This window comes from Corvus cornix, chromosome 3 (assembly GCF_000738735.6).
Source record: "Corvus cornix cornix isolate S_Up_H32 chromosome 3, ASM73873v5, whole genome shotgun sequence".
NCBI classification, from domain to species: Eukaryota; Metazoa; Chordata; class Aves; order Passeriformes; family Corvidae; genus Corvus; species Corvus cornix.
In genome coordinates this window covers 42,787,140-42,893,737 of record NC_047056.1, presented here as the reverse complement: position 1 = coordinate 42,893,737, position 106,598 = coordinate 42,787,140, and the positions used below count along the sequence as shown (strand labels likewise).

Below are 106,598 nucleotides of genomic sequence, written 5' to 3'. Positions count from 1 at the left end.
GTGAGCCTGGAACAGCACTGGAGCTGTCCTCTGGAGCTCTCAGACACCACCAGATGGCAAATGGGAGGAGGGGATAAGTGGCCTTGTTCCCAGTCTAGCTGCTCCATCAGCTCTGTGCAAATGTTTTGGTCAATTTCATTAAGATTTGCTCACCTGCATTTCAGGTGTTCAAGGCAAGAAGATGACCTGTAATTTTTATTTGACAAATATCTCTACCCCCAAGCCTCTGGACTTGGATGAGGTGTCTCAGTATCAGCCCCTGAGCCTTGCTCAGTGGGGCTGTAGAGCCACATGCAAGATGGGGAAAAGCTCCTGGCTTCTGGTGGAGGTTTACTTTATGGGGGCTGCATCACCATCCTTGTCTTGGTTGATGAATGGATATGAGTGTGGGGTTCAGCGGGCATGTGGACCCAGGGCCCCACTTTGCCACAGTCTGTATCCACATCCTGTGTGTGTCGTGGAGTGTCAGCTCCTGTTTGGTCACATAAAGACAAATCATTGGTGCTCCTGTGATGCTGTTACACCCTGGCCATGGGCACTGGGGATGTATGCCAGAGGGATGAGTGCAGGCACAGACCCAGGCGTCAGACAAACGTCTGTGTACGTGCTGAAGGTTAGAAGGAGGGGCTAAAGGACATTCATCTACTGGCCGATTGCTCTGCCGAGGTGGTCACTGAAGATGAAGATGGCTTCCACAGTGCTTCTTACCGCAGCGTTACAAGCACACTGATTTTATGGCTTAGGTCTGCCCCATGGCTGTGCTTTGGCCCTTCCCTGCCCCTTCCTGACCATCATTCCCCACAAGATGCTGCAGTTGAGACACATTCAACCCACTTGCTTTTACAGTGCTGATTCCCTTGATCTCTTTGGCCTATGTCTTGGACAAAGAATCTGTTTGTTACCCCTTCTGGGTAACTCAGCTCCTCCACGAATGCTCTCACCCCTGATTTGCCAGATTTGTGTCATGTCCCTCTCCCACAGCTTCACCTCTATTGTGCTCCAAATTATTGGGATCCAATTTTCAGAATCCAGGAATGCAGAAAATAGTCCAGGATCCAACCTGCACTAGTGGTATAGAAACGTCTGCCAAAAATGTCTTAGTGTACATTGGCTTACTATGTACCCATTTCTCTAGATAATTCAGATTTGTGGTCTCCAGCTGCTGACCAGTTGATAACCCTGAGCTTTTCCTTTCTGCTGCTCTTTCTGTCCTTTGAGATGTGAAGTCTCCTCTCATTTTTGCCGTCAACTTTCTGCTTCCACACACTTGCCTAAGACAGGAAAGGATCACAACCTATCTGCTGGACTGCTGTTTTCCAAGCTAAGGCTTATTCAGTATCTCTCAGTGCTCTTTACAGTACTTCCTTACAGATCAAAGCTAACCAAGGCTCATGACTCATTTGTCTGGCGACATGTCCTTTTCTAATTTCAGTTCCAACCCAAAGGTAAATTATTATGGTCTCACCCTTGTATTTTTCTGAGTGAAGAGATTGAACAGTGGCTGCTTCTGGACCCGTCCTCCACTCAGGCTTCACTTGTGGAGAAAGGTCCCTGCTGTTGGCAGGAGCTAGGTTCCTTTGCATTTTTTCTACTATCTGAATTTCTATTAAAAAAAGAGGACAAACTTTTTTCCACTGACAAAATAAAGGTGGAAAAATTAGCAGGCTGAGAAAGTGAACAAAAATTAGATACTTTCACCAAAAATTGGTAAATTTCCATGTTTTGCGCTTGGATTTAATGCAAAGTCCATTTGGAGTAAAGGTACTTGCCAAATTATTATCAGAAAAGTGAGAGTTAGCAAAGAGATCAGCCAGGATTCAGAAGGAATCCAAGTTAAGGGAAAACTATCACATTTGGGGACCATTTACTACAATAGTAACACTTATGATCTTGTATTTAAAACAACAGCTTGGTCTCAGCTGCCTAAAAAAACCCATTGCATTACTGCCAAGTCATTAGCTTACAAAGCTCCAGGCCCTGTCTACACACAAGCCTGCCATCAGTTTAACTAAAATCACTATTTAATCCATTTAGGGCAATCAGCACAATCCTTTTTTTGGGTAACCAAATTAACCTAAATCAATACAAGCCTGTTGCAAGCAGAGACAAACAATTTAAGGACATCAACATCAAAACCTGCATTAGCTCAGGCAGTGCGAGTTTTGTGGTGAGGCAGGAGCTCAGGTCAAGCCAGGGAGGTGCTGCCATGGTTCTTTTTGTGCCATAGAGCTGTGCCTGAAGCACATCCAACAGCAGCTTTGTGTTGAGGTGCCCAAGTGGTCTCTCCTGCTACATGCACGATCTGGATCCCCACCACTTCTCAGGATCATGCCCTGCTATGTTCAGGAGCTGTGGCCACCCTCTCCCTGTCCTCTTCTCAGCCCTGAGCCCTGCTTGACAAACCCAACCAGCTTCCTGGAGCTTGAGGGGAAAGGTGTAAGACATGGCTTGCATCAGTAGAAATCATTCAGCTTCAATGTCCCAGGAAACCTTGTTTGAACTCTATTCTCCTGTGCTGAAAAACTTAAGAATGTAAGTACAGACACAGCCCTTTATGACAACATCCTCCCTCTCCGTGTTTGCAGCTGCCTGGGCAGGAGACCAGGTCTCCTCTCCAGAGACCTCCTGCACCCTTCTCCTGGAAGACAAGGAGGAAAACAGCAGCAGCAGCTGTCCAGGGCACAGGCTGTTTCCCCAGGGTGTGCAGGTCTTGCCTTCAGTGCTCAGCCCCTGCAGGGGCTGCCCAGCACTCACCCTTGCTGAGGGAGGGGGCAAAGCTCCCCGCAGGGCCACCCTCCAGCCAAACACAGCACCCACCTGAAAGAAGCCTGGGCCCAAAGGGGGCTCAGGGGATTCCTCAGCTCAGTTTGGTTTGTTGAGTCAGTAGCCTGCAGTGGCTCTCACACTCTCTGAGGGCTTGCCCAGCGCCACCTTAAGCCTGCTTCAGCTTTTGGCCCACACAGCATCCACAGATGAGAGATTCCCCAGGTCTCTATGCAGTGTGCAAGGCACAGCTCCCGGTGCTTGCTCTGAGCCAGGCTATGGCCAGCTGCAGTTGATGGTGTCTAATTCTTCTTTAGGCAGAGACAGTGAGTGGTTGCTCCATATCCATCTTTACAGCACATGTAACTCTGTAGGCCAGTATTAAGCCCTCCCTATCCAGCCCACTGGACTTGCAAAATGTCCTTCCACAGAGAAACTATTCCCTACATTTAGTCATCCTTTCTGCCTTTCTCTGGACCTTTTCCAGTTCTGCCATATCCTTTCTGAGGTAACGGATCAGCTGACCCAGGGATTCTTACAGTTACATTTATATAGCATATCCTTGCCTTTATTCCTATTCCTCAAAAATCCTAACATAAGGCTGGCTTGTTTTGCTTACTGACAATCATTGAGTTGATATTTTCTTGGAAAACATCCCAATATTTTGAAGGGGGTACATGGGGATTATTTTTCCCTGTGTATTGCTTCACATCTACCTGCACGCAGTCTGTTTCCCCATCCTGTCACTCTGCAGGTCCATATTGCTCTTCTGCATAGTTTTTAGCCACCTATTGCCTTCACTACAGTGGATATCTTATCATGAGCAAATTCTTTCACCTCACAGCTCACCTTCTTTTCCACATCTTTATGTGTATGCTCTGTATGTGTGCACAGGGTAGCGGGAGGGAAGTGCACAGGAAATAAGGCAAAAATCCAAGTATGTACTCATATATCAGTTATCCCATTTTCAGGTGTTGCGTCAGCAAACATCCGTGGTAACACCCTACAGCAAAATGTGACTCCCAAAAGCAAAAGAGACCAGACTCAGAAAAGCACGGCCACAGGCAGGCCAGGGGAGGGCTGCCAAGTTTCAGAGGCACCTTCACAGCTGCCTATCTCCGAGTTTTCCTGCTGCCCAGAGGGAGCATCAAGCTCAGCTCTGAGAGCTCCTGATGACCTCAGGGAGAGCTTTGAGCTTTGGCCTGAGGCAAAGCTACAGGATGTAGCTGTTGAGTCTCGGCAGCTTAGGGATGCCACTAACTTCCCTGCTGAACCTGGGGATTTCAAAGTATTTTTACTGAAGACACCAGCTGGAATCTCACTGGAGTTTATCCTAAAGACTGAGAGGACTTGCACTGTCTCTGGCCTTTATACACGTTGGGTCCTGAGCATTCAGAGGCTCACAAATGAAATCTGTCTTTGTTAAGCTGTGGCAGAGAAAGACGGAAATCCCTCTGAAACCTGTGATCTTCCAGAGGCAAAGGAACTGCTCTAAAACAAACCAGCATCTCCTTCCTCCCATGGCTGTAATCCAGAAAGCAGTTTACAATAATGAGGTATCTGGCCCCCCAGCTAAACTACAAAAAGTCAAAGATGCTTAGATATGCCTGTGACAATATAACATAGAACAGGGCTAGTTTTGTACTGCAGAATGCCTGGGTAGCAACAGACCTCTGCAGCCATGTGTCCAGACACACCAACCTCACCTGATCTTTTCCAGTGTGCCAGCCTTCCACCCTGGAGCTGGGAACAGGACAGGCAGGAACTGTGGGTGTAAGAACAGGAGAGCTACGCTGTTCTCTGGCTTTCAGTCCCAGAGGGGATATCCTGTGAAAGGTACCCTGTAGGAGAAGGACCTAAAATTACCCTTGAGTGACCTTTAGAAGAAGAATCTCCAGGGTGACAGGGCCACCAATTCTAAGTCTATTGATGCAATTTTATAGGTGATTGTTATCAGTGCCTTTCCACTGGGGCAATCCAAGCTACAGCTATGGCTGTGTTATCCCCTTTAAAAGCCTGATGTTTCATCATCCCTCTGCTGTGGTGCATGCCAGGTCTCTCCTGGCCTGGGGCACCCCTGAGCAGCACAGGGCAAGGGTGAGATGAAGGAGCAGGACAACACAAGGGACCAAATCACCTTTAGCATTAACTGGGCTATGTTCCAGGGCTTAACCACCAACCCCAGCCCCCTTCTCTTCAGGCAGCGCAGCACAGCCATTTCTTTTATCCTACAGACACACAGTGGGTTTGGAACCTCTCATGTTTCTACCTGAAGGTTTTCTGTGACAATCACAGTCAGGGCAGGGAAGCACACAGGCACATTCACACATGCAGAAGCATTTGATTTTATACCAGGAGTTCAACAGCTAAAAAAGGCTTGCATTTGCTTGTATCGCTAGCATGATTAGAACATAAATTAAGGACTTTAGGACTCTGGTCTACAAATCCTTAGAGCACTGGTACTCCTTCAAAGTACTAGTTCAAATAAGAACATTTGTACAATACAAATCTGCAAGAACATATCTGAACAAAGTTTCTCATGGCTTTTTATTTACCTGCCTTCAAAATACCATATACACATATGATGAGCTATACAATAGAAATATGCTCTTCTCTGGTATTCCCCAGATTTCCAAATAGTAGAGGATGCAGAGAGTAAAAATTATTACTATCAGAGACCTACCTCAGTCTAAAAATTAAATTTACACCACATCACTGATTGTGTTTATAAGTACTTAAAGAGAAAACAATAAATAACTTGTAATTCAAAGCCAAAAGCTTGAGCACTCCAAAGGCTGGACACTAGGTGGCAGAAAAATTATAGGTTCTCCAGTAACTGACACATACTCATCCTTTTAGTAAGAAGGCAGGCCCAGGGAAGTTATAGCATGTGTCTCAAATAAATTGAAAGTTTATAGCTGCCCCGCTTTTCCTGATCAGTTCAAAAAAGCACAGACCCTGTTAAGTTTGGGGTTTTTGCTCCTGCAAAGCAACATTTCTCCAACAGCCCATCAACCAGGAGCCATTACAGGCAGAGACTAAGCCGAAAAGGCTGGAAAAAAGGCTTGGGAAGGAGGCAAAGGAAACAGGTGTGTTAGCACATGTCCTGCCCACACCCTGCCCTCCTCTTTGTGCCCTCCAGAAAAGATATATAAACCATAAATAAAATAATTAGTATGTATAAAATACCAGGAATCAGGACTTCATGAAGGCGAGCAGGAGGTTCTGCATCAGTGTTTCCAACAGCATCCCCTGCTCACTGGGCACATGTAAATGCAGGCCTGTGGCAGGATACAGACATGCACATGCGAGTGACCTTGGAATTTTTGTGGTGCAGCTTCTGGCCTTGGCTGGCTCTCAGGAGCAGGAGGAGCTCAGGGTCACACTGGTGGGAGCAGGGCTGGAGGTTAAAGAGCTGCATCTTATTCCAGGCTCTTGGCTGATTTGCTGTACAGCCTGACACAGCTCCATCTTACTCATCTTCTTTCGCAGCCCCAGCACCTGCTGCCTGTCACCTTTACTTCCAGGTGCGAGGTGCAAAGTAAAACAAAGTAAAACAAAGTAAAACATACTTACCAACTGCCCTTGCTGCAAGGAGAGAAACAACCCCCACTCCCCTTAAAAGGAGACTCCTGGGACTTGATGTTCCCATGATATCCAAACTCCCAGACTATTCAAGCACATCCTTTGGCACCCTGGGGCCTGTCCCCGAGCATGAAAAAGCTCATTTTAACAAAAACCTGGGTGATTTCCAGAACAGTATCTTCAGCTTCTCTTGCTGGGGTCATCTGAGGAGAGGACCTTGAGGAAAAATTTAATGGAACTAGTAGGACCCTTCTGGATTAAAAGCAACTTGCAAGCCTGCAGGAAAGCTCAGGGCTGTGGAAGAAGCACCCAAAGCTAGAAGGTATCCCCCAAAACCTGCACTGCACCTGTAGCCAAGAAACATTTTATGATGGGCTCAAGAAATCATCTGACCTATTGTGGCTGTGGAGGAGCAGAGCACACACAACAGTGTCTTTCTTTAGGAGGAATGAACATCTGCATGACATGAAAACAACAACAGTAGGGAAAGAAAGAAAGAAAAAAAAAAGAGGATGAACCCACATGTCACTGGTCTGCAAAATCCAATAGTGGAGGATCAGAGTTCGCCCCCCCCTCCCCCGTGGCTGAAGGGACACCAGAGCCAGCCTGCCTGGCCTGTGGGAGGAGCCGAGAAAGGAACCATCACATCACTTTTGGCCAGCGTTCAGGAAGGCACCGACTGGCTCCAGAAGAAGTCATCAGCAAGTCTCTTCTGCTACATTCTGCAAATAGGCCTTTCAAAGGCACGATGGGTGAGGTAAAAAGAGGTAGAATTTGTGGGAAATCATACTCCTCAAAGACAACCTTCCTCAGAACTGGAGAAGAAACTTCTTTCATATTTGTAGGCAATTTTCCTTGGCTCGTGATGATTGCAAACTGCAGAATAACTAAGGTTTGCTCACCTGCAAAAGCAACATGAGATCTGCCCACCCATCCTGACACATGGCACCATGGCTGCCGTAGGACATACACACCAGGCCTTATCCGAATGCAGGAATACCAGACCTCTCCCCTCAGAGTCAGAGCACTACTCCCAAATTTGGAGGTGCAAGCAGACAACCCTACCTAAGAAACCGATTGATTCCTCTTCCTGCATGGAAACATTTCACCTCAGGATTCCAGCTAAACACGGAAAGGACTGAACCATGGGATGGACGTGGGCAATGGCTCAAAAGAACAGTACAAAGGATAAGTAAAGAAAGGGAAGAAACAGAGAAGGGTTTGAAGCAGGAATGCCAGCGAAATGGACACATGAACAGCATACAAGGGGAAACTGTGGTCACCGTAAGCATTCCTTTATGTTAAAAACTGTATCTAACCATGTCTCTAACAGCTGCGGATGATAGCAATTCAAACATCAAGGTTTGTGGCTACCAGTGTGGGAATGTGGATGGGAAGTTGGGTCATATGGGAACTGAGAGCTTGTTGATTAGTGGCAGCATGACTGGAAGCCTGCAAACCCTGCTCAATCCCAGACCTGCAGGTTCTCAGCTGCTCAGGAAATCAAGTTCCCCTTATTTATGGCCCAAGACTAGATCAATGCATTGGGGACCTTGTGGTAATTTTAAATTCAGTTCCTTCAGTCAACTCCAAGTCTCTTTTATAGCTGAGTCACTTGGTTTCAAAGTGTTGTTTCCAACTTCTTGCAGGGCTGTCTTCCTGTCCCACGTCCTCCCCAGTCCCACCCTACTTGCATGTGCACCCGCTGTCCCACTCCTTGCTGTCCCACTCCTTGCCATTCTTCCCCCCTTTGTCTCCACCTCACTTCCTTCCATTTTGCCTCTCCACTGCCTTCACCCTTCCCAACTAACCCTTTACTGTCACACTCCAGACTTCCTTAAGTTTTGACCAGTTTCTTTTCCAAAATGGGAAGTGGTAAACCAACCTACTACTACACACTGTTGTCTGGTAAAAATCCTGTCACTTTATCTCCTCCCCTTTCTACCATCTTCCTTTTGTTTGTCTTGGCTGCCCTTTTGCCTACTCTTAAACTGCAAACTCTTTGAGGGCAGTGCCAGAATCTGGTCTGGATTCTATAAAGCACCTAATATGCTAAATATCATAATAGGTCCGGTTTATTTTCTTCTTTTTGATTTTTAATACTCAGCGAACATCCAAGTAAGCAGGAGTTTAAGTAGACAGACATATGTGTCTTGTCAACAGGAAGTTTCTCTTGCATAACTTCTCCAGCAGTTCTGGAAAGCTAAATCTGGGTGCATTTTTCCTCACTGAAAATTAACAGTCAGGGGAAAAAAAGAGAACCTGTAAAGAAAAGCCATCTCTGAGAAAGGAGATTCCAGAAAGGCAGATGATTTTTAGCACGCAGAGCTGCCCTTGTGAAACATCTGCTATGACGTAGTCCTGTTCTGGCTGCAGACCAAGCGTATCAATAGCTCCATAGAGTAATGGGATAAGAAATGGGAAAATTGCCACTGCTTCTTTAGCAGCTTGTTTTGCTGACAAATGTCTGTCACTTTTCAAATAGCTACAGCGCAATTGTTTTTTGGGGAAAATATTTCCTTCAGCAGGAGGTTTGTAGGCCATTAGCTACTTCCCATCTGTGCTGGTGTTTTAATACACCCCACATACACTTTGCTCCTTATTAGAAATTATTCACAGCTTTTGATTACAGGCAGGCAGCCTGAAATTTAGAAATCATGGATGCCATTAAAAAAATTTCTCTTGCCTTACTGAAAATTTAAGTCTCAAAATCATTAGAACCAGTACATACTTGTTGAAAGAGCATCTACTTCTAAAGATTGCTTGGGAAAACAAAGTACTCTTTTTAGACATCTGTAGTTTTAAAATAATGAATGACTGTATAAAAGCAGAAGCTGACTAAAGTGGTGGCCACTGTGTGCTTGTTCCACGGCTAGAGGCACACTGTCACTGAGCCAAGCAGTGCAATGTGCTGGAATTCATCTCATCCCTTTTCAAACGGTGCGATGAACATTTTTTAATTCCCCCGATAGCTGCTAGGACAGACAAGAGACAGACCTCTGTTTAATATCACACACGTTGTCTAATAGTATTTGCTTTCACTTCACACACTTACACTAAACAAGCAATGACTTGCAGTAAATTTAGTTGTGCCAAAAGAGACACAACCACACTGTAGCTGCATCAACTGAAATGCTAGATGTATGCATCTCAGGGACGGGGTGAAACCCCAAAACTGTTCCTTATTAGCAAGTATCCTCCTTTCTTTCCCCTCCTCTCATCAGAGAAAAAAGGTGAGACGTAAAAACGTGGGTACTGTTGCAGATTTGTGCCAGGGATATACTCGCTTTGTCATCTGAATCCTTTGCATTTTTTTAATTCAAGAGAGTCACATGAAGTTTCTACCCTAACTAGTTTTCAGACTTCACAGAATAAAGTTAAGGGGAAAGAGAAAAGAGATTCAGGATTAGAAAGTGTCCACTGAAGTCTGAATATAGGAATGGAGAGAAATTTCCAAGTGAAGTCCTGCACAGTGGGAAACTTGCACCGTAATTGTAATTTACCACTTGGGCTGACAGGCAAAAGGACCAACATAGAGACAGTGACTACTTTTCAGAATTTATTGTAAAAAATAGTATTAAACAATAGGAAAAATGCCACTCCTTGTTCAAGCCACCACATATTGCTTTATGTGGAAACAATGGAAAAATTTGACAGAAATGTATTTACCCATTCCTATCCATATATCAGATGATTCCAGCTACTCAGGACATGCTCATGGGAAAAATATTGGCAGTATCACAGCATATGGAAGTGGAAATAAAAAACATGCAGTATTTTCAATTGCAGTTGGGAGGCCTATTTCCTGGAGTCTAGAGATCATGTTGTTTTATCTGTTTTCCTTTAGCATTATGTACATTATCAGACTTTCATAACTTCAGACACCAGCATAAAGCCCTGATTTTTTGCCAACAGTGACATACCCTCCTCAAAGATAAATGTGGAAACCATAATGCCTGCCTTACTTCTGTTTGCAATTTCCTTTCCACAGGAACATGCACATGATATAGTTCCTGCTAACATATATTTAAAGCTTGGCTAGCCCTTTTTCACTTATACCAGTTCAACCCCAGTGGAGGTCCTCAGGGCAGCACAAACAATGGAGAACAGACTTCCAGCACTGCAATCCATTTGTTCTGGCCAAAAACTGCTTGTCCTAACACCAAATTACATACTCTGTATGAGAACTTCTTTGTCTACAAACAGAAGTATGTCAGATTCTGCATTAAATCATATTACAAAAAATGTAAAACAATACATTCCACAATTATTTTTTGTGGATTTTCTAGCTCATCTCAAAACTGTGAAGTACCAGTGTTAGCTCAAACAGAGCTCAGTTTTAACAGAGACCCAAAATAATGGGTGCACAATAGTATTCACCTGGTGCAATTAGCTGCATTATCAATTGGCAAAAAGTTGACTTAGTTTCACACTTTAAAGCATTAACCAGAGAAAACTTGAATTACATGGCACTGTTGAGACCACCTCAGTTTCAAGTCAAGGGATGCACTTACACACAGGTGCATTGTTGTAGGTATGACATGAGTATTGAACCCAAATACTCAGGAAATGGGGATAACGCTGAGTAAGAGCACCTAACCATTTTTTTTCCACTGCTGTGCTTGATGAAAACTTGTAACAACAGCTTGAGGTGAGGTGATGCAAATGACAGTCACTGGAGCAGAGTGCAGTGGAAATTTTGGTCATTCTGAAAGAAGATACAATGGAGCAATACAGAAAATTCCATAACAAGAGGCCAAAGTCAAACATTTTTTCTCTTGCACACCATAAAAAGTATTTTGGTTACAAATTACCACTGCAAATAGCCTTCTCATAGATAAAACTAAAAATGTCTCTGCCTAAAAAGCTTTGAAAAGGGTCAAAACCCCACAAACCATAACTAAAGACCTTTCTCTAAGTCCTCTTCCCTTCTGAGTTGCAAGAGCCTCCTTATTTTAAGGAAGACCCTCCTCTTGGTCAATCAATTCCGTTTTGGTGGAGAACACATCAGCCAACATGTGCTTTGGGATTTCAGATCCCCGTACTTTCAACGTGTAGCAGGCATTCTCTACTTTTGCCAGACTCTGTTTCAAGGTATAGAGCTTCTTTGAGACTTCGTAAGGTCCGGTGTTGCCAATGAAAGTAAACCCATCGTAAATCTGCCGCAAGAACTGGCTCAGTTCAAAGGGCGTGTCTATGTCCCCGTTCCCAACGCTGCTGATGCACAGCCGCATCAGCTCTCCCGTCAGATCAGCCACACCCAGCAGGTAATCCACGGGTGTTACCTTCAGGCTCCAAGTATGGGGCTGTTTATCATGGGCATTGGAGGTCTGGGGACAGAACAGAAGAAAGTCCAGTACAGAACTGTGACAAAGCCGTCCGTAATGGTTCAAATACACAAACTCATCTAGCATAACTGGAAATTTAAAACATTCTGGAAAATTAAGTATGATAAACATACCCTAACTCTACCATCTTTATTTGCAAACAGAATTATCACATCTCTGTAGCAACATTTATTTGCAGTTGCTTGGTGTTTTTTTTCATCTGACAGATCTTGGCCTGATAGATTTTTTCCTAAATGGTCTGTCCAAAGCTAGCAAATCAATTAAAAATAGTCTGCATTATGAAAACAAACCATATAATTTTGTAATACTGTCTTGAATTTCAAAATATATTCTCTACAAGAAGCCATAGTCCTCTCAGATCTGTTTTTATCAACTGAGCTTATTAAAAGAGCAAACAAAAATCTTAATGAAGTAAACCCATTACAAAGTTACAAGTTTGCTCCTATATCCAAGTTTCCAATACTTTTTATTGCCATAATATTGGTAACATGGGAGACAATGCAGGTTTCTGTGATGCCATGATGATTTTTGCCTTTTCTTTTATATACCTTTAATATAACTTTTATATAGCTTTTATGTACCCTCAGTGTTCTTAACATGCATACTTGTAATTCCTAAGTCCGATAACTTAGCATAATCCTAATATTTTATTAAACCAAGAAACCAAACATCCTAAAGGCATCGCAGTTGGAGGCCAAAAAGCCCTATGCTATCCTGAAAAACCAAGGTCCTCTCTAAAACGCATCCTGTAAACTAAAATTAAGCCCATCCAGGAAAAAAACTCCTCAAAATGAGAAAATATCATGCTAATCATTCAAGCCTCTCATTGGGAAAAGTTTCATAAATACTCTAATTTGCAAGATCTATAAATTGTATATGTGGTCTATCGTATGGGTGCATATTGGCGCATTCCACCTTGGCGAAGTGGTGCACCATAAGGATCCTTATTAAATACCGAAGTAAGACCCTTTTTTCCCTTAACTGTGTCTGGCTCTTAATTTTTAAGATCAGGAAAAGGCAACGTCTGTCTGTTCACTTGTTCCCATAATATGCTATCTACCCAAATTGACAGATCTGGTCAGAGGCATGCAGACTGCAGTTAACAACTTCATACTTTGTTAAAACAAGTGTGCCACAATGGACTTGCCTCTGGTAAAAATAAATTAATTTAAGCTAAAAATCAGGCTTCTCTGCAAATATCTTACCAAGAGAATAAAGAAAGAATGAGAAGTGCTTTACAGCAGAATCTCTTCAGCAGAAGCAGACTCAGGAATTTATGTAAAGTAGCATTACTGTAGACTGCACCTCGACTGCACATGCACTTCTGTAGATTGCTACCAAATCACTGTTGTGCCCTGCCAACAATCAAACTGCACCCAGTTTACTGTGGTTGGTGACAGTAGTTTGTCCCTACGAGCCCTTTAGGGCAGGGTAGGAGTAGAGGCAAGTCAAGAAACAGCAGATATGGTATTAGGGCTAAGGTATGATGGGACACCAGCTTGTCCTCTGAAAGGAATCAGCTCCAGGAGAGTTACAAATGACGAAGCTAAGACACGTGCAGGGTGTTTTGCACAAGGCGAATACAGTGCCTCCAGTGACTAGTTCAATACCAGCAGTAAGATTTCATTTGTGGAGTTCATCCTGCCTTGGTTTGTCTCCCCCAACTTCTCCAACATCACAATACCCCAGCAAGTCTTACAGACACTCCCAGGCACTAAAAATCCATCCATTACATTTGTTACGTAGTATTTCACCGGCCTGGATCTTTCGCCGTACCAGAAAGAGTTCAGTTTGTTCTGAATAAAAAGGATGTGAAATTTATAAACTTGTATCCCACGGATTTAGTTTACTACTTATCAGAATAAAAAGCATGTTTTGAACAAGTTAGTCAAAGCCCACATGTATATCTAATCCCATTCCACGAATTGGCCTTATTTAATCAGATGCCAAAAATGTGACTAAGCCTTCTTGCTGCATTTCCATCCCAGAAAGATGTTTGTCAATTGAGAAAAGAAAAACTTTTACCATGTTTGTTGTTTCTTCTCTGTCTTCTGCTGTAAATATTAGTTGTTTGTTGATCTCTTCAACACTAATCAAAGATCGTGTTTTGATAAAATACTGAAACGAAACTGCCTCAACATATTCTTGAAGTCCTGCAAAAACAGCAGAATTAAGCTAATGCTTCAACTTTCCAGCAATGATCCATGCTCACAATTATTTGTTTTTTAAGAAATCTTTTAAGTGAGACTATTTGAACATTACCAGCAGAAAGTGAAAACTAACACAATCCAGAAATAACATTGAAACATAATCTAACATAGTGCATTTCTGAAGTATGAAAGTCTGACCGAGCACACTGACAAGCAAGTTTTACTCCAACTGCATTTTTCATGCAGAACCTTCTATAATTTCAATATAAAGCATCATGGTACTCTCAGAAACATACTGAACAGCAGCTCCCCACAGTGTTCCCAAGCACTCATACTTGGACCAGTATTGTTTAATATCTGCATCGATGTCATAAAGTGTTGGATCGAGTGCACCCTCAGTAAATTTGCAGATAACACCAAGTTGTGCAGTGCAGCTGACACACCTGAAGGATGGGATGCCATCCAGAGGGATCTGGATAAGCTTGAGAAGTTGGGCTCATGGGAATCCCATGCAGTTTAACAAGAGCAAGTGCAAGGTGCTGCACCTGGGTCAGGAGATTCTCAGTATCAACGCAGGCTGGGGGATGAACAGATTGAGAGCAGCCCAGCCCTCAAGAAGGACTTACAGTAGATACTTGTTTAAAACTGAATTTCCCACTTCTCCATTTTGTGGGAATCAGGCTCCTTAAAATACACAGGCTTGGTGAAATTAATGTTCAAGACAAAGCATCTGTTGTTACAAATCACTCCAGAGCAAATAAATAAATAAATAAATAATCAAACAAGCAAACCAGACAGGACTGTGATGTCCAATGAGAGGACTAACAGGTGATCCTGCTTTGGCAGGAGGGTTGGACTAGGTCATCTCTAGAGGTCCTTCCCAACCCTAACTGTTCCATGATTGTAAAAATATAGGAGCGACTGCTCTGTCCAAAAGAACTTACACTCTACAATTAAGGCCTGCAGGGGGACAAAAGGAGTCGATGTGTTGGCAAGGGAATAAAAGGCAGGATAACAAATGTAGCTTATACCAGATTTGTATGCCATCTACAGCTACCTGCCACAATTACCTCTCACTTCCTACTTAGCAGATGGTGATTTTATTATGCATTACAGCAAAGGTGAGATCTAAAAAAAAAGAGTTTGAACATTCAGAGATTTCACAGGTTGTCAGCTTTTCCTTATGTGCAGAGAGCAGATTTGGGGGAAGCATGTAAGAAAAGTTCATAAGCAGCAAGCTGAAGCTGGCACTGTTGGTGGAAAAAAAGGCAGAAACAAAGCTGGAACAAACAGCCACGGCAGTACTGAGCTAAAAAAAGTTGTAAAGACAAAGTCAATGCCTGTGTATATCTGACCCATGAACAGCGAAAGCCCAAAGAGGACATTAAAGGAACAGACACATGACAGAGATGGTTCTAGCAGAGCTATTCTGAGCCATTTTAAGGGGATGACTTCACTTCAAGAGAAGCAAACAGGTATCATGCTGCAAGAGGGCCAGGATTAGACAATAGTTTTGTCAGTGAGAAAATGAGGATGCAACCAAGGGTACCAGAAGTAGAATCCTGTTTCCATTAGAAAATCTTAATCCCCTCAACTGACCTGTACCAGGGCCAGGGCCTCAGCCTATAGAAATATGCAGGAAGAAGCAAATTTAGACTTCACCTGGATCAAAGAAATAGTCTAAATCAAAAAGAAGAGAACATAGATTTGAATAACAGACGAGGGTGGAAATACCTTGAAAAACTAGCATAACCTCAAGGGGTAGGAGGCTTTCCATATTACAGTCACAAAAGTGTGATAAGTGACCTGCATTTTTTTTCCTTTTAAATATGTGTTTGAGCAGAAGCAACTCAGAACAGCAATTCAGCCTGCACCCTTTATAGTACTCCACAGCAGCAGTGGGAAAAGCAGAATAAATATGCAGCAACCAAACTCACACTCAGCACTGCTGTTCACAAACCAGAACATAAACAGGGAGCTGGCAAGGCCAATTAAACATCATAATTTAATCAACAGAATTCAGGTAAAGCATTCTGAGCACAAGCAATAGAAGAATACTAGATAAAAGCTACTCAGGATCTGTTAAGATAAATAACTTCAGAAGCTGCAGAGAGGTAGATTTCATCACTCACTCCTTCCCTGACTTACCTTCTGATGTAACAGGACCAGTAATTCATTAGGAAATTTTGGCTTTTTCTGTAAGCTACCAGATACAGCAGCAATCAACATGACAACATCTGTGAGAATCTCTCTCTGCTATCTGTGGAGAAGACTATCACACATGAAGAATCAACTTGGCATTTTCCACAGCTCTCAGAGAGATCAAATCAGCCCTCAAACCTTTTGGTAAACAGTTTTCTCGATCAGTCAGATCTCCCACTTTCAACTCACTCCACTTTACTACTTCACACATTTTTTGACCTTTTCCAAGTGTTTGGCTCCTCTGTTCTTTCATCTTTATGTACTTTTTTATGTGGGCATATTTATATGTATGTACACACATAGATCTTTGCTTCCTCCTGCCATCCCACCCTAGCTGACATGTTCCAGCCTTGTGCTCCTTCCTTTTGTTTAACAACACCATGTGAATGTTGCACACAATCTGCCATTTACTGTCACATTTTCACAATTAGGGAATCTATCTCCCACTATTTAGTAAGCCTTACAAAACTCATTTAAAGTTACCATTACAAATAGACTGGTAACAAATCCTGTTCAAAACTATTTTGCAAAAAACATTAATATTTTACTTTTTTCTTTTTTTTTAGTAAGTCCTTCTTCTAGAAGTAGCTACAATATGACATTTCAATGACCCAAGACCTTGAAATAGGGTATTTCCATGTGCAGGTAGAAGGATGTTTAAACACGTTATGTTTTAACTTAATGGTAGGACATCCGCTATTTTCAGCAAATAATTCCCAAGGTGAAAAACCCCGTCCCATTTCACTACACCATCCAACAATACCTTTCCCCTTATGCTCTTGTTTTGGATTTATTCCAAAATTGGCTTATTTATGGACTGAGCTGCCAGTAATGGAATAGTTTGTAAGACTGCCTTTTATGGGTTTGGGGTTTTTTGTAGTACACGGTCAAAAATCCCAATTAAAAACACTGTATTATTTTTACTAGTACCTCTTAAAATTACAGATGTAAGGTAAAAAAGTAACTGCTTAAGTATTTTGATATTTTATTTCATTTATTCCATATAAACAGCTTGTACTAGACAAGTGACAGTGACCCAGTCTAGCAGCTCCCTTCTATGTTTTAAATATTTATTTTCTACATAAGAACTAGAGAGCTACACTGAGATATCTTCTGAGCATGTATCTATAAAGAAAGGAGATTTTTCTGCCTGAAAGCTTGAGCCCTTTTTTGCCAGCTGGTATTCAAGACGTTTTTCCTTAACTACATATGCAAGCTCTGAGAAAGAAGAAAAAGTAGTTTCTCTTAGAAACTTAGCAAGAAATTAGGTTTCTTAAATAAAAAATGATTTTTAAAAAGTCATTGGTGCACTCAATCCAAAAGTCAAGTGAATGCACAAGACAGAGGAAAAGCTAGTTCTGTTTAAAGAATGAGTAAATAATAGAAATTACTTAATTGCAGGAGTCATATTAGGGTAAACAGAATCTAATTCCACCTGAGATGTGCATCCATGCATGCATGCAAGTTTCAAACCAGAATGACAGACCAAGTAAGAGGTGAACGTTTCCTCCTAAAATTTTGTTTCCTTCATTTCCTCCTTTAAATCTCGGTTCAACAGTTACAAAACAGGTTCAAATAGATTTCATGCTTCTTGGTTGTGAAGGTCAGCAATGCCAGTGCCACCTGCCATCTTCCCGAATAAGCAGCTTCTCTCCCTATTTCTTCTCAAACACATTTCATTTCTCATCCTTTGTCCTGTTTCTCTCTATCTTTCTGTTTAGAGAGGAGCCTGTGCTGATGGTTAGGACACAAGCAGATAGACACAAGTCTGTGCTCTCTCACCCAGCTCCTCCCCTAAGCCGTGCAGCAGGAATCACAGGCCAAGAGCAGCCACTGGAAAGATGGTAGGAAGATATACACAGCAAGTTTCTTCCAGGATCACTGTATGAAGGGTGGGGTACATTATTTACAGGGCGAGTCATGTGAAACTACCCACTTGCTGATTCATTACAAAACCAAAACAGCACCGACAAGGCTCTATCTTATCCTCATGTTTAGGCTGGCAAGTAACATTGGCATTTAAAAAAAAAAAATCAAAAACCAAACACAGAAAAAAACTTCTTTCTCCTCCCCCAAAACCAAAGAAGGCACAACAAAAAAATTCCACCACCAAAACCTAGAAATCCCCACCATAACCCAGAAAAAAAAGAGTCATATCCTTGTGGAAATCCCAAACAGAGAAATAATTCTGCAGAATAAAGGGAGCATGGTAAAGTTAAAGAACTCATTCCTAGAAGCATATGGATGAATAAAGGGGAGAACGAGTGAAATAAGCAAACAATTAACCAGGTACATCATCGACTGAAACAAGTACACACAATAAATTAAGAAGTACTAATACAAAAACAAAATCCAGTGTCCTATTAAGAGGAAACTGGTAATTCACACCCTAATCTATTCCTTTAAAGTTCTCTTCATACTTGACAATGATTCCCACGATTCACAGGTCTTTTTCTGGGCAGAAGGGGTAAAAACTTATGTAATTAAAATAAAGCTGAGGCTATGAAACAGTCAAACTGTTTTCTTGATTGTGAGCATGAAGTCAAAGGTTAATTTTACAACATACACTGAAAGAGGATAAAGCCAGCTCTCCTCACAGACAGGAATGTTCTGGACATCCCATTGTGAAAATGGCTTAAAAGGGTAATTCCAGTCAGGGATGGATTTTATAAAACCGTACTAACAAATACAAATAAAAGTACTAGAACAAAAGTCTATATGAGCTTACAAATTTGGACAAAAACATCTGTTTCTATTCTCTGAGTAGTAATTCAAAAGCTGAGTAGGTTCACTATTATATCAATAATTAAATTCATGTAAATTTTTTCTATAAAGCCCTGAATGCTTTGTTCATTAGTCAATTGCTACTTGACACATCCACGACCATCAAAAAATTCTGTTCTCTTCTAGCTGCATGTGTTAAGTGATGTATTTCAGATACTGAAGTGTTAATATTGTTTGCACTTTGTTTAAAGCTGACTACACACCAAATTCAGGGAAAAGGTAATACCAAGATTAGTCAGTTTTCCCAAAAACCACAGAAACAAATTTAGGTTCCCTATCAGACAGGTGGCTGTGAGAGTTAAATTATTTCTCAAAACAAACACAAAAACCCTTCAAAGAACTGCAAAGAATATTTTAATCTCTCATTGCAGAGAACATGTAAATCAAGCCTTTTTTATATTGCTATTAAAAACACATGGACATATGACAAATGACAGGCCTTTTTGCAGATTAATAATTGTGGGTGAGAAATTCACAAACTTTTATTTTCCTTCTTCTTGGGGACCTGAAGGATGTACCATGGTTACTTTTGTTATCAAGGTTTTTGTTCTGAAGTTTGGCGTTTTATTCCAACTCGCCAGTCCCAAACATAGTAATTCTGAAGAGCACCCAATGTTCTACACGAGTTCTTAAAGAAAACTATTCCTGTGACAAGTAGTCTTCCTGATCTCTTTGACTATCCCCAACTACCTTCTAATTAATACAGAGTTTTAAAAGTCATTCAGTCAGATGGCAAATTTTACACTACTGACAGCCTTGAGGGCAAGTGTTCAAGATACCAAAGAAAGGAAGCTCTGACTCAGCCAGGATGTTCACTGATCAAAGAAGAAAGAGCACCTAACACAACACAGCTTCTGCAGTTCAAAACACAGTGAAAGTTCTTCTTAAGATGATGTTGTTTCCATGCAACAGACCCAACTCACCAGCACATTAGAAGAACCAACAGTGGCCATTTATCCTCATAAACACAGATCTGCGAGATGGCACAAAGGTACTTCACCACTCGCCAACCTCTACTTCTCACGTCGTGACTACAAAACAAAAACTGAACCACGATGTGCTATCCTGGTCCTTTCTCGGAATGGAGTTCCTCTGTGACACATTCTCCTGTGTGATTTTAAATAAACAAACAAAAAAGCTTCATAGATTTTTTTCTTTTAACTTCTCTTAAGTTCCAGCTGCACTTGGTTCCTGCAAAGGCTGGAGAGATCTGGTCTGTGAATGGCTAATGTCAACAGCTGCAGTGTTGAAAAAAATTCCTGAGCCAGAGCACAAGGTCTCCTCCTTTTGCCAGCTATGAAACTGAATTTATAGACAAACAATGTTGCTGGTTTCAGGTTGTCATGTGAATAACTGCAGTATTTGTCGTAATAGTACAGCAGGGCTTTAGGACATTTAGGTCTTAAGATAGAAGTAGGAAAATACAATTTTTGTGATCATGCATCTTTAAAAGACTGTACATAGCTTCTCTTTGGCCTTATGCTGCTCTGAACGGCTCCTGCTGAATTTATATCTCCTTCAGGGATGAGCTGATAATCAATTCTCACATAGTGCATGCCTAGTTTGTTCATGACAGAATTTGCATTCATCTTCGCAGGTTTGTTTTAATTTTTTGTGTATGAACATACAAAACCTGAAGCAGAAAATACAAAATGAAAGGCTTTGCAGTTGCTGGCTTTTCCCTTTCCCTAGAAGAACCTAGGAAAAAGGCATGAACCAAAAATAATGAAAGGGTAGTAAAAGGCAACGAACTGAAGGTATCAAATTTCAAATAGGCAACTTGCAAAATGAAAAAAAACCAAACCAGTTTGACCAAGCGAGGATATGAGTTCAGAGAAACACAGAAAGTAACAAAACAGAAAGAAGGAAATTAACAAAACTGTATCTAATAACCACTATCTTATTCATTGCAAATTCCGTTAATTTTCCAGTATAATCAGGAAACTTTGTTTCCATTTCTGGCATTTTACCCCTCACCTACAACAGCAAAGAGATTAATTCTTCAGTTACATCCTGTTCCTGTGTTACTATGTTTTCCCACCATCTTGCATAAACCTGATTGCTTCCTTCACAGACAGCTTTCCTTTCAAGTTTTAGGTGTATTTAGGTCTTATCCTGGGTGAGACATTTACAATTCATGATCCCTTCCTCCTGCAGTACAAAGCCTTTCCTTTCTATTACCAACCTACAATTAAATATGCCATCCATTTTAACTACAGTTTTTAAACTTTCTCAAGGAAAAAAACAGGTGTCCTACTTATACTGTTCCTGATGTGCAGAACAGTACATTGATATTATATCCTTGATATTATGTACCTTGATATAATTTCAGAAATACATGTGTGTTTACAAAGGTAGAACAATTTCCGTATGTTATTTTCATATTTTGAGTTTAAAAGCTAAGGGGGAAAAAGAAAAACAAACAAAAAAAAACCCCCTCCCCCCCAGAAAAAACAACCAGGTAAACACAGAAATCGTTACTGAATAGTTCCTTTAGTTTGCATTCTAATTAAAATCCTTCATACAATACCCAAAAAAAAATGTTATTACTTAAATCATCAGTAATCTAAAGCTGACCTGCTTGGACAGACCCCACTCATCTCCACAGCATTTCTTACAGCATCCTGTCTGGTGGTCCTATATACTGCAGTTAAAAAGTGGCATTCTAGTGCAACTGAAGTGTTTCCTTTTCAGCCACACAGACTTAACTGGCCTTGTCCAATCGAGCAATGCAGCTTGTTGCAGTATCTTACAGGCCTAAAGTGACTCTAAATGGCATAAGGCAGGAGACAGAAATAAGCTCCATTATATCAATCTCTCAGAACACAAATAGTGCCTGCACAAGAAAAATGATGTGTTAGACTGCATCAGTGCTAAACTTTTACACAGCATTTCCTGCATCATCATCAGCAGAAGCAGCCACAGAGCAATAGTTTTGACAAGGTGCTGACATTTTACAGCCTCATCATCTAATCCTATTGAGAGCAAGTGCAGACATGATAAACAGCTAATGAGCTTCCCCGTGCATACCACTCCATTCGCCACTGCTGCAAGCACAGGCACACAGCAAAGGTCAGCCAACAGTGCTCTACTTGCATCTACCATCATCACCCCATAGCACTCCACTTAAGAAGCTCCAGAAGAATTACAGGCTCCCCATGCAGTATTTTGTCTTAAGGGGCAAAAAACTGAGTAAGTCTTCAAATGGCTAGAAATTTAATTTAACAAAGTCATGTTAAAAAGGTACTCCATTTAATCCCACACAACACCAACCTATCAAGCAATCCTTAATTTTCCCTCTGCATTACACAAGTTTTGCATTTATGCAGAGTAGATTTAGAACATGCTTTGAATAATTACATACATCCTAACATAGAATCATAGAATTTTTTAGGTTTTAGGATCACTGAGTCCAACCACTAACCCAACACTGCCAAATCCACCACTAAACCATGTCTCTTAAGAGCCACATCTACATGTCTTTTCAATACCTCCAGGGATGGTGACTCCACCACTCTCCTGGACAGCCTGTTCCAATGCTTGACAACCCTTCCCATGATTAAATTTTTCCTAATATACCATCTAAACCTCCCCTAGAGTGACTTGAGGCCATTTCTTCATGTCCTATTGCTTGTTACATTGGAGAAGAGACCATCCCACATCTGGCTACACCCTCCTTTCAGGCAGTTGTAAAGAGCAATGAGGTCCCTTCTGAGCATCCTTTTCTCCAGGCTAAACACCTCCAGCTCCTTTGGCCACTCTTTATCAGACTTATGCTCCAAACCTTTCACTTGTTCCACTGCCCTTCTCTGGACATGGGTTCCAGCACATCAGTGTCTGTCTTGTAGTGATGGGTCCAAAACTGGATACAGAAGTTGAGGTGCAGCCAGTGCTGAATACAGGGGGACAATTACTGCCCTGTTCCTGCTGGCCACACAATTGGTGATAGAAGCCAGGATGCCACTGGACTTCTTGGCCACCTGGGCATGCACTGGATCATGTTCAGCTGCTGTCAAACAGAAACCCCAGGTCCTTTTCTAATGAGCAGTTTTCCAGTTACTCTTCCCCAGCCTGTAGCATTGTATGGGGTTGTTATAGCTGAAGTGTAGGACCATACACATGTTGCAGAACACTTCTTTCTTGTCTTTAAGTCCTGTACAGATCTTTTCTGTATACTGTTGATATCTCCCTCAGTAGTTGAGAGTTAAATATCTATATATATATAAACGCTCAAACACTTATATATACAAATAAAAAATCCTGAAAAATTTCTTCCTTCCTTTCATAAATCCATACAATCTTTTCCAGTCCTTTTCTTGCATAGTGTCTCTGAACAATTTTAAAGAAAGAGTACATATTTCCTCACAGGATATATAAGGTATACACTGCAAAGTGGGCCAAAGGAGCAGGAATTCTATATTACAAATAGTAAAGCTTTAAAAATATCAACAAAGCAGAACATTCTAACATAACAAATGAAGAGCTCTGCATTAAAAAAAGACTTCATTATTTCAGTATCTCTTTGTTTGCTTGTTTAATCATCCCCTGGGACAATCTGTACTGTTAAGAAACGTGTAGAAAACAGTCATCAGTTTTTGTTGTTGTTCAATTAGTGCTATACTCAGTGTTTGAGCTCATGCAAGTGTCCTTTGGGGAAATGTCCTGCGTGCCATTAGCACTATTCTTAATGAGGGAAAGCATGAAACTCCTTTAGTGCTCTGCCAGAATTGTTTTATCTTCAAGTCAAAAGAACAACTGTTTGGAGTAACCCCAAAAAAAGCATTTAACAATTACAAGTGGCAAACAATATTCCCAAGCATAATACTCATAGCATTCTTCTATTTATAGGCTAGCAGTTATTATACTGAATAAAATATGTATTAGGCAGCTTTATTATGCAGACAATCACGATTCCCCAGTTCAGGCTGCTGCAGTGGTTGCCATTATAAGCTCCATTTTGAACCCTTTTACTCCTTCTGTGAGAGGTAGGGTGGGGAACAGGAGGATGTTTCATGTTTGATTTCAAGACAAAGGAGAATATTTTTAGGAAGTTTGAGGTTAATTAGACATGCTGCTTTTGAGATATGGGACATAGGTGTTTCTTTATTCTTTTTGAAAGAAAAAAGCAGTTTAATGGCAATGTTTTTGTTCATAAAATGCTTTTTAACTAGTTCTCCAGAATTTCTTTAAAATACAAAATCAGAGCTGAAAACTAGGTTAAAGGAAGGTCAAGACTTACAGCCCTAGGAAATATATAAAGACAAAAGATCTAGCACTCTTCTTAGCTACATTTATTTTCAAAAAGACATGCAAGCTTTTTGCACTGAAAAAAAAAAACAAAGCAACAATTAAAGAACACTAGGCTTAGAACCAAAACTAAAAGCAACATTCTTAACTCTTATCACTTCCCAATTATAGTTCTTCATAAACAGCGGCAGGCAGGTGGAATAAAGCACTCTCTCCCAGTTGCTCTTCACCTAACTGTCCCCTCATTCTTCCTGTTTCTAGGTTTTCTATCTCAGCTTCGTAATTCTGACATCAAGCATCTTCACATCTCTGGCACCTCCTTGATCCCAGCTTCAGCACGATCAAGATCTACAAGTCTTGAAGGCTGCATATTCCTTTTTTTGCCATCCCAATGACTAACTGGAGAGTGGAGGATTTAATGAAGGTAAGAGTAAAGGTCTGGCTGAAAGCTAGCATTTTATACTTCTTATGCACACAAGCTCATTTACACAATGCCTAAAAGCATTCCCTGTCTTCCCAGTGACACACAGGTATATTCTAACACTCCCTCACAAAACATGCACCATGGGCACCAGCTGGCATCCAGAGCAGGGCAACAAAGATGACGAAAGGGTTGGAAGAAATGTGCTATAAAGGAGCACATTAGGATTTTGGGCTTGTCTAGTTTGGAGAGGACAAAGCTGAGGGGCAACTTCATTGCTCCCTACAGGTTCCTGAGGAGGGCAAGTGGAGAAGGTGGTGCAGGAGACAGATCTCCTGTCCCATCCACTGATAGGATGTGTGGGAATGGCTCTAAGCTGCATCAGGTGAGGGCATTTATTTTGAAAAGGAGGTGAAATACAGGAATTGGCTTCCTAGAGAGGTGGTTGATGCCCCAAGCCTGTCAGTGTTTAGAAGACGCATTTGGACAATGCTCTTAACGACTTGCTTTGACTTTTGGTCTGCCCTGAAGTAAGCCCTGTGTAAGACATGAGTACAAGTCAACCTGAGCATTGTTTGTCTTGCAGATTACATACATGTATTTGCTGCTGATTTATCAAATCGATCTTATGGACATTTTTAAACAAATAATTCAGGGCAAATCTTCAGCTCTCGTCAGCTGAAGAAGTTTTGCCTAAACACAGAAAGATATACACAATTCCAAATATGTTAAAAATGAGATTGATAGACACAAGACACTTTTATACCATGACTAAGATGTCAAAGAAGCAGTTACATATTTTAGTCATGCGTTGCCATAACCAAGGCATACCAATTTTAGGTAATATTCAGATTGTCAGCAAAGATTCAGCAAAGAAATATGGTTTGACAGCCAAGAGTCATGAATGAACTGGGATTTAATATTTCAAGAATGTTAGCAAAGACTGCTGTTTACAGAGAGGAGCAGAAAAAGATGCAATTGAAACACACAAACTGGTTTAATGCTTGTAACAGAGAGGCAGAAGCACATTCTGAGCCTAGAAGAAAGAAAATGCTAATCTAAGGATTTAAATTCATTAACTTTATCAACTCAAAATCACTTTATCACTCAAAATGGATAATTTCATAAGACAGTCGCTCCCACTCTCCTCTTAGAAATTATAACCCTTCAGGAGGGGTAAATGAGTGTGCTACATATATTCCTCTCTGTCAAAGAAGAACAGCCAGTACATTTGTTAGAACTACTCTCAACTTCATTTTAGGTCAGGGTCCAAATTTTTCTAGTTGTAGACTCCCATTTAAATCTTCCTTTAAACTGTAATGAATCTGTAGGACAATAGCTTCTCTAATACCAGAGCTAACTCTGCTAGTAACAAAGATTAACCTGAGTCCTGATTTATAACCACAGAAATGTAACAAATTCAGACCTGCAGCATGAAGAGGAAGTATTGCTACAGAAAGAGAAACTAAGCTTAGTTCAAAACTGCGTACTTTTCCTATTTTAAAATTATTTACCTGGAGATATAGCTCTGTGGAACTGATACATGTCTTCTCCAATCAGTTCTTGTGCAACCTGCTTGATCTTCCGTCGGACAGCATCTAGCTTGACTTCAGATTCACTTAGTATTTCTTCCCCATTGGGAGCACTGCAATCATAAAACAGAAACTGAAAGAGCAGTTTCCAGAACATGAGCAAACTGTTAAAAAACATTGCACTTTTTCTTTTACTGATCAATACATTTTTACTGGCTTCAAGAAAAAGCAAAACTGATACTAGAATGAGAAACAGTTTAACTTTCATAGATACCTATTGCAGATTCTGAAATTCTGTAGATTGTTACCTAGAAAATAATCAACCACCCAGAGTTCTGGTAGCATGATGTTTATTCCAGACTACAGTCATGATTATTGTTTAAGTAAGAAAAAGGAGAAACACATACAAAGGCTTCAAAAGATATTCCAGAAAACTAGCAGTATTTACAGAAGTCCTTCACCCTCTTAAAAAAAAAATCAGTATTGCAAAATACAATACATTATGTACTTCTACATGTGATTTTTTTTTTAAGGAAGTAGTTACGGACTATGTTGTTCAGGAACAGCTGAAATATCTGACTCAAAACCACAATATATACTTGGCATTTAAAGTTTAGTTTATCTAATTTCCTTTAAACTTTCTCCTCCCTTGAGCCCAAATAATCCATGGTATATTAGTTTACAGTCTCTTTAAGGAACTACTGATTGATTGGTCTCGAGAAAACATTTAAAAGCAAACAGTAAAATTTACTGAAATTAAAGCCACAATAATTGCAAAAAGCAAAGAAGGAAATACAAAATACAGCATGGAAAACTTCCACTCTCACAAAAACAGGAATGTCTTATAAAACAGGAATCTAAATTCAGAGTAATGAGGAGTTTTTTGTTGTTGTTGTTTCCTCCACCAGTTCCCAGCTACCTAGCCTCTGCAGTGGGAGTAGTTATTTACAGTCAAGGCTGTAGAGGTTACTGGAATTATCACAATACCTCTTTGCAGAAGTAAACCAAGTTAAAGAGCAGGCAACTTCATAATCTCCATTTATAACTGTAACTATAAATAGCTACTACTTCAACATAAATATATTGATAGGTAACAAAATGTAAATTAAAATAAATGAAATTACAAAGAAAAGGGAGAGCTGTTAAAACACGCAAGACCAGTGTTTGTCATGTACAGCAAACACTTTATAGAACAGGCTGTGCAAAGCCTCAAATTTTCCTGTTGCTCTTCTAGTTCGTTTCTGGCTTCCAAAGATTGCTTGAAGGCTTGTGAGAACACAAAACATATAGAAGCTCAAAACTTCACACAAAAGCCTATCCAGCTGTAGTATTTGCATAAACAGACCCCAGGTCACCTCCTATTTGCATTGATGACCTCGGGTGGGGCTGCAACAACCAAAACGGTGATGGAACTGCCCGGGCAAGTAACCTGAAGGAAGGGTGCGTACTCCTCTCTCCCAACTTGCTGAAAGCTGGAAGGCTCTCATCTGTTGCTTACTCTACGGCTCTACACTGGTTTAACAAACCAATAAAACCAACCCAGAAACCTGAACCAGCATCTTTTAATTCTCTAACTGGAGTGTGCATTCATTAGCTTGCATCCACCCTAAAGAATGTTTATGGGAAGTTAATTAAATTCCTCTCAACAGAACATTGCAGCTGTTACTCACAGACAACACTGCAAGGCAGACTGTAGGTTTCTACCAACATTTTCACGCTCAACGTGACTCACCTGGTGAACCTGTGGAGCAGAAATATCGTTCTTTTGCTTTCAATAGTTATATCCCGACTAAGCTTCACGAGCCGTTCGTATTTATCGTGCCTGGTGTCAAGCTCCAGCTGGAATGCTGCCAAGTCAATCATTACAGCAAAAGCTCAATCATCACATGAACACAGCACAGGGGAAGAGCAAAGCACCTGTGCTGCACCAACTCCTTACAGCCCCCAGCCCCACCAGCCTTGTCCCTGGGCGCCTTTCCCCAGGGTGGGCTGCCCCTGCCTGGGGCATGGCTGCAGAGGCCACCACTGCCTGTCACCTGCCAGAGCTGCAAAACTCATCATCAATACTACCTTTGTTTATAAAGTCAGGTTGAAGTAGACATCAGTCCTGATGATGCCTTAAAGCAGCCTGAACAATTTTTAAGGTAAAATACTTGGTTTCACTAATAAAATCTATTCCACAACACTGTTGTTCTGGAAATGGGACTGAAAATTTCACCCAAATTCAGCAAGATAAATCAAAAAATAAAACCCTACCATCATTTGTTAATAAGATTCACCAGTGCCTAAACCAATCAAATAAAAAGCATCTGGCTAAGGCACATATACTATTCAAAATGCATCATTTAGTTAGAAGAAAGGTTGCATTTCACATCCCAGATAGACTTGGACAAAAGCTGAGTATTCTAATATCTCTAAGGATGAGATCAATTATTTAAAATAAGATTTCTGACTTGCTGATGTTAATTCTCTCTAACTACAATGAATACAGAGAAGAGAGGAAGCATATCTGGTTATGACAGTCAAACATTATGAATGTTTCACAAATACCATTAACATTTTATAGATCATTATTCTAGTAAATAAATCACTAATAGACGCTTAGAAGAAATCAAACAAATTTCCTATGTAATTGAGGTGTCAAAGCCTCTGTGCAAGAAAATGCAGGAAATAAACTAAGAGGTTGCATTTTTAAAGGGTCTGACAAGTGAGTAACCTTTAAAAAAGTATAGCAGTTCACTGGCAAGCAAGGTTTAGAAGACACTAGAAAAATAGTTCTGTATTTCTCATTGCCTTGGTAAAAACTTGGTTCCTCTCATTTTGTTCTGTTCTCCCCAATCTTATTCTGAAACTCTAAGATAAATCACAAATGCTTCTGCTCTCTTAATTCTTACTCATGTCTGTTTGGTGTGTCTCTTTCAAATTCTGAGAATCAATTCCACCCTTGAATTATCACCAAGAAATTTTCCCTTAGATCATAGTGAAAGGAACCTGAGGAAGGGTGATTTCCCTTCACAGGATGCCACATATGACATTTCCATGGACCATTTACAAATGTCATCTACTGGGAAATTCACTATTCTTAACACCTGCAATTATTAGCAACACCCCCAGTCTTTTCTGGATAGTTGTGGCTTTTAGACTTCTATGTTAGGTTTTAAACCTGTTAGGGACTACTGTGAAGTGCTTTCTATTCTAAAGTAAACCAGACAAATAAAATAATCTTTAGCCTAACAGGATGCAAGAAAACCTACTGTATTGTGTTACTGCCTAAAACTGCAAAGGATTAGTACCTGGGGGTTCACCAAGCTAACACATCAAAACCATACCGTAATTTCCTACATACATGACACTGTAATGTCTCATTTAGCACTGAACGTAAAGACTCAGACTCCAATGATAATTTTGGTGGTGCAAAATCAGACCATTAAAAATGACACTTACTAAACCTTAACCCTATAAATCAAGGTAGCACCCACTCTCTTTATCACTGAGCTGTCATATTTAAAACATATTTCCAAAAAAAGGTGTAACTCCTTGGGTTTTGACTCATTAGACCATTCTGTGATTCTCTGATTACTACAGAAGACAATTTCTCATTATTTTTTTAGAAAACTTTGGTGCAAATAGATCGATTCAAGCACATCTTTTTTTCAGAGATTAAAAAGAGCAAAACGTGTATACCCATTTAAGGCCACACATTAACGGGGCAACCCCGGTTGTGTGTACAGACCAGGAATGAGAGGCTGAAGAGCCGTGCTGCAGAAAGGGCCCTGGGGGTCCTGGTCGATGGCAAGTCGAACATGAGCCAGCAGTGCCCTGGCAGCCAGGAGGGCCAACCCTGTCCTGGGGGGCATCAACCACAGCATCACCAGCCGGGCAAGGGAGGGGATTGTCCTGCTCTGCTCTGCACTAGGGCAGTTTCACCTCAAATACTGCGTGCAGTTTTTTGGGCAAAACAGTACAAAAAAGATCTTAAGATCTTAGAGAACATCCAAAGGAAGGCAATGAAGATGGTGAAGAGTCTGGAGGGGAGCAACAGCTGAGGTCACTCAATTTGTTCATTCTGCAGAAGAGGAGACAGAGGGCAGACTTTCAACATCCTCATGAGGGAAAGAAAGCAGAGGGGTAGGTACCAGTCTCTTCACTCTGATGACCAGTGACAGGGTTCGAAGAAAGAGCCTGAAGTTGTGTCAAGGGAGGTTTAGGTTACGTATCAGGAAAGGTTCTTCACCCAGAGGAACAGGCTCCCGAGAGAAGTGGTCACAGCAACAATCCTGTTTTGAGTTCAAGAAGCAACTGGACAATATTCTCAGGCACATGGTGTGAGTCTTGGGATGTCCTACACAGAGCCAGGAGTTTGACTCGATCATCCTGATGGATTGGTTCCAACTTAGCATATTCCATGATTCTATGATTAAGTTTTTTAGATTCAGACAACATACACAGAAACAGTGCACAGCTCTGGTTCACCTTATACAACCTGCTCAATTATAAACCATCTGGAGCACATATTTTCCTAATGCTTGTGCCTGACGGGGAGACAAAGACCACCAGCGTCTCTCTCTGGGGCAGTGCACTTAGTACTGCACTAAGCATTTTTGCAATAAATACAAAGAGTGATCTCTGAAAAACTTTGAAGAAACCATGTCCCTTAAATTATTTCTGAAATTAACCAAATACAAATGACTGGATCTCATGAGAAGGGAGGGAAACAAGCTGTTTTGAAGTGGAAGTAATAGCACTTTATGACAAACTGATATTCATGAGAGCAAAAAATTAAAGTTGAAAGTACAGTTGCACTACTTAATTCAAGAGCAAGCGTGTATACAATATTCAATTTGAATGATAGAGTGGTTTGGTTGGAAGAAGCCTTGAAGATCACCCAGTTCCAACCCCTCCTCCCATGGGCAAGGACACTTTCCACTAGACCAGGTTGCTCAAATCCCCCTCCAACCCAGCCTTGAACACTGCCAGGGATGGGGCATCCACAGCTTCTCTAGGCAAAGTTCAGGGGTCATGGTTAATCATCTGCCAAGCTGATTTACACAGAAAAATATAAGCACCCATTTTAAAAAAAAGCCAGGAAGTTATATGACACTGAAGTAACCATCTAAAGCAGCCAGACAGCTTATACTTCACCCTTCTTAGCTTCATAAAAAATACCTAGCACGGGGAAAATTTTACAACAAGAATAAATCTGTTCCCCATATCAAATCTCCTTCCCTCTTGTCAAGACTTCTCATTTCTGAAGGTCAACTTTGCTTTCTTAGGGGTTGTCTAATGAGAAATTTAAATTTACTGGAGTTTAAATCTGGTTTGGTGAAAAATCTTATAACAATAATTTGGCTGAAGGGAAGTTTACATCTGCCTATTTAAAGAATCTCAAATATATGTTAATATTTAAAAGGCATTCAAACTGAACTAAGTGTCTACATACAGGTCTATATTAGTTAGTTGAAGTCTTTTTTTGAAAAAGTGCAGGTATAAACAAATATCAACTCTTTAAAACAATGTATCCAGATTTACACTAAAGTAGCTTAGTCATCTGTGCACCACAGCCAAGGTCAGAACCTCCTCAGTTTCTCAAAGGTCACCACCTCCTCCTCTTGCCCCTGTGGCTCAGGTTTTGTATTACACCTCTGCAGATCCTACAGTTTTCTGCCACCAAAGGGCCCGGTCACCTTTTGCCTGGCTGAACACTTGTGCACTGTGCTCGGCATCAGGTTCAGCACAAGCAAGGAGGGCAGGTGGAACAGCAGGTGGGATGGAAACGGGAGCAAGTCATGAATCAGGTGGAGCCATGCAAAATCCCACCCCCAGGACTTCACCGCACAAAATGCAGAACACTAAGCCCTAACTGTATGGAGTGTGAGTCCAACTAGTTTCTCCCGCAGAGTTTATTCCACTAATAATTTCCTAGCAATTTCTACACTGCGTTTTTATAATCTGGTTTTCCAAATGCTTACTTACATTTAAAAGACGTCATCAAAGCTGAGGGTGGATTAACATTCTCTTTTTCCTCTCTTCTTTGACCATGTGGAAAATTGTCATGCTTTCGTTTTCTGAACCCACCTGATCCTATTAAATAGAAGAGACACACAAAAAAAGCAATACTTAAAAATATAGTTTTTGTCAGAGCAGAAGGAGCACCAGAATGCTGTCTTCAGAGCATTCCTGACCGCAGTCATATTCTACAGGACTGAATAAGGTAACTGCATGAGCCTTATTATCAACTCATGCCAGCTTCACATTATCATGTTACTTTTCCTACGACATTGCTAGTGAAAATTAGAAAAAAAAATATCCATTTCAATGGATGAGTGTGGCAGGATCCTGTGTCTTTTTTTTGGTAATGTCTTCAGGTCTTCACACCCTTTTATGTTTTCTTGCTTTAAGCGAATGGTTGCATGGAAATCCTTGTGTGAACAAGGACCTAAAGGATTAGACATTTCTTTTCCTTCCTTTTTTAAACTATTCTAAATATTCAGTTGAAATTAGTCACTAAACCTGCAAGATTTTATTACTGTGATTTACATCATGGGTCTTCAGTAACCAGAAAAAGAAGCAAGGCATAATTTAAGCAGACTATCCCTATTCAGATATGTAGGTTTAGTTCCTGCAGTGTAACTTCTTAGGCCCTTACACTCTACTCATTAACCAGTTTCTTCTCTGAATGTAGCCGCTCACTTCAACTGCTTTGTGTGCCTCTTCCTTAACCCTCCTTTTCAGACCCACACCCAGAACTCATCCCTTTTGGACTATCTATTACTCCCAATTTATACCTTGTATTTCTACCTTTATCCTTCCTTCACCTTGGACTGACTCATTGTGTCACCCACGTGTCACCCATGTGTCCTCTTTCTCTCTCCCTCCTTTTGGTGACAGCTGGACACTCTGTTCCTTACAGAGCCCAAAATTTGGCAAACTTGAATACAGGCATACCTTTTGAATACATGGAGTTCTCTCAATTTCCTTAAAAGAAGAACCAAGGGAAGCTACTTAAAAGCAACACATGAACACTGGATTTTAAAATGTTTCCGCTTAATTGTTTATTATCCCAAACCAAAACCAGAAGTGGGCGTAGCTACTTTCTTGAAGAGGAAACTGAAAATAATTTTTTCCTTATTTTCTGTTGGACGGACATGAGTTCAGGGTTTTGTTTTTCCTATAGCAGTTGAAAACACTAAATGCATGCCCTGAAAGAGTGCTGAAGGGAGATCTGTGTGATTCTTGGTGATGTTAAGCAATAGGACAAGAGGCAACAGGCAGAAACCAATACATAGGAAGTTCCATTCTTCCTGAATACGAGGAAGAACTTCTTCGCTGTGTGGGTGACCGAGCACTGGAACATATTGTCCTGAGAGGTTGTGGAGTCTCCCTCACTGAAGATGTTCAAGAATCGTCTGGACACAATCCCGTGCCACGTGCTCTAGGATGACCCTGCCTGAGCAGGGAGCTTGGAATAGATGACCCACTGTGGTCCCTTCCACCCTGACCCGTTCTGTGACTCTGATTCTGCGACTGCCAGGGCTAAGCCAACACACAGGCAGCAGGGCAAGCTATGAAAAATATGTATTTCACATATATATTAGGTAATATACATAATATGTTATACATATATATATATATACATAAATACACACACTATACTCAACAGCTAGCACAAGCGCTTTACAGGCCTAACACACTCAGCTTCCCTCTGAAGAAGCATCTGCTTTTCCAGCCCCAGGGATGCAGACTCCTACAGCCACATTCTCTGGCGCACCCGGACAGCCCCAGCGGGAAGGCAGGGCACCCACGAAGGAAAGGTCAGTGACACCCGTGAAGGAGCGGCCTCTCAGTGAGAGTTTCACGACGCAGCCGAAGGGCACCGCTGGGCACGGCAGAAGCTCCGCACCCTGGCCTCCTCCGAGCCGCGGGGCCTCCCCCCGCTTCAGCCGGCTCCAGCTCCTCACGCCTCGGTCTCCTGAGGGTGGGAAAGGAAGGGAAGGGGAGGGAAGGAGACATCACCTTCCTTGCCGCTCATCCCGGTGCCGCCGCCGCGCCGTGTCCCCCAGGCAACCCGCAGCCGCCCCGCGCGCCGCAAGGGCCCCGCCGCCCCCGCCCCACCGGCGCCATGGCGGGGCGTCCCGCGAGTGCCTGACGCCGAGACGCCACACGTGCGGAGGGAGCCCGGTCCGCCGCCCGCGGCGCGGGAGGCACGGTGCGGAGCAGGGGCGGCGCGGAGGATGATTCGGACGTTGCTGCCCGCGAAATCGGGGCAGCGCCGAGGCCGGGCCGTGCCTCCGAGAAGGCGATTCCCTGGGCAGCTAGTGTCCGACCCCGTCGTGGGGCCTCAACGCCCGCGGCACGGCGGGACATGTAGTGCCGGGTGGCGCGGCCGCGCGGGTCAGAGCGGGGCCGAGGAGCTTTGGAGTTCCCTGCCCGTCGTCCCGCTGGTGGCTGGCGTGTCCCGCCACCGGGGCTGCGACGGTCCTCGGCTTTGGCCCACAGAAAACCAGCGACATTCCTCAGCCCAGACCCTCACAAAGCGGCTGCCATGTCGCCTTCGCTTCACCCCCCGCCTGTCTCCTTACTGCCCCTTTCTTCCCTGGCATATCAGGACTACGGTGCATTCACAGAATCACAGACTCAGCTGGGTTGGAAAAGACCTCTGAGATCATCGAGTCCAACCTATGGCTAAACACCACCATGTCAACCAGCCCATGGCACTGAGTGCCGCGTCCAGTCTTTCCTTAAACACCTCCAGGGACGGTGACTCCACCACCTCCCTGGGCAGCCCATTCCAATGTCTAAGCACCCTTTCTGTGAAGAAAATTCCTCATGTCCAACCTAAACCTTCCCTGGCACAGGTTAAGACTGTGTCCTCTGCTTAGTGCCTGTCCTCTCCCGTCTCCTTAGTGCCCCTTTCTTCCCGGGCACGTCAGGACCAAGGTGCTTTCCTTCCAGGCAAGGTGAATGGGAGCACACCCGCAGCGCAGCACCAAGCGCCGCGTTACTCCCCTTACTGCCCATTCACGTGGTGTCCCAGGGGAACGAGGCCAGGGAGGATGCAAACTGACACTGAGACAGGTTCTGGAAACTGGAGACACTACCTGGACACCAAAAAGATCTGATAGTGAAGCCACCTGATACCAGGAAAAGAAATCTGAGAAGCAGCAGATGCAGCTGCTGGTACCGCGGAGGCAAAATCCCAAAGCCAGGTTATTTGCATCCTATGTTTTGTCAGGCCTGGTAAAAATTACGTTTCCTCTGCTGGGGACTTAGTGTGAGTGTTCTCAGGAGACACTGCAGGATTGAGCTAGAAGGAGATGGATGCACACTGTAAATATTTCCCAGCACACTGGGCACTTGATGATGCTTCAGTTCTTATGATGATGAGCTACAAAAAGTCTGCTTGGCCCGCTAGATTCATACTTCCCTACACATGTATCCTGATGCATTCCTCCGACGTGTTTAAAATAGGGATGGGTCTTGAAAATCCCCAAACCAAAAGGTTTGCAAATCATCAGTCTTTCTGCTCTGCTGCTGCATCTCATTTCTTGTCACAGCTGTTGCCTGTTTTAGTAGCTGGATTTCCAAGGAAACAAAGCTCGTATGAGCACAAAGGCAGAGTGCTTGCAGCCTTTGTGTGTGGGTGTGCATGTGTGCCTGTCCTTCCTCCCCACCCTTAATAATTTTTTAATCTGTTGGTCAACTGGTCGATCTGATTTGACAGAGGGAAAGAGCGATCATAAACATCCTGCGTAGGGAAAATTTTTTGGGTGGAACTTGCACCTTACTAGAAACCAGATAAGCCCAGCTGTGAAATGCAAATGCTTGAATCCAAAGTTAGCAGAGCCCAGCCTTTGGGAGTTCTGGAAGAGCAGAGACACTAGCCCAGTATTAAGTCTTTGTGTTTAACAAATAAACAAATACAGCTTTTGGCAAACTTGAATATCAGGTGAATCCATCAACAGATTCAGGAGGACAGTAAATCACCTAACTCAGATAGCAGAGGAGTAAAACTTTGACAGTGAGCTTTAAAGTCTCCAGGCAGCCAAGCAGGAGTTGCTGAAACTTGGTATTTTCAAATATTGAGAACACATGACTGTCATGCAGTATTCAAAATTATTCAGAAGTGTAACATAAAACGTCTCTCCAATTTCCTAATCTGAGAAAACAGATTTCAATCACACTTGAAAAACAGAGGACAAAGAGGATCCCGGCAGAACTTCCTCAGGCCTGATCTGCATATTGAGTTGTGCAACAGCTTGATTGCTGCCCTACCAGCTGGAGATTTCTGTTTTCTATGGGGCAAAATCAGGACACGAAATGATTTGTGTCAGTGTTATCACTGCACACATTCAGGAGCAGCCTTTTGTTTTAGAAGATGTACAAAACTGCTTTTGGAAACACATACCTTTTTTTTTTTTTTTTTTTTTTTTAACTGTGCTATTTCCCTGTTCTTGGCAGCTCTTTGGACAAACAGCAGAGTTGTTTTGGTTATACTGATGTCGCAGGAGAGTGGAAAGAGTGCTTGCATTTGAATGCTTCCCAGCAGTGGAGAATTTTCAGCCAATTGTTGGGAGTGAAGGTCAGGTCTTCAGCTGATTTCTGTTGGATTCAGTGACACTTTACACGTGCACTGAGATACTCAACTTGTTTGACATCCTTGGGATGTTGTTATGAATAAGAACTGATTGGAGTTTTTTTTTCTGAAACAATCCACTTAAATGTGGCAGTATTAAACTATTTTGGTAACAGGTTAGTTGCAATATTTTTCCCTTTCTTCTATCTGGTATTTAAACTTTTTCTCTTCCCCTTACCATTATGTGTTCTTTATGCCTGAAGAGAATTGCACCTGTACCTCCACAAGCGTGAAGGTGGAATAGCAACATTTTGAAGGAGGAATTGGTAGGAGAAAGGAGATGTGAGGATTTAGGGTAGGGTACAACCCCCAAAATAAGCTGACAACAAACCAACAAGGTTTTCTCAGAGACTTAAGGTCACACTAAGATGTTTCATATCCTAAGACAAGGTTGGTAACTCAGCTTTTACATGGGAAAAAAAGTGTTTTTCAAGAATCAGGGTTGTGAGGATAGCACACGAGTGCATAGACCAGTCAGGATCTCTGCCTTTCTGAGTGAGGAAACCAAATGAAAACAACCACTCTAGGGGGTTGGAACTTCTCCATTCATTTTATCCTTGAAGTCTGCTACTTTGGGCAATGACCTGCTTCAGTAACACTGCTACACAACGTTCCTCAGTGAGGCTTCTGGTCCTCTGCAGTACAATCATGCAGAGACCATCTTGAATTGGCACTCAAGGGAGCAGGGAAGGAATCCTTCCTTTCCTGTAAAAGTCTAACACTGACTAAGCTGAGCTCTGTGAAGGGCAGACAGAGGAGTGTGGTGAATCCAACTCAAGAACCACACTAGTGAAGCTGCTTCAACACCTACAGCCTTAAACAATGGAGCTGCACAGAGATAGGACCCAGGCGATTTGTCAGACACATGAAATCACCACATCTTTCTGCCCTCAATCATTTCGATGTAGCTCTGTGGAAACTGTTTAAGATCCCTGGGATCTCTGGCAGAGCTCACGCTGTAGCTCTTCATGTCTCTGTACAGCTTGTATAGCTTTAGAGACATATGATATCTTTGTGGTGCCCTCCCATGTTTAAATAACCGGCCCAGGAATGTCTCCTAAAGTTTCTGCTAAAGCTGGAATTATCCCCGCGTATCCTTTTGGGTTTCATTTTATCTCATGACATGGCGTAGTACTCTCAGAGCAAGGTTGTGAGGTTGCCTTGGAGATGGAGGGCTTAGCCACGGGGCGAGCTGTCACACCGAAACGTTCCCATTAGCCAGGGTAACTGTGAATGCTTTCCACAAACAATTGAGTGAAGTGAAGTGACAAAAAGCTTATGAAACGGTCACAGGGGAATTGCATAAACTGGGGTCAGATGTTCAACTTGAGACTGTTCCATGACCGAGGAGTTTCACAGCTGGTTGACGAAAGCAAGCAGGAGGTCAGCTGGTCTCTAGTTGTTATAACAACAACCTGTTATGTTTCTCAGGCAACAGAGATGCCCACAGCAGTGGCAGGATGGATCAGGAGGATGATTTCCTCATTTCCTGGAATAAGGTTTGAAAGCTGTGAATATTTTTCTGCTGGTAGAATTTGAGATTTCAGTCTTTGTAAGTGGCAGGATCCAAGCGGTAATACACCATGGTGCAGCCTTTGAGTGGATCAGCAGGAAGACTTTAGGAATGCACCATTGATTTAGCTGACTTTTAAACGAGTGAATGGAAAAAAGGACAGAGAGAACACACGGATTTGCTGCAACATCCATCTGGAAAAAAAAAAAAAAAGAGAGACCAAACTATGCATCACCTTTATTCCTAGTGTTTAGTTTACATCTTCCAAGGGAAAACTGGCAAATGACCGGCTATGAATAATGTACCCATGGGGAAAGTTTGTTTCTAAACATGAACAGTTAGTGCCTGGCTTATGTCTGGGTGGGTGTGCTGGCTATTTCATAAAGATTTTGTTCTACTGAGGCAACCACATAAAAGAATTTCTTTGGAGGAATTCAAGGTGAGAATATCTTTATTTTGCATCAACACCAACACCCTTAATGCAGTAGAAGTGAAATGCAGAAATTAACCTTTCTCCTTCATCTCTCCCATGCCCTGCGCTGTGTCTGAGACCCTTGCAAAGTCTAACTGAAATGATACAATCCTTTGTATTTCTAGCTGCTCCGGATGGGCTCGGTCAGTTAAATGCTGGGCTTTTCTGCCACAGCATGGAGGCAGGACACAGAAAAGGTACGGGCTAAAGTTATAGTGTGTTGTAGTTTTGGAAAAGATGCTGGTAGAGTAAGAGCTGCAAACAAGGAAAACCTAAAATGTTTCCTTTACCTTTGGCAGTCAGAAAAGTGAGGGAACCTGAAGGTGTGGGTCTCATCAGAAAAGCTAAATCCAATTATGTAACAGCAGAATTTGCTTGGAGTTTCTTTGCTTTTTTCTTGTACACATGCCTAGGTCTCTCATCTGAACCATACAAACCTTAAGGAAGGCTTACAAACCTTAAGGAATGCTTACAAACCTTAGATGCTTTTCAGTTCCTACAGCCCTCAGGATCTCCTGTGCCCCTGCACTGCAGTGCCAAATACATATTCTCCTTCACCCTCTTGGTCCTCTCCAGTGCTGCAGTTTGGAAGTAATGGCTCTTGGCAAAGGAGTTAATCTGATTCATTTGAACTTAACTCTCTATGAGAAGGAATCTGAGAATGGCCTTTGTGTCTACATCTGAGAGAGGCAATATATTATATTATATTACATTATATTATATTACATTATATTACATTATATTATATTATATTATATTATATATGGAAAGCCCTTATTCATGCCTATGTAAATCAGGAATAATTCTCTTTAAATTGGGTGCCATTGAGATGACTACCAAGTCTTGAGAATTCCCAATCTACAGAATATTTTACACTGCGGTATAGGTAGGGCCAAAAAAAAAAACACAGCAAAGCTTAGGTAGTTAGAGAAATGCTTTCCTAACAATTCCCACCAAAAAGTTCTGTTAAAAAAGCAGTTAAGGTTGCCCCGGGGCAAAACACACCCACACAAGAAATGACAGGTTAGGGGAACCTTCCCTGCATAAGCTATCCTGCACACCTCATGTTAACCACTCCCAGTGACAGACTCCAAACCCCAACAAGAAGCTCCCCTTGTTCTGCAGGATAAAGAAACAAACTAAACACCTCCTACATGCTTCAGTGCAAAACCCTCTGGTAACACTAACATTAGTGGCTGGTGCATATGGAGAGTCAATGGTGACTATAGGGGGAAAATGGAGATTAGGTGCCCCCTGAGCATAGGCTCTGTTGGTACTGCTGGTCTCAGAGACCTTCTGTGCCTTCATCAGACTGTTTTGTCTGTGGTTGGCCACAGACACTCCACTTAGTAGACCCCTTCCACAATGCAGAGCTGAAGAGCCACCTGTTGCTTTTTATTAGACTGGAGAATGAGCTATTTGATATACTTACACCAGAACGAATTTTTTTCCCTTGGTGAAAAAATAGCTACATTTGTACCAGGTATTTGTATGCAGCTTCTTCTAAGTGATTTATTCCCAGGTGGGCCAGAAAAGATTTTTCACGAAAGATGTTTTGTCACCTAACACTAGGGGATGGAATGATGATGACACAAAGTTGTAATTACAATTAAAGCTTTATTTTTTTAAACAGAATTTTATGATTGGCATAGCATACAATTCTGTGACCAGAATAGAACAGGATTTTTATAATCAGAATCAGCATATCACAATTTTCTAAGTAGCTTAGCACAGAATTTGTATCACAGGTTGGCTTACAGTTCCTAATCACATGGATGCTCTGCAGAATGGGTCAAATCTTAATACTTGGCTTGCAGTATCAATATAATAATCATAATATAGAATTAAAAAATGTGGAAAAATATGAATCACTCACTCAGAACTTGGGGGAAGCAGATGATGGTGGTGTCCCTGACCACTGGGATATCATGGGTTTTGCTGTCTAGCAGCAACTGTGGTCCAAGTTCCACTTTGGTCTCCTAACCGCTTGATTTTACAGACAGTGCTCTGTGTTCTGCCACACTTCCCTGGTTTGTTGTCATCACAACCTGTGTGCCTGGGACCTTCAAGGCTGGTAAGGAAGGGAGAAGTCAGCCCAGTGCCCAGGAACCTTGAGGCTGATAGGAAAGGGGGAGAAGAATTCTTTCTGGTGCATGGGACCTTCCAGACCTGATAAGGAAGGGAAAGGAGACTGATACATGACCAGTTTGGTCACAGAGAATGGCCATTTGCCTTTTGGACTGGCATTAGTTAAGCTAAGCATATTATGAGGGATCAAGAACAGGGGGTGCCAGTTACAGACTTGTATTGAAGAAGCCTTTGCTTCAAAGTGTGTTGGTGGTCTTCCATCTACTTTCCTACACAGCTTTATACCTTCCCACACCTAGTGGCTACTTTCATCCAAGTTTCTTCTGCTCGAGTGGGTCACAGTGACCAGTACTGGCAGGTTTCACCTGGTTGTTTAAATGCTAACACAGAGTTAATTCTGCCTTTTTATACCCAGGTGCTCTGGAACAATGTTTGGCATCACACTAACAGGCTTTATCTGCTGCCTCTGTGCCACAGGGAGCTTATGAGTTTTCTCATACTCTGCAGAAAGGTAAATCTGTGTTGGTCCAGGCATAGAAACCAGAATTTTTATGCTTGGTCTCAGGGGAGGGTTTTGACACAGCTGCATCAAAACAAGGACACAGAGCTGCCTCAAAACAAAGAATTCAAGATGAGTAGAGAAAATACAGTTGTAGTACAGACCTTTGTCCATTCAAAATGAGCAGGAGAAGAGGTAGTAGTCTAACAGTGTCATTTTGTGTCATGGGTGACGACCTTGAAGACACTGAGGACTGAAAACCTCCTCACAAAAACTTTCATACATACACCAATGCTGTGACTTGGTCATAGGCTCTTACTTAAGCAGGTATCTCCAAAATTCAGGCCCTGCTCTTCCTGAATGCTGTGCTGTATGATCAGCTCTGACCTGGAAAACTGAAATCATATTAAAACTGTACTCATTACAGACTGAACATTTTATAGTTCTGTCACAGTGTGAAGGCCCCAGAGAGCAAATTAATAAAGGTTTTATGCATTTATAACCTCACCTTTAAAAAGTCAGCATGAAGATTTTATTTTCTGTCCTCCAGGAAAATCCATCTATTCCAAAAAATCCCAGAGAATCAATACTTGTTTAGAAAACTGTAAGAACTGACACATTAATCCTAATGCCTTTTAAATGCCTCTATTAGTGGTTTCTAAGTTTACTACAGGCTATTTGGTAAGGGTAATGAACAAAATAGGGTAAGCTTGGAGCACGGATCTTTTGAGGATACCTATACATGACATGCATATCTCTACCCACTGGTCCAAGAATATGATATCAAAATGGGTGAAATAATTTCTTTGTTCCCATGACAAGAATACATCCCATATGGAAGTCATCGGTATCAACACTAAGCTCCCCTGTAAGCACTTTTGAGCCAGCCTTATTAAATATACATTTTACATATACCTGTACAAGTTGAAGTCTTGGAAGAACATGTCTATTCCCCAGAAATCAAAGTGCTTTCAATGCGGATGCCTGCGGGGGGACAGTGATCATAAAGCAGCCAGAGAGCCAAAGGAATGCTGAGATTTCAGAGCCTGTGTGATTACCCACAGCTGTACAAACAGTACAGTGGAGAAAACAGACTGACCTTGGCCATGTTTTGAGAGTGCCTGATAACCAGGTCCTTCAACAAGCCCTGTTTCAACATGAGGAGGAAAGAAGAGACGGTGACCCTGAGGAACAGGAGGAAACACAATAATGACTAAAGCGGCAACATCGCAAGTCAGCAGCTTGAATATCTTCAGGGAACTGGTCTGGGACAAAACTGGTCAGTGATGACAGACATCTGCTTTATGTACCTGGCAGCATGAGAAGTGGATTAAACCAGATATATGATGGCAGTATCTCAAGTACAAGTAGACAGCACACTTCAAAACATGAATTACTGTGCTTTGACCATTCCAGAAATATCCATGGCAGAGAAATTTTAGTCTGCTTGCAAGAATTTAGAAATAGAATTTTAAAAGCAGAGAGTGTTTTGGTGTTTTTCTAAATCCACAGGGCCATGGCCATCTTTTTCCAGCTTATTAGTGCCTGTATGCTACTGTATGGAGACAACATTGAGGGAGCCTATACTAGCAAATAACTGCAATGCTCATCTCACTGACCTCCCTTTCACCCTCGCAAACAGGTATTTTCTTTGCTGTTTCTTCATATGTCTGGGGAACACACCCTCCAACACTTGCAAAAACAAACACTATCACTGGGCTGGCCATCAGCATCCCCTCTAACTCTTATCTTGGGCTGTGTCTCTCTAGGGTTGTTAAGTTACATGCCTAACCTCAAGGAATCTCTCTCCCCTCCCTGTGGTGGACAAAACACAGTGGATCACCTAATTGGTAGAGACATTTGGGCCATAAATGACAGATGTGTGATTCAGGATCAAAGCTAAAAACTAAATTCTTCCAGAATATCCCACACCTCAGAGCAGGCTGTGGGGATGATCCTCAGAATGGTTGTAGGAAACAGACTGAGGATTGAAGGAAACCTTAGCTTTGTTGAGCTGGAAAACTGAGCATTACACAATACTTGTTTTTCTCACCTTTTGAATTCTGCCCTTGCAATGTGCAAATCCTTAGGCGTCCCTGTGTTCACTGCCATCCAGCATCTTGGTAAGCAGAAAATAAAAAAAAAACCCCTCAAAACACAATAAGGGCAGTGAGAAGATGGAAGAGGATCAGAAGGTGAAGGTCACTATTTTGTCGCTTAGTCATTCGTGGAGGACTCCCCTCCTAGCACAGGCAGTATGAAAGTGTTTCCCTGTTAAGGCTTCACCTATAGCTGCTGCCAGCTTGGCAGGGAAAGCAACTCTCTGATGAAAACAAATTCCCGTGTTCCCATGACATTGAGTTGCTCCTGCAACACTGCAGCTGTCAAAAAACTTGAGTGACTTCAAGGAGAAACTGCATTTACCCCTGGCTGTTTTGCTCTCCCTTTTCAAACACTAATTTTATATTCTACAGTTAGCCAAGCAACTCTTTACAAATTTTACAACTCATTCTCCCAAGAGCCTGAAGGCACAAAGCATTCACACAGTGCACAACCCGAGAACTAAAGCATAAAATACATGAAAACACATGGACAGTCCTGAATAAGGTCAGTGAATCTGCCTACAGCTTCATGAGCAAGCACTCACCTGACTGATAAGTTAAGAGTTAAAACCACACCACATTAAAAGCTGATGAAAGCACAAGTAGGCATAGCATATTATTTAGATCTGCCACACAAAAATCCTGCATCTGATTTAGGAGAAATTTTATGGAGCATGTCCTCAGCAGATCATCCACCAACTGCATATCAAGAGCTTTAGAACAAATTTAGAGAATGAATAACTACAAACTGTATGTAATGAGTAGCTGGGAAACAGGATAAGATGCAAGATGGGTTCTTTCAAAACTACATCATGCCAAACTAAGCAATTATCCTTCTTAGATGTGACTAACTCAATCCCTCTTTAGGCAGAGGTAACATGGTCTGTCTCAACTACTGGACTTCAGTAAAGCATCTCATTCAGTGCCACTGAATCACATTTGGTGATTAAAAGGCAAACTGAAGAAGATGGAGATTAGTCAGCAAACTGTAAAGCAGTGAGGAACTGCCCTAAGGGAAGAAGACAAGTTGCATTGGAAAGGTGCTGTTCTGGGATGAGGGGGTTCCACAAATACCAGTCTTAGGACTTCCAATATTTTTACTGACAGTTTAGATATTAAAAAAACCAAGAGTGTTGTGAAACATGACTGATATGTGATGAAATCTGTCAACAATAGCTGGAGGGTGTTGATGGTACGCAAAAGTCTGGATATCACAGACAGAAATCCCTCAGAGATGAAATTATACAAATAGAGTCAAATAGTGTAGTAAAAATCAGACAGAAAAGCAATAGAAATTATTCTAATAGCATTGTGGAAAAGACACTGGAGAAACTTCATCTGGAATACTGTATACCATTCCAGTTAGATCTATTTTCAGAAAGCACTCAAACTGGAACAGGTGCTGTGAACACATTTCCAAGAAAATTACAGGGAATAGAAGGCCTATCCTGGAAGACACTGGAAGAACTTCAGCAAAGCAAAGGATGAGAGAGCTTATGATTTCTCACCATAAACACTGTGGGGGGACAGGAGGGAAAAAGTCAAACTCTTCAGCTTGAAGGACAATCTGACTCAAAAATATTTGACTGCAAGCTGGTCATCAAGACCAAGTCTTGAAATCAGAGGAAAGTTCCTTGTTACCAGAGGCATGACCAAAAAGAGTACCCACACAGGAAGACAGCAGCAAATGTTGCTACTTCTCCGTATGAGATCTCTTTAGTTTCCAAAAAACTTCTACCACTTGGCTGCCTGCAGCGACCCAGGCCAGTGCTCCAAGGAATCAATTCCCATCTCTGTCCCTGGTCCTGTCCTCACAGCAGGTCCTGGTGGTGTCCCAGGAAGGTGTTCCTCAAATGTGGTCTTACACAAGCAGGTGTCTCACTGGTTGCACAGACTTGAGAGGCAAATCTTTGAACCTCTGTCTCCCAGCCCAGAAGGAAGGTTACTCTGTTTTCTCACAGTGGTGTGCAAAATACAAAATCCTCTTCTATTTCTCCAGCTGCCAGTTTTCCGGAGGCTTTCTTCATTTTGATCTTAGGCAGCAGTTAAAGAGCTCATTTCTCCAACCCAGGTGCTTCCTCCACCACAGCGACAGGGAACAAGCAGGCTCTGAGGCAGAGAGGTTGCTGAGCCCCTGTGCAGTGTTTCTGCCCCTGCCACTGCACTGCTCCCTGCCCCAGCACTGCAGTGTGCCCTGCTCTTGGCTGTGGCAGCACAAGTGTCTGTGGGGACCTGCCTGAGCCAGCACCTGCTCTGTCCAAAACTTCGCCACTGCAGTTGAAATTGAGGGGTGCACAGGCTCCTGGGGAGAGGAGAACAAAGGACAGGCATGCAGCTATTGTTGGTTATCCATGTTATGGCTACACATCCATAGGGCCTTTCCCAATTGGGGGAAAGAACTGTGTATTTTGAAAGGTTTAACATTATCTTTTCTGGACCCAACTACTTTAAAAACAGCATGTTGACCATGGCAGACAGTCAGGTGCAAAAGAACAACACAGAAGCGCTCTTTCATATTTTTGGACTGCAAAGCCTCCTTCGTGGAAGAAGGGGTAGAGGAGAGTGAGGGTCAGGCAATAGGACTGTAAGCTCTATCAATTGTCCCAACACATCTGGAGCACCTTAGACCCGCAAAGCCATTCATTATCTCTTGGGGGCTGGCTTTCTATGTGATCATAGCAATGCGCACTTTCACCACCACTGCTCTGACATGCAGCTGCACCTGCCCCTCCTTTCCAACCTTGAGGCTGACCACCAGGAAAATGGCCTTTGTCATTTTGTCATTGCTGGCCACGCCAAATTTATAAACCACCCACCTTTTTTATTCAGCATTGTAATGGCCTTGCAAGAACTGGAACTTTTCCAAATACTTCTTGAAGCCACCCCCCTCTCTGCTCTTCCTCCTTGCTGACAGTGGCTTTCTGTGGCCAGATGAAGGAGTGCCCTGCACCCCAGGAAAGCAAGGTCTGCAGGGAAGCTTAAAGCTGACTTTTCCTTTGCACATGCTGGCATGAAGAAGGTGCACAGAACTTGTCCTTGGCTGCAGCTCATGTGAATGTCAGCTCTACTGAAACCCAGGAGTCCCCTGGGTTTTGAGAAGGGGGTCTTGCCAGCTTTCACAGAAAGCATTAACAGGGAATACACTGTGAGCAAGCTTGTGGAAGGCAGGGAGTATGGGACACTGCTGTTTTAAATTTCTGTTACCACAGTACAATCCTGGCCTAGGCCCAAGGTTTCTCAAAACTGCCCAGTACCTACTCTAATGGTGATACTGTTCAGAGGTAAACCTGTTCCTATGCAGATGGGAGAGACAAATGTCACAATAAATAGTTCAGCAGTCCATCTTTAGAGCAGAGCCCCTGCACATAGAAAAGTTGCTACTTTGCCCACTCCTTTATATGTTGGCCCTCATGTCCCAGTCTGACTGACTTTCATTAGTGTGAAACCTCTGAGGGCTATTTTAATCCTAATGTAAATCAGCAGAGCTTCGGGGTTGGCATCACAGGAGGTTCTTACCTCATGGGGACTGTCCCAGTGCAACCTTCCTCCAGAGCACACCTCTGGGCAGGAGATAACAGGATCTGCTGTATATGCTGACTACTGCTGGCTGTGGCTGTCCCCTGCCAGAGGGATCCTGAGCTAATCATTTAGAATTTCCCTCTTCCCTTCCTTAAGAGAGGCCCCAAACTACTACCAGTATCTTCCCTTCAGGCAGTGTTTCTGCCACCCTGCTCCCTCACTGCAGCCAGTGAGGAGGTGAGCAGTGCAGCTCTCTGTGGTCGTCTGTGGTCGAGAGAGAGGGAGGTGCCTGCAGAAAGCAATTTATCCCTCCTAAAATCTTAACCGCGTCTCTCTCCAAGGAAGTGCCCGGGACAACTCTGCTCCTGACTTTGATGCTTCATTTAGACACCTAAAATGAGGTGTGGATAAATCCACACCCTTCTGCTCCTTGCATGATGTTTCACAAGCAGAAATGTTGTAATTCCCTGCTTGTTGCTCTCAGCCGCTAATATTAGGTGGGATGTTAGATAAAGTAAATCCTCCCACGTTCTGGCAGAGCTCTTTCCCCCAAGTGACATAAATGATAATTTTCATCTTGCTTCACTAGATATTCAACACTGCGTAGTGCAAAGGATGGATATTTTCATATTTGGCTGTGATCAATAACACGGTTCTTATCAATGGTAACAACAGCCCACAACACTGAGGGTTTGGATCCTATGAGGTGGTTGTCAAAATGGCTGTGTTTTGTAATCAATAGCCTGAGAGTCTTTCTCAGAAAGATTTGCATTGCATGATCAACAGCAACAGTAGTCCAAGCCAAGCTGATGAAAGAGACAGTTAATCCCAAAGAGCCAAATCCCTGGAATGTGCCCTGCTCTGGGAGGGCATCACTCAGCTACGTGCATACAGCTGGGTATGTCTGGTGTAGCTGAGGCTGGTAGTTAGCCAGAGGTCAGGGGCTTGGTTGGTGGTTGGGGTTTTTTTGCCTTTCTTCTTTTTTTTTAAGTAAGAAAAACATCCACAGTTGTTCCACAGGAAAAGAACAAGTAATCTACCCGTACGGAATATATGCAGTTGTCGTTGTTTCCTCCTTGCTTACTTTCACCTTCTGTTAGTGTTTGAGTGACAAGATTTTTCCAAACACCAAATTAGGATAAACTGTAGTTGCATGCAACAGATGAAGGAGAATAATGGGCAGACTTTTAACGAATCAGGAATATGCGCACAGGACAGATACTGAACGCATAAACTTTGCACTGTTTCACAAAAACAGCCAAAGGCAGAGCAGCACAGGTAGAGTCCTACAGCTGTAGGGTGTCTGTGCTTCACTTCCCACTCTCCCCTTCCCCTTGAGGCAGCTACTGCTGAGCTGTCACAGCTGAGCTTCACGTGAGGCAACTCCTAAACCATCTGAAGTTTTCAACCTGACATGTTAAAGCAAACTCCCCTCACCCAAGCAGGGGAGTGAAAGGAAGCCCAAGGCGTGACTCTTCAGGGAGGTAAAACACACCAAGTGACACATCCCCTGGTGCCTGAGGAGGGCCATTTCCACATATGAATGGCAGTGGTTTGCACCTGCTTTGCGCAGATGCACATGCCTACACCCTGCACAGTGCAGTGAGGGACACGCTCTGAGTCACAGTCAGTGCAAAGTCAGGTCTGAGCTGACCGCATGTGAACACCTGCCAGAAGCCAGCCTCTGAAAACAGGCTTTCTTCACCATTGATCCTATGGAGCTACACACACCCTGGCAATGAAGCACCATCGCTAAAAAGCATCCCAAACATAAGAGGAAAATAAGTCAAAGCTAGAACCATTTGAAACTGCACACATAGGCCATATCACCTACAGTGTCTGAGCATCACTTGGCTGCATGCAAAACTGCTGACAGACAAGTGCAAAGGTCTGAATTAAATGAGTTTTAAGGTGAGGTCCAGTCGCTGACATCTGCATTTTCCTAGGCTGCTGCAATATAAAGTCAAACAGGTTGGTGTTGATCATAAGTGAAGGTACCAAAACATGTCAACCACTTGTGTGGTGCTTGGTAGAGCGGGCCCAGGGAATGTTGCACTTCCAGGCACCTTGTTATGTCTGACTGGCCAAAGTTTCTCTTGGCTCCCCAGCTGAACTGGCAAAGTTGACTTTTGCCACTCCAAGGATAAAAGGCCAGGTCTGGGACTGGCTCTTACCACTCAAAGGAACATAGAAATGGTCAAGCTGTTACAGGGAGCTGACAGAATATCTTGCAGAGTTGGATATGCTGTCCTAACACCATCACAAGAGGCGGAAATAGCAGAGGGGGGAGCAGGGCAGTACTTTGTATCCTCCCATTCCAGCTTCCCAAGTCTGCTCTATCTAAAATACCTAGGAAAGCCACCACCATTCCAGCTGCTTACTTTGCCATCAGTGACAGCCAGCTTAAGTGAGCATTCCCCATATCTTGCTGCCTCAAGGCCCAGAAACAGCTTCATTTCTCCTGGTGGAGGGAAGATAGTGCTTTTATTTCTCTGTCAGGCTTAGAAATGCCATAATACAGCAGAGTAGATAGGAGAGCCCAGATAAAGAAGAAGAGCACAGGCTGACTATGGGGCCAAGTGCCCAAGCCGCTCATTTGCAGGTAACCTGACATGCCCAGCACACAGCAGCTGAGCTCTGGGTGGAAACTAAAACGTGGGGCTGGGAAGTCATGTAGCTGAGAGGGATTTGCATGGCTGTGCCCTATGTGCTGTAAGCTCCTAGTGCTTACGTGCTGGGAGGGACAGAGTTCCTCCTGCCTGGCACAGAGCTGCTTCAGCCCTGGGCTGCGTGCTGCCCAGCTCACACCTTGGCCCCTCTTGGATTCATACATGCCACACAATGCCTTCACACAGATATATTTATCAAGCTAAAAATAGTTCTGGTTAGCTGTTGTGTTGGCTGTGAGGCCAAGTGGCACTATCTAGGAGGGGAAAAGAGGCCACCTGGAGCTGTAAAAATCTCACAAGCCTGCAAAATAAGGAGGGCAGCATGCTGGTGGGAGGTTGGATATTTACTGGAGTAGAAGAATTCCAGTTCAGAAATGATTCATTTTCATGGCACGGTCCCTCCCCCAAGCATAAAAAATAATTTTCCTTTTTACATATTTCCTGGAATATGTGATTGTACTAGAAGAGCACTTTATGCTCCTGTTATGAAAGGGAATCCAGTCCAGTGGGACGAAGTCATTCTTGGAATAACTTTCAGTGAAATCAAGAGTTACAACTGGACTGACTTCGGTGTTAAAAAAGTCCTCGGGATATTGGTGGCTGCTGCAGTCATGTTTTTGTAGGCAGTCTGGATCTACAAGTTTTCCTAGTATAATAATTGCAGTAAGAACTGTGAGGTTTTGTAACCAAACTCATTTATGCTGGCAAAATCCCTTCTCTGGATGATAGAGAGCTGACTTATACCACTTAATTTCTTCCAGTTTTTACTTGGGAATTGCTGTTCTATTATGAAATGTCTTTATGCTGTCTGCACAGTAGGTGTGAATGATTACTTCTGCATTGTTGTAACAGTACCTTTTTCTAGCACAGACAAGCTAAAATGTCTAAACTATTTTATTTTGTATAATGCAAATATTAGAATATGGTTCAGGAAGAAAGAAACTACCATCTTAAAACAAAATAGATTGATGCCCTACAATAGCCTGGAAGGCAAATTCTGTGTGACAGTAAGAGAACAGAATTCACCAAAATAATCTAGAATATTTTCTTTCATTATTTTTATCAGGGTTAGGATATTTATTTCCTAAGCATCTACATGAACTTATAGCCTGTATATGTCTATTTTCATTTCTAGGATCCGAGTTAAACTTGTTTGCAGCATACAAAGAAATTGAGCAAGATATGATACCACTTAATGTCATCCCCACTTAGAAGTGCAGTAGCCTTGCAGTATCACTGCCTGGCCAGCCCAAAGGGCAGTGGGACACCCACAGACTTGCCAATGCCAGTTTGACTGCAGATGGTCTAGGGAACTTCTGGGAAGCAGATGTTCCCTGAGGCATGTCCTGAAAGGGAGCATGATAAAGAGAACAAACTTGCAGGGGTAAAAATCTAAGTATGGGGAAATATGGGGCATCTCCTTGAAGGTGGGATTTCACCTTGTATTTTGTCCTGGAAAGAATGGAGATAGGCTCGGAAGGTTCTTAAAACAAAGATAAGCAGATGTGTTTGATGGTTTAAAATCGGTGAGACTCAACCTGTGCTTGTAGAGAGCAGCTCTACAATATATGCACGTGTATGGCACAGACCTTAGGAAAATTCCAGATCAGTACCATAGTGTTCCTTAAAATAAGCCCCAGAGATAACTCACACATCTCAGCAGAGAGGGGAAAGCTGATGAAGGACAAAGCGTCTATGTGGGATCTAAAAGGGAAGAAGGGGCTTTGGGGTACCTGAATTTGCAGATTACTTCTGAGTGGCCCATTGTGGGTTAGAATAATGAAAAACAGGCCCTTTGTCCTAAAGCCTCCCCTTGACAACCTGTTTCTTGAGGCAACTTGGAGCTCACAGCAATTAGGCTGTGGGTGGGAGGAATTTGTTCCGGGGGAGTCAGGGCTATTCTGACATCCTGTAGCTGGGTTTCCCCAGGGCTCCTCACTCTCCTGCCCATCACAGGAGTAATGCATATCCTTGATGCGACAGCAATGGGGCCTTGGGACACCAGGAAAGGTGGTGCTGGAAACAAAGAGCCATTGCCAGTGATTCAATGGCCTGCAGCTCATTTGCAGTGAGGCCCAAGGGGTGTGCTCCTTCCTGCAGCAACCTGGGGCACAGCAAAGTCACTCCACCCATTGTGCACGTGCAAAGAAGCCCATCTGCATGTACAGAGAAATACCATCAGCCACAATATAAATGGACTTGTATAAATTGGGTTGAATTCTTCTCTTACTGAAGAGGTAAGGAGGTCAGTGAAAAGAGGTGACAAAACAGCAAGCAAAGAAAACAACTTTTGCAGCAGCCCTGTAAAGTGTATGCAGCTACAGGGTCAATGAGTGTGTGTCTCACAACCCAAGAAAGGATGTTGCAGAAATCAAGGTATAAGAGAAGGAGAGTCTGGCAGTTTGAGCTACCAGGCTGGCTAAAAAAAAAAGCTGTATCTTGTAGATATTATCAAAAAATAGTCTGCAAGACTAAAATAGCATGGATATATCAAGGTCTAAAAAGAGATCAGAAATGAAGCCCAAAAAGATTGTAAGTCATATGAGATGCAGAACTTTACAGCCTATAAAAGACAGTGATGAAAATTAAATTATACTAATTCACACTACCTAGTTTAAATCTCCAATCACCTGAGCCAAAACAAGCAGACAGCTTTATTTACTGTTTTTTCTTTTTTTTCTGGGATGTACAAACTGAAGGTGCTGTATGCCAGAACTCCCATGCTTCTCATATATAGACCACGTTTCTTGCTTGCACAGGCCTCTCTCTTCTGCCAGCACCTCAAGCATGTGCTTTGGTGGCTACCTCAAAAAGTGCCTGGAGGACTGAAAAGGGGAGAAGCAAGAAACTGTGTCTGGAGGAACAGGCTGTGTAAATCCTACTCTGCAGGTCAGACATCTGCCTCAGGCTTGCAGAGTTGTGCAGAGTATTTCATGTGCCACCTTCTCTTGCCAATGGGTTAGGACGCCCACCAAATGAGGTTGGTGTCCTGGTCTTGAACAGAGAGCAGCAGATCTGACTATGAACAGGGACCAGCAGCTCACACAGGCAGCTGCCTAGCAAGTGTTGGCACCACCAGGGGTGTAGCCAACTGCCTGGGGGCATTTTAGACTTCAGTTACAGACCCAGGACCCTTAGTTAAGCATATATCCCGCTAAGATACTCTAATCTTTCATCTGATTTAACCCTCCATCCCTGCTCAGGGGTATTAAGGGTTTAGTTCAGCATTTGCAACAGGACCCAGATAGATGAAGAGCTTAAGGTGAAAGGACAGGGTAAGCAGAGGGGCTGCAGCAGAGGCTGATCCTTGTCCCATGTGGGGAACAGCACAGATCCCTGTCATTTGTGCTGTGTGCTGCTACAAGCACTGGACATGAGCCAGCTCAGCATGAACAGTCCCTGCATGAGCACACCATGCTCAGTCCGAGGAGAGACCAGGGCAGCCACGGGAGGGGCGGGCAGGCATGCTGCTGGGGCAGCTGCAGCACCCCATGGGGCAGCATGGGGAGAGGAAGGGAGGGAACATCTCTACTCAAAGTCCTGCTTGTGCAGTCATAGCTTGTCTGCAGCCACAGCCTGTAAGCAGCCATATGGACCCAACCAAGTTGGAGACTCAAGACGTCTTCCAGCTGTTGAAGTGTCAGTACCTCAGTCCAATCCCACCCCAGCTGTTACCATTCTCCTCCTAACCACCACTACCCTCCCAGGTTTGTCAGCAAAACTGCTTGTACATGCTTCCCCTGGCCCTCTGGAACCAAAGTGAGCCGTGCTAGCTCAGGCAGCTGGAACACAAGGTCTGCCTGTATCCAGTTCAATGCTAGTAAATAGGTCAAGGAAGGCTGGTGGGGGGTGTGTGTGCCTGAGTGCTGGGTGAGCGGTAATCTCCTCAGCTGACAGACCTGGAGTTTACAGACAGACTTATGCACCTCTGCACTGATTCGCCCCATGCACCCAGGAGCTGACTTTGGCTTGTGTTCAGTGCAAGCTATACCAAGAGGGTGAGTTTGGTCAGAGGAACTGCAGATGTGCCCAACACTTTTTCATCCCTACATGCTCCTTGACTGCCTCTTCCCCTCAACTGGCAGTCATGGAGAAGGTTCCATGTAGGTTCCATGTTCCAGCTGAGGTCAAGCAGAGCCACACCACCCTGCACACACTGCCAGGGGCACAGGCCCTCCCTCCTGGAACAACAGGGTGTGAAAACAGGGGGTGTAGATGGTCCTGGCCATGCAGGGTGCATTCCCTCTGCCTCAGCAGGCAAGAGCATGATGCTGCTGAGCTACCTTCTCACACCAGCAGTTTTCATGCCCCTAGTTGCTTGCAGCTAGTGAGAAATGGTTTTGGTGATGCTTTAAACGCTCAGATCTTGACTACTGGGGCCTAGCAATGCTCTTCTCCTGCATATAATACATGTCCTGTGGTGTAGATGGGTTTGGGGTTGAGCTTATGAGAGCACAGAATTTGCAAGTTCTCACCTCTTCCTTCCTTCCTTCTCAAGCACTCTCAAACCAAGATGCCACAAACAAACCACTTTCTTGCAAGAGCCTGTACTACTGTTTTCTGTAACTCAGAACTGCAAAATCACTTTCTCTGGGTACCTTAGCAGGCATCAGTGTGGGATTCTCTGACAAGGGATCCAAGAAGACCTGGTGTTGACTTCTCTGTACAAGCAAGAACCTTACTCTCTAAATAAGATAATTATCAAGATGGTGTTTGTGCCCATTCTTGTTTTTGGGGACTCTCCTTTCTCTTTGCCACCATGACTCATAAAACTCATTAAGCCAGAGTATGCCTAGCAGAACATTTAATTACACAGCAGTTGAAGGGCAGTGATGGGATTTATATTTAACAGGCTGACAGCAAGATGGCTTTATCTACAAAGCTGTTTTGGATGTCAGTATAGCCAGTGGCATCCATAAGGCTAGGCAAGCCATACCAGGCACCAAAACAGCAAGGAGGAAGGTAAAATTTATGCCAGAAGTGGGCTCAAGACACTAGTGATTTACATAAACAGTTTGAAAATCTGCCTGTCATCACCATGTCTGGGGCAATGTGTGGAAACATTATCTGGTAAATCAACAGCCTTGCACTGCACAGTGACCTAGATAGGAAATACAATGCAAGGAGGGGGAAGGTGAGACTGTGCACTGTTGTAACACATAGATCAGGTTATTTACTGCTGCTTTTATTCTAGCTATGAGTTTAATAGTCAATAAACCACTTGAAAACAAGTTCTAGCCTCTCCCTTCCTTCTCAGACACTCTCACAGCAACACAGCATGCAGCCAGACCAATTTATGAACAATGTATTTCAGTACTTAGCAAAATGTTAACAAAATACTCTCAAAACCACTGTACACATCTCAGCTACACGTGCACGACTTCAAGAGTACAGCCTTAGGGTGTCTGAGAAGCTGCTCAGAGGGATTACACCAACATTGGAGTGACTACTTATCTCTCATGTGTGTGAACAGCCTTGTTTACATGAAGAACCTCTTTCCATTGTGGCCTTTGAGATTGCAGGAGGCGATTCAGTTGCAGCCAGCTAGGATATGCAAGGATGATTTTGCTCACTGGAATAAAAAAGCAAAGGAAAGTTTTTGGGAGCTAATGCATGACACTGTGAGAAATCCTCTCCCATTTGTACATTTTGTCCTGATTACTTAGAAGCCAAGCATAACCAAGTGATTTGTCACCAGTTTCGGTTTTGTGAGGTTTTTCTCCTTGTAATTTATCTTACAATTAGCACATTGTATCATATATTCTAGCCCATCTAAGGTCTGATCTTAAAATCCTACCATAAAACCTCAGCACACTGAAAGAAGTAAGTACTGTTCTGGTACAGAAAACATATCTCCCTCACCTTTAAAGAAATTGTAGCTGCATGACACTTTCAGGAAGGCAGAGGAATGATAGCCTTGTAGGGCAATGGCTCAGTGTTCCTATATTATTATTATTTCCATATTGTTTTTACATCAACAAAATAAAGATTTCTCTTAACTCTGAAACACTGCTGGCAGGAAGAAAAACATATAAAGACTGCATATCAAAGGTCTTCGAGATCAAACAACTTATCTATAGAACAGTGCTCAATATGCAATCTGTCAGCAAGAAAATAGTTTGCTTTCATTTTTCATTCTTCTGCAAACAGAATACTGTCTCCCAAATTAGCGTTGTTCACTCCAAATTACTGAGCTTAGCCAAAATTAAGCCTCTTTTTTATATTTTCAGATTTTTTTCCCCCAAAAGTAACCAAACAAGTAATGGAGTATGCCTCTTTCAAATGTAGCATATACAAGACTTTGATATTGCCATGAGGCTGAGCTATCAGAAGTCAAGAATGAAATTTTCCTTTTTCAATCCCATTTTTTAAAGTTATTTCTTTTGAAAATAATACATGAAACTTTACCCAAACACAATTTCCCCCTCATATTGAAGCTAAATCTTGGAAAATACACTGTAGCTAAATTTTGGAAGACAATGCTTTTTCATCTGCCATCACAATCAAGGGACCTACATTAATGGAGAGTGTTAGGACAGATTATTCTAGCTTCTGTAACAGTCACCTAGTTTTCTTCTATATTTACATATTTTTTAGAAACAAAATTCCAAGTGTTTTGCTCTTGGGACTTAGTCCAGAGTTATGTTTATGATTACTCTGTCACATATTATCACACTCATGACAGTCCATCAGAGCAATTGAATAATTTCTGCATGGTAAACTACAGCATTTCTTACAGCATGTATTGGTGTTTTCACTGGTCCCAGTGAAATCATTTCTCCATTTGTTGTGGAAAGATCCCCTCTTCAGGAGTGTTTCTTGACTGATTGAGGCAGGTATCTTTTTTTGTCGTTTGCAGCTGATAGTCACTGTGGCTGCATTTTCCACATTGCTGGCAGTAGTTTCTGTGTAGCATCTAAGGGAATTTCTCCCTGTACATGCATTTTTGGGAAGAGCCTTACATCTTAATTATTCTCCTCTCAACCTGTCCTCACACCTCATCTTAAAATGTTCCTGTTCCCCTTCCTGGTCCCACCACACTGCTCCACAACTCTGCTTCCTCTGCCTCCATTGGAGCTCAGCACTCCCTCACACAACGACATTGCAAAACCTCCTCAGGGATGAAGACCTCCTCTATTTATAGAGCACTGAGGCTAGATGAAAGTTTCCAGAGAGTTTTCTGGAAGAGCACCCACTTAGCTGCTCTGAAAGCTTACAAAGGGAAACAAGCTTGGACCTTGCTTCAGAGCTTTGCCTGGCATCGAACAATCACTAAACCTTTGCAGTACAGTATATAGTGCACCAGGCATGCATTTGATGTTATACATTGGCATTTATGAACCTCTGAAAAGTTTTCTTCCTGGCATGCTTGGGGCAGATTCTCTAGCATGAACCCATATTCTCAGTTGACTTTCATCCTAAGTTTGTGATTCAGTACTATCTTAAGATAACAGAGAGGAAAAACTGTTTTTAGCTTTGTGCTGTGGTTTTTTCCTTAAAAGATTGAGGCTGATACTTTTAAATCAAAAACAAGGTTCCATTAACAAATGCGCTGCTGCATGTTGCTCCACAAAGATATGACTCAGTGTTTCTTTTATTCATGTCACAAGTTAAATACAGAATATGCATTAAAATAGTGGAGAAATGGTTGCTGTAACTACAATATGGTAGGAGTCAGGCTGGGTTCACAGGATGGGCATATCCACAAACACGAGTCTGTGTGTATATATGACCTAGCCATGCTCAGCCTCTCAAACTGATAAGCTGCTGTTTATTAAAAAAAGAAAGAAAAAGGCAGCAAGCCCTTGACTACTTTTGCCCACAGCACATGGCTTTTACTGGAGGATGTGTTTGCAAAAAGGGAGGAGTGTTGCCTCCCACACAAATTTCAACAACGATTTGAACAATTTGGTAAATAGATGAGGACAGAATCTTCATCTATTGTCTGCCTATCCCCTCCAGTTAGAAGTCAATCACACAGTGAGGAAGTTCTAATATAGAAATCCTTTTTAGGAATCTGCTTTTTAATGAAAACTCCTGAACGTGGTCCCAGCATTACCAACAATCTGAGGGCACATACACACCCCAAAACAAACAAATGAACAAATAACAAAACACACTCAAAACAACAACAAAAAAAGAGAGAATAATTCCAGGGAGAAAATGTAAGCCTAATGCAACAGGAAAGGAAGAAAAAAAGTGAAATCCACCTCCTGACAAGATAAGCATAATCATCTTCCATTGCACTGTAAGTGGATGAAGAAGCAGCAAATTCTTGTTGACCTGTTTTTGCTTCTCCATAAAAATGAAAGGCCATTTCTTCTAGTACCAATAAATGCCACCTTTTCTCTAGGTCACTAATTAGCTAACTGGGTGAGCAAGGAACAGGTTCGGGTGACTCTAACAGTGACAAACTGATGCAGAATGATAGCAAGACTCAGACACAACCCAGCACTAATTACAGCTCTGTAGCACATACTATCACTCTGAACACAAAACAAGGATGTTAATGATACAAATTCAGCTGTGTGTTTGCACAAAAACCTTGTAAGCTTAATTTTCCAGGACTTAATATTTTGGTACTCCTTTGGAAAAGCTCTCCAATGTACAATTCCAACATTATGTTTCAGTGGATTCATGAACAGCGTTGTGCCATCTGAATGCCTATTGAAAGAGGTAAAATGAATAGTGTCAGTTTAGATCATGCAGGGAGGAGACACAATTTTCATAATATGAGAATTCAAATTATTGTATATCCAGTGCTAGCATTCCTGGTTTAGTAAATATCTGTCCTTGGTATAAGTGGCTTGGGATGTGCTTTAAAACACGATGAAATACCTTACTCTGGTATTAGTCAAAGAGTATTTGCACAGAGGGTTGTGCTTGTTAGCATAGGAAGAATAAGAATACAGAGAACACTATCATAATGAGTGTGCATCAATATCACAAGTTTTAATACCATATTTATTCAGTTCTAAAATATCAAGAATTAGTATCATCAATAGCCAGAACCTTTCAACTACTAAAACCTGAAAAGAAAAAGAAACAAACAAAAACTTACAAAATCTGAGTCCCTGGCATGCTGTTGGCACCATCGATAGCCTGAAACACCTCTCCTTGCATCCTTAGATAGCAGTATCAGGTGACACTAGCCATTATCCTGTCTTGGTATACAATATCCTGCACTTTGGATCTGCTGATTCCAATACAGTTTCAAAATGAAAAGCTTCTCTTCAGTCAGAGAGAAAGTAGAAATGGGTCAAGTTACATAATATGAAGTAAATAAGACTGAAGTTACATGACGTGACTGAGTCAGCTTACTATTCTGACTTGGGTGGTCCTGCTTTTCCCTCCCCAACTCCTGGCCCTGCTGGTCCACACCCTCTCTTACACCACATCAAACCACTTGGTAAACTGATCCAACTTGTTAATCCAACAGAAAACTACTCTCTTGAACTGACTCACCAAAGGGCTTGACAAGAGTGATGCCAAGGAGCATGGCTCTGGAGGGAGCAGAACCACCCTTTCTGGTGGCAGCAACTCAACACCATGTCTTAAATGAGCTGCAACTGAAGAAAGCGTTGAAGAAGGGCACAAGAGGAGCACTGAAGGCAAACAGAAGGGCATGGAGTAAAATCCTGTGTCTTTGGGAAGAATGGAAATGCAAGAATAGACATCACAAAGCCCTTGGGATGGGGTAGACACTGAGGGGTGCAAGGGCAGGAGAGCAACAGGATGTTGCATTGTATTATGCATCAGAGGGGAGCATGGGAACAGGCACTGTCCTGGCAGAAGGAGGAATGGGTAGTGACAGAAGACATGCTACTGAGTCCACCTTGATTGTGGTGACTCTTTGGGATTCAGGCTCACAGTGCTTGTGTGTGTGTGTGTCCGTAGCCAGCCCTGGGAAAGGTGAGCTCTTCAGGACAGATGTGCATTCTCAATAGTTTTAACAAAACACGAGCTATAATATTTTATCCCCATTGTTCAAGAAAAGAGGGAGGATACCATTGTTCACTTGAAAAACAAACAAAAATGAAGCCCGTCCCCATTCTTCTCAAGAAATTGCCTCATCAATAAAAGAACAAAAATCAAACCACCAAGTGTTACTGAGGAATACTACCCAGTCAGTCTTACCAGCTCACAACCTCACTCACTATTATCTTTTCCTTCCTCTCTTAAATTACTGAGACAGGCCTCTTCTTTCATAGCAGCAAATGTTTTAAGCTCACTGTTTTCTTGGAATCTCCCCTACTTGTACAACTGCCTCCATAAGAAAAAGAGTTTAGGGATAACAGAAATTGTGCTATCTGGAGAAAAGGAAAAGAAACTGCATCTTCAACCCAATGATAAAATGTCCAGTTTTTTAACAAATATGTCTTCATAATTTCAGGAACACTTCTTGAGTTCCTCTCTTCAGCTCTGGGTAACTGTTTCTAGGTAATAAAAAAAAAAACAAAAAAACAACAACCAAAAAAAAAAAAAAAAAACCAAACAAAAAAAAAAAACCCAACTGGAGACTTTGTAACTCATTAAATGGCTCTATATATTGCAAAACATGAGCTGAGGTATTCTCAAGCTTCCCAAACCAAGGGGCAGAGAGCAAACTGTCCTTGCCTACACCTCAGGGCATCCCTGTTCCCTTTTCCAAATACAAAACCAGGCACTGGCAGAAGTAAGAACTACGTGCCTGGCAGCCAAAAGATGAGGAAAGAGAAAATATGATGTGCAGCAAATCAGGTACACACAAAATAATCACGGCAGGTCACATCATCCTAACACTGCACGGCATTGTTTCCACCTTAATGATCTTTCAGCATGTCACCATGCTGAATCATGATGACAGAGGGGCAGGAAGCACATATCAGATGCAGAATGAAAAGGTCTTTTTGTGATTGTGGTGCTATGAAGTGCTGGACTTTATGTTGGAGTCACGTGTTCTCACTCTGGAAGACTTGTCTGCACCAAAATCAAGAGAAGTTCCTGGAGCAGTACAGATAAATTTGACCAACATACAGATAAAACAGGAATCTCTCTCTTTTTTTGCCCCCAAAACTGCTTATTTCTGTATCAGTGCATGGATTTCAAATGGGTTTAACAAATGTTCTTTGAAAGTAATTTTCTGTTCATAACTGGACTTTAAGCACCCTGAGGGCCTGCTGGCTTGCTAAAATTAGAGACCAAAAATGTACATAATTGTCAATCTTTAGCAAGACAGGGAGTTCTTTTCTAACCAGAGCCAGAAATACTCCCTCTGGAGAAATCTCACAAACAATGTGAAAAAAAGGTTTTGAACTTTCCATGGTACAAAGCTGAAAATGAGGACAAAACTGGAATGAGTTGGTCTTGAGCATTTTCTAAGCTATGTTGCATTTCCACAGCTTTACAGATACAGACATCTGGAAGCAGAATTTTCAGCTAAAAAGAAAAAAAAGCCATTGTTCTGTACTTCACTAGCATAAATAATTTTCCTTAAATGTGAATAAAATTATTACAGTAGACAAAAATTTTAATATGTATAAATATCTCTGGATCAGCCCTAACCATATTTTTGGTGTAATAAAAATAGGCTATATTCCCAGATATGAAAAGGCATATAATTTCAGACAGATTCAGGGACAACCAATTTTAGTTAAATAGCCTGGAGGAATCTCATAATATTAAAGGCAGTATTAAACACAAGTTTACATAGAGTAATTAAGAATACTCCTTATAATTTAGTCCAACACTTATAAACTCAGACTATAACGAAAGGTTTTTTCTTTTAAACATTAGACCATTATGATATTCAGTGACAACCAACTTATTCTATTACTTTAATTTCAGCAAAAACTTTTAGGGAAACTCTACAATGGCATCAACAAGCACTAAGCAGGATGAGAGATGGTACAGGATACTGCAGATCATTTTCAGGGCTCTGAGCCAAATTCTCTGTTGTTCCAAGTGCCCTTTGCTACTTCATACTGTGGAAAATACCAAGTTCTTGGCATATCAAAGCCTGGATCTCGAAAATTTCTGAGACCCCTTCAGTTATGCTGCCCTAGTGATTTGAGGGGACCCTGTGTTTGGTCATGTGCTCCTCTGTAATGGTCAGCACTAGTCTCGCAGGGCAACGACTCCCCCACCTTCCAGATCACCTCTATTGGGTGACCCTTTCCTTGCTTTGCAGAACAGGGTCCAGGGGAGGTATCTGGGAGACAAATAAACCATCCTAACCCTTTGAATACCTCAGGAAAAGAGCATGCATTCAACAAAGGAGCACTTGCATAGCCTTGTGGATGTACTTTGTACACTTTGTCCTGATTAGAAAGGAAGTGACTTTAACAGAGAATCCAACTCAGACAAACAGTTCTCTCCTTTACTTTGGAAAAGCTGCAAACCTGTTACAGTTCACTTGCTAGTATGAAAAGCAAGCTTGAAAAATGGCACTGGTGAGACCAGTGAATAATGGTCTAAGTGGAATAGCAGCAGTCAGGCTGAAGAAGATGGTGGAGTGGTCTGGGTGGAAGAGAGCAAATGCTACAAGCCCCCAAGTTCTGACTTTTAATTTTGACACTGTTGTGGACATGCATCTGTCTCACTGACACCTTACACTACCACCTACCTCAGGAGCACATGTAGCTTCCAAGAGGCCTGCTGGCAGCAATGAAAAACTTAGCCTGGAGTCCAAGCATTTTTTTTCCCATTCACAGCAAAACTATCTCAACATGAGATTACTTTTCATTCAAACTTTATTTCTAAACTGACTTTGTAACCTTCTATAACCTTGTTACTCTGCATTCCTCTTCTCCCCGGGCTTCAAGGATTCTTTTTTGGTTGCTTGTATAATCTCAGCACTGCAGTACGCAAGCTATGTAAAGCATGGTATAAATGCAGCTATTATTACTACTTAATAAAAACAGAGAAGTTATTCACTGACCAACCTTTTCTTCTTTCCCTTTCTAATAAACATATCAGATCCATATCTAAGTGGTGATAAAAAACAATGACCTTGCACTGAGTTTATCCCACAACATCCTCATTATGACTGGTATTTAATTTTAAAGACTTTTCACTGCATTCTCTGCAAAGCAGTATGTCTCATCATTACCTAGTCACTGGTAAAGTTCTTTTCCAACATCCACTGACAGACAAGAAATTAGCTATCTTGGAAAGGCCACTTCAGGGAGCAAGTGAAGAGTAACCAGCTGAAAAGAAAGAGAAGTAAGTCCCTTCCTCTTCAGTTCTGGCAATCATCATGTTGGTTTTTGTTGTGCTTTGTCCTTACACTGTCTTTTAAGGAACAAGGTCTTTGGCAATGAATAGGGTCTTATATGCTAGGAAAACATTTCTAGCATGTTGCAGACACTATTGTAACATAAATACTCATTGTCTTCCTGAGTTTCCTTACCACCACTGCTCCCCAACACAGCTTTGTCAGTGTAAAACAACCTTCATTAAGTTGTTTTGTGCCACTGATGTAGTGCTGTAACAATAAAATAAGGCAAATGCTTCATACACCCAAAGATGGATTTTGTAGAACGTGGTATTTCTGTTGACCATGCTGTGAAACAGTATGATGTCAAGACAACCTGAAGTAGCTTAGCACAATAGCAAATGTGAAAACTAAGACCTTTAATTGCATCCCAAAAGACATGTGGAAAAGAGAGGGAAAGAACAAAAGACTTCTGAAGCCAAATTAGCCTGTAAATTAATAACTATCATTAGATTTTAGCCAGGCACCATACTTGTGCCTTGGTTCTTTTCTTAGTTGTTTCATGGTTGGATGATTGAGTTTCAAGTCTGTGACTTTCATCTCCATTATGTTTGCTGAAGGAGTACACAACAAATGCAAAAGATCTTTAACTCTTCAGTTTCTATCTGGCAGAACACCACTGTTTACATTTCTCAAGTTTTTGAAAATAACAACCTTGACTCTCTTCTCATTTAGCCAGTTTAACAATGCTGCAAGTTCAAGGAAATCAGCTGAATTAATCTCATTTTAAAGCAAACTAGAGGAATGCCTAAGCCTAGTATTTTTGACATACCTCATATACCTATAGTTGAAGGAAAAACTCTCATTAAGCCTACATTAAAAATCTGTCCACTTAATGCTCTGGACTTAAAACTTGTTTTTAATCCACTTCCTTCTGCCCTTATCACAAAGAAATTACTAATCTGGAACTTTGTTTTTAGTTTCCATCTCTTCCAGTTCATTTGCCACTTTTTTGTTTGTTTGTTTTTGGTGGTTATTGTTGTTTTTAATTCACCCTTGGAGCTCACTGGTCATATTCACCTTGAAATTCTATCCACTGGGCTTTCATGACCTTGTCCCCTCAGTACTCCTTCTGCCTTTCTAATAATTCACCCTGGTTTTCCTTCTCATTTTTCACAGGCACTTGTAGCCTTAGCACATTTTGTTTCTCCTACATTCTTCGTATAGTACACTCAGGGCCTAACATTCCTCCAAGTCCTGTTACTATGCCAATCAATCTTAAATCCGGTTCTATAGGAGAGATGATAAGAACAAAACCATTTTATTTGCATACATAAAGTCATCTCACTATAATACAAGTATATTACAGTCTTAAGCCTCACAAAAGCCTATGAGAAGCAAAAGCATTAGTATTCGTCTTCTACAGTGGCAGAGAACAAGTCACTTATCCAAACTCACATGAAATCCTGTGGCAGCCTCTGGGTTACCAGAGGATTCCCCTTTCCACACCAAGATCTGTATATTGGCACACGTATTTTACACTTCTTGAGCTTTAGAATGGATTTGCTTAACTTACAGGCAGTGCAGACCAACTGTACGCATTGTGTCTCACCAGCCCAGCGCATGGAGCAGAGACTTGCTGTCTGTTCACCAAATGGTTCTCTGAGAAGATGGGCGGCAGAACATCCAACCCCAGAGCAATCCTTGCTCACCTCACTACACGGCTCTGAAGCACCGACCACCGTGTTGGGCAGTACTGCAGGAAACAGCAGAGTACACTCCACTTTCCTAAACTATACCACATGCAAGCAAAGCCACGGTTAATCGGATCAGTCGAAGCTTAAACATCACCTCACAGGAGTCCAGGTCCACATGTGGCTTCTGACAACCGACGTGACTGAGCTGAGACCTTTGTCCCTCCACCAGCACTGCTCTGCCAAACGAACTTCCTTTTTCCTGTCAGGGACTTTGCCATGTTCATCACAGCACAGGCCACAACTCCTGGCATCTCCTTAGTCTGGCAGCTACATCAACCGGCTCCTTCTTCCTGCTTTTTGCTTTTTCTAATCAGCCTAGCTCCGGCCTTCATTACCACCGAGTTAGGTGGGACACAAGCCACGTGTTATTTATGAAGGAGACAGCACATGTCTCTCCCGGTCTACCAGCTATCCAGCGGGAATATTTTGGGGCCTACGGGAGTGACAAAACCTGCCCCTCCACAGTGGCCGGGTGTCACCGCCGCCACCCTGCCTGTCATTCAAGCCACAGCGCCCAGCTTCCATGTCACCCGCTGCTCCACGGTGCCGCCTCACCTGCGGCAGGCTCACACCCCGGAGGGGCAGCGGGGCACCTCGCTACTGGGGTCACGGGCACCCACACATTAGCGACCTGCCCAGCGACGACGGGGCGGCCCCGGCAGCCCAGACCGGTGACATTCCCCAGCAATTTCCTCACTGTCCCTGCCGGGAAGGCCGCACTTGTCATAGGGGCAGAAGGGCGCCATCCCCACGGGAAGAGTGGCCGGAGGCCTGCCCGTGCGCCCAGGGCCGGGCCCCACGGCTGTGACGGCACCCCTCAGCCCCTCACGCAGCGGCGCGGAGGACGCGCCCGGCCCCGGCCCGGCCCGGCCCCGCCCAGCCCAGCCCGGCCACGCCCGCCTGACGCGCCAGCGGCGCTGGCGGGCTGGAAGTGGCGTACGTGCACAGTGGGTCGCTGGAGTGGCGCCTCCTCCTCCTCGCCCCGGCACAGCGGCGGAGGCGCGGTGGGGTGAGGCGGTGGCCGCGCTCGCCCGTACTGTACCGGGCAGAGAGGCCGGCGGGGAGCGGAAGGCAGCCCCGCTCCGCGCCACCCTGCTCCCCCTCGGCCGTTCCGCCGCCGGCGGGGCAACGATGAGGCGGCGCTAAGCGGCGTTAGCGGCGCAGGGAGGGTGGCGCGGGCCCCCGCGCCCCGGCCGCCCCGGAGGAGGCCGCGGGCCGGCGGAGGCGGGGGGCGGCGGCGGAGCCGGAGCCGGGCGGCCATGATGCAGTGAGTGCTCCCTCCCCGCGCGGCCGGGCGGGGGCCCGCGTTAGCGCCGCTCCCGCCCGCCTCCTTACATAACACAACCCGGCGGAGCGGGGCTGCGGCGGCACCGCCAGCGCCATGGCGAATGACAGCGGCGGAGGCGCCGGCCAGGGCGGCCAGGGCGAGAGCAGCGGCGGGCAGCAGCAGCCGGTAGCAGCAGCAGCAGCGAGCGGGACCGGCAGTACTGCGAGCTGTGCGGGAAGATGGAGAACCTGCTGCGGTGCGGACGCTGCCGCAGCTCCTTCTACTGCAGCAAGGAGCACCAGCGCCAGGACTGGAAGAAGCATAAGCTCATCTGCCCGCGGCGGAGGCGCTGCGGTGGCTGGTGCAGCAGGGGGCGCTACCGAGCCCCGCAGCGGGCACTCCCCGCTGCCCGCGCCCACGGCGGAGCCGCCGGCGGCGGCGGCGGCAGCCGGGCGGGGGTCGGGAAGGGCGCCAGCGCCGCCGTCCCCGGAGACCGCCGCCGAGGCCGCCCCCGCTGACCAACAACCACGTTGCCGCTGCAGCTGCCGGTGATGAGGTGGAGGCCCCGGCCGCGGCCCAGTCCCCATCGTCCTCCGGGGGAGGCAGTGTTGCTGTACCGGGACAAGGTCGAACCTTGTACCCGGGCGGCGTGCAGGCAGGGCCCGGCGGGGGGCCGCGCTGCGTCCCAACGGGGCAGACAAGTCGCTGGTGCCGCAGCGGCTGGCGCTGGAGTACATCGTGCCCTGCATGAACAAGCACGGCATCTGCGTGGGTGGACGACTTCCTCGGCAAGGAGCTGGGCGGACTGGTGGCCGAGGAGGTGCGGGCTCTCCACCACACCGGCCTCTTCACCGACGGGCAGCTCGTCAGCCAGAAGAGCGACTCCTCCAAGGACATCCGCGGCGACAAGATCACCTGGGTGGAGGGCAAGGAGCCGGGATGCCAGACCATCCGGCTCCTCATGAACAGCATGGACGATCTCATCCGGCACTGCAACGGAAAGCTGGGCAACTACAAAATCAACGGCAGGACGAAAGTGAGTGAGGGAGGGAGCTGGGACCCCCGGTGCCTGTCCTCCCCCTGCTCCTGCAGGCCGGGGGGATGTTGCGCGGGGGGCGGGAGCGGGGCGGCGGAGCCGGCGCTTCCCCGGGAGCGGGCGTGTGTGCGCGCACGTGTGCGGCTGTCTGCGGGGCTGCGTGCGTGTGCGCACGTCCGTCCGGCCGGCCGCCGGCTGGCTGGCTGGCTGTCCCTGCGGGACTGTGCGGGTGTCTGTGCGGGGCTGTGCTCCCGCTGCCGCTCCGCTCCCCGGAGCCGACTCATACTTGGGAGTCGTGTCCAGTTCTGGACGCCTCAGTACGCGAAAGAAATTCCTTGTCTTTCTCTAGAGGGTCACGCAGATGATTAGGGGCTTGGAGCATCTCTATCCTGAAGAGAGAATGCGGGAGCTGAGCCTTTTTAGTCTAGCGAAAAGGGGACAGAAGGGATCTCATTAACGTATGTAAATATCTCAGAGGTTGATGTAAAAAAGATGGTGCCAGCCTCTTCAGTGTTGCCCAGTGACAGGACGAGGAGCAGTGGCCATAAACTAAAACACAAGAAGTTCCACCTCAACAAGAGGAAGAACTTCTTCACATTGAGGGTGGCAGAGCCCTGGAACAGGCTGCCCAGAGAGCTCGTGGAGTCTCTATGTGGAAACATTGAAAACTCGCCTGGACGCCTTCCTGTGTAACCTGCTCGAGGTGACCCTGCCTTGGCAGGAGGGTTGGACTGGATGATCTGCAGAGGTCCCTTCCGACCCCAACAATTCTGTGATTCATGCCCAGCCGCGGTGGGACCCCCTGACCCAGCCGGCCTGGGCCGCAGCCTCGACGGGCAGGTCGCTGTCCCGCGGTCAGCCTGGGGATTGCTCTCTACCGGGAAGGTGCGAAAGGGTTTGTTTGCCTCTTCACTTTTCCAAAGCAGGAAAAAACGGTGATCTTGTCTATATGTCTGTGTCTTGTTAAAAACCCCTTGACCTGGAAGCTTATCCGCTAGGCAATGAGTATTGAAATGTGAGTTCTTTCGTGGACTCCCAAAAAAACCCCAGGGTAACAGTGCTCTGATGGGCTTCGGGAAGCAGGGGGCTGGCTGGAGAGTGTGGAAGCGTTCGTAGGCTCGCATGAATAGGCCGGGTTTTGGTAAGCCTTGGCTCAGGATGTGGCGTGCCAGGTGCAGGACTTAAAAATGTGGGCAGGAGACCCGCATCAGTGAGCGAGTGCCCCGGTGGCACAATAAACCCGTGAGTTACAGTGCAGCACTCTGGCAATGGTGTTGCAGCAGGAAGCGGAGTCACAGTGGAGCAGGGCGGCTTTGGGCAGAGTTTTTATATTACTGTCATCAAACCACTTTTCCGCAAAAATCTTAGTCCTTAGCTCTATTTCGAGACCAGAGAACTGAGTCAAAATCTCCCATTGTATTAGCCTAATTTGTGATTCCCTTCCAGTCCTTTAAATAAAATTCATGCCTTTGGTAGAGGACTAGTAATGAATATTCATTAGTATCTTTTCAGTTAAAAAAAAAAAAGAAGAGGGGTGAAGCCCCTTCAGACTTTGCTACCTCTGTTAAAGCATAAGGAAGCCAGTGAAATGGTAGGAGTCATCCTGCCGAGGTGGTTGCACTGTCACAGATGGACTGTTGTTGCTGCAGCTGCAGAATCTCAGCTGGTAGGAAGCTGCGAGAGGGAGGAAGGGAGAAACTGGAAGGCAAAAAACAGCCCTGGATTTGTTCAGGGCACGGGAAACTCCCAAGATAAAGAAAAGGGGGTGGGAATTTTTTTTTCTTTTTTTTGTAATGCTGTCTTTGCATTTCTTCAGTTGAACCAGTACTGTGCTAAAACTTTCCAATGGGAACATGATCTAGAGTCCTCATAGGTCCCTGCAGGACTTTTCTAAGCAACTTATATTTCAGGCAGTCTTAAATCTCTTCAAGGCTTCAAACTTGCACTCTAAAAATATCAGTGGTCTTGCTAGATTTCAGTTTTATGCAGCAAAAAGGAATATTGCATCTGTTTTTATGTGCAGTGGTATGCTTCTGTAAAGAATAGGTGCCGGGGCTTCAGAAAAGGGCTTTTGGAGTTGTAATCCTGAATCACACATGTAATTCCTGGACTACTGTATTTTACATTCCTACTTGGTTTTCAGTCACTGCTGAAATCCCTCTCTTTGGGGGATCAGAACAAGTGCAGGAATCAGATCAGTAGAAGCACAGTACTTTACTCCTTGGTGGCATGGAAATGCATTACTTTGTCTTCTCACTTTCCCTTGCTTATTTCCCCATGGAAGTCAGTGCTTTTAGTGTGCAGGAGAGCTCAGTTCTCTAAAATTTCAGCAAAAGCAGAATGAAAACTGTCATTCACTCTCACACATTTACCTCAGAGTTGAATAAAGAGAAGCAGATGATACCTAGAGTATCACTTCAAATAACTTGTATTGTAACCATATAACTTGTAGCCCACTGGTGGTGTTGGCATTGAACTTGATATCACTTCTATAAACTGTCTAGAAGCATTGTATGAAAAAGCAAGAAGAAATTGGTCTGAGATTTATAGCCTGAATCTCTTGGCTTGTAAACCTGCCTGTCAGGGCAAAAGCTATGTTGTGTTAATAGGATCTAATTCAAACTGATTTACATTCACCAGGGCCAGTCAATTAAGGTAAAGGACATGAAATAAGGTAGAATGTTAATTGTGAGCGACCTGAGATTTTTACATTTTAAACTCTCTGATAGGTGTTTTCTCTAGACTACCTGGGCTACCTAGAACTGATCTACTTAAACTGACATGGTTCTACCTAGTCCAGAGTGGCAGCAAATTGCTCTCCAGCCTGAAAGACATCTATACAGTAGTAGTTATGAACTAGGCAAGTGTCTTTGAGGTGTGTGGAGACAACAGCAAGTATAAGAGAATGGCTAACTATTTACTCATCTTGGAAGTCCTGACTTACTGCATTCCTTGCTTTTGTTCTCTTGCTTTCCAGACTCTGCTTCCTTCTTTCTCTAGCAGAGGGTGGCACATACTTGCATATTTGAGCACTAGTGTCTTTCTCCTTCCTGTTATTTTCTAGTTTTTTCTTCTTTCATATTTTCATAAATTCTCTTTTTTTTTTCCTTTGTCTTATCAGTTGCCACATTTGTACATGCATGTATTTCTGTTTCCTGTCTGTCCTTTTCTTACATACCTAGTGGAGGAAAAAACCTGCTCATCAAAATCAGGAAAAGTAATCATCCTGAATCTCACCCAGGTGAGAAGTTTTTTCCTCCTTCCCCATATGGAGCATGAAGAAGGGGTTAAGGGTGGGGGCAGGCTTATGATTTTTTCGCTAGATTTTTCTTTCCCATATTGCAGACTCTGCTGATCTGAAGCTGGTCCTGGAGTAATGCTGCAACTTCCCAGTTGTGGACTGGGTTCCTAATAATCACCGTATAACCAGACATTTGATCTATCTGCCTATCCCTGTTTCTGCTTGCCATTACACCCAGTGCCTACCATCTCCTAAACCCTACCCCCTGCCTTTTACTGGAAGGACATTAAATAGACAGTTTGACAGGCCCTGTTACATCCCTTTAGTTTTTCGTTCATTTCCACTCCTAGAAACCTGTCAGAAGACCAATCCTGTTCAAATTGCTGCATTTTAGTGCTCTCCTCTACTAGTAGGCCAGTGGCACCCACTGCTTCTCAGCCACCTGTAGCTTAAAAAATTGCTTTATTTGTTACACATTGTGCGAACATGTGCAAAACTTGCTTTTCTGCTTTTTCTGGCGATTGCTCATCTCTTACTCTGGAGATCCTGGAGTTTTCTGAAGACCTAGGGGACTCTGGATTCAGACTAGTATGACTGTGCCCTATTAAATCAGATTCTTTCAAAGCTAGTAATGATTCTTCAGAAAATAATTCTCCAAGAGTGAGTGGATTTCTCATACCCTGCTGTTAGCGTTTTTATAAACTAGACAGAAGAGGCTCTCTGTTCTTGCCACTTATTTGTGTTACAACTTTTCTACAAACATGTTGGATTAATGCTACCAAGAAAAAGTGAGGTTTATGGGTGTTCTTTCCACTATATCTTATTCTGCAAAATATGACTTTGAGCATGTGTGGCAATAAGAAAACAAATGAAAAATAAGAGGTAGGGAATAAGAACTTGCCAACCAAGCAGACACTGGAAAGTGATGATGGTGCCAGAACTCTGGTAGAAGAAAGGAAAGTGAGCACAGGGCCAGGTGTGCAGCTTAGGTAAGTCCTGCCCTGATTGAAGAACCCGAGAGCTGTGGCTGGAGATCTGGGCTTAGGAATGTCTGTAAAGTGGGGTACTTCCCTTCATTTTGCATGTGGCATGTGCAATTACATTGATCCTTCTGTATCATTCTGGAGATTGTTTCACTGTCCCACCTTGAATTTATTTCTTGGTAGAAAACTTACTGATCTAAGTAGTTCCTCATGTATGGGTTTGAATTTGCCACCGACTTGGGGGAAAGTGTGGCTAGGTCTCTCTCAGTCTCCCAGTACTCACTTGTGTTGCTTGACCTTGATACAGAATATGACCAATGCTTGTCCTTATCTGTTCTTCCCCTCACAGCAGCGTTTCTGTTGATGTTGTTTTCTTGTAGATGAGTGTGCCGGTCAGCGAAGGATTGTGTGGTGATTCATGGATAGGCATCCCACACACAGTTCTTAAATCCCTGTTGGAGTAGAGCCCTGACATGTGATGACTATAGTTTTCATTTGTTGTTCCTCATGTACAAGCCTTTTGAGTCCCAGGTGGAGCAGATGATTGGAAGACTGACTGGGATTTCTCCTGCAAATGATCTTTTGATTGAGAAGCACAGCAGCATCCAGAAAAGAATCTTGTTTACAGCCAACTTTGACATTGCTGAGATTCTGGCTGGTTCTCCTACTAGAGAAAATTAGAAAGATATGCTGGTTTCTGAGGGGCAGCTGTGTGGTGATTGTAACTTTGAAGTGTGGTATGAATACAGTGTGTCTGAGGGTGGGGAGCAGCACCTGTGACTGCTAGAACTTCTCCACACCCCTGTGTGTTAGGCTGTAGTTCAATGAACACTTTGGGCTGGCAGTGCTGGAGAAGTAGTCACTCTTCTTTGCCAGCACAAGTATTTACATGGCCATCCTGTGAACTGGTTTGGGGAACTGATCCATCTGAAAAATAAACTGGCAAAAGAAGTGCTCCTGGTTCAGTGTTCGGATGTTTGTGCTGGCACAGGGGACTGGCAGATGGTGAGACTTTCTTTCAGCAGCAATGCAAATTTATGCCAGTTTAAAGTGTTTGCCAAACTACAGCCTTAGTTTAGCACTTGGAGTCTGATTCTCCCAAAATTTGCCCTTGAAAATTCAAACACAGTTTAAGAAATCTTTGCTAGCTATGCATTTTTTTTCTTTCTTTTTTTTTTTTTGTACTTTTGTGTTCAGTGTGAGGCTTGGTTCTTGCCATCAGAAATGCATTCTTCTGTCCTCCAAGAATCTTTCTTGTGACAATTTTATACAGAAACTTCGCTTGTCTACCCACCAGGTGATCCTATGTAACATGTACAGTGGAAATGTATTTTCTCCACATGAAAACTGATTTCCCTTACACTCCCAGCTTCAAAACTAACCTACTCTTACAGTTATTGGCTGTTCCTGTCCATTACTCTGGAGTTTTATTAGCATCAAAGACATTCTTGACTTCCCTGTTTCAAGACAGAGCTGGATTGGCATCCTCTGCCATGAGCAGTGTGCTGCAGCTTGCTACTGTTTGCTGCTGGTAAGGAAGGTCCCTGGTCAGCTCCATCCCCTTGTGCCAGCTCCAGCACTTGTTCTTCTTCAGGGGCTCTGTCTGATATGGGCAGTTCCAGTACTATTTCACATTTCATGACCTGCTCATTTTTTCTCTGTTGCCTGGTGCATTAGGATAGCTGTATGAAATTCTGGGTTGGTTGTTGCTTGCTTTTCCAAGCCTTTTTTGACTGTAACTGGAGTTAATGTTTTTTAGTTGTTACTGTCCTGGAGGTAAGGAAACTGTAACATTGTAGTTTATGCACATCAGTGATTTCAGTACACTGTGGATAATGAATTTTTTCCTGTCAGTGATATCAATGATTTTTTGACCGTGTTGCTATTTTAATGGTCTGTGCTGTCTCTTCTGCACAGAATGGGCTCATTTAATACTGCCTAAGAATCAAGTGGGATGCTTCTCATCATAGCTGTACAGTTTGAGAGGAAGAGCTGTCTTCCCTTCCCTGTGGCCTCTTGGACTGAAATTCTTTGCAAGTGATGTCCTGCCAAGTCATAGGACTGTCTGAACAGCAGTTCTCAGATCCCTGGGTTAGTTGTATCAGTAACCTTGACTGGTTGGTTGAGAGATGTTTTCCTTTTTTCTAGATGGTGCTTAATTTCTGAATAGGCTGCTAGCTATTTCCTGAAAAAAAAAAAAAAAGGGCAGCATATTATTCTCTTCTGTGGTATTTACCATGTTCATTATATTTGTAATTCAGTTGTGTTTAGCCTGTCTTGGTCAATATCTGATGGCTCTTGGCTTGAACAGGCTAGATTGCTATTGGAATTTTGCGGGATGCTGTCTTTCTAGTTGCTCCTGTGCTGTTCTGTACTGGGTGCTAGTATGTATGTTTGTACCTGTAGGTATGTACATAGCATACTTGGAATTTAAATGAAGGCTTTCTACTGCAGCAGAGAGGAAACTTGTTAGAAAAGGGAAACGGATACTCTGTATAAAGCAAAAATTTCTTCTTGCCCATCCGCAGACTAAATAGTTTCTCTTTAGGCTCCTTAGAGAGCTCTTGTACAAAGACAGCACTTTTTTCAGTTCAGAAATTAATTTTGGGACTGCTGTGAGTGGGTTGATTAGTGAATTCTTCAGTAGGACACTCGTGGGGCTCCCTGGCTCTTGTGCTGCTGTATTTTGTTACTTTTCAGTGGGGGAGTAACTGCAGACAATGCAAGGACTGTACAAGTGTTTTTTGGAAATCAACATACTCAGATTATATCAATTCAAGTACTTTATCATTGGCATGTTTTTTACACAGCTCTAAGAAAACAGTATTTTGAAAGTAGTATTTTTAGTGAATAGAACAGTAGAGTTATTTGACTTTGCAGTTACTACTGAGTGAAATAATCATTATTTATGATACCCTTTTTGTCTTCTGCATTTGTGGTTTGCTGTTTAGACCCTTCAGAGGGAGGACTAATTCTAGGCTTTGAGGCTTTTTGGAAAAGTCATTTGGTGCTGATTAAATCCTTGTAAACGTCTTTGAGTTTCTGAAGGTTGTTGGTTAATGATGGGTGGTCAGGCATATTTCCAGTGCAGGCTTGTGCCAGAATTAGCTGGTAAGTGGCAGTCGTAAGCATCAGGTCAAAATCCACTCGCTGTTCCAGGGCAGTGTCTGTCAAAAACAGAGCAATGCCTTTATGCACGTAACAGCTGCTTACACTTGAAGACTTTCTTGTTCTTTGGTACTTAACTTAAAACTGCTTCAGAGTATTTTTGTTAGCGTATGGTGTTATAAATAGGAATCGGGTAGAAATGTGCGTGTCTGCACGTCTGTGTGGAGGTTGTGTGTGGAGGTATGGTGGTTATTGATACATTGTGTGCCTAGTGCTCTGACAAAGAGATGAAGGCCATACCTGTAGGTAATTACTGGGGCCTAAAGAGAAAAGTTATTTAATACCCAAGGATTAATTTTACACATTAATTTAGGCTCAGACCAGCTTAGAGCACAGAGTTTGACCGTGAAGGATTCTGGACTGTAGAAATTATGTACAACTTTGAGGAGGTGCTGCTTTGTCACCCCACTGTGCTGCAGTGACAGCAGAGCCTGAGATTGCCTTGCCTTTTTTCAGCAAAAACAAACATGTTGAAAATGATACAAAGGTGAATGCACTGAGGGAGTTCAGAAAGCTGTTTTTCCTTTTAGTCCTAGCAGGGTAAAGGAATTGTTGCATTGACTGTAAAGTTATAAAATGCAATAACAGCTGAAGACTCTAGGGACTTATATGTATTTGCTTGGTTTGGTTTTTTTCCTGGGTTTTGTTTGATTTGTCTTTTTTTTTTTGTATGAAGATATTTTAAATCTGTTTCCAGGAAGAGCTTGAATTATCAATTCACATCAATTTGTTCTGTTGATAGCTTGAAATTCTTGGTGAGGTGGCAGAGGCTGCAGGATTTTCTGCTGGGCTTAGCCTTGCTGTGGTTTCCTGCCCTTCTGGTGTGCCAGGGTCTGTTATCTTCCTGCTTGAGTAGGTCAGAAGGCTGCAGCTATATAGTTATAAAAGTCTTGAAGTTACTAGTCAAATGAAGCAAAAAAGTTTAAATAATAGTTTAGCCTGACTGTTGTGACAATGTGGAATTTAAATTGCTATAGATTAAAAACTTGTCACAACTTTGAGGCAGAAATCCTCATATGTTTAAGTTCTCTGTGCTGTGAAAAAATCCAGGGATGCAACACGTGTAAGGTTTCCAAAGCAATTTATAGTTGGTTAATAACGTATCTCTCGTGTTGCTGCTCTCTGTCCTGTTCAAGCATCTGTTCAAGCAGCTAAACCTTGCTGTGGATGCCAAGATCCCTCAACAGCTTCTGATGTATTCGAACAGTGTGTGGTCTGTTCTCTGCTGAAGGCATTGGGCCCTTCCAGTTTCAGTGGTTGCTGCATTGTTGTTCAGGCAGCTGGCATGCAGCCTTACTGCTGTGAGAAAGGAAACTGTGGCCAGTTGATAAGGGCATCTTAAACTGACTCCTTTTCAGTTGGCACGCTGGATGATGCCCAGTGAAATAGATGCTGGCTTAATCGTACCTCTGTTTGGCTTAACCTTATTTGTGTGTGTTTAGCCCCTCTATGACAGCACATCAACCAGGCAGTAGCACTGTTCATAGTGGTGGATTTGCTCTTTCAGGTCATACTGGGAGAGACTGAGAGAGCTGGGGCTGTTTATGCGGCAGAGGAGAAGGTGTGAGGGGGACCATACCAGTGTGTACAGATACTTGATGGGAGGAGTGAAGAAGAGGGAGCCAGACTCTAGGCAGCAGTGTGCTCAGTGGCAAGGCAGTGGTACACCGAGATGCAAGAAATTCCATTGAAATGTAAGAAAGGCTTTTTCCACTGTGATTGAACCGAAGAAGCAGGTTGCTACAGAGGTTGTGGAGTCTCCATTCTTGGAGATACTCAAAACCTGATCACTGGTCACCCAGCCTGCTCTGGGTGACCCACCTCTGAGCAGTGGGCTGGACCACATGATCTCCAGAGGTGCCTGCCAACCTCAACCCTCCCATGGAAAAAAAATACCGCAGTTTGAAATGGAGGAGATACAAAACAAGCCAAATTTTGCAATTTGTTAAAATATTTTTTCCAGCAATGGCACTGTCAGTATAAGTCCTGCTTATTGCATGTGTGAATGAAGTTACCAGGAGTCTGTCTTTCTACTAGTGTTCATTTGCTCCCTGAAGGATCATTGTGGTCAAATATGCCAGTAATGTAGCTGTTTGAAATATTCCTACCTTGGATCCCTTTTGGTCATCCAGGGGGTCACTTTTACTAAGTCTGTGCTGCTGCCTCTTTCCTGTTTTCTCCCAAGTTGCCTGTTTTTTCCATTCATATGTGCGTATGCTCATAGCACAGTCCTTTCCTAGCCTAGCTTGCTGATACAAAGCATGTGTATACTTCACAAGACTGATTTAAGAAATTAATTACCTATAGGGGATTCATACTTTCTCTTCAAAATTATTTTATATAATATATATGATTTTGGGGCCACTTCTGTACTGAGAGGGCACAGTACAGCAGGTATAGTTATCCTTTTATTGCAAAACAGACAGAAAAATGAAATATGCTGTTTCAAAGCCATAAACTACCAAAAAGTGCTTTGCTTGAATATTTTGCGTATATTTATGGAGTAAATTTGTAACGAACATCTGGCCAATATTTTTGGTACATTTCAGTTTTATTTTCCTTATGAAAAATGCCACCCACTCCATTTTAAAAAATATGAGTGTGAGGAGGAAACATTTGAACTGATAAGAGTCAAGCTTATGTATTTTGCCAGGCTGTTGAATAAATCAACAACCTGCAGCTCTCAAGTTACAGTCCTTACCTCTTCCATCTACCTTCTAGCAATTTTCTTTCATCTGTATTCCCCACACAAACTTGCTGCTCCTGCCCTCTTCCATCCTGCCTGTGCTCCCCTGAGGACCTTGTTCTGCAGTGGTATGTCCCTTTTGTGTTGAGGGAGAGGAGAAGGGAGAAGGAACAGGTGCTGAGAGAGGCCGGCTGCCCCAGCAGGGGTGCAGAGGACGAGGCTTGCCTCAGTTGCTGCTCTGTGCCAGGTACAGCAGTTACAGTGCACCCTGTCAATGGCCTGTCCTCTGCAAGGACTGCGTTAGAGAGATAAGAGCCATGTGCCTCTTGGGAGATGTCAGCCTGGCCATCCATACCATATATCTACTGGGAAATTGAAGCCAGATGGAGTTGTGTTCATCTAAAGTGGCCTTCTGTAGGAACTAGATGCTAGGCCTTGAATTGTAGGTTAAAGCTAAGTGTTTTTGAGGAGTATCCATTCTTACTATAAAAAACCCCTAAAATTTAAAACCATTTCTTCTTATTGTTCTGATGCTGAGGACCCACTCTGCTCCAAACTTACACATTTTGCACTCTGGCTAATTTGGTTTAGGTTCTAGCAGGCTGCCTTCTCATGTTTGCTCAGTGGGAGTTCTTCCTTATCAAATGTCTGTTTAACACAAGGATTTGTTATCTATGTTTATACTATTTGTATTTGTTGTAAATAATCAATAATTGTTGTGTATATAAGGCTTCAAAGTGTATATAAAGTTATGTTCTCGTATACCATCTACCTCTGGCAATCCAGGAGCTCTGAGCCAGAGGTTGTATCTAGACCACTGCTTGTAATACGTGCAGATAGATGGATACATTTGCCATTAATTTATGTAATCTTGTTTTAAAAGCCATTTGTACTTTTGGCCTCTGCAACATCCTGTAACAGTGAGTCCTGCAGTTTGATTAGATGGAAAAGGAACTTCCTTTTGTTTAAACCCACTGATGGTGATTTCAGTGTCTCCTAGACTGTATTGTGAAAACTCACTTCCCAGTAGCTTTACTTGTCATAGTCTTTAAAAAAGTCGGGCATTTGCTTGCATGCATTTTTTTGGCTGACACGCTTCCCCTCCTAAACTGAAGAATTGTAGTCTTTATAGTGTTTATCCAATAAAATATTGTTCCATGATTCTAGTTATTCCTGCTGCACTTCTGTGCAGCTTTCCTGGTTCTGCTAATCAAGGTAAGGCAAGCAGAAGCACAGTATTTAATGTACAAATATATCCTGATTCTGTATGCTGACAGGGTGATGTTGCCTTTCCTTGTTTAGTGATTTATGACACTTTAGTTGCCTCCTCTGCTGTGCTGAGATGAAGTTCTTGGGAGAACAGCCTGTATTTAGTAAATTTTTTTTTTTCCTAAAGTGATGTTATCCAGTTTAGAAGATATCACTGTTTTTCTCCCCCAAGGGGTATTTCTTTGCACTTACTCTTTCCTGAGTTTCACCTCCCATTTTGTTGTCCAGGTGGTTGGTATCATTCTACACCTTTCAGTGTGCCTTTCTGCAGCCAGGGCTAGGATGGGCTGCAGCATATTTAGGTACTGCAGGTAAACACGATCACGCTGCTCCTTCATCCCCTTTTCCCAAGTCACACAGGAATAGTACAGGTCTTGTGGGAATCCTGCTGGTAACATCTCATTTTTCACTAAAAGGAGGTTAGTTTGCTGTAGTGAAATTGCAACTGGAATTTACTATTTTATTGGTCTTTCCTTTCCTGTTCCATTATTTTGAAATGCCTTGGAAGTAAGATCCATGGTTAAAGTGCTTTATATTTAAAAATGTCTAATGTTTGCATTAAAATTAATGGGTTGAGTAAATTTGTATTAAATCTCCACTATAGCTTGGACAAAATGACATGTAATGACTGTTGAAGGCCTCCCAACACCTGGCACAGACTCAAGAACAACACAGAAGTTCCTATACTGGAGTCCTGACTTTGTCATTTTCCTTAGTGAAAATAGAAAATGGGAGTTGTCTCTCTCATAAGCCAAGGCTATGCCAAAATTATATTGTGGGAGGTAATAAGATAAACACACATTATTTTTACCTCTTAAGTCCTATAGCTTTATAAAGGACCTTGTAAAAATGAAAAATAATATTCCACTGCAGGACATGAAATGTAGATGAAGATGCTATCAACTAGCTTTAAGTTCAGTTTAGTTGTCTCATATAGCAACTTGAATTTTGCAGATTTCTAGTTTTTACAGTGTCCTTTACTCTTTCTACGCTCACATCCTGCTACTTTGAAGGAACACACCCACCGAAAGACAAAGCTAGTAATAAATGATGCTTCCTCACCATTGAGACTTCAAGTTCTGCAATTCAGCTTAGAATAGCTCCATATTAAAACCCCAGAGAAAACTTGCCTTTGAAGAACGAAAATTCCAATGCACCCCCACCCCCCCCCTTCCTTCTGCCCCCCCTCCCTTTGGGAACAGCTTTCTGGAGGGAGTGATGGAATTCTTTAGGGTCTCAGTGGGGAACAGAATTTGCCAGTGATGGGAAGATGAAGTCCCTTTGAGATTTTTTTTCCTCTGAAAAATCTGTTACACTTTTTTTTTGTCATCTAGCCTTCATTTTTATAGAAGGGTTATCTTGGTTTGGGAACCCTTAATTAAGGGTTGTCTTTACAGAGGAAGTAAATTCTTGGAGTAACTCTTAGTTGTCTTTGAGGTAGCTGTATAGTATTGCTTGTATTGATCCTGGCAATGAAATATATTGGTCTTTTTAGTGATTTTTGTGTGTGCCAAGTGGGGGGATAAGTTGCTAGACAGGCTGGAGGGCAGAGCTGCCATTCAGAGAGGTAGAGGTAGCTTTTTGCAAGGCCAGTCCATGTGAACCTTTTACCTGGAGTACAGATGATGTGAGTGGCCTTCTGCAGGCAGTGGGTGGGTGCTGTGCTGTGCGTGGAGCGGCAGCTTTTTTCCTATCTTTGGTTGCAAATCTGTGTGCTGAGAGTAACCTCCGATGTCCAAGATGTTTTGTGGTGCGGTTCATTAAGAGGCCGGAAGATGCCCAAAAGCAATTACAGCTGAGGCCTGCTGAGGTATCTCACTTGTTAGTGCTTGCAGCTTGATTTCATGGGGTTAGTAGCAGGGCAGTCGCAATTAAAACCCGTGCTGTGGGATTTGCTCCCTTCATTACTGCAGCACATGGTTGGCAAGTGCATCCACTGTCCACAGGTCCTTGTCCACTCCTCCCCTTCCTCCCTGTTCTTCTCTACAGCCTTTCTCTGGCTTCGCAATCAGCTTTCCTCTTCTTGGTTGCCCGTCTCCAAACAGGTATGACTTAGGATACAAAAAGAGTTTTGGGATCTGTAGTGTCTTTAGTATAAAGATACAGGGCCATCTACTACACATAGTAGAAATTAGTAAATTGGTTGGCTGCCCACAGATAATTTCTTGAAGTGCAGTCTCCTATTTAGAAATTGCTATCTAGTGTTAGTGTGCAATATTAGATACATGTTTTAGGAGATCTGTTGTTTATTTTCAATATGGTCTCTGCCTGAAAGACTATTTCTGCCAATCCTGAAATCTGAAATGATTGCTTGCTGACTTGAAAGGGAAGTCGACTGTATAGAAATCTGGAATCTAGAATTTTTAGAATTGGCTGCTTGTTCCATTTGTTCCTTAGTTCTTGTGATATACAGCATTATTTCCCCCCTTCCAATAATGCAGACTTTTGTCAGTGCTGCCATTCTTTCTGGTGTCTGCTTGCTTCATCTTCCTTTCACTTCACTGTATATTGTCTGTCCACCAGTAATTTCCACTGCTGTTGCTTGACTTCATGATGAGTTCATACCTTTGGGTGTGAGTTGTTTCAGGGTATTTGTAGACTGAGGCAAAGACTTTGTCATCCGTTATGCTGTTGCCTCTGTTTTTTTTCTTTTGTCTTTAATTGGTACAACATTAAGCTGGGAACAGGCTTTACTGAAGATCTGCAGATCTTACATGTAGGTTGCATAAAGGTGTGATGTGGAACACTCCTCTTGGTCTGACGTGACACCTCTGATCTGGGCTACTACTGCTAATCCCTGCAATCTCTCCCCAGTGAGTACTGTGGATTGCAAAGCCCTAGCTGTCCTTTGGTTTACTGGGAAAGTTTCTGCTGATTGGATTTTAGGGACATACAAATAAACCTTTTTGCAGAAACATGAAAAAAGGAGGTGTGCATATCCTGTCTTGAAATCCGTTATTTCTAGGTGGGGTATGGAATAGCGTGCTTCTTTTTCTTAGTAAATACAGTGCTTTTAAGAAGGCTTAAGAGTATGTAAGTGCTGGCTGCATGCTAACACAGCTGGGGTTGAGACTTTTGACTTTGTGTGGGCATTTGAGGGGAGGGATCCTGGTTCTGTGCTCTTCCGAATGCCTTCGAAGAGGGGGAAAAAAAGTCTCTGTGACAACTTGTTTAAGAGAAGCTTTCTTGTTCCTGTCAGGTGTTGTACAGCATGGCTTTTCTGCTTGCATCATCACTTTGTGTGGAGTTTAGATTCCATTACCTTCTGATTTTTAGAGTGGGAAATTTGGAGTTTGAGGTTAGCATGTGTCTTCCAACCACAATACTTGTTGAGTTACAGACAGTCATAACCATGTCAATTGACAGGAGCCTTGTCACTTAACAGGCTTTTCAGTTGTTCAAAGGAAAGGACTTATCTGTCAAGAACCCTACTTGCCTTTTAGAAAGGGTGAATAATATGATATATATAAAAAATACTATTTTTGTTATTGAAATAGTGGTAAAGACGAAAAGAGGTCACTTTTTTGATTGGATTGGTTTTCTTCATAGCAGTTTCCTCATGCCAAGTATAAACAGACTTGGAACAAACCAGATGGGTCCATTTTAACCAATTTATAGTTGGTAATGCAGCATGTTCTGTTTTTCCCAAGGCATGAGAGTGATGTGTTTTTCCATCACTCTGGTCTCCTGGGCCAGTGGTTGTGATAGACTAGGAAAAAGCCTGTTGAAGCAGCACCAAGGAGCTCTGCAGGAGGTCCTAACCTAGAAATGATCTTGTTGCTGCCATGAACATAAACTCACTGTATGATCAGCTGAATTGGCATTTCAGTGGGGATTTTGTATCAGCCAGACAAGCACAGGCAGTTTCCTCAGGTGTTTTTTTTCCTCCCTGAAGTCAGTGTTGGGTACGTTCAGATCTTTCTCGTGCTCACAAGGCCACATGCTCCTAGAGCAAGTACACGGCGTTCCTGAGCCACTCCTCCAGGAGATCCACTGAGCCAGTGCAGCCTTCTCATTGCAGCAGAGTGCCTCCTTAACCTGAAATGACATGGCTGACTCTGCTGGGACATACAGAGTAGGGGTGGGTTTGGGAATTGCTTTTCCGACTTGGCATGCCAACGTCAGCAGTCCTACTCCTGGTGTTTATGATCACCCTGTAGTGCTGCGTGGCCTCAGCTGCTCCTCAGGGCTTTGCCCAAGGACTGGTAGGAACTGAGACAGCTGGAATACCAGTAGATTTGTATAAGGCCTGTGTGCATTTGGACTGGATACTCTGGATGATCTGGTTAAAATAACAAAACCCCTAAGTGTTGTTTATGCCAGCTGGGAAAGAGGCCCTATTACAGGACTGTGGTGGGACTGTAAAGAAAAACTGTCTCCCTCCAAGCCTATGTGTGAAAGCCCATAAAAAGTGACATGGGCACAGTCAGCATTTCTTGCATTTAAATTGTAGGTGGCTTGAAAGTGTATTACAGGCTGTTCATTTCTATTTGGCTTTAAAGCTTAGTCAGACTTCCGTGCAGTGCTAATATAAATTAAATCAATGCCCAGAAATAAATGTCTATTAGCATTTCAGTGCATAGTTATTTCTTTTTCTGTAATATATAAATAATTTCAAAGAATTGTCTGGACTCTAATAGTAGGAGTGAATGATATAGTATGTGGTGTGAAGTTTGGAATTCTGTGGTCATGCTGAATCACATATGTCCCCTTGAAAATAGCCTTTAAAATGGTTTTAAAATCATTCTCCTCAGCATACTGTTTATGACAGCAAATCTTGATGTGGTTAAAATCTAGAGGTGGGTACCTGAGGCCTAGGCTTGGACACTTTACTGTATCTACATGAACATTTACTAAACTTAAGGAACTTGCAGTACACAAGTACTTCCAAGTATCTGGCTAACCATAGTACTAAACAAACAGTCCTGTTCCCATGCAGTTGTGCAACTTTCAAATTTATATAAAGATACCTTTCCTGCAAGCTAAATTTCACTTTTCTGGCTATTTTGTTCTCTAAAACAGAAACAAAATTGCAGTTTTAAGTAAGAAATGAATCTCCCTCCTAGTAGTTAGCAAAATGTGTGGTTTGTCTTCTATAGGAAAGAAATTCCAGGCTTCTCAGTATGTACAGTTTTGAGGAGAGAATGGCAGAGATGATGAGTGATATTCTTTAAATGGCAAATTTCTCAGCCATTTATTTTCACAGGTAATAAAGTTTTGTTTAAATAGAAAAACAAAAAACAACCACCTCTTGCCCACCCTTAATCCTTAGTGTTTCTTCCTTCCCAGCCTCTCCTAGTGCTAAGAGGTCCCCAGCTTTGACATGTGGGCTAATATGCATGCTTTATTTTTAAGGTAGTGTGTCACAGCATCATTAAGGATGAAAAAGACCCCTTAAGATTGAGTCCAGTTGTTGTTGAAAGTTTACCCAGTAGATCTCACACAACTGAACAAATTTGTTCATATTCATTAGTACAATAATACGTAATAATCTAAAAATAGGTGACCATGCTTTTTTATGTGTTGTGCATCAGTGTGCCTGCTGATGTCATTTGGTTGGCTCTGGAAATCTGATGTGCACAAAGTGCTGTCAGAATATATTTTAAGTGATGTAGCTGAATGAGACTTAACTTCATACTATTTTAGTGCACTGTTGTAATTTGCTTTAGTGTTGTGTTATTTTTGGTTCTTAAAGATGTTGCTGCTCTGTGCCCTTTTTGAATGGGCAGTGATGAAACTAGGAAGTTGAGTAGTCTCATGTGAGAGCAGAAAGCTCTGCCCCATCTTGGGGAAAAAGGTTTCAAAGTACTTATTTTTTAAATGGTATTATTCATGTCAAAGTAATTATGGCGTTAAATTAAAAACAGACTCTTAAAATTTGTGTTGACTGACTTACTTCTCTGTCAAAGTTTTGTACAGCGCCAAAACAGTGAGTCATGAGTCTGCTTCTCTTGAAGGGAATGGGGAGTTAGCCATGGAGGCCTGCCAATTCTACAAACAGTATATACATATATAACAGTATTCAACAGTTGTTTGAATCTGAAATGTATTGGTCAACTTATTTAATCATACTGTAGGCAGATTTAGGCTGGCACAAATCAAAGTATGCTTTAGACCCTTCTGAGCTGAAAAGTCAAGTGTTGTGTTTGCTCCTAGGCTTTTAGGAGAAAACTTTCTGCCTCTGGTGACACTGCTTTTTATCTAATTTCTTTGGAAAGCCTCAATTAAGTATATCTGGGGGATTTTTTTGCTTGTTTTGTATTGTTGACCTTTTTTTAAAAGTTTCTAATAGACTTTGATATCAAAACTATCAGACTGTGTTCTGTTGAACCTTACGGGAGGGAGCTATTACTGCTTTGAAGCACTGACATATCTTGGATGTGCTTGTATAAATTCTTTTTTTTTCTTTTTTTTTTCTTTTTTTTTTTTTAGGGAATGCAGGTGGTTTAGTCTTGAAGACGTTTATATTCAGAGATATGTTATATAAACTTCACTTTTTTTTATTACCCTATTTAAGCCAGTGCACAGCTCTCTGTGTACATTTTTAGATTTGAACTCAGTTTTATTTTTCTGATAAGCAGTTACATTAAGTTAATGGAAACTAAGCCTTTGTAAGATTGAAGGACTGCAGGTGTATTTGCAGTGCCTTCACTGACTCAATTTTAAAACAGCACCTTTTGGTTAAACTGGCACAATTTTGAGAGTAGGCATGTCCCACCTAACCTGGCTAGCAGCCTGGAAAATGCCACTGTGTTAACTGTTACAGAAGATACAATCTTTGTTTTTCCCTGCCGTTTGTAAGTTGACTCAGCCCTCTCTTGGCCTTTGGAGATTTGAGACCTCCAGCTTTATGAGCTCAGGTACAGGAGAGCAGAAAAGCTCATTAATGTTTAAGCACTTTTATCTCAGTTTAGTAGTGGTGAGAGCTGCAGAACTTCAGCTGGGAAGTGCGTTTTAGTTTTCCCTGTTGTGTCTGTCTGTAGCACTGGTTTCAGTTGCTCATGGGTTCACCTTTGGAGAGGTGTTCTCCAAATCTCAGTCAAAACCTCCATGCAGGGAATGTGCCTTCTTCTGTCCCCAAGTTGAGAATCAATACCATCTTCCCCTGGTTAATGCCTCTTTCTTGATAGTTCTATAAGAGCTTCTCTATCCTATTTTTTATTTTGTTAGATGTATTCATCAAAATGTAAGCATATCCCACATGCCCAGTCATTTCCTAAATATCAGACTTAAGCAACTGCAGTTCTGTGTTTTTTCCTGTGCCATGTGTAAGAACTGATGAATCATCTAGACTTGTATGCACATTTCTTCAGCAGTTCAAGAGCTGAAGAGTGTTTCTTGGAGCCTATGGGCATGCATGGATTAAAGGAATGATACTTGGAAATAAACTTTGTGTGGTCCTGTGTTGAGCACAATTAGTATTGAATGGTAAAAGGAGAGTACCAAACTTGATGTTGCTACAGTGAAAAATACCTGACCTGGTTTTTGCTGAGTGGCACCATGGTTATGTTTAAGCTGTTTGGATCCAAACTTCATGTGGCTCTTCTGGTCCCAGAGAGCTCAGCTGAATGTGGCCGCTGAACCAGCATGAAAATTGCTGCCTTCTGGCTTGTGTCAGTTTATTAGGATGCTAGAAGTGAACGTTGTGAGCAGGTAAATGTCATGTAAAAATGAAGACAGGAGTAAAGCCATGACTTGAAAAGGAGTTGAACTGCTGGGTTGGCAAAGCTTTTTCTGAAATTTGGTTTGAGAAATCAGCATCTTTGGCAAGTTAGAAATAAGCAATATATAAAGGTATTAATATGTTGTGCCAAACTTTTGATGGTATGTTATGTTGCTTGATCTTGTATGCATATGAAATGTGGTTCTATCCAAAGCAAGTAGAAATCTTGTATTGGCCATTGCCTTGAAAAAGCCTGGGAAGGAGGGAGGTAGGTCGGGTTACTGAACTCCCTAGAAGGTCATGGAAGATGTAATCCATGTACATAGCTGTGTGCTGATTCTATTAATAGTATAAGCAGCTATGTCAACTCTCAGTTTTTCCTCTCTCGCTTCCTATCTAAGTTCATTTTTCATCTCTGTTCTTAGTTCAGTTTGTCTTCACTTTGCCAAGCTTTTTCCAACTTTGCTGTTAATACTTCGCGAGATACAAGAGAGGGTGACCCGTGTTTGTCATCCTTGCCTTCAGTTGTTGAGGTTTTTTCCTGAAAGAGCAGCTCTGTCCTTGCAAGAAGATGGCACAAATAGCTGGTGTATGCTGTAGTTAGGGTTTATTAGTTTGGGTGGTGGGGAATTGTTGGTTTGTGTTTTGGTATTTGGGGGTTTTTTTCCTTCACTCTGCAGCTGAGTATTGACCGTATCTGCAGAGAAAAATGCAGCCGAAAATAATGGTTCCTAAATCCTTTGACAAATTGACAAACTGAATGGCTGTACTGGTAACTTAATAATAGGAGAAAGGACTTAAAGATCAGTGATTCAAAGCTGCTGCAACATGTCAGTTTTTTCTTTAGTTTCTAACTTAGAGATTCCTCTCTTCTCTTGAGGATGTATAATGCCTTGATTAATTTTTAAGCTGCTAAGTAGCAGTTTACTTTTCCCTTGCATGTTCTCCAGTTGACGATGACTGCAAGGCATGAATTTTTAATGTGAAAACTTTGCAGGGCCTGATATTTCTCTCCAGCTTTTCTAGTTTCACAGTGTTGACATGTGTGAAAACTTGTTTCTCTAGCCTTGCTTACTGAGCCGTGGAGCATAACAGCACGAAATTTTACTCAGATGGAAGTTAGTATGGAAAAACTTACATTAGCTGTGTCATAGATTTATTTTACACTTTTTTAGATTGCTCTATTTTGATTAAGGCTGACAGGAGTTTCTCCATGTTGACATTTTCTTCCTGTTGCAAGTGTCTGTCTGTGCTTGTGAAGGATTTGCAGAAGAGTTATGAATCCGAACCAAGTTGTACCATTCTAGCATGTTTAAGTCTGTAATCTTGATCCTGCTCACACAAGGTGATACTAAACCAGTCTTTTTCTCCTTTGATCTGACTGTTACTTTGTTCAACTTGTGAAAAATCATAGTCTGATGTGTACTTAAAGTGAAATGTATTTCCTCAGGACTCTCGTGTATCAGGGATGAACAAATTTCTGAAATAGAAATGCATCACAGACTGAACAGGGATGGGTCACTGTTAAATTTTATTTTCTTTTTCTCTGGTTCTGTATTGCACAGTGGTGTGTGAGGTTTTTTCTTTCTTTGAATAATCTGTCAGATGTCCTATGCCAAGGATTTCCAGTGAAGTCTTTGTGAACACATCTGATAAATTTTGGTAGGAAGTCATCGGTCTTGCATTTAGACATCTTGTTTTGCTCACTGAGATTTGCAGTTCCTTCAGCAAACAACAAAAGTGACATCTCCTTGACTGATGCAGCTTTAATCTGAGCTAAACAATAAAGTTTAAATATTAATATATTTAAAATATTTATTTAATAAATTAATAGAACACACATCTTCTCCATTATATGTTTATGGTTTTGGGGTGTTTTCCCCCCCTTATGGAATTTTGTGTTCTCATGTTACTGGTGTTCTCCTCTCTTTCCTAAGAGTTTGCTTTAATGCTTCCTTTTTTTAGGGAACAATACCTAAGCTTACAGGCATCCAGCAGTGCAAGGAATGGAGAGGATAGAAGAAAAAGCTTCAGTGTATTTACCTGCAAGTCTTCCTTCCTTATAGATGGTAGAGGCTGTCATATTTCTGTGGGAAAGGAGGCTGAGACTAGTCCCAAAAGAAATCATGTTTTCAGCTCCACTGTTGTGCTCTGCTTCCCAGGGATGAGTCCTAGCTTATGTGTCTTTACATAGTGAAAAAAACTGTATGGACTATGGTTTATTCCCTTTGTTACCTTTGTGCATTTTATTGTTAATTCGAGTAATGCCTGGCACACTAAGGGTGCCTATTCTTAGCAGAAGATCTGTGGTTTTAATTAGTTCTTCTGTTAACAACTTAATGTTGCTTATTTGAGCTGATGGCCTTATTTTCCAGAGTTAAAACATTTGCAAATAGAACATCTGTATGTGAATGAGTGATCAGCAGCAGCTTTAGCATGTGAGTACTTCAGATTTGATAGACACAGATACCAGAATTGGGAAGGTACTTTCATGCTTTCCTGATTACTCATGAATTCCAGGGGGTATCTTAGGACAGCAGCGCTCATGTGCTAGACACAAAACAGAATGCTCTTGGGTTACAGAAGGTTAATAATAAAAGTGTTGGCACAGGAATCCTGTGAGTGAACAAATCCAATGTGTGACTTAAATAAATTTTTTGCAGAAAGTAAGTTTACTGAATGCTTAAAAATTGTGATGCCCGAGAAGCGCAAAAGAGGAGGCTCCTTTTCTGTTAAGAAAATGCAAGTAATACCTTGAGTTGAATTAACTGATTGCTTTTATGGGACAACTGATGAGACAGGTAGCTCTTTGTTTTGAAAGGCTAGCAACTTTATTGTTTATAGCCCAAAATGTTAAGGATGGACTTCCAGGTCTCAAATGCCTGGCTATACTGAACGCCGTTAACAGTGTTTGTGTCTGTGGCTTTTTTTTTTCCAAATTTTTCTCTGTTCTTGATATACATGGGTTGGCTTGCTTATTTATACTGTAAAACGTTAAAACAACAACAAAAGCATGTAGCTTCATTATTTATGTGGATCACTTTTTTGCCCTTTCCGTGTGGGTAATCTTGCACTACATGACAGTTTGGCATAAACTCACTTCACACTGTTGCACAACACAGTATATTTCCCATGTCTGATAAATTGTTACATTTTGTACCTTTCCTTATCATAGGTTAATTGGGGACATGGAATTGTCACACTTAACTCGCAAAAGCAACATATATTATGGTACAGCAGCTGAGTTGCAAATTTGTTTGCTTTCCAATTTGCTGCTAAAGGCTGAGTCATTCTCACTGTTATAACAAATACATATTAGATAAGTTATCGCAGCAAAACTGTTTCTCGTCACTTGGAGTTGATGATAGGAGAAGTTTCAGACTCTAAAGTCAAAAACAAGAGGTCTTTTTAAACATTGAAAATATTTTAGACTCAAATGATTGTATGAAATGAAATATGGCTGCTGTTTATGTGAAGCTGGTAATAACTGGTGTTTCCCCAGACTTCCCAAAAAGTGCTGCTGGTCCTCTTTTTCTTCAGCAGTGCAGTGTGAAATATTGTTTTGTTGCCTTGGAGTCTAAATCCTCATGATTAAAGTGAGAATTGACATTGCTCTAGCTGCTTGATCTCAAAGTTCTCATTCTGAGAGAGTTTTAGTAGCTCTTTTCACACAGATAGTGAGCAACAGTTAGTGTCAGAGTTTAATTTGCATGATATGTCTCAGCAAAGGCCCGTAAATTAAAACCTTCCTGTTACTAGGAATACTGTCACAGGATTGGACCTAGATCTGCTTTCAGCACTGTTCATACTCCACGAGAGCTTGGTAGGATTTATGTGGTACATGGGACATTTTTGTCAAGAGTGTTGGCTTTCAGTTGAAACCAAACCAAGTATCTTCCTCTTCCAGCTCAGCTTTGATTTTGTTTTCTTCCTTTTTTTTTTCCCTAAGAAAGGAAATTACGGAACCTTATTACATTATTTGGTATCTTTAACTCACTGTTTTGATTTCTGTGGGTTTATCTTCCTGCAGCAAAACTGATAAGTCACGACTTTGCCAAATATTAGATCACATTCTTGATATGTGTAATTTTTTCATAATGTGAGGCCTGTAATGATAAATGCATTATGATTACAATAAAGAGGTTGAGAAGCTGAAGTGCCTAATCAAAATTAGAAGTATATTTGAATTTTGTATTTTTGAGTACTTTTTATGAAGTGTAGTCACTTCCAGCTGATGTGAATGAAGTTGGACTTAATTTTAGGATTCGTTTTAGTCACGGTGTCACAACTTGGCAAATATTATGTTCTGATTTCTGCCTAGACAGAGCTGCTAAAAACTGCTTTTTCCATTAGTAAAGTATATATGGAAATAAAGATTTTTAAATGGTTGCTGCTACAGCAAAATCCATTCTGCTTACATGTGATATGCAAATGTTTTACTGATTGAACTGCAAGTACTTTAAACTATTTCTCAGTTCTCACAAAGCACAGTTTACCCAGCTACCTGCACTGAATGTATTCCTCAACATGTGCAAGTATTACAAACTCTGGAAAGCTTTATTTATAGCATATTGAAAAGGGGGGGGGGGGGGGGGAGGAGGAAGTTAAAATTACCAGTAAAAAGCAAAGAAAATTGCTTTATTGGGAAAAGATTTTTTATGTATTACATGAGAGGTGAAAGAGTTTGCAATGCAGAGGTCTGACTTAGAATTCTGACTTAACCAGGCTAAATCTAGACAGGAATGTTTGTTTATAAAAGTTTTTACATTTTTTCATACGGCCAACAGTAATTGAGATTAGCAGTATGTTGCTTTGTTGGTAGAAACTCACCTCTTTGTTTGGTTTTTGGCTGGTTTTTTTTTTTAATTCATGCTACAATTTCTTGCAGGTAGGATAGTGTCACTGCAGACATCTGAGCGCTGTGGTGGCAGTGGGTGATCTGGCCTGGAAAACTTTGTTCTGATCTCTTTCAAAAAACTGAAATAATTGTTATTTTCGAGCAAAGGCATAAAGATACAGGGATGTGCTGTGCAATGAGCCAGCCATGTGCTCTGATAGCTAATCAAGCTAATCAGGCCATCTGGGAGCAAGGGCCAGTTTGTTTCACACGCACATCCGCATGTCTGAAGACTCAGAAATCACCTTCCAGGGGTCTTTCAAGACTGCTGAGCAAAGTGCAGCATGGGAAGTTTAATACACTGCTGCACTGGGAGTCGTTTGATGTCAGAAGGTTATTGCAGATTACTGCTTGGTGTCTGTTTTCCATTTCTCACTTCTTGACTAAAAAGGATGTTTTTGTTGTACATGTAGGTTTGTTTCAACAAAGGTTCAAAGACCTCCTATGTACAGGACAAAACACAAGCCCAAGAATGCACTTGGAGTGATGGAGTAACATGGGCTACTGGTTTTGTCTAAAAGTCTCCTAAAAATAAAGTTTGACATTTTTTGAAAATGAATTCTTTGCATTGGAAACACGGGGGAAAAAAAAAAAGATAAAAAGATAGCTGTCTGAACTTGAGTCTGGAAGATTTCTTATTGCAAGGAGAAGCTATTACATTGTATGCAAGACATTCTTCTTCTCTTCTGTGTCATTCAGGGGAGGGAAGTCTGAATGATTAGTCACAACATGACAGTGGCCTCACCTTCCATGCCTTAATTAAGTGTTCCTCTCAGTGTCTTTCATGCCTTTGTTGTCAACATCTGTTTGTGTTCTAAACCAATTTTTAACTAGAAAGAAAACACAGCTGAAAACATTCTTTGCACATTATTTCTGGTTTAGTTTTTTCTGTTGGTTATGTATTAATTGCTTAAGAATTAATACAGAGAAAGTGTAGACTTTTCCCACACACAGAGATAAAAGTAATTATTGTATTTGATTCTTTGACTCCAGGCTATGGTGGCTTGTTATCCAGGCAATGGAACAGGATATGTGCGCCATGTTGATAATCCAAATGGAGATGGAAGATGTGTTACATGTATATATTATCTTAATAAGGACTGGGATGCCAAGGTATGCAATAATTTCTTTCCAAAACGTTTTTCACATACATACAGATATATATATATATATATGTAACGATATATATAAATATATATATATATACACACTTGTAACTGCACCTTTGCTACAGGGTTTTGTTTATGTCCTTATTTCTGTGCCTTAGTTGAGTTTTTACATTATATTAACTGTGGGTATCCTTTGCCTCCCTAATTCTGTTGTTAGTGAGAGCAGATAGAGATGAAGCATTTATTTTCAATGTTTTGGATGATGCCAGCAGGACCTTCTTGACACTAAGACTGAAGGAAAGTGGTAAATGCCCCCCTATACCAAAGAGAAATTAAAGGCAATTTCACATATTCTTAATTTAATTTTTCCTTATATTCCTGCTAAATCTTGAGTTTACTATTTGTGCAACTAGATTGCTTATTTGAGTATGCTTATAAAAAGTAAGATGCTGTATCTTGGGAGCATTTTCAAATACGCTGAGTGTTACAGTCATTGCTACATCAGTATAGTTCAAAGGAGCGCAAGTCTTGTATCATTGTAGATACAGGGTATAGAACAGATTTATACCACAGTTCAGGTGGTCTGAGAATTTACTACTAGTGGTCATGATAAAGTGAATTTTTAATAAGGATTTTCCTAGTGATTCAAAGGGACTAGGTAGATTTTAAGAATAGATGTAGCTAAGTGTGGCAGTATTGAGACCATGAAAGAGTAATGCCAGGACAGCTTTGCTAATTCTCTGATTTCTCTGCTGTTAACAATGGAGAAGTTTATTCTCACAGTGTATGGGGGAAAAAGAAAGATAAAACTACTGATGCTTCATCGTACGTACTTAGGGAGCAGTATGTGGAAGAGCACATAGGAGCAGTCAGATTCTGTGCATTGTGTGCACCAGATACAGATAACTCAGATTGCAGATGAGAGTTGTTTCATACTTGCATAAAACTGGTAGATCAGAAAGCTGAGTCAAATGGATGCACTTCAAACTTTCTGTTTCTGATGGGCTCTTTGACACGTTGTAGGATTCAAATTGAATCCTACAATTAGAAAACACACTTTTTTACCATTATAGCATCTTTGCATATTAGCATACTGTTTGTACTGAACATCTTAAAATGCAGCTTTGGGGCATTTTTAGTTGATTTATGGTTTCTCTCTTGGAAAAAAAGTGAATACATACCAGAGTGTAGAAGTCAAGCAAATTGCATTTTCACAATTGTGAAATATTTACTTGCTGGATATTTAATTTATGAGCAAAGGCATTAATTTCCTGCAAAATCTATTTTAAATTACAAATTAATATACTACCAAGGATATTTCTTATTGAAAAAAGAAGCTCGAACTTTCTTTAGGAGAAGAGATGGATCTAAATTGTCACTTGTTTGCTTATTTAGATCCCAGATGCCCCTGTCATTTATATTGATTTGCCTTGTTAGTACTTGCACTGTTATGTCTGTTATGACATGAAGGTCTGTCGTGGCCATCTATAGTTAGATTTAACAACATCAATACCATCAGTAGGAAGAAGTTAATGTGACTTAAATATAATTAACCCCACCTACTTGTGCTTGTTTCTAGACATACATAGGTAGGTTCAACAGTTTTCAAAACCTGGAAGAGATCTGAATTGACCATGAGTAGTACGGATTCAAGCTTTAGTTTGAAGTTGCCTACGCTTTCCTTATTTTAATTACACATAAACTTGTGCTTCAGTTAAATGAAATAATCTCTTTAATAGGAAGGGTGAAACTCAGATGTGAAATGTTTCTCCTGTCTATACTGGGGTGTTTTTAGCCACCTGTCAGTCTTGTCCATTTATTTTTGCTGATAAGTAATGCATCACCGCCCTCCCCCCCATCTAAGCTCACAGCTTTTACTTAAGCATGAATGCACATTTAATATTTGCAAGCATTCTGAAATCAGTCAGTGAAACATGTATTAAACATTTTGTTAAATGAAAGGTATTGACAGAAAAGCTATATTTCTGTAGCACCTGATAAAGGCTGTTTCAGTTCCAAGTGTCTGAAATATTTTCAAATGTGATATTCAGTACTTTTAAATACAATGAGACATCGTTCTCAAGCATTGCTTGAAAATATTTCGTTTGTAGGTAAGTGGAGGCATCCTTCGGATATTTCCAGAAGGTAAAGCCCAATTTGCTGATATTGAACCCAAATTTGATAGACTGCTATTCTTCTGGTCTGATCGCCGCAACCCTCATGAAGTACAGCCAGCATTTGCTACAAGGTAGGAATGATGGACTCTCTACTGCATGATGCCTGTCTTAGCAAGAAATGAGAAAGTAGTGACACTATGAATTATGACCTGACAAAAAGGAGAGTTTTTTCTGCTAATGGCTGACTAGGCTTCCCTGTGTTGCTGAGTTTGTAGTGATGCCTGATCTCTTATTTTGGAGAAAACCTCCCGAGTGGGTTGGTGGGAAGTTTCTGAACGTGTGCTTGGCAGAAGTGGGTGGGAGCACGCAGAGCCATAAGCAGACCCCAGCTTAGCCAAAGGGTGCGGTCTTCATTATTTCTCTGTAGTGGCTTTAAACTCTTCTTCCTTCCCTTTGTCCTTAGCACCCTACTGTGTTACTGGAAGATTGACTGGGTACTTCAGTTTAATGTTCCCTCTTGTTGGGAGGGAGCTGTCAGAAAATAGTAATTTTCAAACTAAGCTGCCACATTCTAATTTGGGAATTGGGTGAGGTTTTTGGAACAGAAACAACCATTGATACACAAACATTTTTCTGGAGTAGTAGAGGAGTTTCTCCCAGTCTGAAGCACAGGGGGAACTTGATCTCTCTTTTGTCCCTCAGTGCAGGGCAGTGGTTGATGCTAAAGGTACCCACATTCACTGCCCCCACATAAGTGACATTTCCAGACAGTGATAATAGGTAAATCATTTGAGTCATTGATCCAGATTTCCTGTTGCCCATGTTCTAACATGTTTGAATGGCCAGAGCACTGAACATTGACTGGAGCTGTGAGATAACACAACTACCTTTGCAAGAAGTAACTTGAAACTGCCTTCAGCGCATCCTCTTGCACGTTTTCCAGAAGCTGTACTGCTTTCCCCTCCCCCTTTCTGCTCCCAGAAGAGTCAGAGGGTGAAATGCCATTTACTGAAGCCCCTTAAAGTCTTTTCTTAATAAATCCTCTACAGGCAGTGGAAAACCAGAGGAGCCACATAAGAAGGGGTAGTTAATTGTCCCTTGCAGTAAATGTCCAAAAAAGATGATCCTGCAGTGTGGCTCAGTAATGAACTTGACCTAGTAAAAAGAAAAGGTCACAGGGCAAGGTGATGTGGGCGGAGACTTTTCTGGATGAGAACCATAGTAACAGCTCATTAGGAAAAAGAGTGTAAACTTAGAGCATCAGTGTCACCCTTTCAATGACTTTTCAGTTAGTACCTTCTAGGAGGAAAAAAACCCAAACCAACTGCTTGCTTTATGAAAATTTTCTTCTGTCTGACTGCTGAAGTATCACCTAATTTAGGTTGTGTTTCATGTCAAGTGCTTCACTGGTATTTTCCTTCATAGTTCAGGAGTTCTTTTTTCTTCTGTTTCCTTAGGTACGCAATAACAGTTTGGTATTTTGATGCAGATGAAAGAGCACGAGCGAAAGTAAAATATCTAACAGGTAAGCTCTTCTTATTATTGTTATTTTCTTGTGGAAGAGTAGCTAAGTCTAGCCTTGTCTCCGTAGCCCACCCTCTGCACAAAAAGAGAGCGAAAACAGCATAACTCAAGAGTCAGGTTTTACAGCGAGGGAGACCCAGGGATTGAACTCCTGGGCAGTGATTTGTGAAATCCAGGTCAATGCCTATCCTGCTCACGCTTCCTCTGAGACCTGAGGCTGCTCACTATTTTTACATGGGGGATACAGCTTCTCCCACTCTTGTCTCCCTAATATATGTGGAGGATAAATACACCAGAGACTGTGTAAGGCACTGCAGAACTGAGAGCTCTGGAAATAGTTTTGATTGAATATAGGGATTCAACAAGTGAATACAACTTTACTTGACTAAAATTTTTGTATTGGAAAAACAAAAGCCTAAAATTAAAATCTGTAATCAAAGAATGGATTTACTTCCTTCATTTCCAATTTCACCTATCTAGCATCTGTTTTCCTTCTCTGGCTTTTCCCTCAAGAGGAAGTTGATCTAATTTTCCTGTTCAAATTAGCATTATAAGGAGAAATGGCCTAGGACTTCTATCAAGCTTGTAATTGCCATCACAATTTTGTGTTTGTTACAGTAGTTTAAAAATAAACTCAATTCAGGTGTACTTCAAGTGCACACACGCATGAACACGGTTTTGTCAAGAGCTCTGAATGATGTTGAAGACGTATGCCAGTCATTCCCACCTGAGACGCCCATTCACTGCTGCTCAGTATCTGGAGCTCCTAAGCAGCCCCAGAGCAGTGCAGCTCCTGCTTGGCTTTCGAAGGGAGCCGCTCATCTCTGGTTGGGCAGGCTGTCCCAGTGCTTGGTGGCATGTGCCTGGCAAGGCACAGTGACTTCCCAGGCAGTCAGGACTGCTGGATAACACCTGCCTGGTCTCCACAGGAAGCCTGTCTGTCTCTAAGCCGGCCTTCATGTCACAAGTATGCAACTCTGCAGCTCCTGGAGTCAGCCTTGCTGGATCAGAGCTGCTTTGTTGCCTCTGCGCAGCTTCAGCTGCTGCCCTTTCAGAAAGAGTGCAGAGAAATGGTTGGGGGGGGCTCAAGCCTGAAGGGAAGGTGCTCCCCCCTCTGCTCCCCTCCCTCTCCAGGGTCCCCCTAAAACTGCAGGCACTTAAGGAATGAAGGCTGGGTTGTTTAAATTTCACAGAATCACAGAATCAGGCTGGAAGAGACCTCTGAGATTGTCAAGTCCAGCCTATGACCGAACACCACCCTGTCAACTAAACCGTGGCACTGAGGTGGTGCCACCAGAGATGGTGACTCCACCACCTCCCTTTGCAGCTCATTCCAATGTTTAAACCACCCTTTCTGTGAAGAAATTCCTCCTCCTTCAGTATCGGTTTGCTCTTAATTGGTTTATATTACCATATTGTTGTGGTTTCAGTTTTCATTTGCAATAAAAATTACATTCTTTGGTCTGTATCTGCAGCAAGAATTGTGCAAGGTGCAATTTATTTTCTGCTGACAATAATATATGAAATTATAGAATAAAATGTCATAAAATAGCAAACTATTCATTTTTTGGATAAGTGTCAGTCTAACTAAAGCCATGCAGAATGTGTGAGTTTTACTTGCTCATGGGATATTGTGTTTTGATAGTAAAACTTTATTCTGGAAAGTGATGTAGCCTGTTCGACTGTACTTTGATAAATGCTTTAAAATACCATTTTCCTTTTCATATTTCTGCAGGTGAAAAAGGTGTGAGGGTTGAACTTAATAAACCTTCTGACTCCATTGGGAAAGACGTTTTATAAGCCTCTGATTTAGCAACTCCCCTTGCTATTCTCCCTGATAAATCTTGATGCTATCTATTAACTTTTGAATGTGAATAACAAGATAAAGGAAAATCAACAACAAACCAACATCTTAATATGGAAGCAAACAGTGTTTCAATGTTGCATCAAAAAGAAGGTTCTTTGACTGCTGAAGCATTGTACTATGTGATTGTGACTCCAGGCCTGTGACTGCTTATGTGAAGAAGATAAGCAATCAGTAAGAAACACCATTATGCATCTGGACATAAATAAGTGCCCTACATAGAATTTGTCCATCCTTATATTTTGCCAGACCTGTCATCCAGCTGAATCCATTTCATCTCTCCCTTTTTTTATATGGTAAAAGTTTGAATTTTGGGTAATTTTTGTATGACCAGGTACAGTTTATCAAAATTGAGTCTTAAAAAAAAAGAAAAACTGAAAAAAAAGGAAAAAAATCGCAGTATTCTCCAATATAACATGGATCTATTTTTGTAAAACTGTTCATACTGTTCTCCTCTGCCATGAAAGACCTAATTTAATGTTAGGGTTGCCAGTAACTGATAATCACTTTAATTTTCTTTACACCTTAAGTCAGAAAAGGAGCACTTTAATTACCAGCTAAAAATCTGATTGTTTTATATCATATCTCACACTAATCTTAACTTTTAAAGATTGCTGCTGTATTGGTTTTTTTTGACTTTGTTCTCTTGAACCTTATTAACAGAAGCAAATCAGTATCTTGCTATTAGTAACATTGTTTGTGGTTTTGTATGTTGAATCCACAGAGGGGAAGTTTCTGTCTCTTTTCTTTTTTCTTTGGTTTCTTCTTTTTTATTTTGGAGGGGGGGATGTTTGGTTGTTCTTTTATTTTTTAAGTGACTGGCACTAAGTGAACTTGACACTATCGGTTGCTGTCATTGGCTTTGGGGACCTGGTAAATACCATCAAGTTACAAGAATATACAAGGGCTTTCCTAGGCTATTAGAGGTACCCAGAACCTCCTTACTTACTTGACAGAAATTTTTGAGCTTTCTCCCTTTTCTAAAAAATACTTGCCACCCCCCATTTCCTTTGTATATAAGTTAATAGAATATCTAAAATTCACTTTTTAAAATTTCTTTTTCAAATCTTGGTGTCCCATGCAGTCTCTTAAGTTGACACCTTGGTCTATTATATAGTATCAAGGAGGTGGTCAGCACACTGAAGCTTAAGTGCATCACTCTGTAGGCTCCTTGTGCAATAATACTTCTTTAAATTGTCACTGTTGCTGAAGGATTTCCCTGAAAAGGCAGTGCCCTTTGATCAATACTGAGGTATATATTCAGTAAGAAAACATTTGCTTTCTTTTACATTTTTATTTTATCAAGGAGATGGGACATCACAGAATAAAAGTGAGATGTGCAGAAACTTTGATATTCTTATTTTTAAGAAATGGATGTTTTGGACACGGATATTTTTTCTTCTTCTTTCCTTTTTTTTCCTGAGCTTTAAAAGCTTGAGAAAACAAAAGCAAACCCATCAAAAACAGCATTCATATTTACAGGAGTTTGGGGGCTGTTCACCTTACCCACTGCAGTTTTCTATCTGTCCCTTATTTCCTTACTTAGCCAAAACAATGTGAGTATACAGAAATATTTCTGTATATATTACAACGTGTGACAATTTTAGCATCTGTATAGTTTGTATTCAATTAGAGACCTTTTCTATGGAAAGCTCAGTAATTTTTTATTAAAAACGTTACTATTGTTCATGTAAAACATGAAAAAGCTAATTGTTTAGTAACAAACTGACAGAAGGTGGAAAAATTCAGTATTGGTATGTCATTTAGGAGAACCAACAGAAATCTCAGTTTTGTTTTGATTTCACTTTTTTAGTAAGTTCTTGCCCTGTACTGTTCTCTTCCTCTTTCCTCTTTTCTTCCCAGTAAAATAGACAGGATACCTTTACTGTAAGTGCCTCTGCCAACCTGGCCAAGGAGTGCAAATCTTCATTACTGTCTGGTCTGCAGTGCATTTAGGCTACCAATGAAACAAGCAAAAAAGTCACCTCTTTTACTTCATCTTCATTAGTACTACTTTAACAGAAGTTTGGTTTTGTTTTAGAAATGTAAGCATAAGCCTTTAAACTCATTTCAGTCCCTCTGTAATTCAAACTGCTGCAGTTAAACAGCGTATCAAATTCTAATCACACTGTAGGTTCGTGCTTGCCAGACAGGTTTAAAAAGTGCTTATTTTTTCACTCCATGTAAGTCATTACAACAGGGTCAGCAAATCAGGTCAGCCATTTCTTCCATGTCCTTCAGAAACTGTTCATTTCATGTCGGTTGAATATTCAGTCTTGAGCATCACCAAGCAGGTCCTTGTTTTAAAACTATTTTTTAAACTGTCTTATGATCTGTATGTGTCTAGTCCTGGTTAAAAATAAAGCTTCATAATGCTATTTTTATTCATGATGTTAGCTGGCTGTGAAATATGAGACCTTTATCTATAGCAGGCAAAGAAATTCAGGATTCGTTTACAGGTTGCCTATAAAGTTGTGTAATTTCAAAAGCAGTGTTCATTATGAAAGAACTCTCAAGTTGCTTGTAAAGCTAATCTAATTAAAAAATGATGTATAAAGGTTCTTGAAAACTATGTGATTATTTGTAATCTTTGTAATTTTTAAAACTACTCTGTAGCAACTAACTTATAAATGCTCCCTGATAAAGGGGGTGTGTGGCATTTTGGTTGTTTTGTTGTGGGTGCTTGGTTGGGATTTTTGTTTGTATTTGTTATTTTTTTGTTGTGGTGGTTTTTTGGTTTTTTTTTGTTGGTTTTTTTTTTGTTTTTGTTTTTGTTTTTGTTTTTTTTTTTAGTCAGAGCTGTTTCTGCTCTGGAGAAGGACCTGGGACTTTTTTTCTTTAGACTTAAGAGTTAACTTCTTAGAGTTACCTGGGTGTGATGACCATTTTCCTGATGATTTCCTCACTCAAAAACAGGACCATTTTTAGGCTTTCTGAAGAGTGATAATGATGTAGAGTCAGCTCTATTTTTTTCACCACTTTTGACAGGTATGTAGGGTACAACATGAAAGTCACATTCAAACAGGATTTGTAAGGTTTTATGGGATCTCCTCAGTTTTACATGGCTCCCAATGAACTACGTACCCTTGAGGGATGACAGAAGAATGGTAGAGTCTGCAGGTGCAAACCTGTATGAGATACCACACAATATTCCTCCACTTCTGATGAGCTTTGTAATGACTGTATGGAAAGCAAGGAAACATCTGGCTGGCTGTGCTTGTGACATTGTTCTAGCTTTTGTGAAGCCCGCCCTGTATGTGCTTGTCTGTCTTCTGCTAGTTCAGGAAGAGTTACCTGGATCCTCAGATGAGTCTCCAGCATTAGTGCACCTTTCTTGGCACTTGGGTACCAGTTGTGCACATTTCTGCTCTAAGGTAATCATTCTCAATGATTTTTTTAGGTTGAAACCCAAGTGTAGCAGCACTGAGATGATGGCAAAGTGCTTCAAAGCTTTTTCCGTGTTCATTGCTGTGTAACTTCTCTGCAAGTTCTCTTCAATGTACCTCTTCCCCATCCTTGTTTTACATTGAACAAGGAAGAAGCCTTTCTTGCAACCATCCTGTGTAGACCTGATTTGGGTTTTATTTTGGTTTTTTTAATTATCACACTGTTGAGCACAATTTGCAGGGGGATTGTTTTGCATAGTAAAATCAAACACTGTACCAGGGAAAATGAAGTGTTTCTCTTGGGTGTTTCTCAGAAAAGACACAGATCTGAGAGCTGACAGCCTGTATCATATGGAAAACATCTGGCTGTGCTGACCACTTCAAGGTCAGGTGTGGAGAGATCACATCTCCATCATACTGGTAAGTATGGCCAGACTGAAAAGTACCATTTCTGTGCATGCTGAATGCTTTGAAGAAGAGGGGAGAACATCAAGTGACAATAGCAAACTCAAAGTCTCAAAACTCCAGGAGTCTAGCATTTGCACCTCGCCTGCAGGCATGCAGATAGCTGTATGCTCTTGCAAATACCTAGTGGGAATTTATGAGTACTGAGCAGCAAAGACCTTGAAGAAATTTGTGGGTCTCAGCTGGATTTGGATCTCACCTGCTTTTTGGAGGGAATGGGGGTAGAAGTGTGCATCGCTGGGTCTCCCATTGTCAGCTTTTTTTCTTTTTTCACATGGAAAGCTTGAATGTAAGTAATGGCAGCACATGTACTGAAGTCTGTTTGTACAGGAGCTGTGTTCACTCTGGAACATCTGCTGCATCAGGGTTGCTTGATCCTGTATGTTAGGGGTGGATAGCAGCCGACAGAAGCAGGTTTCAAGGTCCTCCTACCAGTCAAAACCAGTTCCAGAGAATTTGCTCTGTTGACTTTTACTACCACTTACTGAGTTTCATCAAGCTTTTCCTGATGGCTTTGAAGTTGAGTGAATATACAGAACATTTATCCCTTTCCTGAAATACTAAAAAAAAAATCCCCAGACTCATAGCTCCCAAATGAGTTGGCTCTAAAAGTGGAAGGGACAGATGAGATGTAAATTGCTAACCTGTTGGGGATAGACTCAAGTCCTTAGCAGGACAGGGAGGAAGTAATGAGTTACATAGAAATGGTAAAGTAGGATGGGAAGAGACTGGCACATGAGACCAAGATAAAACATGTTGGGTGGGTATGAGGAATATGGGACATGCCAATTAAAAATATGCTCTAGGTGTGTGCTTTGGGAGGAACATGAAGTGTGGGGAGAAAGTGCACAATGTGTTTGTCTCAGAAAAAACAGTTGTTTATGCATCCCGTCCATCCTTTTCTTCATCGATGTGTGTTGCAAACAAATATATTTTTATCTCTGAAGATGAGATGTTCATAACTTTACTTGAACTAGGAGTTGGTTTCCTTGTCTGTATTCCAATAGTAAGTTGTTGGACTTTCCCCTTATTAAATATGCATCTTGGGATTAAACTTCTATTGGGAAGAGTTTATGGGGTCTTCTGGAGAATTTCCTGTAACTACCTTTGTGTATAACGTGGTGATACATGCTGGAAGAGGTGACTGGCTCATTTAGCCTCTAAGCCCAGTACCATCCTTCTCACATGGCTGAAAGTTTGCAGGGCATGCCTCACAACAGAGTGGGAGGGATGTAAAACACAGAGATGGGCTAACAACTTGCCAGGATCACACACAGGCAAACTGTGATACAAGGCACACTGCTTCAGGGCAGTGTCTGAACTGAAAACCATTATTTCTTTAAAATATTGTTGGAGATGGGAAGTAAAATTTAATCTCCGAATATTCTGAATATCCAGTGCTCCTTGTGGGCCTGTCTGTCTGTGTCAGTGTGGTTTGCCAGGGTGGAACCAGTTCCTCTCTTGGGTTTGTTTCAAGGGCTGATGTGGTTCTATTTTATTTTTGTTTTTAAATAAAAGATGAAGCCAGCATAACTAAAATGTAGAGATTTGACTCCTACTCACAAATGAAAAGCCTAGTGCCTGAACATTATATTGGGTTGTGAGCTGGTATTTTACTACCTAAAGAAAGCAAGGGTCAACCAAAAAGCCAAGAAAAAAAACTATCAAAAGTGTCTGAAGGCAAGTCACTTTGGTTGTAAATGTGTCTTGCTTATGTAACTGCATGTAAGCAAGCTTTATAAATCTATTTTAAAAGATTGCAGTATAGCAGAAGACATGGTAGCAGCTCTGAGGAACAGAAGGAAACTGGAATTTTGGAGCTGGATTAATTGCTGTTGGAATCCTGAGAGTTTTTTCATGCAGTAAGATAGGAGTGAATGTGTCAAAAAAACCCCCAACCAACCACTATGGAAACAAACTAAATGCCACCACCCCTAGATGTGAAAATTACAGTCCTGGTGAGTGCTGTACCATGAGTTACCAGAGCCGAAAGAGACTTCAGAACTGTTTTTATAGGAGCACTTGGGAGGATCTGTGGACATCAAGAAGAATATTTCTTCAGGGAAAATGTGATTGTGGACACCACTAATGTTTGCCGAAGGCCCATGGGTAATAACAATCTGTTTTCTGAGGTTAGAGTCCAGTTGATGGTGCTCCCGATAGCAAAGAGCAAAGTTTGAGCTGTCACATTAGGCATATTTATTTTCCCTTCACTTCCCCTTCCCCAGCCATGACATAATAGTGAGTAATGTGGTGCTGGGCACGTGTTCTACACAGTCATGTTTTAATGAACAAGCAGAAATTGTAGAAAGTTAACTCTCTTCAATCCTAAATATTTCTTGTATCTAGAAGAACTCCTGCAGGAGTGGAGGTAGCAATTTCTAAACTTCTTTGACTTCTATTTTTTCCCACCTGCACTATAAGAATATTTTAGATGTTTGTGGGTTTGGTTTTTGTTAAAAAACCCTTTATTTAAAATAGGGCATTAGGGAATGACTGTGTCTAGCTGAGACTTTCTGCAGCTTCGCAACCATGCAACATTATGCAATGAGATGAGGAGGGAGGGCACGTACTTTCCGATAAACCCAAGGCTTATACAAATCCAAGAGGGCAGGCAGGGAGCGGGGTCCACCTGTGGCCAGGCTGTGACTGGGACACCAGGAGCAGGATTCAGAAATGGTTCAGGCTCCTACTCATGGAGCTGGCTGGAAGAGAGAGTGAGGGGGGTCCCGCTGTGTCACAGCCAGGACAAGGCTTCATCTCAAAGCAGAAAAGCATGGTCTTTGTGTCCCAGAGGTGACAGAGACACACCACTCTCTTACAGGGGGAGGATGCTGTGTGGCACAAAAGCCCACTGGGGCAGGGATGGAGGAGCAGGGGAAGTAGGAGCACAGTGGTCACACCTCCAGTGCTTACAGCAGGTTTGAAAATTTGCTCAGGTTTTTTCGTGTGAGAGTGCCTGGAGAGCAACCGCTCTGTTTCCAACCTGCCCTTGCTCTTTCTGCTCCCACATGTGCGTGGTGGGGGCCTCTCTGCTGCCCCCGTGCTTTTGCATCCTTCCACGGCTCTCCAAGCACTGTCCCACCTGCTGTCAACTGAGCTGCAGGCCCTTCTCTTCTGCTGCTTCCCTTGAGTGGGGGTTGGATTAAATTGTAACATACTTGGCTGAAGAAAACATTTGGGGTTGTTTTTGTGAGATGACAGCCGGTCACGGCCTGGTGGCTGCCTCTCCAGGTGGTCAGGTGCTAGCCAAGCTCTTGGCTGAGGGCTGTATGAAATGCCTGAGAACCGTGGCTACCAAGTCATGGCTGGCAGCACAGCCTCTGGCTAGTACTGCTGCCTGCCCTGAGTTGGTGCTGCCTGACAAAAGCTCCATGTGCCAAGCTGCTGACGCCTCTGGGAGGCCAACTAACCTTGGATCGCTGAGGGTGCTCCCTCTCCTTTGCGGAGGTGGTGAGGTCATACACGACACAGCTGAACCGTGGCAGTGCGTGGGACATACCCTCCACTTGGCACTGCATTCAGAGGATCTTAACCATGCAACAACCCCCCAGCAGCAGCTTCACACCAGGCTTGGGGAGTCTTTCTGTTGAAGAGGCATAGAGAGAAGGAGAATGAAAACTGTTGCGGGTTTCATGGACAGGACATCTACTTGTTGGTCTCCTAAAAATGGTGTCACTTCAACACAAATCCACAGCCACAGGTGAAAACACGCTGGGGGCTGGGATCAACCCATCCTGTAACATCTCAGGGTTGAGTGAAGGTGCTTGCCCAATAGCAGAAACCTCCCATCCCTCTCCTCTTCCTGAAGAAGTTAAGGCAGTGTTTCCCTCCATACCTACTGCAGGGTGTGCATGGACTGACTGGGACCTCTACAGGGATTAAAAGGAAGCTGGCATTAAGGCAACAACTTTGCAGTGTTTTCCTCCAAACAGAGGGCTCCTCATTCCTTCAGGGGATGCTTGTGTTTAATGCTTGTGTCCGTAACCCGTTGCAAACAGCTCCGATGTCATGGCATTGCTTACCACTTGGGATGTGTGTCTGCTTTGGCAACATTGCATTTCATGGCCCAACCATAAGCCCAAATATTAGCAGTGAGACCTCTTGGCAGAGTTGTCTTAACTCTGCCAAATTGCCTGGGAAATGCTGCCTGATAGCTTGAATAGACTAAGGGTTTTGCAGTGCCTGAAACACCTCCTGTTTCCTCTCATGGGATGCTTTTGTGGCATTCTAAATCTCTTGTAGGTCCATTCAAAGTTAATTAAGTCTGAATTTTAATTCATGCTGTCTGCAAGGCTGATAATCCTCTCTCCCAGTGTGACTTGGCGAGGATTCAGCAATTAGGCTTGGGAGGGCAGAGCTTCCTTGTACCTGTCCTTGTGTCATGGCACATACCCAGCTCCTGCCTGAAGTCCCCCAGTCTCTGATGCATGTGACAGGAGGCTTATCCCTCATCCCCATGGTTTGGGTGGCAGTGATGAGAGCTGCCCATGCCAAACCTTGCAGCGAGAGGAAGAAATGCAGAGCTGGAAATCAGCTGATTGTTAGAGTTGGTGTGAGCAACTCTGGGCTGTGCCAGGGCAAGGGCAAGCAGGTGGGCCTTAATTGCCTTCAGCTCTAATTTCAGTTTTACCTGAAGTGCTCCTGGGGTTGTTAGGCAGAAACCCAGGGCTGTTTAGATGGGAAGGGGTTCCTGGAGTGGTCTGGTCCGGCTCCCCTGCCCTTAAACAAGGTCGCCCAGATCTGGCTGTCTAGGACCATGTCCAGTTGGGATTTGAGTATCTTCAAGGATGGGGACTCCACAACCTCTGCAGGAAACCCGTTCCCATGTTCAGGTACCCTTGCTGAAGTAAAAGTTCTACTTTAAATGAAATTTCCCATGTAGGTACTGCTAAATGTAAATCAAAGGAACAGCCCAAAGGATTCTTAGCAGCATGTCCTGGAGAAGACGGCAGATGTAAGACTGAAATCCCTTCCTTGCGGCTATCCATACTGCAGCTGGTACAGGTGCCATCCTCTCTGAAGCCCCTGGGGTGTTGACTTATCCTCAGGATGACTTCCCTTTGGATGTGTTTCTGTTTGCCATCTGCCAGAGCAGCCCAGATCTGTGCCATGTCCTTCCAGCGCCGTGTTACCCAGAGCAGCCCGTGCCCAGTGGTGTGGTCCTGTGATGCAGCAGGGAGCTTTTCTTGCTGTTGGTGCTGCAGCAGGCCCTGTGCTGCCCTGCACTGGCTGCAGGCAAGTGCTGCAGAGGCATCTGCAGGAGGGCACCCTCCAAGCGAGTGGCTTGCATGGCTCTTCAGCTTTGTGCCTGCCTCCAAACACAACCTACACCTTCCCAGTGGATCAAAAACTGCTTACAGATCAGTGGCAGCACGCCCACGGAGTGGAGCCTTTGGGAAAGAAAGCAGATCATTACTGGGATGCTCCAGGGAAGAGACCAG

At 42.5% G+C, this 106,598-nt stretch overlaps 2 protein-coding genes and 2 long non-coding RNA genes across 4 annotated transcripts; 1 reads left to right on the top strand and 3 right to left on the bottom strand.

Annotated features, from left to right (window-relative positions):
* Nucleotides 1–9,894: 9,894 nt before the first annotated feature.
* On the bottom strand, nt 9,895–34,113 carry TSNAX (translin associated factor X). Its single transcript, XM_039568589.1, has 6 exons — nt 34,046–34,113; nt 32,006–32,113; nt 27,765–27,879; nt 26,015–26,145; nt 13,722–13,849; nt 9,895–11,678 (listed from the first exon to the last, which is right to left on the bottom strand). The coding sequence occupies exons 1-6, from the start codon at nt 34,059–34,061 to the stop codon at nt 11,304–11,306; spliced, it is 873 nt and encodes a 290-aa protein (XP_039424523.1). The 5' UTR covers nt 34,062–34,113; the 3' UTR covers nt 9,895–11,303.
* A 2,325-nt stretch (nt 34,114–36,438) lies between these two features.
* Nucleotides 36,439–53,632, bottom strand: LOC109143528. Its single transcript, XR_005604098.1, has 2 exons — nt 42,337–53,632; nt 36,439–38,372 (listed from the first exon to the last, which is right to left on the bottom strand). It is a non-coding gene; the product is annotated as an uncharacterized LOC109143528 (long non-coding RNA).
* Nucleotides 53,633–54,691: 1,059 nt separating this feature from the next.
* LOC120411634 lies at nt 54,692–60,011 on the bottom strand. Its single transcript, XR_005604099.1, has 2 exons — nt 58,589–60,011; nt 54,692–58,191 (listed from the first exon to the last, which is right to left on the bottom strand). It is a non-coding gene; the product is annotated as an uncharacterized LOC120411634 (long non-coding RNA).
* A 5,371-nt stretch (nt 60,012–65,382) lies between these two features.
* EGLN1 (egl-9 family hypoxia inducible factor 1) lies at nt 65,383–99,875 on the top strand. Its single transcript, XM_039569006.1, is given in 14 exon segments — nt 65,383–65,923; nt 65,926–66,081; nt 66,083–66,155; nt 66,158–66,219; nt 66,221–66,256; nt 66,258–66,335; nt 66,337–66,372; nt 66,375–66,413; nt 66,416–66,517; nt 66,519–66,782; nt 91,683–91,802; nt 93,910–94,046; nt 95,373–95,440; nt 97,175–99,875. Coding segments are annotated over 14 exon segments (1,299 nt in total). The 5' UTR covers nt 65,383–65,860; the 3' UTR covers nt 97,240–99,875.
* The last annotated feature ends 6,723 nt before the right edge of the window (nt 99,876–106,598 follow it).

Excerpts from the sequence above, each read along its gene's own strand:
- TSNAX (XM_039568589.1), bottom strand. Across the intron at positions 27,880-32,005 it reads TTTGATGACGTCTTTTAAAT|CATTCCAGCTGGAGCTTGAC; the intron begins GTAAGTAAGCAT and ends TTGACTTGGCAG. Across the intron at positions 26,146-27,764 it reads CTGCTCCACAGGTTCACCAG|TGCTCCCAATGGGGAAGAAA; the intron begins GTGAGTCACGTT and ends TTATGATTGCAG.